This window comes from Mesoplodon bidens (genome assembly GCF_964165515.1).
Source record: "Mesoplodon bidens genome assembly, chromosome: 18".
Classification (NCBI taxonomy): domain Eukaryota; kingdom Metazoa; phylum Chordata; class Mammalia; order Artiodactyla; family Ziphiidae; genus Mesoplodon; species Mesoplodon bidens.
The window spans coordinates 48984238-49122564 of NC_138175.1; the positions used below are offsets into that span (position 1 = coordinate 48984238).

Sequence of the window (138327 nt, forward strand, 5' to 3'; positions counted from 1 at the left end):
AAACACAAAACACAGGTGCAGGCACAACAAATGCAGCACACTCACACACACACACACACACACACGAGTTGAACCCGTGCTGGAGAGACAGCAGTTGAAAATCCCCCTTGGTGCATACCCAACACAGCCGTCAGGCACCCAGCCGTGTGTTAGAGACCCCTATGCTGGACACACAAAATTCACACCACAAAGCTTGCTGGGTCACACACACACAAATTCACATTAGAAACATGAAAGACACCAACGCGCTGGATGTCCAGAGATCTAGGGGGAAGGGGGCTTTCTCTCCCTCCCCCCACCTCCCCCCTCCCTTTCTCCCCCTCACGTTGACCCCGTCCCAGGTCCCAGGCCTGTCTGGGGGAGGGGGCAGGAAGGCCTGAGCTGGCCTCCCCCGGCCCTGCTTCCTGCCCCTTGGGGGCAGGACGGGAAGCCGGGGCTCCAGCCGGAACCCAGGCTCCCCCCAACGACTTCCCTCGCCGCCCGGCCTGCCTGCAGAGGCGGGGGAGGGGAGCGGGGCGCCCCGAACCCCCGGGCCTGCCCCTGCGGCTGGCTGGGGGCCGGAGCTGCCTGGGCCGGGCCGGGCCCGGCCTTCCCGCGGGGCCAGGTGCCGGGAGGGGCGGGGCAGGAGCCGCCCCCGCGGCCGGGAAGGTGCTCAGCCCGCGGCTTTCCCTGCCCCCGGCGCCCGGGCGGGTGGGCGGGGTGTGGCCCGGGGGCGTGGCCAGGGCTCGGCGACCGCGGGAGCGCGCGGCCGGGTGTGCGGCCGGGACTTGTCCTGGGCCGAGGCGCGAGCCGGGCGTGTGAGGGCCACGGCCCCGGGGGTGTGTCTGGGTGTGCGGGACTCTCCGTCTGGGACCCGGGGTGTGACAGTGCGTCTAAGTATGACGGGTCGGCTACCGTCCGTAGGGCCGTGTGGGACTCCCCAGGCCTGAGCGTGTGGGGCCGGCAGATGTCAGGCCGACTGGGCACGACCGCCTGGCGGTCTGCGAGATCCTGACGTGTCAGATCTCCCTGTGTGGTATGTGTCTGGGTGGGACTGTGACGTGTCAGGCCCTGTGCGTGCACACGGTGCCTGTTTGTGACCGTGACCCCATGGAGGATGTTTGTATAACTGTCGGTGGGTCGGGGCCGGAGTCTCTGTTTCCTTTCCTGACGGGGCTCTGGTGCTGTGAGGAGTGTGTCTGTGCACGGCACTGCCTCTGCATCTGTGTCCGCAGTGTGGTGGTTGTGCCTGGGATCCTACAGGATGTATTTGTGTGACTGCGTCTTGCTGCGTCCCTATGGAAGTCTCTGCTTATGTTGTGTCCCAGCCAAGCTCCAAGGCTGGGCTGTGTGCATGTGATGGGGCGGCGTGTGTCACATGCCACCAGATGTCCCAGTCCATGTGTCATGGATCCTGCAGGAGTTTGTGTGTGTGTCCATTGTGGCTCTGAGAGGCGACTGTGTTTGCGTGGGACGTTGTCCAGATTTGAACCTCTGTATGAGTGTGAATGTGTGAATACATGTGCCGCAACCTCACGGGGCTACGGAGACTACACTTCATGTCACTGTGTCCTTGCAAGCATCTCCACACAAGAGGCTGGTGACAATGGCAGCACATCCTTGGATAGTGAACTCCTCCGGCCCCCACCTCACCCCCAGCCCTCTATGGCTCCCAGACCTGGGCCAGGAGGAGTGACCACATTTCTACCGCTGGGCTAGGCTGGGCAGGCCCCGGGGCTGCTAAGCCACCTACAAATGAAGCTCAGCACTCACACCATCCTCCCCCAGGGCAGTCACTGAGCAGAGCAGGTCAAGGCCCCAGACCTGAGAAGGGCAGGGGAGAGAGAGGGGGAACTGAAACCAGGGAGGAAGAGGGGAAACTGAGAAGCCAGAGAAAGAGGAAGCGGGAGAGAATTCATCAGCAAGACCCCAGCAGATGGGAAGAAACACAGCAGAGGGAAACCCAGCCCAGCTCAGGGTGTTGTCATTTCTCTCCTGGACAACTGGTCTCCCTGTGGTCACCCTCACACCCGTTCAGTCTACTCTCAGCCATCAACCAGAGGGACCCTCTGAGCACTTAAGTCAAATCACATCCCTCTTCTGTTCAAAACCCTGTCATGGTGCCTGCCTCTCTCAGAGTACACGTTCTCACAGGTCCCCACAGGCCTGATGTGGTCTGGAAGGCAGGACCAGTGCAGAAGTTGTGTGCATAAGCCCTCAACTCTAGCTGCCTGGGTTTGAATCCCAGCTCTGCCATTTGCTAACTATGTGACCATAACAAATAAGTTAACCTCTCTGTGCCTCAGTATTCCCATCTGTGGAGTGGGGAGCAAATGATCTCCAAAGCAGGAGTTGGCAGACATTTTCTGTCAAGGGTCAGATAGTAAATATTGTTGACTTTGCACAGTTTCTACTCAACTCCGCCCTAGTAGCACTAAAACAGCCACAGACAGAATAGTACCAAATGAGCATGGCTGTGCTCCAATAAAACTTTATTTACAGAAACAGGCAGTGAGTCAGAATTTGCCTGCAGGCAATCGTTTGCCAACCCCTGCTCTCTTGGGCTGTGGGGAGAATGCCGTGAGCTATAGCTCCGTACCTGGAGTGGAGAATTGTTGTTATTACTCTCTGGCCTGTGAGTGTTACTTTCTGACTCAGATCTTAACACCTTTCCCCTTGCCCCTCCCTTCCAAACGCACTGGCCTCTTTCCTGCCAGTATAGCTCACCCAAGTTCATCTTTACTTCCAGGCCTTTGCTTTTGTCTTCCTACCAAGAACACCCTCCCCCAGGCTGCCTTCTTGGCTTCCTTCAAGTCCCAAATGCCACCTCCTCCAAGAAGCCCTCCCTCCTCCCCAAAGCCATCTCTTACCCATCCTGCTTTCCTGTTTTCGCACAACTTTACTATGTCTGTCTCCTCCCCAGAAAGTAGGTTCCTGGTAGGCAGGAACTATTCCCTTAACCTCTTGGCTTCCATTTCCTTACATTTAAAGTGGGTGTTATCAGAGTCTCTTTATCTCAGACCTTTGTTATGGTGGCTAAATGAGTTAATTAACATAAGGGTCCAAGGTGCTCAATAAATAAGTCTAACCCGTGTTCACCAGGAGTAAGGAACATAACAAGCGCTAAGGAAGTGTTTGTGTGAGGAGGGGCAAATGAATGATGGGCAGAGACAGGAGGAGGCAGATGTACGTGTAAATGTAAGGGGATGGGGGGCGGGGCGGGGAACGTCGGAAGGGAAACCCTAGTTAGGCGCCCAACGACACAGAGACCCAGTCCTCTCTCCACCTTTAATGGACCCCAGGTGGGCTTGGGCGCGGTGTCCTTAAATACAACCCTGATGAGGCGGGCAGGGGCGGGGCCGGGCCTGCCGGGGTGGGCGGGACCTGTCGGGCGGGGCGGGGCCTCAGCTGCACTTGCAGGAGCGCACGATCATGTTGGACAGCTGCTCCACCTTGGGCTTGCGGCCCACGTAGTACACGATGGGCAGCGGCTCCAGCGCCTGCGGCACGCAGCACGGCGCCGCCGACGCGCCCGGGTTGTGCTGGTTGTACAGGGCCAGGACCTGCGGGGCGGGTGGGCGGGGTCAGGGTCGGGGCTCATGGGGAGGGTACCCCCACCCCGCCAGCCTCTCTCCATCTCCCTCTGACTTATCTCATTCCGTTTCTTTCTGTTTCTCTGCCTCTCCCCAGTTTCCACTCTTGGCTTGTGTCTCATCGTCTCTCTCTCCTTCCATCTTCCTAATTCTCTATCCTCCTGCCTTTTTCTCTCTCGTTGTGTCCCTCCGTTTCTCTCTTTCTCCTTCCATCTCCCCACCTCTTCCCTAGCCCAAGTTATGCGTCTCCGTGGGTCTCCCCATATCTCTGTCTCCCTCTGCCTCGTGTCTCTAACTGCTCAGACCCTGCCTCTAGCTTCTCTCCCATCCCTTTGCCACCTCCCCGCCAATCTCCCTGTCTCCTCTCTTTCTGACTACTATTTGCCAGTTCATCTGATTTTACCTCTTTCTCCCTCTCCTCCCTTGGTCCCTGCTACCCTCATCCCACCCCCAGCCAGGGCTCCAGACGCACCTTGCTGTACTGCGTGTCCAGGCTCCAGATGTAGGGGCAGGGCCCCAGGCAGAAATTGGCGTGGTAGCCCTTGGGTTCGTGAATCCACTTCCAGCCCAGGTCCTTGCGGAAGTCAATGTAGAGCTGCCGAACGCAGCAGTTCTTTTCCGTGGAGCTGCAGGCCGGAGGGAGGGAGGAACCCGAGTCAGGAGAGTGGAGGGGCTGCCCCTCCTCCCCTGGGTGTGCATGTGTTTCACCCTGGTTGCCCGCCAGCACGGTCTTCATCTTGGTCTCCCTTGCAACCCCTGTGATGATAACAGCAATGACAGTAATAGTAATGATCATCACTAACGCTGATAAAGCACTTCCTCTAGTCCAGCACTGCGCTAAGGGCATCCTCATAAACATTATCTCAGGCAATGCTCAAGCCTGTAAGAAGCCAAATGAACGTCCAGAAGGGATGGCTACACAAATCACAGCACATCCACACACTGGAACATAAAAAACACAGTGCAGCTCCATGTGTACTGATAGGTTCTACGTGTGCAACAAATGTTTACTGAACTACTACCATGTGCTGGGCTGGGGTCTACTGGGGACGCGGTACAAACAAAACAGACAGAAACCCCTGCCTTCTGGGGCCACATACTAGAGACTGTCCGTCACTCCTCTGCTCTGAGCAAGGCAAATGCCCAAGCCCTTGCCGTGGACCACAAGGAGCTACCAGATCTGGCTCATCTCAACCCCCTCCCCACTCCCACTCTCACTCTCCTTCAGCCACATTACCATCCTCGCTGTTCCTGAGTCGCAGCCCAGGACATTTGCACTTGCTCTTCCCTCTGCCCGGATTGCTATTCCCACAGATACCCACTCTGGCTCTGTTTCTTCACTCCATTTGTATGTATGCTCAAACATCCCTCACTCAGGGACCCTTAACTCCTAGAACACTGCCTGGCATGCAGTAGGTGCTCAGTAAATATCAGTCAAACAAATGAATGTCGTCTCCTCAGAGTCCTTCCTGGACCATCCTACCCAAAATACCAATCCAAATGTTTGTTAATTCCATACAGTGTAATAACAGCATTCAGTTATGTGAGAAAACATGAAAATGACTGCAGCTGAAATGGGGCAAATCTTAATACTTGTTGATACCACATGAGAGTTTATGGGGTCCTTGTACCATCTTGGTTGCTTATGAATACATTTAAAGTTTCCCCTAAGAAAAAAAATTTAAATCAGAAGAGGAAAACTAAACCATCACAGTGACTTTTCTTTCCCCTTCCTCAGATTTGTTTTCCTTCTTGCCACCTGCTCTTTTATTAGATACTGATTTATTTATCTGTTCGTTTTCTGTCTTCTTCTGAGGACAGGACTTTTTGTCTGTTTTGTCCCTAAATGTGTCCCTGCAACAGTGCCTGGCATATAGCAGGTGCTTAGCAAGTGCTGGCTGTATAAAATAATTGATCAATATGTTAGGTCTTTTTTTGTTTTTTGTTTTTTTTTTTGCAGTACGCGGGCCTCTCACCGCTGCAGCCTCTCCCGTTGCGGAGCACAGGCTCCAGACGCGCAGGCCTAGTGGCCATGGCTCACGGGCCCAGCCGCTCCGCGGCACGTGGGATCCCCCCGGACCGGGGCACGAACCCGCGCCCCCTGCATCGGCAGGCGGACTCCCAACCACCGCACCACCAGGGAAGCCCTGTTAGGTCTTTTAAAAGCACATTGGAGGGGGCTTCCCTGGTGGCGCGGTGGTTGAGAGTCCGCCTGCCGATGCAGGGGACTACGGGTTCGTGCCCGGGTCTGGGAAGATCCCACGTGCCGCGGAGCGGCTGGGCCCGTGAGCCATGCCCGCTGAGCCTGCGTGTCCGGAGCCTGCGCGTCCGGAGCCTGTGCTCAGCAACGGGAGAGGCCACAACAGGGAGAGGCCACAACAGTGGGAGGCCTGCGTACTGCAAAAAAAAAAAAAAAAAAAAAAGCACATTGGAGGGACTTCCGTGGTGGTCCAGTGGTTAAGAATCCTCCTCCCAATGCACGGGACGTGGGTCCAATCCCTGGTCAGGGAAATAAGATCCCACATCCTGCGGGGCAACTAAGCCTGCACGCCGCAACTACTGAGGCCGCACACTCTAGAACCTGTGCGCCACAACCAGAGAGAAGCCAGCCCGCGCGCCACAACGAAGAGCCCGCTCACCACAACAAAGAGCCCGTGTGCCGCAACTAAGATCCAATTCGGCCAAAAAAATAAATACTTTTTAAAAAACAAAATAAAATAAAAAATAAAAGCACATTGGAGAGTGGTGGTATGTAAGACACTACTGCCCTGGACTCATGATCTCTGTCCCAGGCTCGGATGCAAAAGTCAGTCCTCCCCAGTCTGCGGCCCTGGCTCCTGCATGTCTGGTAGGAAATGGGGCATTTTCTGTGCTGGCCCCTGGGGCCATGGTTGAGATGGGCTGGGAACTTGACTAAAAAGCTTGACTCATGGGCAGCTGAGAACACTTTAAATTCCATGTTCATAACATATGAAAGAAACACTATGCAAAGTCACAGGTACAGTGTGATCCAAATTCTGTTTTGAAGAGAAGGACTGGAAGGCAATATATTAAAATGTTGACAGTGACATTTCACATGTGGCAATGTGATGGGTGATATCGTTCTGTATTTTCCAAATTCTCGATAGTGGGTATGTGTTACTTTTAGAATCAGAAAATAAAATTTAAAGAAAGAAAATGCAGTACCCCCCCAAAAAAAAAGGCTCTACCATTTGGACAAAATAAAAAACATATACATGGCTATGTGTAAGTGTCTCATACAGAGACTCTCTGGGAGGAGACACAAATACAATAAAAGCCTCCTCATAGAGGGGCTGGAGGCCAGAGCTGGAGGGTCTCTAAGTATCCTTTCTGGGTTTGATCCATGTGCATGTATTTTCCTACTCAAAAATCAATAGAGGAGGGGCTTCCCTGATGGCGCAGTGGTTGGGAGTCTGCCTGCCGATGCAGGGGACATGGGTTCGTGCCCCGGTCCGGGAAGATCCCACATGCCACGGAGCGGCTGGGCCCGTGAGCCATGGCCGCTAAGCCTGCGCGTACGGAGCCTGTGCTCCGCAACGGGAGAGGCCACAGCAGTGGGAGGCCCACGTACCGCAAAAAAAAAAAAAAAAAAAACTCAATAGAGGAAAAAAAAAATCAATAGCGGGAATTCCCTGGCGGTCCACTGGTTAAGACTCCAAGATTCCACTGCAGGGGGCGCGGGTTCAATCCCTGGTCAGGGAACTAAGATCCTGCATGTGTGTGGTGTGGCCAAAAAAAAAAAAAATCAATAGATAATTCCCTACAAGGCAGGTCTTATTATTATTCCCATTTGAAGGATGAAGAAATTGAGCCTCAGAGAAAGGGGGATGTTGTCTGTTTACTTGTAGCCTACATGTGGTGGAGTTTGGGGCCAGGTTCACAGCTAACTCTGTGCTGCCCTGGAGTCTGTGGCCTCATCTGCCCAGTGCAACCATGTCAGCTTAAGCATAGGGGGAAGAGGCAATGTGACAGGATCTCCCAGGGCAAGACAAGGCCTCTCCAAGAGCCACAGGACGTTGAGAAGGAAGTTAGGAAACTTAGATTACTGTGAGTTCAGCCTGGCGCCTCCCCAGTCTGGCTGGGCCTCAGTTCCCTCATCTGTACGAAGATGCAAGGGATGTTGGATCAAATAAGATGTTGTTAAGGGCCCAGGAGGCATCAGGAAATCCATGGATGGGCTGAGGGAGGGGCCTGAGCCCCCCAAACCATATGCACCTACGTGTGTATGTATAGGCATATTCTGGGGAAAAAAGGTTCCTGGCTTTCGACTTCTCAAGGGGTTCCCGGACTCACAAAAGGGGAAGAACCACTGTCCAGAATAATATTTCATTTCTGGTCCAACTGTGCCAGGGTGCTGAGGTCCTAAGATTTGAAGTGTGTGATTCTATTATCCAACTCAACGGTTCTCCCTATAGGGTCCCTGGAGCAGCAGCAGCACCGTCTGGGAAATTGTGGGAAATGCAAATTCTCAGGCCCCACCCCAGACCCACTGAATCAGAAACTGGGGGTGGGGATGGGTGGGATACAGCAGGCCACATTTAACAAGCCCTCCAGGTGACCCTGAGGTGCATGCCCGGGGCTGCTGCATTCCAGCTCCTGTGATACATGCAGTCCAGGACCTTGCAGCTCTGCCCTCCAGTCTACCAGGACCCAACAGGGCCTGACGAGTAAAAGAAACCCACTTGGGGGACTTCCCTGGCAGCCCAGTGGTTAAGATTCTGCACTTCCACTGCAGGGGGCAACAGTTTGATCCCCAGTCAGGGAACAACTCAGATCCCACATGCTGCGTGGCTTGGGCCAAAAAAGAAAAAAAAAAAAAAAAAAAAAAGACCCAAATACGGTCTATACATGGCAATTATTTGATACATAATTTAATATTCTTTTTTAAAATCTACAGAACCATCTCTCTGTTTCCCCCCTTTGTATTGTATTTGTTGAAGAAACTGGGTCAGGTTTCCCACAATCTAGATGTTGCTGACTGCACGACCATGGTGTTGTTTAACATGTTTCTCTGTTCTTATATTTCTGGAAAATTGGATCTACCGTACTGATCAGCGTCAGGTTTGATTTTCTGGCAAGACTTCCTAAGTGACATTGTGTCCCTCATGTGGCTGGCACTCTCTCTCTGTAATAGTATAAGCTGTTGGCACTCAAGAGCTCAGTCGATTCATTCATTCACAGGGTTGTTGGGCAGAGGGTAGGATCTGGTGGTGAGCAGAGCTGACTTTCCAGCAGGAGAACTGCACGTAACAAAGCCCAAAGGCACCATCAAAATATTAAGCAGGGGAGGGCCAAGGTCACATTATCACCCTAAACTCGCAACATTCTAACTCTGAACTTCAACATTCTAGGACTACAACTTTTCAGTTTTCTTAGACTGCAATACACCAGCCTCTCAAGATTCTAACACACCAACAAACTTCCAGCTTTCTAGGATTCCCACATTCCAGCTCTCCAGGATCTTGGCATTCTTGAATTCCAATATTTCAGAAATGCATTCCAACATTCCACAATTCTGAGCCCATCACTCAAGAGGTCCAAGCTGCCCCTTTCTAAGATCACAGGCTTCCAAGATTCTCACAAGATTCCAGCCCTGAGTCCCAACATTCTAGGTTACCAAGACTCTGGCTTTCTCCAACTCCAACATTTGTGGATGCTAATATTTTAACACAGGATTCCACTATCCTGGGCCCAATATTCAAGGACTCCAATCTGCCGATACGGGAGACTCCCGTCTGTCAATGGTATAGGAATCCAACATGGGCAATCTTCCAGTTCTGAATTCCCAAGTTTTAGGATCCCAACATCCCCTGAGTCCAACATTCTCAGATTTCAATAATGAATACCGATTCTAACATCCTAGGATCCCCACATGCTCGAACCCCAACCTGCCAGCAGTACAGGAATCTAACGTGGCGAACTTCCAATATCGAATTCTCACATTCTCAGTGTTCAGCATTCTAATAGTCTCTGATTCCAACCCACCAGCAAGAGAGCCACCTGATCTCAGCATTCGAGGACTCCCAGTTCGCACATCCCAGCATCCTAGGCCTCGGACCTCATCCCCTGAACGCTCCAGGCTGAAGGAGATGCCAGCCCAAGCATAGCACCAGCCAGGTACCCAATCTGTGGTGCCTGCTCAGCAGATGGCAAGGAGGCCCCCAGCCCGGAAGGCGTCAGGGGAAGGCTGCAAGGTTCACCTGAAGCAGTAGTTGGTGTCCAGCGCTCGGCGGTGCCGGGGGCTGTGCAGGTGCTGGGCCCTCTCCAGCGGGGTGGCCATGAGGAGCAGGAAGGGCCGGTTCATGCCATGAATGGTGGCGAGGTCACCCCGGCGGCCGGAACTGAACCCTGCTTTGGTTTGGGAGTCAGGCGGTGGGGAGGGTCGGGGAGACATACACACACTCTCAGATGGATGAATGGGAGATGGTCAAGAGGAAGAAACACACACACACACACACACACACACACACACATCACTGGTGGGCATGGGGCCGGGCCGGGGAGGTGGGCCTCACCGTTAATGTCCACTTGGAGTGTGTTATCTTTGCTGTCACAGGAACAGTGGGCACTGAGGCGAAAGCCCTCTATTTCCTCTGTGGGAGTGGGGAGAGGGAAGCCAGTGTGAGGGGGCGGCTCACCCAGCCCCTGGGTGAGGAGAAAGGAAGTAGCAAACCCCTGGGGTGGGGGTGGGGGGACCTCCTTCCTGCCCCTTCCCCTGCCTGCCCTCTCACTGCACCCTCGTGCTCCGGTCCTTTGCCTTGCAGCTTCCTCCTCCTCCAGGTCTCAGCTCAAAGGCCACCTCCTCCGGGAAGCCCTCCAGGACACAGCCCCTCCCCCCCATGACAGCACTTAATTTTCTCCATAGCACTTACCCTGACATTTGTATCTGGCTATTTATTTCCCTCTTTGTTCTCAGTGGCAAAGCAGGATACGTGGGGGCAGGGATCCTTGTTTTCTTGTTCCCCACTGGGCCTGGCCCACAGTTGTAAAAACAAACATCTCCTGAGTTCGCACTGGGTGCCAGACCCTGTTCTAAACACTTTTTGTGTATTATTTCCTTTAATCCTCACCAAAGCTCCCCATTTTACAGATGAAGAAGCCAAGGCCCACGGAGAGGGGGTGACTTGCCCCAAGTGGGAAAAGGCAGGGCTGGGATGCAAGTGCCTGGGCTCTTGTCCCAGGGCCAGTGTGGAAGAAAGTTTTCTTGAATGAATGAGTGAATGCCTTTCTAAGCTCCCACTATGTGTTGGACCCTGTGCTGGGGACTCTGGACTCAGCAATCAGCCCAGGACACTTGTCCCAGCACTCACCTGCTCCCTAACCCCCATCTTTTCCTCTGGCCAAACCATCACTTATCTCATGAGTCTCAACACAATCATCCTCATCCAGGAAGCCCTCCTGGACCCCTCCAGATGGGTTTGGATGCCCACTCTCGGCTCCCACAGCACCTATGGCCTCCCCCATCCTGGCCCTGGTCATTGTGGCCATCACAATGGGAGTCAGGCGGGCTCCCTACTAGGGCTTTGGCAAGATTTCCTAGGTGTCTAGAAGTGACTGTGGGCCCCATGAGGGCAGGCCTAGAAGTTGTCATGGTTACCACTGTGTCCCCCACACCACCCGCACAGGGCCAGGCACATAGCAGGAACCTACTGGCATCTACTGAGTGAAGGAATGAATGAGAGGGAGACAGAGGGAGACTAGGAAGGGAGATGTGGGTACTGTGGGCTCAGATGGGACAGGACAGACAGTCCTCTTCCGGACAGATCAGGTGTGTCAGGCTCTCCCTGGACTCGAGGGCTCTGCACAGCCTATCCCTCTGCCTTGAACACTCTTGCCCCTCTGTCTTTCCCAGGCTGGCTCCACTCATCCCTCAGACAACTGCTCTAATGTCCCCTCTTCCAGGAAGCCCTCCCTGATTTCCCAGGCTGGGTCAGACACCTCCTCTGGGCTCCCCCTCCCAACCCTGCCCACTCTGGGACATTACTTCCTGGTTTTCAGGTCTTTCCCCCAAATCCCTTAACCCGAGCGACGGATGATAAGCTTCATGAGGGCAAGTATAGTGCTGTTTTGGTTACTGTTGTGTCCCCAGCATTACCCAGCACAGGGCAGATGCTCAGGAAATGGATTTACCATTAATCACTCAGGTTTGAGTGCCTGGAAGGAGGCCCAGGTCTGGGCTCTTTGGCACCAACATGGGGTGGGCAGTGCTAGGCAGGGGAGCCCCAGGACAAACAATGGGGTCAACCCCATTACAAAATAGGGGTTGGGGGGGACTTCCCTGGTGGTCCAATGGTTAACAGTCCACGCTTCCACTGCAGGTTCTATCCCTGGTCGGGGAGCTAAGATCCCACATGCCACGCAGTGCGGCCAAAAAACACACAAAAAATAGGGGTGGGGCAGACAAGCAGTCCTCACCTCCGTGGGTCAGCCACTGCCGCACAACTCCAGTGACATCAAAGGACAGCCACTCCGGTGAGTCGCTGGGGGCCAGCAGCCGGTTGCTGAGGTAGCGCCAGGAATCATTGCTATATTTCTGGGGGATAATGAATTGGGGGGAGAGACAGTGGGTAGATGCCGCCACACACCCCTCATGTACACTGCACCCCTGAGACCATCTGCTCCCCGAAAAGGGCCTCCACACAGTCCTGCAGACTGTCCCCTCCCAGACACCCAAACCGAGGGGCCCACAGGAGCCACCCACCCCACAGCAGCCCAGAGGGGAGAGAGAACCCCAGACGGGGGGGTCAAGGCACCTGGGCAGCTCAGCCTCTATGCCTGACCCCGGCGTAGCCGTGGAAAATTCCTCTCCCCTTTTGTCCTTGGTTTCCTCACTGATGAAATGCCAGGCGGCCCCTTTCAGCTTGGACAGTCCATGATGCCACGATTCTCCTACTGACATTGTAGGGGTCACTGACTATAGACAGTTCTGTAAATTTGGCCCCCCAAATTCTAAGAGCCTATCACATTCCTTCTTCTTTGAAAAAAATGTATTTATTTATTTTTTATTTATTTATTTTTGGCTGCGTTGGGTCTTCGTTGCCGTGTGCGGGCTTTCTCTAGTTGCGGCAAGTGGGGGCTACTCTTCGTTGCGGTGCGCGGGCTTCTCATCGCGGCGGCCTCTCCTGTTGCGGAGCACGGGCTCTAGGCGTGCGAGCTTCAGTAGTTGTGGCACACGGGCTCAGTAGTTGTGGCTCGTGGGCTCCAGAGCGCAGGCTCAGTAGTTGTGGCGCATAGGCTTAGTTGCTCCACGGCATGTGGGATCTTCCCGGACCAGGGCTCGAACCCGTGTCCCCCGCGTTAGCAGGCAGATTCTTAACTACTGCGCCACCAGAGAAGCCCTGAGTTATCACTTTCTAGAAGTTATGTTAGAAGTCATTCCATAACGCCAGTGCTCAGTGGCACCGCAAGAATTACACATTCAATGAGCCTGAGACATTCCAGAGGACTCACGTTCTACAAACCCACGAGTCTGACATGCCACAAACCTAGACGTTGCAGACGCCTGACATCCATGTGGAATGATCCCCTGGGAGCTGGCAGGATAAAAGCGAATTCTCTAGACTCCAAGAAGTTAACATCAGACAAAGTTCCCTCGTTGTAAGAGTCTAACATCTACTACTGAATCTAACGTTCCACATGACAGGGAATCTAGGTCACATAACCTTCAAGAGAATCCAGAACTTCTTGAGGCTCCAATCTTCCTGGAGACTCTTCTAGAAAAGAGCTAACCAAGAGAACTTTCTGTGATGATGGAAAAGTTCTTTATCTCTGGTGTCCAAAATAGCAGCTGCTAACCCCATGTGACTACAGGCCACTTGAACTATGGCCAGTGAGACTGAGGAACTGAATTTTTTCTTTTACTTCATTTTGATCAACTTAAATGGCCATATGTGGCTAGTGGCTACTGTGTGGGGACGGAACACTTTGAAAGTCTGCAGCCTTTACAGAGATTCAAACTCAAAAGTCCTGAGTCCTTAGAGTCCAACTCCTCAGATTCCGGCCTTCTAAATGTTTAACCTTCTAGAGCTCTAGGAGTCTGAAAGTTTCAGAGCCCTGTGATTCCACAGTCTGTGCCTTCAGGATCGGGCACTATGGGCCCTGCAGCCACCAGCCTTCCAGCCACCCCAGCCCAGGCCACCTCTGGGGCCCTCGCCCCCACCTGGTACAGCTCCACGTGCTGCTCCACTTTTAACTTGAGCCTCAGCAGGCGCAGCTCTGCCCGAGAGAGCAACACAGGTTCGGGCACCGCTTCCCGGAGCTCCGACGTGTTGAAGAGCATATACATGCTGTGTGGGCTACGCTTGATTTTCCCATAGATTTCTAGGCAGGAGGAGTCGAGAGGGGGGATGTCAGGGTTTGACAGGGGCAGGGGAGCTGGCGCGCCCCAAGTCAAAGAGCCCAGGGTTGGAGTCTAACCCTAACACATTTTAGCTGTGTGACCTTGGGTGACTGGCTTCTCCTCTCTGGGTTTGTTTCCACCTCTTTAAACGGGATCTTATCCACCCTTCCCTCCCATCAACTGGGAAGTGCCCCCTCAGTACAAAGCTGGCACGGGGTGGGCACTGCTCTGCTTGCTTAGGCCTCCCCGGCACTTGGAGCCTCAAATGCAAGTTATGTCGCAGCACAGGGATCAAGGGCATTTGAATCGGACTGTGCCTCTACTGCCTTCTTTCTTGGGCAAGTCACAAGCCCTCTCGGAGCCTCAGTGTCCTATTCTTTGGGAAAGATCAACCTGACATCAAGTTCTCTGCCTCCCAACCCAGGCTCTCCTAACTGAAGCGCTGGAACTTTGGGCAAGTGAATTCCTCTCTGTGTGCCAGACTCTCACCTGTAAGACAAGGACTGATTACAGGATGATAGTGTGAAATAAGTGAGATGATGCAGATAAAGTATGTCGCACAGAGTCTGCATACAATGCTTACTCTAATGTGTGTGTTCAACAACCCCATGAGGAAGATACTATTAGTATACCCATTTTATAGATGGGAAAACTGAGGCAAAGAGATGAAACAATTTGCCCCAAGATCATGCGGCCAGGAAGCTGCAGAGTGGGGATTCAAACTCAGCCAGTCTGATTCCAGAGACTGTGCTCTTAACCCCTAGGTTATGCTGCCTCCCTGCTAACGTGACATTACTCTTGTTGTTGTTGTTGTTGTTATTATTATTGTTTCCTTCCCCAGCTGGTTAGAGAAGGCAAAGTTCCTTCTAGGTAAGAATGGCTTCGGGGGCGGGGGAAGGGGAACAGAGAAAATTAGGAAGAGTTTTTTAGTCTCGGAAAAGTTTGGGGTTGGGAAAGAGGCGGGCAAGCCATGAACTCCTGGATCAACTGGGACAGCTGCTTTAGGCCTCTGCAGTGGGGGCATGGAAATGGTGGAGACATCCCATGAGAAAGGACAGAGGAAGGCCCTTCTGCGGGCCTCCTTCCCCTACTCCTCCCCCCTCTAGCCGGGCCAGCCCCTGCCCTTCCCTATCTTGGCCCAGGGGTTACTCAGCAGACCCCAAAGGAAGGGTAGAACCCAGGCCTGGGAGACAGATAGGGAAGAAGAGAGACAGAAGGGGCAGGAACGGTCAGAGGGAGAGATGGAGAGTAGGGTATGGAGGAGAAAAAGAGAGAGAGAGGGAAGAGATGGAGAGACAGAAACTGGGAGACCCAGACTGGGACAGAGAGTAACGGTGATGCGGGAGAGATGGAAAGGCAGAGATGGGAGACGGAGACACGCGGGAAGAGAGGCATAGGGTTTGGGAGCGAGATGGAGGCATTAGAGAAATGAAGAGAGATTGAAGGTATCAGTGTTGGAAAAATCTCTACAACCAAGGTGAAGCTACGACGGAAAAGGTGAGACGGAGATGTGGGAGGGTAGGTGTGTCATTCGGCTGAAGCGACCACTGGGTGCACAAATGGGCCAGAGACCCACAAGTCTAATGCCCAAGAGGGAAAGTGAAAGCAGGGGGGTCGCCCCCAAACCTCCGGGCCACGCGGGGCGCCTGGGTCTCCGCGGGCGCCGAGGGGGCGGGCCCAGCGGTAGTGCCGCCCTGAGCTGGGGGTGAAGGGGGCGGGAGGCGCCGCCGCCACCGCGAGGGCGGGGACCGGACCTGCCTCGTCTCGCCCCAGGCTCCGCGCGCGATCCCCGCCCCCCGAGGCACGGGAAGGAAAGGAAGGGAGGGAGGGCTAGGCGGCCGGACGCTGGGGTTTCCCCAGCCTCCTAGAGAGGAACTAGGAGTTTGGGGTCCAGGCTCTCAGCATTCAGCTCTGCGGGGGTTCTCCTGTCCCCTTCCGGAAGCGCAGGCTCCTCCCCCCGCGCGTGGCACACACGTGGGGCTTCCTCACCCCTACCAGCTCGGTTTTCTCACCCGGGTCTTGTAGAGTCGCACCCACCCACCTCTCCCTCTACGGCTCGACTCCTCGCTCAGCCCTCTCCCTTCCATCCCGCGGCGTGGCGGAGGCTCGCTGCTCCCAGCATGGCACCGTCCATCCCTCCTCTGCCCCCTCCCAGGTCCACCTTTCCCACGCTTGTCTCTCCGCTCTGTATACCCCTTCCCACGACCCAGTATTCTAGGTTTCCTGGGGGCTCGCTTCCTCCGCTGGGCTTCCTCCTCTCACGTCCGTCTGCGAAATAGAGCACCTCCCGGCGCATCTCCGGCATCCCCCTGGGGTCTCCGCTTCTCTCCCGCTAGCTTCCCACACCCTACGACCTCGCGCCCCCTTTTGACCTCGCATTGATCACCCCCTCCCCGCCTCTGTCTCTAAGCCCTTCCCCAATCCCGCGTGTTCTTCGCGCCGTGTGCAAATGCGTCCACTCTCCACTTTCTGGAACCTCTGGGGTTCGCTTCACCTAGTTTTTTTGTCCTTCTTGAATCTTCCTGCCTCATGACCCCTGAGCTCTGGGTCAGCTTTCCCCACTACCTCTCCTCTCCCCAATGCCGGGGTCCTCGCTTCTCCCAAAGCGAGCTCCCTCTCTGCGGGCCCCACCCACGACCCCCGCACTCTAGTGCACCCTGCAAGGGGAAGTCTTTTTCTACATCCCCCCCGTAAGTGCTTCGCTTCTCTCCCTCTAAGGGACTCCCCCCGCCCACGATCTCGCATGTTCCTGTAGCCCTCCAAAAGCGGTCCACTCCGCTCACCATCTCCTCTTCAAGACCAGATACCTGGGGGGTAGGGAGCTCAGCCCTATCCTCTTTGAGACTCCCCCTCCCAAGTTCCCGGCGCCCCCGGGGGTCCTCTTCCTCCAGCCAGTTTCCTCTACCGGTAATTTCCTCCCCGTGACCCCTGCACTCCGGCGCCCCCTGGGGGCTCCCCTCCAGGGTTCCCCTGCCCCTCCGAGCTCACCGTTGCTGTTTTCCACCATTAGCACGCGGGTGACCTCCTTGGCGTAGTAGTCCGCCTCTGGCTCAGGCTCAGGTTCGGCACTTTCCCCAGCCACCCGGTCACGGGTACTGTTGTAAAGGGCCAGTACGGCCTCGGGCAGCGGACCGGGCGGCACCTCCCCCTGGCTCGGGGGGCTGGCGAGCCGAAGCTTGGACAGAATCTGGCCGCGGATGGCCTCGATGCGCTTTCGCTTCACCAGCTCCATGTCGATGGTCTTGCAGGTGGACAGTCCGGCGGCCGGCCGGCCAGGCGGCAGCACTAGTAGCCACAGCAGCGGCAGCAGCAGCGGCAGCAGCCGCAGCCCCGAGGGCGGCATGGGGGAGGCGGCGCCCCCGGCACAGCCGAGAGCGCGAGCCGGGCTGGGGTGGGAAGAGGGAGGCCCCGCCCCTACAGGGGCTGGGGGCGGGGGTCTCCCGAGGAAAGGTAGGAGGGTCTGGGGAGGGGGGGAGTTGAGGCCCTCAGGGAGAACGGAGCGGAGCTGGAGGGGAGGCTCTGATGGGTGTGTTCTCGGTATCCCACGGCAAAAACCGAAATGAGCGAGATCTGGTACCAAAGGTGGGTGGTCTTGAATAGGAAAGCTGAGGCAGGTCTGAGATTGATCCTGTCTCCTGGATCCCGGAGGAGAAGGGTCCTTGGATGCGCGGGGGCTCAAGAGAGAGGCTAGGAGTTGGGGGCCGTGCGGGGGGGTGCGACCGATGTCTGGGGTCGAGTCCTCGCGGGAGTCGGGTTTGAGGCTCCTGAGGGCTGGTCCGGAATGGGGGCGCCCGGGGAACGCCGTGTGGGGGGAAGGAAGGGAGCAAGCGTCCGAGGCGGTGCAGGGTGGAGGTGCGGTCTGGGGTCCCCCAGTCCTGCCTCGCGGAGCAGCGCTGCGCGAAGCTCCCCGCGCCTTTGGCTCCCAGCGGCAGCGGAAAAGTCTCAAAACTTTTTTCCTCTTCTCCCAACCAGCTCGTCCCTCCTCCCGCTCCTCCTCCCCCTCCTCCCCGCAGTGGCGGCGGCGGCGGCGGCGGGGGCGGCGGCGGCTCGTCTCAGACTCTGGGGCCTCGGGCTGCTCCTCGGCGGCTCCTTCCTCCGTTCCCGGCTGAGGCCGGCCCCGCGGGCGGCTTCGAGCCGGGGGGTGCCCCGGAGGGGGCGTCCCCCCTGCCCCCGGCCGGGGGCCTCGCTGTCTGGCGGATCCGCGGCGGGAGGAAGGGAGTGGGACGGCCTGGGGCGCGAAGGGCGGCGGCAGCGGCGACCGGCTGGGGCGGCGGGGGGTTTTTGAAGCCGCCCCGGCCCCACCCAGGAAGCGCGCGGGGCGGGGGCGGCCCTCAGGGGGAGGGCATGGGGGGGCCGGTCCACAGTCCTCATCTCGCGTGGGCGGGCTCCAAGGGGGGTCCCTTAAGCCCTGGGGGGAGGGGGCGGGCACCCGGCTCCGCCCCACCAACAGGGTGCTGCCTCCTGGCGGCTGAGCGCTACCAAAGCGGGCGGTTGTGCTGCGTGTGGCTTTGAGGACTGTGCGCGGGTCACCGAGGGAATAAAGACCTGGCGGGGAGGGCTCAATCAGAGGATGGGGACGCAGGGTACAGGGAATCCGAGGACGACCACCCCGAGTGGAGAGTGGGAAGCTGGGGCAGTGAGGGAGAGGGTCAGCCAGAAGACAGGGAGCCAGTGGGGAGAGGGGCTCAGAGGAGGGGGACCCCCAAGGAGTGGGGGCCATAAGAGCATCGCCCAGAGTGGGGAGGGGGTCAGAGGTTGAGGGAGAGGACAGGGGAAGGGGGCCTGAGGAAGGAGGGTGACAGTGGGAGGATAGGGCACTGGACAGCCAACAGATGAAGGTCAGAAAAGCACTCACATCTGAAAGAACTGCTCTCCTTTACTGAGCCCTTCCATGTGCCAACAGCTTCTCTGCACCCAACCCCTGTGAGCCCACACATTTAATGCCCCCATTTTACAGATGGGGAAACTGGACCTGGGAGGGGCAGCCACTGGGCTTGAGATGCTAGTCAGGATAGAAGCCACACCAGTCTTGGCTGGGGTCAGGTCTGACAGTCTCCAGAGCCCACGCTTCTGACCCCTGTGCCATCCTGCCCCTCACCGGGTGTCCAGAGATATGGCTGGGGGCCAGCGGTCCGTACAGGGTCCTTCAGCATTCGACGCCGTAACGATCGAAGTGGCGCAGCAGCAGGCCCAGCTCAAGGTGCACGGTGCCACCGGCAGCAGTGTGCAGGCGATAGCGGTCAGCCCCACTGTAGATGGCATCTCCATGCAGCAGCTGAGGCCCGCCACCCACGAAGGCCCTTGCCAGCTGCTCCCGCCAGCTGCCTAGGGGCCGCCATGTGGGGCAGTCCAGCTGGTGGGTGCCTGGACTGCTGGGCACATGGCAAAAGCCGTAGCCTGCAAGCTGGCAGCGGCCGAAGCTGTCCTGGGACCATACCTGGAGATGGAGTCGGGGCCAACCTGCAGCATAGGAGGGAGGGAGGCAAAGTGGGATGGGTATAGCCCAGCAGGAGCTCCTGGAGATCCCAGGCCCAGTCCTTCCCCGCCAGGTTTCTGCCCCAGCCTCCTCTCTGGACTCCTACCCCCACAGAGCTGCCAAAGGGATCCTTCCGAATCCGTAGTCCTCCCCTGCTCAAAACCCTTCTATGATTCCCTAGTGTACTCAGTATAAAGTCCGACCTCAACATTCAAGGCCCTTTAGGTCTGGCCTCTGTTGACTTCCCTCTCCGTGGCCTCTTCCTCTGTGTCCCCGTCTCAGGGGAGCCCAGTCCCCAGGTGAGTATGTTGGGCCTTGTCCTCGATGCCTCCCTCCTTCCCTCCCCGTGGCCACACCCTGTCCTCTTTTCTGGCCTCAGGGCCTTCTTTCCTGCTCCCTCACCTGGCAGCTGGAAGCATCTTTCTCTCCCTTCCATAGGTTTCCCAGGGTCCTCACTCAGAATATAATCCAGCTCCTCAATCTGTAGGCAAAGCCCTTGGAGACCCAGCCCCATTTCACCCTCCTTTCTGAGTCCCTCCGTGCTAGGCCCTGTTCTAGAAGCTGGGGACACAGCAGTGAACAGAGCAGACAAAAATTCCTGCCCTTGTGCAGCTGACATCTTAAACAACGAACACTGTAAATACGCAAGTTATAGGGTACGTCAGATGGTGATAACTGCTCTGGAGAAAAACAAGCTGGGTACGGTGCGGGTAGGCATGCAGTTGTTTTTTTTTAATATTTATTTATTTGGTTGCACTGGGTCTTAGTTGCAGCAGGCAGGCTCCTTAGTTGTGGCATGCGAACTCTTAGTTGCAGCATGCATGTGGGATCTAGTTCCCTGACCAGGGATCAAACCCGGGCCCCCTGCAGTGGGAGCGTGGAGTCTTAACCACTGGGCCACCAGGGAAGTCCTGGCATGCAGTTTTAGAAAGGGGGGATTAAGCAAAACTTTCCTGAGAAGGTGACATCTGAGTGAATGCTTAAAGGAGGAGAGGGAGTGGGGGCTATGTGGATATCTAGGGAAGAGCGCTCGCAGCAGAGGGAATAGCTAGTGCAAAAGCCCTGAGGTGGGAGCTGCCTGGTGGGGCCGATGTGGCTGGAGCAGAGTGAGATGGGGGAGAGGGGGAGGAGGTGACAGAATCAGATTGAGCAGGGCCTTGTGATCCATGGAAAGGTTTTGCCTTTTACCCTGAGTGAGGTGGGGACTACAGAGGGTTCTGAGCAGAGGAGGAATGTTACCTAACTTAGGTGTTCACAGGGGGACAGACTTATGGGGCTGAGGTGGGAATACCAGTAAAGAGGCTACTGTAATAGCCCAGTGAGAGGTGAGGGTGGACAGATCAGGGTGCTGGCAAGAGGGTAGGGGGAGTGGTGGGATTTAGGATGCATTTCAAAGGTGGAGCTAATGGGATTTCCTGATGGACAAAATTGGGGGTGGGTATGAGAAAAGAGGAGGCAAGGGTGATGCCCACATTCAGAGACTCGGGGTCCTGAAGAGCTGAAAGGACTGTTGCCTGCCTCCCTTTCCAATCCATCACCCACAAGGCAGCCAGAGGGATCTCTTAAAAGTAAAACCTGACTTGTCAATCGCCTGCTCTGGCTCCCCAGTGCCTTCAGGATATGGCCTCCACTCTGCGGCCTGGCATTCAAGGCCTTGCAATGGCCTGTCCCCTGTCCCCTGCCACCTCACCCCCTGCAGTCCTCCCGCTCTCCCTCGGTCCTCCAAATGCCCCTGGCTCACTTTCCCCCTTGAGCCTTCCACACATGGCTTTCTGCCCAGAACCCTCTTTCATCTTTCTGTTTTAATAGCTCCTACTGTCCTTTCACAGCAAAGCTCAAACATCCCCTCCTCCAGGAAGCCCTCCCTGAACCCCCCAGCAGGGTCAGGCACCTCCGCTGGCCTCCCATAGCCCTTCAAGATCCCCCATCCCAGTCCTGCCCACTCTGGGTTGCCACTGTCTGAGGGCAGCTCTGTCTCTCCCAGGGGATGATGAACTGTGTGGGGACAGGGCTGGGGAGCTGTCTCAATCACTGATATCTCCCTGGCATCACCTGACACAGGGCAGGCACTCGGTAACTATTATTTATATGGTAGAAATATATGGCATATTTACCTAGGCTATTTCCTGGAATCCACACCTCTTTTTTTTTTTTTTTTTTTTTTTTTTTTTTTGCGGTACGCAGGTCTCTCACTGTTGTGGCCTCTCCCGTTGTGGAGCACAGGCTCCGGATGCGCAGGCTCAGCGGCCATGGCTCACAGGCCCAGCCGCTCCGCGGCATGTGGGATCTTCCCGGACCGGGGCCCGAACCCATGTCCCCTGAATCGGCAGGTGGACTCTCAACCACTGCGCCACCAGGGAAGCCCCACCCCTCTTTTTTTTTTTTTTTTTTTTTTTTTTTTTTTTTGTACGCGGGCCTCTCACTGTTGTGGCCTCTCCCCTTGCGGAGCACAGGCTCCGGACGCACAGGCTCAGCGGCCATGGCTCACGGGCCCAGCCGCTCCGCGGCATGTGGGATCTTCCCGGACCGGGGCACGAACTTCTGTCCCCTGCATCGGCAGGCGGACTCTCAACCACTGCGCCACCAGGGAAGCCCCCACCCCTCTTTAATGACCCAAATTTTCTGCCAGAAGAAGTTTTCTGATACCCCTCCTCCCCCACATATTCATTTCCCCCCTGAGCAGCTGAGGAGCCCTACCTGCAGAATAGCCACCAGCCCTCACCTCTCTCTCTCATAACCCAGCTTCCTGCTGATTGAAGACTCTCTTGCTTTGTCTCTGTGAAAGCCACCTCCCTCTCCCCCTGGCTCTCCCCTTGACCTTGCCCCGTCCACCCCTGGCCTCTGCCCTACTCCTAACGCACTCTAGAGCCGGCCTGGGGAGGCCTCAGCTCACCCTCTCCAGGGCCAAGCCTGGTCAGGAAAGGGACACAAAGGGCATGGGAGCAGGAACAGCACTTGATGTTTCCAGTCCCCGCAGCACTGAGTGCCGCTAACCCACCTCCCCTTAGTCTAGCCTGGGGCCCAGGCCGGGAACTCACCTTGTAGGCCTTTGGTGGCGAAGTGCAGGTCGATGGGATGGGACCAGTAGGCCATGTCCCCTATCTGGGGGGTGTCCACCTGTGTCTGGCCCTCCCGAACGCCTGACAGGAGCTTCCATGCTGCCCCTGCAGTGAGAGCCAGGACACGGATGAGGCAGGGCGGGGTGGGAGGCAGCCATCAGGAAGGGGATCCCACTGTGGCTGTAGGACCCCATTTCTCCCTGGCATTGGGGAGCGGAGGGTTGCAAAGCATGGACCCTGGAGCCAAATGTCTGGGTTCAAATCCTGGCACTATTTCTTCCTGCCCATGCAACCTTGGGCCAGTTACCTTTCTCTGCCTCCGTCTTCCCATCTGTAAGGTGGGTGTAATAATAATGCATTCCTCCCAGGCTTGTGAGAAGATTAAATGAGTTAATACACACGAGGCACTGACAACAGTGTCTGGGGCATAATGAGTGCCGGATGAGTGCTGGGGATCATTTTACTACTATTCTCACCCCACGTTTAGAGGCCTAGTCCAAGGACTAAGGTGGAACCAAGGCAGTCCTTCACAAGCAGAAGCACAGACCAAATCGTGAACGGTGCGTCGTAATAGCAATCCTACTGAGGGTGATAATAATAGCAAAAATGCACCGACTGCTTACTAAATGCCAGACGCTGCGCTAAGCGCTTTAGTAATGAATTCATTTAATCCACCCTCTGGGACTCTTAATCCCCACCCCACCCCCCAGTTTACAGACTCTCCTCCACAGGAGGAGAGTCTACAAGGCCTTACATGGCCTGACCTGTGCCCTCCCTAACCCCTTCCTGAAATCATCTCCCATCACTTTCCCCATTCCTCACCACCCTCTAGCCTCAGTGGTCCTATTTTCTTCCCCTCCTCAGGGCCTTTGCACTGGCTGTTCCCACTGCTTAGAAAACTCTGCTCCTGGATGTCCCGATGCCTGGCTTTTTTTCATCCTTCAGGGATCAGCTCCAGTGCCACTTTCACAGAGGAGTCCTCCCTCACCCTCCTATCCCAAAACTAACCAGTCCCTCTCACATCATCTCTCATCTCATTTATTCGTAGTACCTCGTACACTATCTGTAATCATTGCACTCACGTCTTTACCTGCTTATTTCTTTCCTGTCTCCCCTGCTGTGAGCCCCAAGAGAGCAGGGATGTTGTAAACTACTGGATCCCTAGAACCTCAAACCCAGATCTTGGTACACAGAAGGTGTTCAATAAATGTTTGTTTTGGACAAATAAATGATCCTAGGAAGTGGGTGCTAATACAATCCCCATTTTACAGGTAAAGAAACCTTTACCTTTCATTCCACAAACCTTTACTGAACACCTACTCTGTGCCAAGCACTGTTCTCCATGCTGGGGCTACAGCAGGACCGCAGCAGACCAAGGTCCCATGGTGGAGCTGATTCAAATGGAGGTCTGCTTTCGTTTTTACGTTTTCGTTATTATTATTTTTTTTGGCCGTGCCACGCCACACGTGGGATCTTAGTTCCCCGACCAGGGGTTGAACCCGTGTCCCCCGCAGGGGAAGCTCGGAGTCTTAACCACTGGACCGCCAGGGAAATCCCTCAAATGGAGCTCTGACCGACGGCAGAGACCAAGCCCTTTATCTGACTGCGCCTTGGCTCCCTATTGGATTAACTGCCCCCTACCCACCTTCTCCCTGACCAAGAGCCCCCTGAAATAATAAAAATCATGTTGGTTACTGCTCCCTTGCGGGCCAGGTGAGGAAAGCACCAAGCCTTGAGTCAGGATCCTCACATACAAGACTTCCTAACACCCCTATGAAGGACAAATAGTCACACTTTACAGATAAGAAAACTGAGGCTGCGTGCGAGAGGGAATAGCACTTGCCAGGGTCACAGAGCAAGTGAGTGGAAGGGTACTGGAAACCAAGTCTGATTCCAGGTCTTGCTTTTTATTTGCTCAGCTGGAGGATCCCAATTTCCCAGGGAATCTCAACCACCAACCTACCCACCAGTGAAATCGCAAAGAACCCCAGGCCTGAAAAGATGATGATGGCAATGGCCACACTCATTTCTTGGGCATTTATCTGTGCTAGGCAACATACCTAGGGCTTTACGAACAAGAGCCCATCCAATTTTTACACAAGCCAGGCAAACACTTCCTGAGGACTTACAAGCCTAGGCCCTCTTCTAAGTGCTATTGATATTCATTTAGTCCTCACAACAACACCATGAGGTAAATAGTGTTATTATTCCCATTTTATAGACAGGGAAATCGAGGCAAAGACAAGTGGCCAGGGTCACATAATTAATAAGCAAGAGCTGGTTTTGAAACCCAGGCAGCCTGTGCTCTTAACCTCAGCACGCTGCTGCCTCGGCGGCCATTAGCTTCATTTTCAGACAAGGAAACTGAGGCTCAGAGAGGTCAAGTCCAAGGGCTCCCAATCAATAGGCAAGGGAGTTCGTATCTGAGCCCAGACCTGGTGGCCTGTGGCCCTAGCCATCACACCACCCACCACACTATACTGCCTCTGATGGAGAGGCATGAAAATTGAGACCTCCAAGGTCCCTCCTGGGCCTGTGTAGATGGATTTGGACGACTGTCAGAACAGGGCTCCTACATTCTCACAGAGAAATATGAATACAGGAAGGTGGCCTCTCCTCTTCATTTCAAGATGGAAACTTCCATTTTACATTAAGAGCTCAATAAATGGAGACGGTTAAGCAAAGAGTTAAGATGGGGGAGGCACCCAGAGCACCCCTAAGACAGTGAATGAAGTCCAAGCAGTGTCGTTACCGCTGTCAAGTGTTTTGAGGACTGGGAGTGTGTGTTGGGGGTAGCTGGGTGGGCCCAGCCTATAGTCTCATATCCTTAGGGAATGTGTGTTGAGAGAGTGGGAGTCTGAGTCCCCAGAGACGGGATGGGAAGGGATAATATGAAGGAAGCCTGAGACTCATGAACAAAGCGTGGTCAGGGTTAGGAGTCCTGAGAGCCCATGGAAGCTGAGGATCAGGGACTGAGGTCAGCGGATCAAGGAAAGTAGGTGGAGGCGTCTAGGCTGCGGGGTCTTGGTGGGGAAATGAACCATGCCCGGGAATACCTGTGTGGATGCCCCACTTGCAGAAGAGGCTACTTTCCGAGAAACCGGTGGCCCCCATGATCTGCCCAATCACGTGCACTTCAGCCATGGCCCTGAGGGGGGAAAATATAATCACAGCCTTATGAGAAGAGTGTACAATTATCTCCACCTAATAGATGGGAAAACTGAGGCCCACCAAGTAAGGAACAGTACTTGGGATTCCAAGCTAGTTTCGTCAAACCACTGAGGCTGCGGTCTTAACCATGATACTAACTGCCTCTCCAGGAGAGCCGCAGAAAAATAAGGGGCGAGAAACGGACACTCCAAGGAGCTGGCATCTAACTCTGCCTGCCTCTAAAGTAACCTTTTCATCCTGCTCATTGCAGCGGAAAGTCCCGCCCCAGGGGCACATGGCTCCGCCCACAACACAAAAGCACCGCCTCCTCGGGTCAGATTTCCGCCCCCCACCGCCATGAGGCGCATGCGTTTTAAGTGCAGGGCACCTTAGCTCCACCTCTGAGCCCGCGCATGCGTTATTCCTACCTCAGAGCGTCTAACGGTTAGGAGAGGCGAAAGCGGGGATTGGAGTTCATGGACCTGACCTGTCCCTCTCTCCGCAGGCGCTGACTTCCCAGGCCTAGCTCGCGCCTCTCCCAGGACCTTCCCGGCAGCAAGATTGCTGAGACGCCGATCCCTCCGAAGCCGCGCCCGCCTCCCGGCTCCCTGGTTGTTGCTGGGGCAACGGCAGCCTCCTCCCCTGGCCTTGTCCCCGCCCTGCGGGTCGCTAATTGGCCCTAGCAACCTGTGGGGGCGGGGCTAACCTGTGATGGACACTTTCTCTCCCCCCTCTCCATTTTGGGAAAGGCGTCTCTCCAACCGCGAACCACGGTTCAGCCATTTGCGGCGTGGCCTTATGTGGCCATCTTGAGCGTGGCTGAGGAAGGTTGGGCACCAATGGTTTGTCCCAGATACTCTCATATAACAGAATAAGCAAATCCATCGATGTCCCGTGCCCCCTAAAACTCCCTCTCAACCGGGGCCACAAGTCAGAGACTTGAGCCAGAGCCAGGGGGGAAATCTCCCTCACGTCATTGTGTGCATCCCTCTGCCTCATAACTGGAAAAAAAAACCGCATTCAGAGAAGTTGGGGAGGGGGTTCCTTTTTAGAATTCCTCCAAGCTCCTCAAGAACTGATAAATTCAACTTCCTTCACTGTTAGTGCTGATTCTGAGCAAGCAGGGGGTGGGTTGCGGGAAGGGGTATGAGAAATGAGGAACTGAGGCCTCTTTATCTGCAGAAAATCCTGTTTTTGAAGCCTGGACTCTGTCAATAACTTGTGACCTTGCACAGCTCTAGGTCTCAGTTGTCGCATCCATGTAATGGACACAAGGGGAATGACTGAGTCAGAGGCACTCACACATTCTGATTTCCTGAGCGGTGCCTTCCCCACCGTAGTTCGTGCCTTATTCCTCCAGCCCAGACCCGGAGTCCAAAAGGAACTTATTCGTCTACTTTTTGCAAAATGGAGACTGCAAAAGTTAGAGTCACCAGCTGAAAGTTATAGGGAGAGGGCAACGTTTCAATAGGATAGTATTTATATAGATAAAATAATTCAATAGGTATACAATTCAATAATATTTCACTAATAGGTATATTTGAAAGCTACCATTTATCGAGTGATTTCTCCGTGCCAGCCGCTGTAAACTGATTGTTTTGCATGCATGATCTCCTTTAATCCTCACAGATATCTCACAAGGTGGGTAATTATCAGCCTTACTTAAGATGAAGAAATTAGGGCAAAATCGTTTGCCTTAAACCAAATTGATGGGCTTCCCTGGTGGCGCAGTGGTTAAGAATCCACCTGCAGGGGACACGGGTTCAAGCCCTGGTCCAGGAATATCCCACATGCCACGGAGCAACTAAGCTCCTGCACCACAACTACTGAGCCTGCGCTCTAGAGCCCACGAGCCACAACTACTGAAGCCGGCACGTGCCTAGAGCCTGAGCTCAGCAACAAGAGAAGCCACCGCAGTGAGAAGCCGGCGCGCCGCAACAAAGAGTAGCCCTCGCTCGCCACAACTAGAGAAAGCCCGCGCGCAGCAACGAAGACCCAATGCAGCCAAAAATAAAATAAATAAAAAATAAATAAATTTATTTTTAAAAAACCCAAATTGATTATAGTTTTGTCTCCCTCTGTCCCCACACCTTATGTTCTTAACTTCCTGCTGTCCTGCCTCTCTTGGATACACATCTCCCAGTATCAAAGGAATATGGAGGTTATGGGTGTCATCCTCATCTCCATCACTTACCACATCCAACCAGTCATCAAAGTCCGGTACATGGGACTTCCCTGGCGGTCTAGTGGATAAGACTCCACGCTTCCACTTCAGCGGGCATGGAGTTCGATCCCTGGTTGGGGAACTAAGATCCTGCATACCACGTGGCATGCCCAAAAAACAAACAGAAGTCTCATACAATGCTCCTTCTTAAATATTTTTTTCTTCAGTTGGTTTCTTTCCCACTGGTTGACATTAGTGATTAAGAAAATGCTTCCCAGTTCAACTACCTGGATTTAAGTGTTAGCTCTGGCTCTTCTGTGTGACCTTTAGCCTCTCTGTACCTTAGTTTTCTCATCTGTAACTTGAGAATGAGTGATGGTACCCACCTTGTTAGATTATTGTCAGGATTTAATGAATGTATGAAGCTGTTTTAAAATATGTCCACAGATTCTTTGACACTCCTTCTTTCACTAGGTGGAGCCTAATTTCCTTCCTCTTGAGTATAGGCTGCACTTTGTAACTTGCTTCTAACCAGCAGAATATGGTAGAAGTGTTGCTGTGTGACTTCTTAGACTAAGCCATAGAAGGCATTGAGGCTTCCTCATCCATCTCTCTATTGAATGGCTCACTTTGAGAGAGACCAGCCACCATTTGTGACAGCACTGAGGCAGCCAGCGGAGAGACCCAAATGGAAAATAACCGAGGCCCCGTGCCAACAAACCAGCACCATGTGAGTGACCCTTCTTGGAAGGACATCTTTCAGCCACATCAAATCTTCCAGTGACTGTTGCACCTGGCCAACGTGCTGACTGTAGCTTCACGACACCCTGAGCGAGAACCAGCCAGGTAAGCCATCAACAGATTCCTGACCAACAGAAACTGTCTGATGGTAAATGTTTGTTTATTTATTTATTTATTATTTTTGGCTGTGTCGGGTCTTTGTTGCTGCGCGCGGGCTTTCTCTAGTTGCGGCGAGGGGTGGCTTCTCCTGTTGTGGAGCACGGGCTCTAGGGCGTGCAGGCTTCAGCAGCTGTGGCTCGCGGGCTCTAGAGCGCAGGCTCAGTAGTTGTGGCATAGAGGCTTAGTCACTCCGCAGCATGTGGGATCTTCCCGGACCAGGGATCGAACCCCTGTCCCCTGCATTGGTAGGAGGATTCTTAACCACTGCGCCACCCGGGAAGTCCCTGTTTGTTGTTTTAAGCCACTAAGTTTTGGGGGATAATTTGTTATGCAGCAATAATAACGAATACAAATGCCTAATGAAATTAGGGCAGTGCCTGGCACGTAAGAAGCACGATAAATGTTTGTTACTATTGATGGTTTTTATTGTTTATGTTGTTGTTACTGAAATGTCATATTTTACATTTTTTTTACGAGAAGCACACTGAATATTTATGTACTTTTTATTCTTTTTTAAAAAATTTATTGATCTTAATTGTTTATTTTTGGCTGTGTTGGGTCTTTGTTGCTGCGCGCGGGCTTTCTCTAGTTGCAGTGAGCGGGGACTACTCTTTGTTGCGGTGCGCGGGCCTCTCATTGTGGTAGCTTCTCTTGTTGCCGAGCACGGGCTCTAGACGCGCGGGCTTCAGTAGTTGTGGCTCACAGGCTCTAGAGCACAGGCTCAGTAGTCGTGGCGCACAGGCTTAGTTGCTCCGCGGCATGTGGCATCTTCCCAGACCAGGGCTGGAACCCATGTCCCCTGCATTGGCAGGCGGATTCTTAACCACTGCGCCCCCAGGGAAGTCCCTGTACTTTTTATTCTTTTTTTAAAAAATAAATTTATTTATTTTATTTATTTATTTTTGGGTGTGTTGGGTCTTCATTGTTGTGTGTGGGCTTTCTCTAGTTCTGGCAAGCAGGGGCTACTCTTCGTTGCAGTGCGCGGGCTTTTCATTGCGGTGGCTTCTCTTGTTGTGGAGCACGGGCTCTAGGCACACGGGCTTCAGTAGTTGTGGCACGTGGGCTCAGTAGTTGTGGCTCATGGGCTCTAGAACGCAGGCTCAGTAGTTGTGGCGCATGGGCTTGGTTGCTCCGCGGCATGTGGGATCTTCCCGGACCAGGGCTTGAACCCGTGTGCCCTGCATTGGCAGGCGGATTCTTAACCACTGCGCCACCAGGGCAGCCCTACTTTTTATTCTTAAAGTTTTTAAAATTGTGATAAAATACACATAACATAAAATTTACCATTTTAACCACCTTTATGTGTACAGTTTAGTGGCATTAAGTACATTCACATAATTGTGCAACCAACCTCTAGAACTCCTTTCATCTTGCAAAACTGAAACTCTGTACCCATTAAACAAAAACTCCCCATCCCTCCCTTCCTCTAGCCCCTGGAAACCACCTATTTACTTTCTATTTCTATGAATTTGACTACTCTAGGTGCCCCATCTGAGTAGAATCATTATTTGTCCTTTTATTACTGGCTTATTTCATTTAGAATAATTTAGCATAATGTCCTCAAGAATCATCCATGCTGTAGTGCATGTCAGAATTTCCTTTTTTTTTTTTAATTACATGGCAATTATTTATTTATTTAGAAGTATAATTGACCTACAACACCATGTTAGTTCCAGGTGCACAACATAATGATTCAGTATTTCTATACATTACAAAATGGTCATCAAAGAATCTCCTTCCTTTTTAAGGCTAAATAATATCCCATTTTATATATACACCCCATTTGCTTTACCCATTCATCTGTCGATGTACAGTTGGGTTGCTTCCACCTTTTGGCTATTGTGAATAACGCTGCTATGAACATGGGTGTACACATATCTCTTTAAGACCATGCTTTCAGGACTTCCCTGGTGGCACAGTGGTTAAGAATCGCCCTGCCAATGCAGGGGACATGGGTTCGATCCCTGGTCTGGGAAAATCCCACATGCTGCAGAGTAACTAAGCCCGTGCACCACAACTACTGAGCCTGCATTCTAGAGCCCGCGTGCCACAACTACTGAACCTGCATGCCACAACTACTGAAGCCTGCATGCCTAGAGCCCATCTCCGCAACAAGAGAAGCCACCACAGTGAGAAGCACGCACACTGCAATGAAGAGTAGCCCCCCCTCACCACAACTAGAGAAAGCCCGCACACAGCAACGAAGACCCAACACAACCAAAAAAAAATAAATTAATTTATTTTTTAAATTTATTAAATTTATTTTTTTAAAAAAGACCCTGATTTCAGTTCTTTTGGGTATACACCCAGAAGTTGAATTGCTGAGTCATATGATAATTCTATTTTTAATTTTTTGAGGAAGTGCTGTACTGATTAACAGAGTGACTGTTCATATTATTCTTTTACATCTTGCTTTTTTTTTTTTTTTTTTGGCGGTGCTGCGCAGCTCCTGGGATCTTAGTTCCCTGACAGTGATTGAACCCAGGCCCTCGGCAGTGAAAGCGCTGAGTCCTAACCACTGGACCACCAGGGAATTCCCACATCTTGCATTTATCATTCAGTGATACATCTTGGAAAGTTATCCATATCTTTAGATCTAACTTGCTCTTTCTCAAAAATAAATGTTTTGAAGTGTACAGAAAAGCACACAAATCATAAGTGAACAGCTGAATTAAATTTCATAAACTGAACACACCTGGTAACCAGAACTCAGCTCATGAAAAGAACATGACCAGCCCCTCCAGCATGCCCCCAAAGGAAACCACTAACTGGACTTTTAACAATATGGATTAATTTTGCCTGTTTTCATACTTTATATAAATGAAATCTCACAATATGCATTGTTTTGTGTCTGCTGTCTTTTGCTCAGTGTTTTGTTTGTGAAATTCATCCCACGCTATTGCATGTGGCTGTAGCTCTTTCATTCTCATTGCTATATAGTTTCCTCTGTGTGAAGATGCTACACTTTATCCATCTGTTGATGGGAATTTGTTTTTCGGTGGACATATGTTCATATCTGATTGGACTGGAATTGCTGGGTCATAGGATACGTTCAGCTATAGTAGAAACTACCCAACAGTTTTCCTAGTGGTTGGACCAATTTGGATGCCCACCAGCAGTGTACGAGAGTTTCCCCACTCCATATCCTCACCAGCACTTCCTGGTGGTGTCTTCTTTCATTTAGCCATTCTGGTGGGTGTGTATTGGTATTGCACTGTGATTTTAGTTTGCATTTCCCTGATGATTAGTTGAGTAACTTTTTAAATGTTCATCTCTCCCTTGGATTTTCTCTTTCTGTGAAGTTTTGTTCAATTCTTTTGCTTGCTTTTCTGCATACACACACACACACACGCATATATACACACACATGCAAATATATTATATTCGTAAATATAATTCATAATATATTAGTAAAATTCTCCTAAGAACAAGGGGATTCTCCTATATAACCATAACACCAATTTAACATTTCCCCAAGTATCAGTTTAAGATTGATAAAAAACTATCATCTAATTTATAGTCTATGTTCAAATTTCTCCCATTGTCCCAATAACATACCTTGTCACCATCTGCTTTCCATCCGTGATCACACTTTGTTTAGTTGTCATGTTTCCTTAGTCACCTTTAATCTAGAACTGGCTGCCAGCTTTTAAATTTTTGTTATTGTTTTGGTTTTCATGACACTGACATTTTTAAAGTGTACAGACCAAGTACTTTATAGAGTGTCCCTCAGTTGGGCTTTGACCCATGTTTTCTCATGATTCAATTCGGATGATGCATTTTTGGCAGAAAAACATCACAGAAATGATGTTGTGTCCTTTTCAGTGCATATCAGGAGGCACACAATGTTCATTTGTCCCGATACTGGTGATGTTAACTTCTATCACCTGGTTTTAGGTGGTGTGGGCTGGTGTTGTCCGTTAGTACTATTTTTTTCCCTTTGTAATTAATAAGTAATCTGTGGGAGGATACTTTGAGACTAAATAAATATCCTGTTCCTCATCAAACTTTCACTCAGTGGTTTAGGCTTCTGTTGATGACCCTGGCTGGAATTTTGTGTTTAATATTCCAGGACCATCACAACCCCCAAGAGGCCTGGGCCTCTAGTGACATCCTGGAAGGGGTGGGGAGACTGTACGAGGCTGATGGTGGCCAGAGAGATCTATTGGAAGTGAATAAATCTCTACGGTGGCCTAGGGGGTTGAAGGGACCCACATTGCCCAGGGATTTGGTAAAAAACTGAGGCTGGTGAGAATTCATGCCCTTACCCCACAAATATGTATCAAAGTCCTGCTTGGGGCCAGGCACTGTTCTAGGCCCTGAGGCACAGCAGTAAACAAAAGAGATCAAATCCCAGCCAAGCTGGAGCTGGCACTGGTGGGAGGACTCAAACCAGCAGAAATATGTAATATGTTTCATAGTGATAAGAGCGAGGTTAAGGGGATACAGAGTAACAAGGGTGTCTCTCCCCATAAAACAGTTCTGCCCCCTCTCCTTCTCATCTATGCTCCTGTGGGTCTCCCTGCCTGTTGTCTGCCAGAAACTCTGGCTGAGCCAAGGTCACTTCCAGACACCGTCTGTTCTCCCCAGGAGTGGGGCCTGTACCAGCTTCAGCGTCTGGACTCTTGGCACGGAGCCCCAGAGCCCTGGAGCGAGGGAACGCTGGCCTGCCCCACATCAGGAAGGGAATCCTCCAGTTTGGCTGTCTGGGACTGGTGAGATGGAGGGCTTCCGAGAAAGAGAAGCCAGTGCAAGCTGGGTGGCCTCCCTGAAGGAGGTGGAGGACTGCTGGGCGAGAAGAGTCCCTTAATTAGACTGATGAAGACGGATGTAAACAATTATATTCCTAAACACCATCAAACACGTTCAGAGTGCCTAGTTTGGGGCAAATGTTGGACATTTGTTATGGAACCTAATCTAAGTGCTTTATATATGTTATCATATCTAAGAGGCAGGGGGTATTTTCCCTATTTCACAGATGAAGAAATTGGGGTTCAGAGAGGTGATGCCATTATCCAGAGGTCACACAGCGAGTGCTTTGAAGAGCCTGGAAAGGAACTCAGGTCTGTGTGGGTCCAAACACTAACTCATAACCACCACCTGTACCACCTGCTAAGCAGCACGCCCTCCCTGGCCCACTCCCAGCACCGCCCCTTTCCCTGGAAGCCCCCGCCGCACCTTCTGCCTCTGCTTTCTCCCCTCTACTTGGGCCGGCAAGAAATACAGCCCTGGGTTACAGTCTGTGGGTCGGTCCTAGTACCAGTTGTTTACCTTGGCCAAGTGAGCACACACCTCTGAGCCTCAGTTTCCTTAACTGCCTAATAGGGATACAAACAGAGCTACTGAGAGGAGTCCGCGCGTTGATGAACGTAGGGTATCTAACCCCCGCGCCGGGCGTAGTCTGCACTCAGTGACCCGGCGGCACGCTTTTAGGCAAGTTCTAACTCTCTGCGCCCGTTTCCTCCTGGGCACGACAGGACAATCAATGATAGTGCCTCTTAGGTGGTTCTCGGGAATAAACGTGTACGTGTATATGTAAAGCACTAAGAACCGTGCCCACAGTTAGCCGGGGTTGCTGTTTTTACTGTTGGGGAGTGGGGAGGGCAGTGGGGTGGAAGCAGGGCCAAGCCAGGAAGGCTCTGGAGAATCGGGGCGCCCCGTCCTCCGTTCTGCAGCGTTTGGGTCTGGGTTCGGGATGTCAGGGCCGGCTGACCTCGGAGACCTCCGCCTGCTCCTCCGCACCCGAGGTGGCAAGGGCCAGCGCCGGGCGCTGACGTCGGCCTTCAAGGCCCCATCATCCGCACCCCCCACCCCCGCGCGCGCGCGCGCGCGCGCGCACACACACACACACACACACACACCCGGCGGCCTCCTCTGAGGGCGGAGCCCGGGAGCCCACCGCCCCGCCCCCACCCCCGCCCCTGCGCGCCGCGGGCCCGGGGCGCTGAGAGGGGCGCGCAGCGGAGCTCTCACACCCCCGTGCCCCCCAGGCCTAGACCCCTAGGAGCGCGGGGCTCACTGAGTTCCCCCACCCTGAGCGGCAGGATCGGGGAGGGTGTCGGTGCGGAGAGCCCAGGAGGTCCCGGCCTATGTCCGTGGGCTGTGAGTGAGAGGCGCAGCTTGGGGGGCACCGCTCTTCTCCCGGGTCCTGGCGCTGGGGACAGGGAGGCAAAACCTTGGCCAGGAAATCGGCTCAAGCCAGGTTTGGACTGAGGGCGGGAGACTTGGGGACCCCCGCAGGGGGATTGTGAGGGCGAGAAGAATAGTCTCCGTGGTTGAGTTGTGTGGTGGGTTGGTGGTGTTATGGGGGAAGTGTGCAAAGGTGGATTCTGGTAAAACAAGAGGTGTCAGCGGAGCGGGTGGGTGTGGGCCATGGATGTGGGTGGAGAAAGAGAGGAGTGTGTGGCCCCGGGTGTTTGGGCAGATGTGCAAGGGAAGTGATGGGGACTGGGGAGAGTGTCCAGGCTGCATGTGTGGGAAGCCTGTGCATATATGTGCATCTGGGGAGAATCTGATCCTGGGGGGATTAGGATGAATGTGCAAGGAGTTATTTGGGGTGAGTGTGTAAGACCGTTGGGAGCTCGTGTTTGGGGCAAGTATGCAAACAGTCCCTTGGGACGTGAATGTGCACAGGTGGAGGTGGGGATTGGGCTTGCCTGGATGGGTATGTGTGGCAGGGGACTTGGGTATTGAGAGTGCAGGCTTGGGGGCACAGGCGGTTTGTGAACTAAGCATCATTGGGGATGGGTGTGGGGGAGAGGGATGAGAGTGTCAACCCAGGATGGGTGTGTAGTTCATGGGCCAAGTAAGTATGTAAGGCATGGTTTGGAATAAATGTGCAACAGGTGTGTGGTTTTTGCCTGAGGAGAGAGAAGCCTGCAACTGAATGTCCAGAGTCCTGAGTTCTCTTCACAACTTGGACCAACCTCTGTTACTCTCTAGGCCTCGGTTTTACTATCTGTAAAATGGGTCTGAGGATGGTTCAGCTACCTAGTCTCTGCCTGGAGTCTCTCCAAAGCCAGGAGTCAGGGGAAGGATAAAAGTGAGACTTTTACAACTCGTCTTTTTCTTTCCCCTACTCCCAGGAAGCCCCTCTGGGAGCCTCTCCCGAGCCATGGACAACCCCAGTCTTCCAGAGCTCCAACAGCCTCTGCTGGTGGGTGTAGGCGGTGAGCCCCCTGTCCAGAAGCCTGGCGAGCCTGAGCCAGGGCCTCCCTTTCGAGGGACAGCCTTTGCAGAATCACTGAGGGGTTGGCAGTTCCTGCCACCATCTCTTCCTTCTGTGAGTGCTGTACTGGGGGAGCCAGGGCTCCCCGACCTTGAGGTAGGAGCAGGACCACTAATGTAGGCTACTTAGTGGGAGCTGGGGGAGGGGGCTGGAGGTGAATGCAGCTGTGGCCAACATCTGGCAGGCTGCTGGCCAACTCCAGCTGCCAGCTGCTGGCCTTGAGTCTCACTTCGCAACTGCGTGTGGCCTTCCAGGTGTGGTTTTTCCTGTTCTCCATCCCCCCTGGCTTCTTTACCTTTTCCTCTCCAGATTCATCTTTGTTCCCTTTGTGTCTGTTTGTTTTCCCTCTGATTTCTGACCCCCCTGTTCTCTATCAGTCCATCTCTTTCCAAAGCCAATGCATCTCTGTGCCTCTGTTTGCCCTGGTCTCTCTCTCTCTTTTTTCCAATTAATGTCATTTTTTATAATTTCTTATTCCTTGTGCATATTGTCAAGCTTGTCTTTTATTTGCTAAACATGGTTTTCCAGTTGCTATTGCCATATAAGAAATCACCCCAAAGCTTAGTAGCTTAAAACAACAATCATTATCATGGCTCATGGTTTCCATGGGTTGGGAACTTCGGAAGGACTTGGGTGGTTCTGCCTCAGGGTCTTTCATGAGGTTGTGGTCAGCCAGTGGCTAGAGCTGGAACAGTCAGGGTGTGAAGCAGCTGGGGTCTGGTTGACTAACTCTCTCTTAATGTAGTCTCAGGGCTTCTGCAGGAGTCTCCCCATGTGGGCTGGTTTGGGCTTACAGCATGGCGCCTTCAGGGCAGCCAGACTCCTTATGTGCCTCCAGCCTCCAGCAGGAGTGTTTCAGCAAAGCAGAAGCTGCCTCACCTTTTCTGACTTAACGCTTGCAAGTCGTGTTGCATTACTTCCACCACATTCTATCAATTACAAATGAATCATAGCCTGCCCAGACTCAAGGAAAGTGGACATAGACCTCACCCCTGATGAGAAGATTATCAGTCACACAGTAAGAAGAGCATGTGGGAGGGAAGAGATGGGTGTGGCCATTTTTGGAAACACAGTCTGCCACACTGTGGCAGTAAGCTTCGCCTTGACATGGTTTGTGTCAAAGAATCCCATTATTTGAAGACTTTGAGGGCCTTATTATTTCTGCTAGTTCTCCTCCACGGTTCCTGTCTGCCTGGTTATCTTTGACTGCATGCTGGTCACTGTATTTGGAAAATTGTTTTGAGGCCTAGAATGAAAGTACCTTCCTCAGGAGAGGATCTGGTTTGCTTTTGTCAGCTGTCTGGGGGTACTACCAGTTAAAGATCATTTTTAATCTAGTTCAAGGTCTGAATGAAAGCTTAATTTCTCATTCAGGGATTGATAAATGCCTGCAGGGCAGAAGGGGCCTTCTCTGTTCCTTTGACCTCTCTGTTAAATTAACCTTGATTTTCACTTCAGTTTTGGCTTTACAGTAACTCCTTAAAGTCTTGTGAGCTATTTGATGCAAGATTTAAAAAAATATATTTTTAACTTAGAACCTGTAGTTTCAGCAGGCAGGTTTGTCCTAGTAATTTAGGCCACCAGAGCTGGCTCCCCTAATCGCCATCTTTTTGCAGGTTCCAGTCCCCATTGGTTTCTGTCGTCACTTCAGCGGTTTTTAACTCAAGAGCTTATAAGCAGCTGTAGTATCCATGCGTGGACCTGTGAACTTGAAATTGAACTCAAAGCTTTTGAGTGTGGGTGAGGCTTTTCCCTGGAGACAGGGTCCAGAGCTTCCCGTCAGAGGGATCCAGGATGTGGGCAAGCCAAGAGCCTACCTCTTGGAACATTTTTCTCTCTTGGTGTCTTTGGGGGCATGGGGAGTGGAGCAGTGGGGCAAGGAAGATGGGTGGAGATGACCACTTAGGCTGTCTCCTGCCCATAGGATGTGTCATCCAGTGACAGTGACTCGGACTGGGATGGGGGCGGCCTTCTCTCCCCACTCCTACCCCACGACCACCTTGGCTTGGCTGTCTTCTCCATGCTGTGCTGTTTCTGGCCTGTGGGCATTGCCACCTTCTGCCTGGCCCAGAAGGTCAGTCTGTGGGTGGAGCTGGGAGGGGGTTGGATATAGAAGAGAAAAATGCACTCGAAAGAAAAGAAAAAAAAGAGGAGGCATGCTTGGGGGAAAAAAAGTGATGGAGAAAAGGATTTACATAGAAACATTCAGGGGCAAAATGAGGCATTTTTCACAGAGGGCAGCCCAGAGTGGTGGTGAAGAACCTGAGCTCCAATCCTAGGCCTGCCACCCTCTGGTAAGGTTGTGGGCAAGCCACTTAAACTCCCGGTGCCTCATTTTCCTCATCTGTAAAATGGGAATGAATAATTCCTGCCTCAGGGTCATTGTGAGGCTCAGCGAGTTAGAACTGTGGCATATAGTAATATATGCATATTTTTATTAATCACCCAGTATCCCCAGTGCCCAACTGTGCCTGACCCACAGTAGCTGCTCCCTGTTTTTGGAACATATGAATGAATACATGGGTGTATTGGGTGGGGGAGGGGGAGGGCTGCGGGAAGCAGGGTGGGATGAGGGGATACCTGAGTCACCGCTGCCCAACGCCTCCACAGACCAACAAGGCTTGGGCCGAGGGGGACGTCCAGGGGGCAAGGGCCGCCTCCCGCCGCGCCTTCCTGCTGGGGGTCCTGGCCGTCGGGCTGGGCGTGTGCACGTACGCGGCCGCCCTGGTGACCCTGGCCGCCTACCTCGCCTCCCGGGACCCGCCCTAGTTGCCCCTGCGGTCCCCACTGTGAACCCAGGGGCCGCCCGCCCAGCGCGTCCGCGGTCAGAGTGGGGAATCCAGGTGGATGAGGCGGCGGCGGCGGCAGCGCCCAGAAACGGGGAGGGAGTCGGTTCTCCCCCTCCCCCCCACCCCCCTTCCTGGAGGCCGCAAACAGCGATTAAACACCAGACACTCCTGCCGCCAAACCTGTGTCTGTGTGGGAAGGCGGAAGGGACGGGCCGGAGTGACAGGCTGCCCCCCGGGGTGCTTCCGGACACCTCAGAGCCAGCGAAGAGGGAATCCGAGGAAGCTCGGAGGGCTTCCAAATTGCAGAATATTCTCTTCACAACGTGGGTGATGATAGGTGGAGAATTAAGAGAAAGCCAGGTTCCAAGGCCTTCCTCCTCCAAGTTCACTGTGTAACCTCTGCCCACGTACCTTCTGAGCCTCACTTTTCCTCATCTGCAAAACGGGACTAATTTCTCCCACACCTGGAGCAGCTCTGAAGACTAAACGAGTCATACAGTGTAAACAGCAACCTCCCCCAGAGCCCCCTCGCCAGCAAGTGGCAGAAATCCAACTTAGACTGCCTTATACAACAAACGGGAAGCTGAGGGAGAACTGGATTGAGGGCCTCAGATAAAAGAGTCTGGTCTCCCCATCTCTTGGCTTCACTGCACAGGCTCCACCTCGTGGGGGAGGAGAATGGAGCAGGCAGCTCTGGTACCCCAAAGATCCTCTTCCCCAGGCACCCTCTCATTGGCCCACCCGGGCTAGGAGGCAGCCCCATCACATAGTCAGAGACTGGGAGGGATGGGGCCTTCAGGCCTCAAAGTGCTGACACTCTGGCAGGCAAAATAGCCGTTCTGAGCTTGTCAGAGGTACATTAAATGGAGCCTGATATTACCAAGTAATAAAGTGAGAGTGGTTTAGTTTTTTCATTCCACTTAATGCCATTTAATCTTGCTTCTTAGAAGAAAACACTATTCCTTGTTTGTGCTCTCCTGCGCGTCTTCACGGAGTGTAATTTCAAGCTAAAGATATTTATGCATTTCCTTCTTGTTTACTGGGGATGAAAATGACACCTGCTCAAAGGGGCAATTGTGGGCACCGTGTGGGCCAGTTTAAGCATGTGAAGTGTGCAGCAGTGGGCCCCCAGATGTGTCATAAAACCCTAAACGTCAGTGGCAGACAGGATCTGGCAGCCATGTGGCCCACCTGTGGGAACGTTATTCCTTGCTGGATGCATCATCTTGGCTCCTGCCCCCTGCATGTGAGGGTGGGGATTAGTCAAATCAGAACTGAAAATACATCCATTTCCAAAAGCCCCTTAGGGGGTGCTATCATGAGAACCAACAGGCCTTGGCCACTTCCTTTCACAGACAGGGACCCGAGGTGCGCCGGCACCTCCAGTGTTTGTCTGCATAGTGAGGGCTCTGGGTCTGGACATTTTTTTTGGCCGCACCACGTGGCACGTGGGATCCCCAACTAGGGATTGAAGCCGTGCCCCCTGCAGGGAACACGTGGAGTCTTAACTGCTGGATGGCCAGGGAAGTCCCTGGGTCTGGACTCTTGAGTGGGGCCCATGCTCCACCACTTAACTAGCTGGTGACCTCTGGCGGTTAACTGGCTTCTGAGCTTGTTCCCTTACCTTATTCTTTTTTTTTTTTTTTTTTTTTGCGGTACACGGGCCTCTCACTGCCGTGGCCTCCCCAGCCGCGGAGCCGGACACACAGGCCCAGCGGTCATGGCTCACGGACCCAGCCGCTCCGCGGCATGTGGGATCTTCCCAGACCGGGGCACAAACCCGTGTCCCCTGCATCGGCAGGTGGACTCTCAACCACTGTGCCACCAGGGAAGCCCTCTTCCTTGAATTTTATTTATTTTTTTGGCCGCGTTGGGTCTTTGTTACTGCACGCAGGCTCTCTCTAGTTGCAGCGAGTGGGGGCTGCTCTTGTTGTGGAGCACGGGTTCTAGGCACATGGGCTCAGCAGCTGTGGCACGTGGGCTCTAGAGCACAGGTTCAGTAGTTGTGGTGCACGGGCTTAAGTGTTCCTTGGCATGTGGGAGCTTCCCGGACCAGGGCTCGAACCCGTGTCCCCTGCACTGGCAGGCGGATCCGTAACCACTGCACCACCAGGGAAGCCCCTTGTTTCCTTGCCTTAAAACAGAGACTGTAACAACAGCCACACCTCACAGGGTTGTCGGGTGGGTAAAAGCAGCATTCAGAGCCAGATTCCCCTCCGAGGCCCACGAGGCCCACAAAGCCCACGAAGCCCACGAGGCCCACGAAGCCCACTGCCTCCCCGACCATCTCCTTACTCTCCTTAGCCCTCTGTTCCAGCCACACTGGCCACCTTGCTGGTCCTTGAACCTCTGCCCGTCTCTGCCAGGGGGTCCTCCCCCTACATGTCCATGAGTCCCTGAGTTTGTCCCTGGCCTCCTCCTGGGCTTCCCTCAGATGTTCCCCTCTCCACGGAGGTGTCCCCGACTGATGTATTAAATCTGCCCTCCCCCCGACTCACCTAAACCCGTCTTCCGTTTGTTTTTAAATAGCACCCACCATCCAAAAAACACCAATTTTATTTGTCCATCACGTCACTGCTCCTCGAACCTGGGATGTGGGCCTCCTTCACTGCTGAGGCCTCAGCACCCAGCAGGGCCTGCACACTCTAACAGCAGTCCCACTTCACTGGGCTGTCAGAATGAGTAGATTCAGTCAATAAATGAACCATCCTACTAGCGTTTTCCTGGGGTGGGGTGGGGTCTGTGACCCCCGGGCCCAGGGGCTGGCTATAGCCACTTTCTCAGCAGGGCTGGGCTACCAGTTTATTTGACGCTGGAGGTGGTGGGAGGGGCACCTTGCCCCAGCGTGCCTCAGCTCTTCGAGTAACGCCTCTGCAGAGATTCCCGGTAGAAGCGGAAGACGTGCTGGGAGGCAGCCTGGGCTGCAGCCAGGCACTGCTGGAGCTGGGAAGGGAGAGGGGCTCAGTGCTGCGGGCCCAGGCCTGCACCCACACGGCCTGACGGGCCCCACCTCCCTGTTCACCGGGAGCCCCGCCCCCCAAGGGGAGGCAGGCGGAGCAGGGATTACTCCCTGTGCATTTCCTTCTTCCCCACTTCATGGGCTCCTTCAAGGGGAAGGCCTCAGGGGTCAGGTTCCAGCAGCTCCAGGCCCTCAGACCAAAGGCATCAGGCATCCTGACCCCTGGACGTGACCCCAACCTTGTTGAGCTCCGGGGCCAGATTGGAACTTTAGAGCCACAGGCCCTGTGACTCCAAATAGTCTTAAAAGCCATGGAACCTGAGACCCCAGATCTTTACTGCCTTGTATACCTGGAATCACAGGAGGGCCAGGTGGGAAATATTCTTGGAGACCATTTGGCCCAACAGGTGCCAAACTCTGTTTTTCAGACACCCCGAGTTCCGGGGTGCACAGCTCTGAGCTGGAAGCTGGGAGGCCTCCCGGTGCCCCCATCTCTTGATTTCAACCTGTGCCCCTCTTCTCATAAATTGGTCTTCCCTTTAAAATTCCCACAAAGGTTTCTATGGCTACAAAGTTTGAGAACTCCTATTTACAGAAGGGATGCAAGGACGGGGCCCTCCTTAAGCTTCCTAGGATTGGGACAGGACCTCATGTCAGGTGGGTGGGAAGGATCTGGCATTCACCCCCAATTGCACAGTGGTACCTCAGCATCAGAGTAGAGCCCCTTGGTGGTGGACATCAGCAGCTTCTGTTCCACGCTGTCAAGCGCAAAGGTCAGGACTGCCCGGGCCTCCTAGGGATGAGGGGTACGAGGTGGGGGACCTGGGACTCTCTCTTCAGACACATTCTTAGCTGGTCCCCCAAAAAGTGTATTTTTTAAATTTTTGGTCTACATACCACCCCTTCCCTGCTTCCTTGAGTAATCACTACCCATGCCAAATTCCACCACATGGTTCTGACAGGGGCTTCCGAGCACAGTATCCTGAGCCACAGGGGCAGCAGCCACAGTGCTGGTCGTTCCCCGGTGCCTCCCATCTCCCTGCAGCGCTCTGTACCCCTGGGGCTGGAAGCCAGCAAACTGTATTTCCCAGATTCCCCTGCCAGTTAGGTTCTACCAGGAATCAGGTGGGAGACTGGGAGGGAGGATTGCAGCAGGAGTTTGGGGTGTATCACCTGCCACAGGAGGCACGGAGATGGGGTGGGTTCTGGACTTCAGCAGCCAAGGCAAAGCCAGACCATCTCTGTGCATCTAGATCTGACTGCACCAGTGTCTCCACCAGGTCAGAGCAGGAGCTGGCTTCCGGCTTCTAATCTCTGGGTGTCCTCTCTTCTTCCCTTTTGCTCCTTCAGCTCTTCCAACATGGTTATAGCTAGTTCCCTGCATTAAATTCTGTCTGAAGCCCCCCAAGGGGTTTCTGCTTTCCCGACTGGATGTGACTGTTACAGTCCTGAGCAGATAACTGGGAATAACCAGAACCCTAGCACACTGTGACCTTGAGCCAATGAAGAAAAAACTCTTTCCTCCTTTGCTTATTTTTTTTTTTTTTTTTTTGCGCGGTACGCGGGCCTCTCACTGTTGTGGCCTCTCCCGTTGCGGAGCACAGGCCCCGGACGCAGAGGCTCAGCGGCCATGGCTCACGGGCCCAGCCTCTCTGCGGCACGTGGGATCCTCCCAGACCGGGGCACGAACCCGCGTCCCCTGCATCGGCAGGCGGACTCTCGACCACTGTGCCACCAGGGAAGCCCTGCTTTTGTCTTTGAACCTCTTAAAATCAGTTCCCTTTTTGCTTCAGCAGGTTAGAGCTGGGTTTCCAGCACTTGCCCAGATGAACAGGGCAGAGCTTGCCAGCTGAGACTGAGGTGGTACAAGCCAACTGTTTTGGAGAAGTGAGGCCTAGAGGAGGAGAGGAGGAGTGTCTACCCAAGGCCTTTGACCACCCCGCCCTTCATACCTACCTTTTCTTGCTTGGCTGTGGGGTCCAGCAGGAGGGTCCCATCAGAGTCCAGAGCACAGGTGACCCCACAGAAGAGGGCCCGCATGGGCACACCTGCGTCCACCAGTGCCATGCAGGCGGCATTCAGGCAACAGGCCAGGAGCTGAGTGCCACAGGCAGTGGTTAAGAGTTTCTTTTTTTTCTTCCTTTTTTTTGGCCGCACTGTGAAGCTTGTGGGATCTTAGTTCCCCAACCGGGGATTGAACCCAGGCCCTCAGTAGTGAGAGAGCAGAGTCCTAACCACTGGACCACTGGGGAATTCCCAGGTTAAGAGTTTCTACTGGAGGGCTGGTCAGCAGAACATATCCATGCCTCCATTCACCCTGCCAGTGCCTGGAGCAGACATCACTAATTGATCACAGAAAGGCAGAGTAGTTCTGGGATCAAGTATCCTTGGGTTCCAGACCTGAATTTGCCACCTCTAAGCTGTGTGACCTTGAGCAAGTTATGTATTCCCTCTGAGCCTCAACAGGGATCATAATGATATTCGACAGATATGCACCTTCAGGGAAACGGAGGGCAGAAGCCTTCCAAGATCGCACAAGGAGGCAGTGGCAGAGCCAGGCCTGGAGCTGGGGTATCTAGAGCATGCGGTGCTACCAGGCGATAGACGGGCAGGGTGACAGAGGGAGGGGTCGGTGTCCTCAGGGAGCCCACAGCACAGGGGAGAGGTGTGGCCCTGGCATAGTGCAAGGTGAGCACAGGCCTGAGTCAGACAGGTGGCGCCACCTCAGTTTGCTCAAGTCTTTCCTCCCCAGGGCCCAGCTTCACTATCAGTCAGTCCCACCTCTGCCACTGACCCTCCACTGCCTCCCCTCTGTGAAATGGGTTCGCAACAGTCCTCCTCTTCCCTCATCTGTGAACTGTCTGCCCAACGCAGGGCCATGCCTGCAAAGCCGTCTAGTAATGCCCATTTCTGGTCCTTGGCCTCTACCTTTCTCTACCTCTACCCAAACCACAGCGATCTTTCAAGGCTGAGCTGCTGAACCTAAGGTTCTACCTGCTCAGGGCTCCCCTGGTGCTGAGCCTCAAATCCAAGCTCAGGGTCAGAGTTGAGGTCACTGGCACAGGCTTTGGATTCTGGAGGACTTCCTGGAGGAGGTGGCCTGGGGGAAAGGATACAGAGCCAGCATCGCTGACGACCTGCAGCACCACGGTTATGGAGGTGCGGGGGTGCAGAGCTCCCAGTACCACCGCTTCACAAGTGTTTCTGATCAGCCGCTCCCGGCTCTTCTCCGCTACGCCTGGGGAAATCAGGGGTGGGGTGGGGTTGTCAGACTCTTCCCTTCCATCTGGCTCACCTTCCTCCATATGCCCCACCCAAGCCCTCTGGAAAAGGGCCTGCAGTCCCAGTCCGGGTTGCTGGAAGACCCTGAATGGATGACAGAGGAGTCCCAGTGGGAAGGAGGCAGGGCCTGACTGCCACCCACCCGACCCCTGCCACTTCCAGCGCCCACCAAGGGAGCCTCCCGGGGAGGAGAACCTCTGAGCTCCCACGTCCAGTGCTGCTGCCCACTCCCATCCCAGTGGGCCCCGCCCTGGGGAGTGAGGGGGACGGAGTAAAAGAGTGGAAAAACAGGTTAATGGAAAGGCGGAGAGATGGAGCCAGGAAAGAGGAGGGGAAAGTGAAGATGGAGAGAGACAGGGAGAAAGAGAGAAAAGTGACAGAAACAGGGACTCAGAAGCAGAGAGTTGGAGAAAGAGACAGAAATAGCTGAGGGCAGGGGACTTCCCTGGTGGTCCAGTGGGTAAGATTCCACGCACCCAAAGCAGGGGGCCCAGGTTCGATCCCTGGTCGGGGAACTAGATCCCGCATGCATGCCGCAACTAAGACCCGGCACAGCCAAAATAAATAAATATTAAAAAAAAAAAAAAAAAAAAAAAAGGGAAGAAATAGCCGAGGGGTGATGAGAGGGAGGGGTAAGGGAGACACCGGGTGAAAGGCCCAATTACCAGGCAGACCGATCTTCGGCCTCAGGGTCACCTCCAGTGTGGCCTTGTTGAAGATCTCTTTGCTGACTTTCACCTCTGCTGGCCCGTACACGCCTGCCAGGACGGAGGTATCCCCTGGGGAGACAGCATGGGAGGTCTCACCCAAATCTTCCCTGCCTCTGGGGCCCAACGCCTGGCACTTAACATTGTGGGCCCTGAGCCAGGTGGCCAGGGTTGCCCACATCACCCTCACTGTGGCCCACCATTTGTTGGTAGTGATTCTTTGAGCACTTGCTTCATTTCTCTGCCTCCACTTCCTCATCTGTAAAATGGGGATAACTACAGTACCTCCCTCACAGCTGTGAGGATTACATGAGATAAAAAGAAAACCACTTGCGACTGTGCCTGTAAGTGTTGAGTGCCCAAAAGACTTTAGCTATTATTATAAATTTTAATGGGAAGTTCTTCCTGAGAGCTAAACTTTCTCCCTCTTACCGCTGCTGGTCCCAACTTCTCCATCCAAAGCTTCCCTTAGCCCAGCTCTCTTCCCTCAGGCTCACATCCCGAAACTGTGCAGCAGTCAGGACACCTGAGAAAGAGATAAATATCTGGGGGTGGGTCCTGACACCTGCTTATTTCCTCCTGGCTCTGTAACCTCAGCTGATTTTGCTCACTTCTCTGGGCCTTAGTTTCACCATCTGCAGAATGAGGAGACTGGACCTCAGCAGCAGCTTGCAAACTTTTCTGACCCTAACTCCCAGTAAGAAATACATTTTAGAGCAGGACCTAAAACTCACCCAAAATGGAACAAAAGCCTCACAAAACAACTCTTACCGTTATTGCTTTGATATACTCTGATATCTTCTACTCTATTCCAGTTAAAAATAACCACTAATGACACAGTGGTTCTCAACCCTGGCTGCACAATGGACTCACTGCGTAGCTTTAAAAGATACTGATGCCCAGGTCCCTCCCCGAGAGAGCCCAATTCCATTGCTGGGGGCTGGGGCTCAGGCACCAGCAGCCTCAGAGCTCCACAGGCCATTCTACTGTGTAGCTGGGCCTGCAACCTGCAGTGGGAAGAAACGGAGCTCCAGCAAAGCTTCAAAACACTGGCCTGCAATCAGAATCACCACGGCAATTAATTCAAAACTGTAGAAGGCCAGCCTTAGTCGGAGTGGGTAGGTTCTGAGGCTTTGCTTTTTTTTTTTTTTGCCGTACGCTGGCCTCTCACCGTTGTGGCCTCTCTCGTTGCGGAGCACAGGCTCTGGATGCGCAGGCTCAGCAGCCATGGCTCACGGGCCCAGCCGCTCCGCGGCATGTGGGATCTTCCTGGACCGGGGCACGAACCTGTGTCCCCTGCATCGGCAGGCGGACTCTCAACCACTGCGCCACCAGGGAAGCCCGAGGCTTTGCATTTTAACCTCATCAGAGATTCTGAGGCCAGAAGCATGTGGGACACACTTTTGAAGGTCTGCAAAGGACCCTGCTCCAGGGTCCTGGGCTTTGGGGTTTTAGAGCACAAAAGGGGCTCAGTATTTCTTAAGCTCTAAGAAACTCCAGGCATCTGCATTTAGCAAGAGAGCTAAGCCTTGGGGAGGTCCCGGGTAGAGGCCTTTTTTTCCCTGGGGTTGGTGGGGAGGAGCTGCCACGCAATGGAGGGGATTCTCTTGGCTCCAGGAGAATGCACCCGAAGGGGGAAATTATCCAAGCAGAACTAGAGCCACACTGGGGCCTTCCTTCCTGTTACTACAGATGAGCTGTCTGTGGTTCACGTGAGCACAAGAGTTCCTCCCCTCTGGACCCCACATCCATCTAACTCCTGCCCCATTTATCTGATCCCCTTACAGCAAAGCTCCTGAAAAGCTGTCTCCACTCGCTGACTCTTTCCCTCCTTGACCCCATCCCTCCACCAGAACAGCTCTTGACTGCGCTGCCACCAATGACATACGTCCAAGTTGTCAACCCACAGGTCTAGCCCATCCTCACGTGATACAGCCTCTCAGTAGGACTAATGCAGTTGGTTGGCCCTTACAGCTCAAACACGTTCTTCTCTGGGCCCCAGGTCACCGCCCTCTCTTGGTTTTCCTCCGACCTTACTAGCTGCTCCTTCTCAGTGTCTTTTACTAGCTCTGCACAAGCTAGAAGACCCAGCCAGGGCTTAGTCCTGGGACCGCTTCTCTTCTCCATCTATACTGATTTTCTCGGTGATCCCATCCAATCGGTAGCTTGAAATACCATTTATAGCCGAAGGATTCCAAATTCCAGACTTGTACGTCCGACTGCCCAGTCCACACTGCCACGGGGATGTCTACTATGCACTGTAAATTTAATGTTCCAAACTGATCTCATCTTCTCCCAGCACAGCTGATCTGGGAAAAAAACTTTCGCGTTATTCCTGACTCTTTTTTTCATATCCCCAAACCCAACCATCTGCAAAATCTGTCCGTTTTACCTTCAGAATCTCACCACCTGCACCGCTCCCACTCTGGTCTGAGCCACCCTTACCTCCCCCTTTCCCCCTCTAACCTCAACAGTGCAGCCAGAGAGATTCTGTTAATATATATTCAGATCATGTCACATGGCTCCATTCTCAATCACTAGGCCTTATAGGACGGGCAGGCCTCCTTACCTCCCTCCCGCCTCCTGTCTCTGCTGCAGCCATACTTGTCCCCTGACTATTCCTCACCAGGCAAGTTTTGGCCTCAGGGCCTTTACCCCTGTGGTTCCCAATGCTTGGTAAGCTTTCCTCTTGATCTCTTTAGGGTTTGCTTCCTTACCTTTAGGTTTTTATTCAGAAGGTACCATCTCAGTGAGGCCTTTCCTTACCACCCTAATTAAGACTGCAACCCTCTCTGGCACACCCTAATCCTCTTCCCTACTATATTTTTCTCCACAGCATTTTACTATATATTTTACGTAGTTATCTTTTGTCTGTCTCTTTGACTAGGATGTAAACTCCATTAGGGCAGGAATTAAAAAATTTTTTTTATCCATGTATTCTCAGTGCTAGCAAAAATACATGTGTTCAATGAAGGAATGAGTGAAAACAGGTTCTGTACCTGGGTCTGAGGTAACGCCCTAAGGCAGGCCCTGAAGCATTTATGGGGGTGATCCTTAGGCCTGGCTCCAGAGGAATATTTCCCGGGGTCAGGGAGGTGAGTCTAGTCTGAGAATTATTTAGCTAGGGGAAGGGGATATTTACCTAATAGGTAAGACCTGCCCCAATCTTAGGGATCTAGGAAGAATTGTGTATCCCAGTCAAAGGGATATTTACCCAATGGGTGGGGTGGGGCTGGGGACATCACCCTCAATCTGATAAGTATCCACTTCGGTAGAAGATCTGCCATGGGTCCAGGGAGTAATTAAACCGCTAGTGGTGATTTGCCAGTCTACCGGGTATTTATGCGAACCAAGGGGTTTGCCTCACCCTGGGATGTATGGACGCAGGGTGCGTGTGTGGGAGGCGGGGGAGGAACCTAGTCAAGGGAGACACCCGGGTAAGGAGATTTCCCCCATTCTGGAGTATTCGTTCTTAAGAGGAGGTCTGCCCCTCTCTCATTCTGAGTACTTACCAAAGTGGAAATACCTTCTCCCGGCTAGTATGGAGAGAGAGGTATATGTCTACTGACGTATGCAGTAGTATCCACCTCGGCAAGAAATGCACCAGTCCAGGAGGAATATTTACCAGCTAGCACAGTACACTGTAACCGCGCCCTAAAACGAATACGACTTGGGTGAGTTCCTACCTTGCAGGAAAGAGGCCGAGCCATCGGGCCGGGACAACAAATTCTGTTCGCAGGCAAAGTTCCGGAGGCTACAACCGGGACCCCGAGGGCCGGACTCTATTCCAGACTCAGCGCGGATCTTAGTCTCAGTCTGCATCGCGCCCTCCACCGCCCCGGAGCCCACGTGCAGCCGGGATTGTCGCTTCCGTCCAGAAGCGCGCGCTTGCGTACAGACTGCGTACCTAGTGCGCACGCGCCGACCCGGGGTCGGGGGTGTTTCCAGGATCGGCTCCCGCACGTGGCTCCGCGTTTACTAACAATTTGGTCCCTCCTACTCCCCCCTCGAAAGTCCAGGAAAGCCATTGGACAGAAGAGAAGAGAGGGAAGGCCTTGACATGTCCTACCCGAGGTCCCCGGGTCCTGAAACCCTGAGGCTCTGGTAAGGTTGCCCTCTTCTTTGCCTGTTACAGGAACAACTGCGATGAGGCGGTCAGAGTAATTTTGGGGAAGCTAGATTGTTTTATCCATCTACATATGTGTACTAGAGACCGCAGGACTAGTAGCAAGTGGTTTCTTGACAGGGTGATGCTGGCATTTGCGTCAGGCTTTTGAAGTGGCAGCCCCAAGCTCGGCGAGGAGGGGCGGATTGGCGAGGGATTGTTAGCCAAGATGGCGGTGGCGGCTGCCGCGGCGAGGGTCTGGGGGTCAAGTCGAGGCTTGGGCCGGGTTGGCCTACTGCTCCTGCGGCGGCCAGGGGCTCGTGGGCTGGCTAGATCAGTGAGTACCTGGGACACCGGGGAGTTTTCTCCAAGGAGGTATAGGGATGTTTACGCTGTCTTCAGAGTGTGTGGGTCCCTGTAGGGAGTGGAAGAAGGGCTGTTAAAGGAGGGACAAGGGCTGGGAGAACCACTTGGAGAGGACACCCAAGGGAAGAACTTCCAGTTCCTTAGGAGGAGAAAAGCCAGGCAGCTCCTTTGTAACCCTGAGGGAGAGAGACAACTTGGAGAGAGCGAGGGAGTTACTTATTAGTTGCTGCCGTTCCCCAGTGGAGGCCGCTTGGAGGACACGGGGGGGTGGGGGGAACGTGTGACCTTTCCTCTCAGGGGTTGGAGAAAACTGCCTTTGTAAGGGACAGACTTTCTTCTTGGTAAAGACTCCCCCCCCCCCTTCAAGGAGGAGAAAAGAGAGATCAGGTTTCCCACCAGGGGCTTTTATGGTGCCCTTTGCTCTAACTCTGATTTTTAAATGAATTGCGTAAAAAAGTCGCTTGATCCTGTGCCCCCTGATAGAATGCCTTGTCGGTTTTGGTGACTCTGCAGAGAAGGTGATCAATAAATATTTGTTGAATTAATGAGGGAGTGGGAGCGGGGGCGGGGGGAGAGAGGTCCAGACAGAGCACTTAGCCCACATTTCTTAGAAACACTTGAGAAATGCTTTGTTTCTTGTCAAAAGTGTTAGGTTGGGCTTCCCTGGTGGCGCGGTGGTTGGGAGTCCGCCTACCGATGCAGGGGACACGGGTTCGTGCCCCGGTCCGGGAGGATCCCACATGCCGCGGAGCGGCTGGGCCTGTGAGCCATGGTCGCTGAGCCTGCGTGTCCGGAGCCTGTGCTCCGCAACGGGAGAGGCCACAACAGTGAGAGGCCCGCGTACCAAAAAAAAAAAAAAAAAGTGTTAGGTTGATGCTGCTAATTGCTAGCTCACACAGCACAAATCTAGTTAGGAGCCGCTATTTAGGAGAGAGGCCGGGGGCTGAGAAAAGCTGTGAACTAAGATTTCGCATATAAGAGAGTCGTGGTTAAGAAGATGGGCTCAGGAGCTAGACCATGTGGCGCCATGTCCCTAATCTGCCACTTTCCAGCTCTGTAGCTTTGGGCAAGGGACTGCTGCTCTCTGGACCTAATTTCCCCCTCTGTAACATGCTAACAATGGCCACGTCTTAGGGTTGTGTAAATTAAATGTGTAAAGTGCTAAGAACAGGACCTGGTATATGACGAGTGCAATTGGAATGTTGGCCGCTGTTGAACGTGAGGGTGGACGGAAGGGACAGAAACTGTCCTCGGAGATGGGGAAGAAGAAAGGAGGTGACCTTGGGAGGGCCTGGATTGGTGAGGGCCTTGGCGGGAAATCTATCAAGATCTTGTGGGGTTGGGCCTGACCATCTGATGCCCAAACCATTGGGAAGGGAAGATGGAATCTGTGGGAAGAAGCTCTAGCTAAGGAGAAACAGGGGCAAGAAGATGGGCTGGGAGTGAGGTGTGGGGGCACCTGGGAAGGGAGTTGACGCAGGTAATTTCCGAAGGGCTGCTGGAGCAAGATGGAGGTGGGAGAGTCCTTGCCTTTGGGCTGTTCTCGGTCAGTTTTGTTTTTTTGTTTTTTTGAGCAGTCACATTTCCCCATAGCTGAGCTCCCTAGAGCCCATTGGTTGGGCCTGCGCGGTGGGGGTGGGCTGGACTGGGGCAGGAGTAGGAAAGGGTCATTCATGACTGATTAAATCCGCTTCCTTCCTGGCTCAGTCTCCTCGCTGCCCTTCTCACTTACTTCCCCTCCTTTTTTTTTTTTTTTTTGGTGGGTTGGGTTGGGGGCAGGAGGTCTTTCAGAGTCCCTACGTTTTGCATATATATTTTTAGAGTCCCTGTTTTTTCTTCTCCACTTTGAAATATTTCACTTGTTTTTTTTCTTAAAATTTAAAAAGGAAATTTTTTTTTTTTTGAGGGGAGGGAAGGAGTAGTAGCATTTAGTCAAAGATTTTGAGCCTGATCTGGTCAACAGGACTTTTTGTAATGATAGGAGTGTTCTATATCTATGTTGTCAAGTACAGTAGCCACTAGCCACACGTGGCTACTGAGCACCTGAAATGTAGCTTAGCATGACAGAGGAATTGAAGTTTTCATTTAATTTTTTTTTTTTTTTTTTTTTTTTTGCGGTACGCGGGCCTCTCACTGTTGTGGCCTCTCCCGTTGCAGAGCACAGGCTCCGGACGCGCAGGCTCAGCGGCCATGGCTCTCGGGCCCAGCCGCTCCGCGGCATGTGGGATCTTCCCGGACCGGGGCACGAACCCGTGTCCCCTGCATCGGCAGACAGACTCTCAACCACTGTGCCACCAGGGAAGCCCTCATTTAAGTTTTTTTAAATCTATTTATTTATTTATTTATGGCTGCGTTGGGCTTTTTCTAATTGCGGAGAGCAGGGGCTACTCTTTATTGTGGTGCGTGGGCTTCTCATTGCGGTGGCTTCTCGTTGCGGAGCAGGGCTCTAGGCTCACAGACTTCAGTAGTTGTGGCTCGTGGGCTCAGTAGTTGTGGCATGCAGGCTTTAGAGCACAGGCTCAGTAGTTGTGGTACACGGGCTTAGTTGCTGCTTGGCATGTGGGATCTTCCCAGACCAGGGCTCGAACCCGTGTCCCCTGCATTGGCAGGCGGATTCTTAACTACTGCTCCACCAGTCAAGTCCTTGGCTAGTGTCTTAATGAAGCACTTTATCATTTATAGTGCCAACTGACACCATTATTGTATTTAATACTGCCATACTGCAAGGTATGTACTGGTAGTGTTCTTCTCTTACAGGGGAGGAGATTGAAGCTCAGAGAGGTGAGGTCTGAACTTGGAGCTCCGGACTCCAAAGCCTAGTCTCTTTCCACAGTACCAGGCTGCCAGGAGGAGAGGGGGTAGGGCTTCGGTTCAGGTCTTGCAACATCCTGCTTAGTCCAGACATGGTGTGTATCATCAGCCTCTGCCTGGGGCTGGTGGGAAGAGGGGGTGGGAAGAGCCAGCCTCAGCCCCCATCATGCCCTCCCTTCACTGCCCTTCAGCCCCCACTGGCCATTTTCCCCTTTCCTTGGATGAGCTCCTCCCACCCGGAGGCCTTTGTAGGGATATGGTCCTTCAGGTGTCAGGCTGAGAGTTCACTTCCTCAGAGAAGCTTTCCTGACCCCATGACTGGTCTCAATGTGTAAAACAGGGACAATAGCAGTACCTCCCTCAGAGAGATACGCTGAGGGTTAAAGGAAACAGTTCTTAGGAAGCACTTACACATATATCCATGTGCTCGGTAAGGGCTCAAGAAATGGGGGCTGCTGTTTTCCCCCAGGAGCAGTGAATCAGTGGTGGCCTTGACTGATGCAGGGAAAGGATGCTTCCCATTTTCAGTGGCTGGGGGAGCTTAGTGCTGCTAAAGCCCCCGGGTCCCTGAGGCCAGAGAAAGCCTGATCCATCTCCGCACTTCCCTGGCCTCCCCAACCGGATCCCCCTGGAAGGGGAGGCCGCTGATGAGGTCAGTGGCATTCCTGAGCTGGAAGTAAAGCCAAGGTCAGCTTTGCACTCTTTGAGGCAGAACGCCTCAGACTCCAGGGAGAGAGCAGGCTTGGCCGGCCTCAGCTGTCCTAGCTTCGGAGGACTCGGTTAACTGGCACCATCCACACAGCCTTCCCTGGCTGGACCCCGCTCTTCTCTCCAGCTTCCCTGTAGTGGGCAGGCTGCCTGGCTTCATATGCTGACATCACTGCTCATGATCTCCCTGGGTCATGGCCAAGTCACCTAATCCCTCTGAGCCTCGGGGCCACCTGTGTGGTACGGAGGTGTGGTCATGGCGCCTGCTTCACCTGGGTGCTGTGCAGGTTCAGTGAGACACAGGCACCATACAGCAGGTGCCTGGTGTGGCGCCGAGGCACGTAGTTAACTGCTGTGGTTAACGTGCTACAGCCAGGTGGTCTCCAGGGTGCCAGGATCTCTCCTCTTGCCTCAGAGCCTTTGTCCTTCCCAAGGACTGACGTGTTCTTCCCCCAGCCTTTGCTTGGCTCACCCCGGCTCGTCCCTCAGGCCTCAGCTTCGCTCCCCCTTCTCCAGGAAGCTTTTCCTCCTGCTGCCTGTGATGCAGCTAGTGAAAGCCTTCCTCCTCGAGCTACGGCAGGTGCTTTACACCCGCCTCACCACCAGCCAGTGAAATGGAAACTCTTATTTCCACGAGGGGACGCGGGTTCAGGGAGACAGTCTCCTACCCAAGGTGACGTGGCCGGAAAGGGACAGAGCCAGGATTCAAACACGGGCCGCTTGGCTCTCCAGCCCTCATCCTGCCCTGCCTATGTGTTAACTAACTTCTCTGCGATCCTGCCTCCTCTGACGTTGCCCCTCCTGACTATAGCTTGTGTGTTCAGTGTCTGTCATCCATCTCTCCCCGTTGTCCCCAGCCCTCAGTTCAGGGCCTGACTTGGAGCAAATATTCAGTGATTACTTGTTTGACCGCTACGGTCATCAAGTCCACTTGTTAGCTACTCATATTTATCGAGTGTTTGTTATGTGTCAGGCACTGGGCTGAGCACTGTACACACAGGAGCTCTTTAAATCCTCAGGACCAGGCTTCCCTGCCAGCGCAGTGGTTGAGAATCCACCTGCCAATGCAGGGGACATGGGTTCGAGCCCTGGTCCGGGAAGATCCCACTTGCTGCAGAGCAACTAAGCCAGTGCGCCACAACTACCGAGCCTGCACTCTAGAGCCCGCGAGCCACAACTACTGAGCCCTCATGCCACAACTGCTGAAGCCTGCACGCCTAGAGCCCGTGCTCCACAGCAAGAGAAGCCACCGCAATGAGAAGCCTGCACACCGCAACGAGTGGCCCCCGTTGGCCGCAACTAGAGAAAGCCCACGCACAGCAATGAAATAAATAAATAAATGCAGCCCAAAATAAATAAATTAAAAGAAAAAAAACACTGTCAAAAAAAAACAATCAGGACCATCTGTGAGATAGATGTTCACACCGCCCTTGGTTTACACATGAGGAAACTGATGCTCCGGGAGCTGTAGTTACACTCCCGAAGGTAGTAGTCAGCTCAGAGTCCCTGCCCTTAACTGTGGACCCGTAGGGAGTGGCTCGAGGAGGGGCCACCACAGTACCTGTTGGGGCAGACCTTGGCCTTCCAGAGCAGGCGTCTGTGTCCTGTGTGGTAGGAGAGAGCGCGGCTTCAAGGCTTTGTGTAAATCTGTGCAGCTTCTGCCATTGTAGATCACTGCCGCCAGGACAAACCCACTCCCCCACCAAAAAGAAGGAAAAATGGGTGGAGACGCATATATCCTCTGCAGGCATTTTACCACCCACTTCCATTATGGAGCATTTCCTCAGGGCCAGGCACTGTGCCGATCCCTTTAGTAGCTCAAGGAATCAACACGGGTAACCGTGGGGTAGGTACCACCTTCATCTCTACAGGCCCAGGAAGAGGGGGCATGGTCAAAGCCCAACTCCAGGGTACAGGGGGCATCAAGGTACCCTGATTGTAGCTCTCCAGCCTCTGGAGGCAGACAGTCCTGCCCTGACACCAGGGTTTGTTCGGAGCCCCATGACCCTGTCCTCCTGGCCCCTGGCCTCCCATCCTAGAGCCCCGCCCCAGATGGCGTCTCCCCTGTGTCTCAGCCTCTCTCTGGAGTGTCTTCTGGGGCCTCGGTCTGGAATTACAATACAGTCTTGAGATGCAGTCAGCCCTTCTCCCCAACTCCTCTTTTCCCCATCTTCCCAGGGTGCCAGTCAGTTTCCTTTTTCCCATTTCCTGACCCTAGATTTTGGGGTTTTAACTCTTTTACCAATTTTTGAGCATGTAACGTGTCCCATGCCTTTGCTGAACCCTTTGTGTGCCTTAGGAACTTTTTGCAGCAGCTCTCTGCAGCCTTTTTGCAGATAAGGAAATTTAGAGACACGGTGTTTTGCAGAGGGCTGTGCAGTGAGCTGAGAAATTGGAACCCAGGTCAGTCTGATTCTAAGCCAGTGAACTTAGCCGCTCATTCATCCGTTCGGTCAGTAATTGCCTGTTGAAGTGTGTGCTCTGTAAACCAATGTGGACATGCTTCTTGCCTCCCTGGAGCTTGTGATGTGTGTGGGAGGTACACATGAGAGGAATGGATCCTCTAGGTGAATGGAAGGGTCCGGCCGCCTGAGCGCTCAGAAGGCAGAAGCACGGTCTGCAAGAGTTGGGCCGCTGCCGTGCTGTTGTCAGGCCTGGACCCGCCTTGCCGTTGGGAGTATAATTTCCTTTATATCCTCACAATCACAAATGCAGATAAACGCACACATGTTCACATTCCCCTGCTGGAACCTGGGACGACCTCTTTGCCACAATTAAAGGAGGGAGGGTGGGGAACACATTTGAGCACCCATGTGTGAGATCCAGCTCATGACAAGCCCAGACATTCTTCTTTAGCGCCTATTGGAAGTAAAGCCACAGTTACTGAGCTGAGAGGAACCTGGCGACCGGTGGTGGAAAGTAAAGATGCAGATGTGTGCAAAGTGGGCCAGCAGTGGCAGCTGGGGTTCGGGGCCTGGGTTTAGGGGTCTGGATGTCAGCCCTGCCCAGGTTTGAAGCCCAGTCCTGACTTATTTGTTTTAGCCCCGGGGCCTGGTGCAGGGAGGTTATATTACCTCCCTGAGCCTGGGTTTCCTCGTCTGAAGGGCAACAGTACATACTCTCTGCCTCACGGATGTGCTCTGAGGACTCAGTGAGGGTTCTGCATGCGGACCTCAGCCTGGTGCCCGGCAAAGGCTTAATATAGGGGCGCTGTTGCAATGCTGAGACTAGTTCAAGGCATTCTAGCTCAAGTGCTGAGAAATGGAATTGGTTCCCCTCCTGGTGCACATGTAGGCATCTTCCGGGCTTTCCCCAACAGGCCTCCTCTCAGCCGGCGGGGTGGGGTGTGATGCTTCCCACGGGACTCCTTCCCAGTTCCAGAAGGGAAGTGAGCAATGTGGAAGCTCACTTTTTGCCTTTTGCGTGTCCTGTTACCCCAGCTTCAAATGCCCTTTCCCTGACTCCTAGATATCCTTCAGGTCCCAGCTCTCATACCACTTCCTCAGGGGGACCTTACCCTCTTTCCACTCTGCTCTCACCCCATGGCTTCTCCTGGGAGAATACGCATCACCCTCATCCGCTCGGCATTACTTGTTGAGGCTCTGTCTTCCTTGCTGGGCGGCAGGGACAGGTGTCTTGCCTCTCTTAGGTCCCCAGAACCCAGCACAGCCCGTGGAACGAAGCAGGTGCTCAAATATTTGTTGAATGAGTCAGTCTGGGCTCCTGAACTGGAGTGGAGAGGGTGGTAAAGTGTGTGGAGCAGTTTGCCAGGTGATGGGGAAAGAGGCCTTCTGGTACAGAGAAGAGAGCAAGAGATGTGGTGGTAGAAACGACAATCAGCATCTTTTTGAGCCTTTACTATACGTACAAGTACTCTGCTCGGCGTTTTATACACGTGATTTTGTTTGAGCCGCGCAATGTTCCCATGAGGTGTTCTCCATTTTACAGGTTGAGAAAGGGGAGACTTGAAGAGGGGAAGTCCCGTTCCCATGGTCACTCAGCAAGGGATTTGAACTTGGCAGGCTGACTCTTAAGGGCTCACAGACATAAGCTCTAAGCTGGGTGGCCTCCTTGTGGGTAGAGGGGTCAGTAAGGAGCCCTTCTGGCTGATTGGAGGTCACTGTGCAGGGGGGGGTGTGTGTCTGTGGTAGCCGTGGGAGATGGAGAGGACGGGGTAGCGGCAGTCAGCCCTGGGGAGGCCTTGAATGCCAGGGTGAGGAGCTTGGGCCTCTGATAATAATAGCTACTGGTTCTTGAGCTGCCTGCCACTTTATTAGATTATTTAACCTTTACAGCAACCCTGTGTGGTAGACATTATGATTTTTCACCCCAATTTTACAGCTGAGGAGCTGAGACACAAAGCAGTTGTAGGAACTTGCCCAGTGCGTGACCCATTGGGAAGGTGGCGGAGCCGGGATTCAGACCCTGTGCATCAGGCCCCAGAGTCCCCCGCGGCTGTGGTGGCTTAATCACCAGGCCACGCTGCCTGCGGCTGCGGGGTTGAGCCTGCAGAACCTCTGCTGCTCCTGACGAGGGCGTCTCCTCCCCCCTCCCCCGCCTTCTCTCCCCAGCATCCCCAGAGGCAGCAGCAGCACTTCTCGTCCCTGGATGACAAGCCCCAGTTCCCAGGGGCCTCAGCGGAGTTTATAGACAGGCTAGAGTTCATCCAGCCCAATGTCATCTCTGGGATCCCCATCTACCGCGTCATGGACCGGCAGGGCCAGATCATCAACCCCAGCGAGGATCCCCAGGTGAGAGGCCGCTTCCCCCCGACCCCGTGCCCAGGCCCCTTGCCCGTCTCCTCCCCTGTGGTCCCAGCTGGCCCACATGTGTCTGTGCCTCCACCTGCAGCTGCCCCAGGAGAAGGTGCTCAAGTTCTACGAGACCATGACGCTGCTCAATACCATGGACCGCGTCCTCTACGAGTCCCAGAGACAGGTGCGTGGGGGCGGGCTGGGGAGAGGGGCGGGGGATTGCCTGAGGTCCCCCTACCTGTGTTTGGGCCAAAAGACAGCTCCCAAGGAGGAGGGAGTGCAATGGAGACCCTTGTCTTGAGGTCCTTAGAGTTCTTGGGGTTCTGCTGGGGCTCTGGAGGAAGAGGGTGGGAGGGTCCTGCCCAAGGGCAGAAGGGTGGACCGGACCATGGAAAGCCTACTGTACGCCAGGCTGGGGGCTTAGCTGTGCTGGGAGAGGGCAGGCAGGCAGAAGACTGGACGCCTCTTCCTCTCGGGTGCTCACAGTTCTGAGAAGCAGGGTGGCTCTCGGTGCTTCCGGGGTGCCCGTGTCCAGGGTGCCGCGGTGGGACACTCAGCAGTGTTAGCATCAGCCGACAGAGACGCAGTCAAAGCAGTGTCAGCAAAGAGGGAATTGGTTGACTCGACTAACTGCAAGTCCGTAAGGCCCTGTTTCAGGCACAGCTGGACCCAGGGTCTCAAAACATGTTTTCTGACCTGTTTCTCTCTCTGAGTGTCTCTTCTACTCTCCTTTGCCTTGGCTTCCTTCATTCTCAAGCTGCCGTGGTCTCTGGACGCTCCACATTCACGGAGAGGTGGCAGAGAAAGGGTTCGGGGTACGGGCTCTGGAGCTAGACTACAGTTCGAGTCCACATTCTGTCACTCTCTAGCTTTGTGGCCCTGGGAAAGTTGCTTAGCTTTTCAGTGCTTCAGTTTTCTCGTCTCTAGCTACTTCATGGGGTTGCTGTGAGGATTGATGGTGGCCTACTTAATGGCCTTAGGAACAGTGAAACTGGCATTTGTCACGGATACCAGTCTTGCAATTATTATCCTTTCTGTTTAACAGTGGAAAGAGCATGTCTGGTCCCTAATGTTCCAGCAAAAGGCCCAGAGCTGACGCTTATTGGCCAGGCTTTGGTCACAGACCCCCGCTTGAGCCAGCCCATGTGATTGACCGGCCAAGCCGGGGCCATGTGCCCACCCCCAGGAACCAAGGGAGCAGAGGCCTGGAGTCCGTCCCTCCCGGGCTGCGGAGACGGAGAGCAGGAGCGTGGGGTCCCTGTTAGGAAAGTGGGAAGAATGCTGGGCAGGCTCGTCCTCAGGAGTGGGGATGGGCTTGGCGATCTGCACTTGGATCAGGCCCCCAGGTGACCCCACTGTGACCCCACTGTGCACTGAAAGCACGAGGCCCATGAGGATAGTTCCGAGCAGATGAGGCGGGCAGCCAGCTCCCTGGTTCTCTTGCTCACAGGAGCACTACGTGTGTGTTTTCCACCCTGCCCAGAAACTTCCCTTGGCTCCTACCGTCCACAGGATCAAGACCTGTCCCTCCTGTCCACCCTGTCTCCCATTCACTGTGGCCTCGGCCATCTGCTCCCCTCTGCATGGCCTCAGTGACAGGCCACCCCTCCTACCCTCTCTCACATGCCTGGGCTCCTTCCTGACCCCTGGGTTGGCTGCGCAGACGGGGGCTTTGGAACCTGACGGATGTGGGTCCAGTCACAGATGTAACTTTAGGCAGGTGATTTTTCTTGTCTTTGCCTCAGTTTCTTTAGTGTATTAAAACATAGAAATAACAAGAGAACCCACCCAACCCCACCCGACCAGGTGGGGGTGGGAATTCTGTGAGACCCGGCATGTAAAGCCCCTCACCCGTTGGCTGACACAGGGAGCCCTCGGTAAGATCAGCTCAGCCATCAGGCTTCAGCCTTTCTTAGCTAGGGTTATTCCAGCAGCCCCCCATCCCAACAGAAATAAAAGCAGTAGTTTAAACAGATTAATAGGTTTTTTCTCTTGCATAACAGAAATGTGAAAATAGGTGGTCGGGACTGGTATGGTGGCACCACAATGTCATTGGATACCCAGCACTGGCTTCTAGCCTCCAGGGCCCCTCATAAACCAAATGGCTGCTGGAGCCCCGTCCATGATGTCTCATTCCAGGCAGGAGGTAGAAGGAAGGTGGAAGGTCAAACATGGCACTGCCCAGCTATCTCCCCACACCCACATTTATAGAACTTGCCAGGCAGTCCCACCAGAAAACATGACACGTTTCATCGGTCACTCCCAGCTGCAAGGGAGACTGAGAAAGTAGTCTTTTAGTCCGGGCAGGTGCTGTCTGTGGTGGCATGAGATCTGTTAGCAAAGAGGAAGAGGGATCTGATACCGTGTAGGCAATCAGGGACCTCTGCCACTAGCCCAGGTCCTGTTTCCTCAGGGGGCCCCCCTCTCAGGCTCCTCCCCACACCAGCCTCGCAGCCCCGCCAGGCCCTCAGCACCCAGCATCCGCCCCGCTCATTGCTTTCAGTTGGCCCCCAACTTGGAAGAAAGTGTTGTTCATCTGTGGTTCCCCCACTAAGACAGGAGGCCCCTGCGGAACACGTGAGGCCTGGGCACAGGGCGTCCTGCAGCTGCTGACCCGGCTGGCTCCGTTTTTACCTTACACACAGTCCTGCTTACCTCCATCTCTGTGCCAGGGCTCCCAGATCTCCAGCCAGACTTCACCCCTTAGCCCCCGATCTGCTTGGCTTCTCACCCCGGGTGTCCCTCACCGGATTCAGCCAGTCCAGACTTGACCTCAGCACCTTCCTCCCAGACCTGCTCCTCTTCTGCCCTTAGGCCATTTCTCAGAGACAGTACCGCCATCCACCCATTTGCCCAAACTGGAGACCTACTGGTACTCCCTGTCCCCTCCCACCCCCTCACTGTCACTTTCCCCTTTCATTCACTCTGCCCTTAGGTATTTCGTTAGAAATCCATTCTGCTCAGCACCCCCATCAGGAACCCAGACTTCCTCCCTTTCTGCTTCACCATCGTGGGCGACTTGGCTTTCGCCCTGTGCTTCTTGCCTCATGTTCACAAGATGGCTGCCACAGGTCCAGGCTTCACGGCTGTGTGCAAACCTGGAGGGAAGGGGTGGCAGCAGCTGCAGTGACCTCTTTTATCGAGAAGGCAACAGCAGGCTTCCGCTGAATTCTCCGGCTAGAACTTGTGTCCTGTGGCCACTTCTGACTGTAAGGGAGGCTGGGAACATATTTTTCCAGGCTCTGGGATTAGGGGGCTCAGGAGAAGGGAGTTGCCCCGGGCACCGGTGTAGGGAACCAACACAGGCCGCCGCTCCCTGCACCGCTCACTCTGCTTCTCAAGACTCTCAGCCGTCCTCTCCCTGCCGCCTGCCACCACCGGGCCAGGCCGCGCCCCCTCCCACCTGGCGCTTGGCACTCGTTCCTGTCTCCTCCATCCGTTCCCACGTGGTAGCCTGAGAGACATTTTTAAAACATCTCTCCCCTGAGAACTGTTGGCGGGTTACCGTCGTCCTCAGGGTAAAGTCCGATACACGGCGTTCCCTGCGCTACCTGGGCCCTGCCTCTCTCTCTCCCTCCTCGTCGTCGTCCTCCACCCCTCCCACGTTGTGTCCCAGCCCTTCTGACCTCATGGCCTTTCTTGTTCTCTCTGCCTGGAAACCTCCACCCTCCCTACCTTTGCTCGGCATAGGCATTGCTCCTCGATGCCCCTCCACAGTGGGGCGGGTACCCCTTCAGCCCCCATCAGGCAGCCCCATCACCCTGGCTCTAACCAACCTGGCGGTTCCTCTGTGAAGGCAGGAGCGCCAGTGTGGCCTGGCCCAGAGCCGGCCTTCAGGAAGCATCTGTTGAATCACAGAGTAATCAGAAGTAGGTCAGCGTTTGGATGTTTCTCTGTCATTGCCCGGTCTAACTGGACCCGGCCCTCTGGGCCCTCCTCCACCCCCAGGGCCGGATATCCTTCTACATGACCAACTATGGTGAGGAGGGGACGCACGTGGGGAGCGCAGCAGCCCTGGACAGCACGGACCTGGTGTTTGGCCAGTACCGGGAGGCAGGTACGTCTGCCCATGGCAGCAGGTGCCAGGGACCTGGGTCTGTGGTCCCCATTGAGACAGGTCAGGCCCAGTCCCTCCTGCTAGGAAGGCGAGGCCCACATTAGTTACCAGTGGGCTCTTCTGGGAGTGGCACCTTGCCAGGGAGGCCTAAGGGTGCTTCCCCTCTGCGGAGGCCTGGCAGTATCGTAGTTAAGAGCCTGTGCTCCTGACCATTCCATGCCCTGCTGGTGACCAGTTGTTCGATTTTGGGCAAGTCACTTCCGTTCTCTGAGCCTCAGTTTTCTCATCTTTGAAATAGAGATTATGATGGGATGGCAACCCCCTGTGCTGTGGGACTGCCACGAGCCTGCAGTGAGGCCAGGCCGAGCTGGCCTCTTCCCAGGTTCTGTATCCTGCACGCAGCTGCAGCCGAAGCAGATGCGCGGGCGTGTTCCAGCCTGGGAGCGGCTAACTTCTGAGTGAATGAGGGAGAGGATGGAAGGAGCAACGACTAGGAATGAAGAAAACGGATGAGTGTTCAGGAGAGACCGGGGGTGCAGGAGTGAGCCCGGGGAGCTGAGGCTGGGCTTCCAGAGCAGTTGTTGGTATGGGGCCCGGCAGGGGAGCCAGATCTGACCCTTCCTCTCAGGTGCTGCACGGTCTTGGGCAGGTTGCTTAACTGCTCCTTGCCTCAGTTTCCTCATCTACAGTGGGAGATGGTGAACCCTCCCAAGGCGGTTGTTGAGGGGTTTCACAGGGCAGATGACGCAAAGCCCTCAGCACAGGGCCTGGCGTGGGGTAAGCACTCGGAGTCAGAGGAGGTGTCGTGACCAAGGCCTCTCACCCGGGGACAGCTCTTCAGTGGGGAGGTGTGGCCTGGGCAGGCAGGGCCTGCCCAGAGCGCTCCCGGGACCAGCACAGCCTTCCAGTCTGCTCTCAGACTATCTACTGTCTCAGCTGCGCCAGACCCCCCACCCCACATGCTCCAGGGGAGCAGATGCCCTGTGACACTGTCCGTGGTTCCGCATCATTAGGTTTGCCTGGGCATTGGGCCGCAAGCCAGGCCCCTGCCACGTCTGCTAAGCACTTCCCACTGTCTCTGCTGAGGGGATCTGTCTGGGGAGGGCTCCAAGCAGGGCCTGGAGGGAGGGTCCTGGAGTTATGGGCGGCCACTGGGCTCTGCACACGGGGGCTGTTTGGGCCCCGGCCACCTCTGCAGGAGTGAGCCGTCCTGCACCAAGGGTCATGGAAGGCCCTGCATCCAGGCAGCTGCCGAGGGCGCCTTTGCGGGGCGAGGAGGAAAGGCAGGCCCCGCTTGTCCCAGTCCTGACGGGGCAGCTGCTCCCCGTGTGACTCTGTGTCTCCCGTGAAGTGGGGAGAACAAGGGCACTGAGAACGGTAGCGCGCACTGAGCTGTCGTCAGTGCTGGAAACCCTGGAGCCTGTGTCGGTTCCCCTCGCAGCAGAGTGGAGGCCCCTGCCCACCTCCCACTGGAGCGGCCGCAAGGAACCCCCGCCAGCCCCACCAGCTGTGCGGGCCAGCTGGTGCGAAGCTTGGGTCAGAGAGGTGCGGCCTTGTGGCGCCTTTGATGACGAGGTGGGCGTCCACCGGGGTTTTGTTTGAAGAAAGGATTTTACTGCCATGAGCAGGTTTGAATATTTCCTCTCTAGTCCACAGGTCGTGAGCATGGCCCATACGGTTATTTGGTTCATATGATGATTTTTTTTTTTAAGTAGATGAATTAGTGGAAACGCTTAAAAATCAGGTAGCTTCCCCTCCTCTCCCCTAGCACCCACCCTCTCCCCAAAAGAAAGCAAGCTGGATTGCTCCTTTTGAAAAACTGGACCATCTGGCCTCCCTGGGCAGAGGTTAGTTGGTTTGAATGGCAGCCTCCGTCTTGAGGCAGGCCTGTGCCTTCTGCTCTGCCCGCCTGCCTCCTGCACCCGCCTGGTCCCTATAAGCATCCGAACGCGCCTTCCCTGCTGTAGTACAGTCAGTGGAACAGGTCCCGGGCAGGAAGGGCCTGGCCCAGGGGCCCTCACAGGGTTGGCCTGTCCCGCACACCGCCCGCCATGGTAACCCTGCCTTCTCCTGCACCAGGTGTGCTCATGTACCGGAACTACCCCCTGGAACTGTTCATGGCCCAGTGCTACGGCAACGTGAACGACCAGGGCAAGGGGCGCCAGATGCCCGTCCACTATGGCTGCAGGGAGCGCCATTTCGTCACCATCTCCTCTCCACTGGCCACGCAGATCCCTCAGGGTGAGGATGCACGTCCCGGGCCCCGGCCCCACAGTCTGACGTCGTTACCCTGCTCAGGCCCTAGCCTCCTCCATCCCTTCCGGGGGCTTCCTGGTGGCGCCACGGTCCTAGCGCTGGTCTGGGCTCTAGACTTACAAGACCCCTCTTGTCTGGGACCCTCGTAGGAGGGCTCTAGTGGTGTCTTTGCCCCATCCGGCAGGTTTGAGCAGACACAGTCACGGTCTCAGTTTCCCACGCTTGTGCCCAGCCTGTGTCCATTCACCGGCACAGCCAACTGCATGGGACTGAGCATGTGCCAGCTTCCTTACTGAAGGTCACCCGGCAGGTAGCAAGAAGAGTAGGCACTCAAATCGTGGACCATGTGGCTCCAGAGCCTGGGTTCTCCACCCCGGCCCTGCCCTGCCCCTGTCCTGAGTGACTCCCCTAAAGCTTACTCCGCAAGCCCACGTTGCTTAGCGCAGTTGGTGTGGCTTCTGTTAAAGGTGACTGCTTGTGAAGCAGACCCGCCGGGGGAGGGCTGCGGCCACACAGTGCAAAAACAGGGATGTGGACAGCCCCCGCCCCCCGTCCTGTGGAGCCTGCACTCGGTTGAGGGTCAGTCTGCTCCAGGGCAGACACATGAACTGATGTGTACAGGGCTTAGAGTGCCTGGCATGTCAGAGGGCCCTGGGCACGTTTGCCCGGTGTGTTCTATTTGGGAACAGGAGCGGTTTGTGTCTGAGGTGGGAGGCGGACAGGGCAGCTTTCTGGGAGGAGGTAGCATTTTCACTGATTTCCATTTTGTAGGCTTTCCATAAGGTGGGGCCTGGCCCTCATCTTCCATTTGGGTGACCAGTTAAGTCACTCAGTTGGCCAGTGTATGGAGTCCATGCTGTGTGCTGGGTGCCATTCTAGGTGCATTGAACAGAGGCAGCAAAAACCTCAGCCTTCCTGGTGCTGACACTGGTGGGAGAGACGGACAATAAACAGGATGAAGTAACACATGGAGTATGTCAGGGGTGATAAGGCCCACAGGGAAAAATAAAGCTGAGAGGGAGCGGTTCTTGATGGGGGAAGGTGGGGACACGTGTCACCAGGTGAAAGTACAGACCAGAAGGTGAGAGAGGGAGCCACCCGGGATCTGGAGGCGGGTGCCTGCTCGGTGACGTGTCTGAGGTGCCAGGAGGAGCCAGTGGGGCAGGTGTGGAGGGAGGGGTGCACGCAGGTGGGGTCTCAGGCTGTGGACTTTCGAAGACACTTTGACCCAGAGTGGACCCGAGCTGGGGGAGGGGGAGGAGTCCTCTGCAGAACCACCTGCCAGCTCGGCTGCTGCCCTGAGGGTAACAGCTTGGGTGGGAGGAGCAGGGGGCTGGGGAGGAGGCTGCTTGGGCCAGAGGTGGGGCTGGGACTACCAGGGAGAGGTTAAGGAGTGGGGAGAAGGGCTCAGATTCTGGCTCCATTTTGAAGGTCGAGCGGGCATATGGGGGCGTGACAGAAAGTCAGGAGTCAAAGATGCTTTAGTTTGTGGCCTGAGCAGTTCGAAGGATGGAGCTGCCGTCAGCCAAGGGGAGGAGACTGTGGGCGGGGCAGCTTCTGGGGGAGGGGAGGGGCGGCTCAGGTGTTTTCTTTGCCCCCAGACCTTGGCAACCGCTAGCCTGAGGGCCGGAGCCCCGGGTTGGGGTGCGAGGGTGTGGACGCTGGGAGGGTATGAGTGCAGGGAGACACGTGTCTCTGCTCCTGCAGCGGTGGGGGCAGCCTACGCGGCCAAGCGGGCCAACGCCAACAGGGTCATCATCTGTTACTTCGGAGAGGGCGCGGCCAGTGAGGGGGACGCCCACGCCGGCTTCAACTTCGCCGCCACCCTCGAGTGCCCCATCATCTTCTTCTGCCGGAACAACGGCTATGCCATCTCCACGCCCACCTCCGAGCAGTACCGCGGGGATGGCATCGGTATGGGCCCTGGTGGCTGCTCCCCGCCCTGCCTGCGCCCTCTCCTTCCTCCCCTCTCTCCCCACTCCCTGCTCCTGTCTCACCTGAGCCCTGGGGCCTGACCTGCCTCCCTGTCCCTACAGCGGCTCGAGGCCCTGGATACGGCATCCTGTCCATCCGCGTGGACGGCAATGATGTGTTTGCTGTGTACAACGCCACCAAGGAGGCCCGGCGGCGGGCCGTGGCGGAAAACCAGCCCTTCCTCATTGAGGCCATGACCTACAGGTGCCTGCTGCCCCCCATCGGTCCCCAGCCTCGACTGCTGCAGTCCTCAGCACCTCCCCTACATTGATCACCGTCCCCGCGGTACAACCCCACTGCCCTGCCCCGTGTAGCCCTTTCCGGCCTTTATTCCATTCCCCCCTTCTCCCCTAGTCCACCCCTTTCTTCCTGACCTTCACCTGAGGGGCGCCGGCCTGACCCTGGGTCCCCCTCCCGCTGGTAGGATCGGGCACCACAGCACCAGTGACGACAGCTCGGCGTACCGCTCAGTGGATGAGGTCAATTACTGGGACAAGCAGGACCACCCCATCTCCCGGCTGAGGCACTACCTGCAGAGCTGTGGCTGGTGGGACGACGAGCAGGAGAAGGCCTGGAGGAAGCAGTCCCGCAAGAAGGTGAGGAAGGGCCACCCTCTGTTGGAAACCACCCCAGGGGTCGTGTTCCGGGATGGTGTGTCACAGAGAACCCTGGAAGGGTGGGGAGGCTGGGGGTTGGGGGCCATTGAATTGGCAGTCTCGGGGATAACCCTGGTGACGTCTCTAATGTCATGATGCCAGGACACGTGCACCTCAGCCGTGTTCTGCCCTCAGCTCCTTCGCCTCTGAAGAGGGATACTGGGGTACCCACCTCAGAAGCTTGTCTGAGGGTTTGCATCTGATCCAGATGGGGTGTAAGTGTCCGCCAGAGTCTGTGCACTGCCCTCCTTGGCCCTGGTCATCAGACACCAGAAGCACTGCGGCCCAGTGGGCAGGGCAGACCCTGGTGTCGGGCAGCATGTGCTTCCTGGCTCTGCCCCTGACCACGGCATCGTGGGCACGTCCCTTCTCTTTTCTGTGCCTCGGTTTCCTCACCTCTGAGCTGCCTGCTTCTTAGGGCTGCTGAGAGGCTGAATCGATTCCATACTCTTAGTATAGTGCCTGGTTCTGCTAAGGGTGGAGATGCTGGGATTTGGGACATCAGTTGTCACCACTGTTTTTTTTTCTTTTTAATTTATTAATTTACTTATTTTTGGCTGCGCTGGGTCTTCGTTGCTGCGTGCGGTCTTTCTCTAGTTGCAGCGAGCAGGGGCTACTCTTCGTCGCGGTGCGCGGGCTTCTCATTGCGGTGGCTTCTCTTTGTTGCGGAGCACGGGCTCTAGGCGCGCGGGCGTCAGTAGTTGTGGCGTGGGCTTGAGAGCGCAGGCTCGGTAGTTGTGGCACACGGGCTTTGTTGCTCCGCGGCATGTGGGATCTTCCTGGACAAGGCCTCGAACCCCTGTCCCCTGCATTGGCAGGCGGATTCTTAACCACTGTGCCACCAGGGAAGCCCGTCACCACTATTTCCATTGTCCACGTGGGAACTTGAGGCTCAGGGGGCTTAACCCCTCGCCAAGATCCCACAGGTAGGAAGCAGGTTCCTGGGTGAGAGGTCGGCTGCCTGCCCACTGCCGCTTGTCCCCCAGGTGATGGAGGCCTTTGAGCAGGCCGAGAGGAAGCTGAAGCCCAGCCCCAGCCTGCTCTTCTCAGATGTGTATCAGGAGATGCCTACCCAGCTCCGCAAGCAGCAGGAGTCTTTGGCCCGTCACCTCCAGACCTATGGGGAACACTACCCCCTGGATCACTTCGAGAAGTGAGGCTACTTGCCCCATCCCCACCTACCTCAACTCTGCCTGAGGGGCAGAGGTGACGGGCAGGATGCTACCCGCTTCCCCTGACAGCTCCCTGCAGCACACTCGGGCCAGGGCAGCCCTTGGGGCGGCTCCTGCCTCTCCAGGCTGTTACATTGGTGGGGCCTTGGTCAGCCCCTTCTTTGCCTTTAGTTACAGGGTCTTCTCCCAGGGGCTGGGCAAGGGCACCTCCAGGACTGGAAGCCCCTCAGGGCTGGGGGTGGACGTGGCAGGTCAGCCTGTGGAACTTAGAGTGAGAGGTGGTCAGCAGGTAGTGAATAAACTGTGTCTCTGCATTTGGCTCCATGCTACCTCTGGTTTCTGTTTCCTGGAGTTTGGGATGTGGGAGCATGACTGGTTTGGGACCACCCCTGCTTCTCCAGTTGAGATAAATAAGGCCAAGTCTGTTGCGCTATCTTCTTACTCCAGAAACGTTTGCAAGCTGGAAGGTCAGCGTCAGCAAACAGGATGGGGGTGGGGTCCTCCGGAGACAGCCTCTTGTCTCCCATAGAACGGGTCAAAGCTGGTGTCCAGCAAGGTGACCAGGAGGCCATTGGAGCCGGCCTTGCCCAGTAAGTGTGGGGAGAGTGTCTGGTGTGAGGGTCAGGTGCAGCTGAGCTTTGCTCTGTAAACTACCTCAAGGCCCCGTAGACAGAGACGACGACTCCAGGCCTCAGGGTGGGGAGTGCATATTTTTCAAAAACTGAAAGACGGAAACAGTCTGTCGCCTCCTGGGGAGGCCCAGGGAGGGCTCAGGCAGCCTCTATTCCAGGACCTCCTTCCTCGCACTGAGGCCTAGAAAGAGAGGCTGAGCAAGGGGCTGGCGCCAAGGCCCAGGCCAGGTCTGCCCTCCCTGCCCCTCCCCACCTCTGAGTCTCAGCACTGGAACTGAGGGTCCCGCAGCTGTTTCCAGAGCTGGATGCTGTCCTGGGGGCTGAGGGGCCGCACCAGCAGCAGGTCACGGAAAGCACAGGGGTCAGCAGTGCGGTCTGCCGGCCAGGCCGTGAGGAAGCCTTTGTGGGTCCGGGGGGCCAGGCCCAGGGCTTGGAAGCACAGGCCGGTATAGACATCGTCGAAGGGGAAGGGGGCCACGCGGGCCGCTGCCCGCAGCAGCCAGGGTGCCAAGCGGCCCGCAATGATGTAGCCACCCCCACTTGCGTAGGCTGGGTAGCCGCCTTCAAAGAAGGACCTAGGCACGTAGAAGGGTCCTCCAGGATTCCGGAGGGGCTTGGCCTGGGTGAAGACCTCACCCAGGTAGAGGCCACGGGCCGTGCTGGGCGGCAGGGCCCGCAGGTGGTCCAGAAGGGCGGGGATGTGCACAAAGGCGTCATCCTGGGCTTGCAGGATGAAGCTCACGCTGGGGCAGTGGCGGCCCAGCCAGGCTAGCAGCAGCAGGTCCTTGAGCGTCTGGTTGAAGGGGACGTCAAGGAAGTCCCAGAGCAGCAGGTCGCTGTAGCGGCGGCTCTCCCAGGCCACCAGGGAGCCTAGGTCAGGCCTCCCCTCGCCCGCTGGGGACCCCAGCAGGAAGAGCAGCCGGACCCCGGGAGCCGGCCTGCCCCACGTCTCCCTCACGGCCTGTCGTTCCGCAAAGCGCCCTGGTTCCGACTTGACGGCCAACAGCAGGTAGGGGATGTCAGGATCCTCGCAGCTGGCTACCTGGCCACTGCCACCCCTGGGCAGCCACCGTGGGAAGCTCCGGCAGGCTGCCGACAGCAGGAAGTGGCGGAGGTCCTCGGGGTAGGAGGCGAAGTCGGGGATCTCAGCCGCAGCGGCAGCTCCCCAAGCGCGGCAGCCCCCCACCTCAGTGCTGTCCCCACTGGGCAGGGTCCCCAGCCGCCACTGCTGCTGGTTCCAGTAAGCCGAGGGCAGCGGGTCAGTCTGGCCCAGACGGGCCGAGAGGTTAGCCGGCAGGGTGGGCTCGGGGCTGGCTGGCGTGGGGCCTGGTGGGGTGCTGCGGGGTCCCGGGTAGGCCTTACCCAGCTGGGGCTCGGACGTCCACTCGATGTACACTTTGAGGCCCAAGAGCGTGAGCAGTGCTGACAGGCAGAGAAGGCACTTGGGGCAGCGCATGACCCGGCCCAGGAAAGGGCAGCTGTGGGAGCTGCAAAAGAGCCACAGAGGCCTTTTGGGGTGCAGGGACGGGCCCCCGGTCCCTGCCGAGCCCTCTAAGGCTTCTCGTAGTCTCAGACCCTAAACCAGCCCTCCACCAGCGACCCTGACTTTCCTGTCTTCCGGGACCTACGAATCCCTGTTCCACTCGCATTCCAGCACCCTGTTCTTGCCACTCAGCCCAGCTCCTTCTACTTTCATAGAAACCCGGGAGGCTACCTATTCCCCATCCGCACCCCAGAGACCAGGGACTCCGCCTTTCCGACCTCCCTCTGCCCCCAGTTCATCCCCCTCACCAGGAGTCAGGATCACTGGGGTCACCTCCTCGCCCGACAGTCCCCACCCCAGGCACGGCTCCCTCCCCTTTACCTCTGGGTCCGGCTCTGGCCAGCTCCAGCGCCCGGGGCCTAGGGCCGGCCCTCTGCCCTCTTCCGGCAGCGCTGGTGTCTCCAGCACTGTTGTTCTCCAGCCCAGCCCAGCCCAGCCCAGCCCAGCCGGTCTGCGGGAGGCTGGGAGGGCCCCAGGGGCCGGGAGGGACCGGGGCGGGGCTGAGGGAGGGGGTGGGGGAGGAGGACAGGAGGCCGACCTGAGGGATGGGGCTCTGGCGTGTTGGGGCTGGTTTTCTGGTGAGACAGCGGGAAAGGTGCAGGGGTGCCTGCTGAGACCGGGAGCCGACAGGCCGGGGAGGGGAGAACCAGGGGGCCTGGGAGAGAGTCCGAGGGAGGGTGCGGCCGAGGGGCTGGGAAGTGTCAGAATGGCCCAAGGGCAAGCCGAGTTCTAAAGTGGCCGGGCCGGAGGCCAGGGGCAGGGCCTGGCCTGGGGAGGAGGCGGGGGTGACTGTGCTGAGAGGGCATGGGTGACCTTGCCAGAGGTGGGGGTGTGTGGCCCGGAGTCAGGGTGGGGATGGGGAAGGGGGCTGGTGGGGAGGAGGGGATACAGGCAGAGACCAACATTGCAGAGAAAGAAGAGACAGCCAGGGAGACCCCAGGGGCAGGCAGGGAGGACAGACAGGCGGCAGAGATTCAGGAAGGCCAAGAGGAGAGAGCTGCGAGAAGAGAGAGAGAGGAAGGGAAGGTGGAGACAGCTGGCGAGAGATAAGGGAAGCCCTTGTCGGGGAGGGTGGAGAGATGTGCAGGGGCAGGTGGAGGGACGACGGGGTGGGAGCAGAGAGCAGGGAGTCTGCCAACCGAACCAGAGCCAGGCAGAGGCAGCCAGACCCAGAGAGGAGCCGGGGAGGAGCGGATGGAAGGGGTGGGGGGAGGGGGAGCCAAGCCAGAGGGCAGTGAAGGGGGGGCACCAGGAGCCCTGGAGCCGAGCTGACCCCCGTGCCTCCTCCGTCCGTCCCTGGTCCCACACTCTGGCCCTGGGCCTGCCACGCCCTGAGGCCCTGGCTCTGCCCACAGGGGCATGGTGATTCCAGGGACACTCCCATCCATCCGGCCCCCCGGGACCAGAGAGGGTGTCGGCCAGTGTTTCCGTCACAGCCCTCCGGAGGCGTCTGCTGTTTGGGCTGCATCGGCTGTCTGGGGTGGCAGGCAGGTGGGGCCGCCTCATCCCAGACCTCCTGGAGCCTGGGCTGGGACGCAGGGCCCCCCAGTGAGCCTGGCCTGACCCCCTTCACCCCCACCCGGGTTGGGAACTGTCCAGATCACCTCAGGAACCCTGTCTTTTGGACAGGGCAGCAGCAGTTGATTATCTGTCCAGCTGATTCCCTCTCCTCAGGATTGAATGATGGAGCCCATGGGACCAGATGGAGGAAGAGGGTATGGAGAAGGTGGGGAATACTGATGGAATAAAAGCCAGAGTGGGCTGGGGCAGGGCCCTGAGCAACCTTGGAAGGGGTCTCCAGCCCTCTTCCCCCCAGGCCGGGGTGGGGCGGTCCAGGCCCCCCGACTCTTGGCTCATCTAGCTTCTCCCAGGGCGCGGAGGTTTCTCCACCGGGGGCCGAGCTGCTGTGTGCATCAGTCTGCAAATGCTCCAGTCAGGAGAGAGAAACCGCTCAGCAGCCGGAACAGGTAAAGTCAAATGTTGAGAATGACTGAAGACGTGCCCTCTTGTGGAACGTGGTTGGGTGGGTGTGGGGGTTGAAAGCGGTGGACCCCATCTTCCTGTCTCCCCCAGCCTTTGAATCTCCCTCTCCAGATTATGCCAGGGCAGTTCTGGCTTCTCGCCTTAGTAATCGTAGGTCACTGTTGAGTCCAAGTGCCAGTCAGCCAACTAAGAAAGCTGTCAGGAGCACCCCAGCTGCACTAGCTAACTTGTTATACCCAGCATCTCTAGTAAGTGCCCTCCTAGCGGTGAACTTGGCCCCATGCAGTGTAAGATCCACTCTCACTGGCCTAACACCCTGAGAACCCACTCCTGTGCAGGTTCCCCAGGGTTGACTCTACATCTGTTTGCAAGTCTTGCCCTTCAGTGTAAGAGCTGTTCCCTTCTGGGTCATAGTGAGCACCCGTCCTCTGGAGCGTGCTGAGACTTGACCCTTGGCATTTGTGGGTCTCGTGGCAGCAGGGAATGCTTGTGGTAAGTCTTGAGAAAAGCAGGTCCCCCTTTCAAGGCATCTGCCCCAGGGGAGGTCCTCACAGGGTTTTCAAGAGCAGGATCGCTGGTGGTCTCCTCACACTGGTCAGGGAGGCTCCCAGTGACTTGGGAGTTCGAGATCATCTGTTTCCTTTGGGTCCAACCAGATGACCCGATTCCAGATTTCTGGATCCTACTGTTGACCAGTCAGTGCCCTCACTTTCGTATGAGAAACTTGTTAAGACTGGGAATTCAACTGTCATAACTCAGCAACTCGAAAACCCAAATGTGGTGTTGTATTTTCAGCAGTATCTACAAGTAAGAACTTTGGGGGGCGGTGGGGGACTGTCATGGGAGATTCCCAGTTCTGAAGGGGTGACTTGAGCTGGGCACTCCAGGCAGTCTACCTATAGCCCTGTCGTTAGAACTTTCATTACTGCTGCAGCATCAAGTGCAGCAGCCATAGGGCCTCCCAGGGCACAAGGCTTCAGTTGGCACCTCATCACGACCCCAGGCAACAGCGTTTTCGTGATGCGGTTGCATGCTTTGGATTTTTGTTTAATTTTTATTTTATGTTGGAGTATAGTTAATTAACAATGTTGTGTTCGTTTCAGGTGTACAGCAAAGTGATTCATATACATGTATCCTTTTTCAAATTCTTTTCCCATTTAGGTTATTACAGAATATGGGGCAGAGTTCCCCGTGTTATTTATACACTAGGTCCTTGTTGGTTATCTATTTTTTATTTTTTAAATGTTTTTGGCCGCACTACGCGGCTTGTGGGGTCTTAGTTCCCCAACCAGGGATTGAACCTGCACCCTCAGCAGTGGAAGCACAGGAGTCCTAACCACTGCACCACCAGGGAATTCCCTATCTATTGATATTTTTTTTTTTTTTTTTTTTTTTTTTGTGGTAGGCGGGCCTCTCACTGTTGTGGCCTCTCCCCTTGCAGAGCACAGGCTCCGGACGCGCAGGCTCAGCAGCCATGGCTCACGGGCCTAGCCACTCTGCGGCATGTGGGATCTTCCCAGACCGGGGCACGAACCCGTGTCCCCTGCATCGGCAGGCGGACTCTCAACCACTGCGCCACCAGGGAAGCCCCACCTATTGATATTTTAAATATAGCAGTGTGTACATGTCAATCCCAAACTCCCAATCCATCCCTCCCCTCCACCCTTCCCCCCTGGTAACCTTAAGTTTGGTTCTCTAAGTCTGTGAGTCTGTTTCTGTTTTGTAAGTTCATTTGTATCATTTTTTTTTTTTTAGATTCTGTATATAAGTGATATCATATGATGTTTTTCTCTGACTTAATTCACTTAATATGATAATCTCCAGGTCCATCCATGTTGCTGCAAATGGCTTATTTCATTCTTTTTAATGGCTAATATTCCATTGTATATATGTACATCTTCTTTACCCATTCATCTGTCGATGGATGTTTAGCCCATGGATTTCTAATGTCTCCTTTCCCACTGCCGAGGAGCTTAGCAATGCACTCAAGCCAAAGGCAGGATCAAACCAACCCCCAAATCCCATCTTTGTGGGAACACTCCAGATGCCAGTGCTCTATCAGTTTGGATCCAGTCTGGAGAGAAGAAAAGCCATACGGTAATTTGAACAGGGAAAGTTTAATATAGAGAATTAATAACTTTAACAGCAAAGTGAAATAAGGAGGGAGATTCATTGGTAAGGTGCCTTGGAATTGACTGGAAATCCACCTTCAGGGGTGTGGTGGAGAGGCATTCACAGGGAGGCGCGTCCCTGGAGGCCCTCTATAGAACTGCCAGGTCAGGGGTGGGGGGGTGCTGGGGAAGCTGCTGACTACCTGACGCTTCAGGAAGCAGGTGCGCGGGGCAGCCATGCGCTGCAGAGCTGCTGAGCTGGCACTCCTGAGCGCCGCCAGGAAGCAAAAAGCCTTGCCTCTCTCAAGGAACGTCTCTCGAGCGCCCTCTACTAGCAAACCTTATCAGGCCACTTAGCAAAGGAAAAATATTTCAAAGGCCCAGATCAATTTTCACAGAGCAAACAAGAAAGCTGAATTTGGAGCTGAGTCAGTAACTCAATAAGCAGGAACACTGTGGGATTTGGGGTGCTCCCAGCATTTAGTGGGTGTGGCCCAGGGATGCTGCAGCCTGCAGTGAGCTTGAGTCGTCCCACACAGGGAAGAACCATCCCTACAAAATGCCCATAGCACCTCCTGTATCAGTCAGGTCCTGGCAGGAAACAGTAGCACACTCGAGGTAATCCGACAAGAGTCTTCTGACAAAAGTCAAGAAGTTTCTTGACGTAGAGATGGGCATGCTGTGGGAGCACCGCAAGGGAGAGTGCAGCTCCCTGAGGCTACCTGCAGCCAGAAGCCCTTACCTCCCCCAGGCCTGAAGAGGCAGAAGGGGGTTCCTGGAACTGGGAAGGAGAGAAGTGTGTGGAAAGGGCTGCCTGACAGCCTGACAGGAGCTGCGAGCTTCACCCCAGGGTGCAGCCAGCCAGAGCACCCCCGCGGTAGGGGACAAGCCACCTCACTCCCCTTGCCTCTGACCTGCCAGTGCCTCTGATCCTAGCCCGACCCCCTGAGTGAACCCAACTGGAAGCTAGAAGAAGGGTGAGCTGTTAACCTCTCAGCACAGCCCGGCTGAGACCCAGCTCCACACGGACAGGGCCAAAGGCTAGGCAGGGATGGGGCTGCTGGCTGTGTCCCGGGACTGCTCCTCTGGCCCCAACTTGAGGCCCTGGGCCCAGTCAGCTCCCAGGACCTCACAGTTGGGCAGCATCTCCTCCACCAAGATCTGAGTGAGGCCTGGGTTGGACACGGCAGGAAGGTCAGAGATGTCCAGTCTGCGGAGGTTTCTGAGGAGGCAAGGTTGGGGCAGGGGTATGAGGACACGCGTGAGGATGGCGTCTGTGGCAGGGGGTGTGTGGGGGCGCACCCACCCCCACCTTAACCCCTAGCTTTCTAATAAAAATCTCTGTTCAACTACGTGAGACCCACTGTGTTCATTACAAACGGACACCTCTGGCTCCTACTGTTCTGCAACACTGTGAATTTCTTGGGGTCTCATTAAAACAAAAAGGCAGGCAGGCTAGGAGTCCTCCCATCCTCCTAGAGGCTCCCCGCGCCACTCATCTGTGCTGACCCACCGCAAACGCCCTAGGTCCACCGTGGAGGCAGGGATGTGGGAAGTGCCCAAGAGCGCCCCTCCCTGGCTGGGGGCCCAGCCTGAGCTGAGGTCTCACTGGAGGTGGTGGAGGCAGGCGAGGCCCCGTTCAGAGATGCGGGGGCAGCCGGCCAGCGAGAGCTCTCGTAGCGAGTTGGCTAGCTGGTGGAGGCGGCTGAGACACCAGTCATCCACGTGGGGACAGCGCTGCAGCGACAGGGACTGGAGCTCCTTCAGGGCCACTGCAGGGGGAGAGGGCAGATGGCACTGAGGGCCCTTCTGGAGCCCACCACGAAAGGGAAAGCGCAGAGCCTTGCCCATCTCCCCACTCCCCGCCACACCCTACTCACAGAGGTTGTCCAGGCCTTGGTAGTTGATGGCACAGCCGCTGGCGTCAACAGCCTCTATAGGCACCTCCCGGAGCTTCCAGAGCTCACCAGAGAGGCCACGCCCATTTGGCTGCATCCACTCCTTGTCCCGAAACCTGGAAGGGGAGAGAGGGAGTGTCAGCAGGGTCCCCCAGGCCACCAACCTCTTGAGAACACTCCCAGCCCCGTAATAAGAGAACATGGCACACTCACTACACACCAGGCCCTGCACTAAGGGCTTTATGTGTCTGGTCTCACTGGATCCCCTGACAACCCCATCAAAGATGGAATGTCTGCTGGAAGTTGAGGGTCGAAGAGATTACTGATAACAGAGAAAAGAGCTATAAGACAAGAATCCTTGTAGATGGGCAAAAGTTGAGGTGTTTTCAGACAGGTACATCATTTCTTAGGAAGGTGCTGGAGGAAGTGCTCAAACCAAGTGAAAATTTTACTTGGAACCAAGATGAGGGACAGATGAAGCCTACATGAATTGTTTTCAAAAAGAAAGTAAAGGGGAAAAACAAAGGGAGGAGGAGGAAGGCAAGAAAAAGGAGGAAGGAAAAGATGCACTAACGCCGACTGAGCACACGTGCTAAGCCAGCCTGTGACCTGTGACAAGTGTCCAGATTGCAAAATATCTTTGAACCTTTACAGCGCACCTTGTAAGTTAGACACAACTACCATCCCATTTTACAGATGACAAAACTGAAGCTCAGGAACAAGTCCCCAGCCACACAGCCAGGAGGGGGCCGAGACCAGGGCACACACGAAGACTGTCAGACTGACTGAAGAGCCCGAGGCTTAGACAGCCGCTCTCCCGCCTCCCCCAACCCCATTCTGACACCTTTGCCATCATACTTGACTGCGCCTCCCTGCTTCAGGATGAAATAGGCACCTGCGACGTAGGGGCCATATCGCTCCTTGATGTAGGTGAAGGACCTGCCGGGAGAACAGTAGCCGAGGGTGAGCCTTGGGAACACCACACCCCTCGCCAGACCCCAGTGCTGCTGAGAGGGTCAGAGTCCACAGCACAGGACTGAGACTGGCAGGCAGGCAGGCAGACAAAGACTGCAAATATTTACTGAGGGTCTATGAAGTGCTGGGCACCGGGGGACAGTGGTAATCAAAAGGCAGATAATTGTCCCTGCCCTTGTGAAGTTATTTCACTGGGGAAACAGGTAACCGGGAAGTAAAAACAAATTGCAGAGTATCAATTCCGTGATGCACCAAGGGACAGACCAGGAGTGGCTTGGGTCAGGGGTAGGGATAGAGGAGGCTAATTTAATTTGGGTGTTAAGAAATGCTTCTCGGAAGAGGTGACACTTGAGCAGAGATTTGAGTGTGGGAAGGAATGTAGAGGTCAAGGTAAGAATCTGCCAGGCTAAGGGAACAGCTAGTGCAAAGGCTCAGGGGCTTGAATTACGATGGTTGAACAAATAGCAATAAGGACACCATGCTGGCGGGGGTGAGCGGTATCCCTGGTAGGGGTCTCAGAGCTCAGGAGGGGCCAGGTTTTCGGCCTTAGAGTTTGGCTTTTATTCTAGTTGTGGTTGGAAACCATTTGAGGTTTTTTTTTTTTAAGATTTTTTTTTTTGATGTGGACCATTTTTAAAGTCTTTATTGTATGTGTTATAATAATGCTTCTGTTTTATGTTTTGGTCTTTTGGCCACGAGGCATGAGGGATCTTAGCTCCACGACCAGGGATTGAACCTGCACCCCCTGTATTGGAAGGCAAAGTCTTAACCACTGGACTGCCAGGGAAGGCTCCATTTGAGGGTTTTGAACAAAGTAGTAGTGTTATCTGTTTCCCTTTCTTAGGAGTCCTCTGGCTGCTGTGTAGACTATAATAGGGGGCAAAAGGTGACCAGTTAGGAGATGACTGCGGTAATCCAACCATAAAATGAAAGGGCTCAGACCAGGCTATAAACAGCAAGGAGGTGACCGACCACCGGTCAAATTTGGGATATTCTGGTATTTTATTGATGGACTGGATGTGGAGGGAAGGGATGCAAAGAGAGGAATTCCTTAGAATGTGGTCTGAACAACCAGGTAAGCAATGGTGCCGTTGACTGGGATGGAGAAGGCTTGGGGGTGAGAAGACTTTTTAAGGGGGAAACCAAGGGTTAGTCATGTTAGGTCTGAAGTGCCAGCTAGACCTCCAAGAAGAGATGGGCATTGGGTTGCGTCTGTGAGCCGGAGAGCTTGGGAAGTGTGTGGGCTGGAGATGAAGATGCAAGTGGGCAAGGCTGGCACTGGAAGCCCCAGGGCTGCCTGGAGTGGCAAGGGCAGGGTGGGCACTGACTGGAGAAGCCTGAGCAGCAGGGTCGTGCAGGCCAGGGGTTCTCACCGATTTTTCTGGAGCACCTTCAACATCTGCTTCTGGAGCAGGTACTCCCTCATAGCCTCCACATCATAGAAGCGGTCAGCCAGGAACTGGAGCAGCGTCCTCCCCTTCCTCTGACTTCCCTCCGGGTCCATTGACCTGCTCAGGCCACGGATGCCGCTGGTACCCCCGTTCCATACTGGAGCCACCAGGCGAAGGGACTGGGGAGGAGGAGAGGGGAGGAGAGGCTGAGCCTGGAGCCTCCTGTGAGACACACAGCCAGATCCCCCTGCTTTTGCTCCCAAGTCTCCCCTCCTCAGTGCTTCCCTGCTCACTTAATTCTCCTCTAAGAACTTACAATTCTTTCGGATCCATAAAATTTCCCCATGTTTCCCCTAAGTTCTTCCCCTTAATCAACCTTAAATTCTCTTTGATTTGGCCAAACGGTCTTGGTTTTCCTAAATTCTCCCCCTAATTTCCCCCTAAGCCCTCACTTTCTCTCAAAACCTCTGTTATCTGAACTCTTAATGTCCCACAAATCCTCCCCTTAATTTTATCCAAATCCCACCAGACTTCCTGAATAACGCATTCCTTTCCCCCAAATATAATCTTAATTTCTCTCCAAACCACCCTTAGCTTATCTCTTAAAGCTCCCAAACTCTTCCTTCAATTTCCCCTCCAAAGTTTTCTCTTAGTCTGCCTCAATTTCTTTTTGCTTTAACCAAATTCTCCCGATAATTTTGCCCAAATCCTTATTTTCCCTTAAAATTCCTCTTAAGTTCCCAACCTCTTACTTTAAGTTTTCCTAGGTCCATTCCTTGATTTTGCCCAATTCCTTCTAAATTCTCTCCACAATATGGGAAATCCTCCCCTTAATTTCCCCTAGGTCCTTCCCTTAGAATTCCCAAATTCACCTCTTGGATCCTGCCCCCACCCCCCATCATCCCTTTGATTTTCCATCAAAATTTCTAACTCTCCCATGAGTTTCTCTCACCTTTGGTTCCTTACCCTTGCACCTCAAATCCCAGTTTCTCTGCCAATCCCTCCCAAACCCTCATCCCTTGCAGGTCCCACTCTGGCCAGCCCCTCGGCTCCAGGAGCTCGCAGTCGGATCCCTCCCTCTGATTGGCTGGGCGCGCTTTCTCGGACCGCACGCGCTGCTTCCCCATTGGTTACCACTGGTTTCTCTCCTCCACGGCCTGTGAGCCTCACCGATCCTTCTCGGCCCCCGACGGCCACACGTCTCCGCGCCCAGCTCAAGGCCTAGCGGGAGAGGCCCCCTGCTTCCCCTCGCTACTTGGTCCCTGGGCGCCGGCAGAGGCCCTGAAAGCAGAGCGGACACTAATTAGGGGTGGGCTCCAGAAGCTTCGTTCACTTACCGCCCTGGGGGCCGCCATCTCGCTAGGATTATGTAACCGGAAGGGGCTGGTCTTTTCTTATCTAACCCACCCGGTTCAGGGTTGGGCGTCTTTTCTTTTGGCCACGCCCCCTCCGTTTTCCAGCCCGCCTCTTAAAGGAGCACACACTTATAACTCTTCTCGGGTTTAGGGATCGCTTGGAGCTCCCTCTGCCATGGGCCTTAAAATGGGACTCGGCAGCCTTTTCCTAGGAGAGCGTGGGCAGTTCTTCCTGTTGAAATACCATCTTTCCCTCCGACTGCACTCATAGTCCACCTGAGGTTCCCTGTTCTTCTACCTCTAACTTGCTACCTCCTTAGAACAGGGAATGATGCGTTGAGAAACTGTCCGCCTCTTCTTTAAAGCAGGGTCAGGGAAGGGAAGCGTCCAGTAGATGGTGAGGTTAGACCTCAGGGTAAAGGACCGAGGTGAGATCTCAAGACTAGTATTGTGATGTGTTGGCAATTTCAGTTTGGAGTTCCAGGCTACATCTTAGTGTGAAAATTCAATATGAAGTCTTGTGGATAGAATTACTCATTCATTCCTTCTACAAATATTATACTGAGTCCCTACCACGTGGCAGGCACTGTTCCGGGTAGTGAGGTTGCCATGGGACCAAGACTCTTTCTCAGGGAGACGACATTCCAGGCAGGGAGAGGATGGATAAGAAACACATGAATAAGCAAGATAATTTCAGACAGTGTTCGATAAGAGGCAAATAAAAACAGGCAATATGGGCTTCCCTGGTGGCTCCGTGGTTGAGAGTCTGCCTGCCAATGCAGGGGTCACAGGTTCGTGCCCCGGTCCGGGAAGATCCCACATGCCGCGGAGCGGCTTGGCCCGTGAGCCATGGCCGCTGAGCCTGCGCGTCCGGAGCCTGTGCTCCGCAACGGGAGAGGCCCCAACAGTGAGAGGCCCGCATACTGCAAAAACAACCCCCCAAAACAGGCAATATAATAGGAGTGACTGGGGCACAAGGCCATCAGCAAAGACCTCTGTGAAGTGGTGACATTTAAGTGGAGGTGAAGGATAACAAGGAAACAGCCATTCAAAGATCTGGGGGGAAAGTGTCTCAGGCAGAGAGGTACAGCCAGTGCAAAGGCCCAGAGGTGGGACCAGCTTGCAGAGAGAGAGGTGGGAAACTGGGTCAGAGAGGTGGGACAGAAACCGTGCTTTATTCCATTTGCCGGGGATGCCACGATCTGATTTACATTTTCTAAAGATCATTTCTGCCAGGTGGAGAACAGACCTTAGAGAGCAAGGCGGGAAGCACGGAGCCAGCAAAGAGGCTACTGCAGTCGTCCAGAGAAGAGATGAATGGGGGCAGCAGCAGGGACCGGGCAATGGAAGTGCTAAGTGCTCAGATTATGAGTCTATTTTGAAGACAGAGCCAATAGCTCGAGAAACTAAAAGGAACGCGATGCCATTTTTGGAGAGGGGGAAACTGGTAAAGTAGCAGGTATGGACGGGTAGGTGTGGTAGGCTGAATAGTTCCCCCCAAATGTCCACATCCTGATCCCTAGAACCCGTGAATATGTTACGTTGTATGGTAAAGGGAAGATGTGATTAAGAATCTTGAGATGGGGAGATTATCCTGGATAATCCCGACGGGCCCAATGTAATCACAAGAGTTCTATTTTTTTCTTTATAAATGTATTTTTATTTATTTATTTATTTTTGGCTGTGTTGGGTCTTCGTTGCTGCACGCGGGCTTTCTCTAGTTGCAGCGAGCAGGGGCTACTCTGTTGCGGTGCACAAGCTTCTCATTGCGGTGGTTTCTCTTTGTTGAGAAGCACGGGCTCTAGGCGCGCGGGCTTCAGTAGTTGTGGCTCGCGGGCTTAGTTGCTTCGCGGCATGTAGGATCTTCCCAGACCAAGGCTTGAACCAATGTCCCCTGCATTGGCAGGCGGATTCTTAACCACTGCGCCACCAGGGAAGTCCCAAGAGTTCTATTTTACTTTTTATTTTTTATTTTTATTTTTTGGCCATGCTGCACAGCATGTAGGAATCTTAGTTCCCTGACCAGGGATCGAATCTGTGCCCCCTGAAGTGGAAGTGCGGAGCCTTAACCAGTGGACTGCCAGGGAAGTCCCACAAGAGTCCTATTTATTTATATATTTATTTTAAAATATTTATTTATTTATTTGTCTGCGCCAGGTCTTAGTTGCAGCATTCAGGATCTTTAGTTGTGGCATGCAAACTCTTAGTTGCCTCATGTGGGATTTTAGTTCCCCGACCTGGGATTGAACCCCGGGCCCCCTGCACTGGGAGTGCAGGGTCTTAGCTACTGAACCTCCAGGGAAGTCCCAGAGCCCTATTTAGATGGAGGCGGGAAAGTCAGTAAGTAGAGGACGTGATGACAGGTGCAAGAGGTTGGAATGATGCAGGGAAGGGCGTATGAGCCAATGAATGCAGGTGGCTTCTGGAAACTGGGAAAGGCTAGGAAATGGATTCTCCCCTACAGCCTCCAGAAAGAACCCAGACCTGTGGACACACTTTAGACTTCTGACCTCTAGAACTGTAAGATAATAAGTCTGTGTTGTTTTAAGCCACTAAGTTTGTGGTCACTTGTTACAACAGCAATAGGAAACTAATACAGTGGGGTAGATCCCAGCTGAGAGTTCTGTTTTGACCACATTCACCTTGAGATGTCCGAGACATCCAGCTGGAGATGCTAAGTAGTGGTCCGGAGGTCAGGACTGGAGTCAGAGACTTGGGAGCCATTGGCGTATAGGTGGAATTTTAACACCCCTGCAAGAGGGGTTCTAGCGGAGGGAGGCCCGCAGTGCCTCCCCACCTTCTCCATGATGGGGCCCAAGCTGCTAGTGATAATTCTCTGGGCAAGTCTAGGGTCGGCAGAACTGGCTGCTCAGCTGTGGGCCAACAGCCTGGACACCGAGGCACCCTGGCCAAGGGATCGTTTTCTTGGAAGCCACTCCTGGCTCCTCAGGCACATTGTCTGGGAAGCCCTGGGAGGTCCCGAGTGGAGAAGACTGGCAAGGACCAGGGGAGGGGAGCCAGGGGAAGCCAGAGATCAAGAGGGCTGCAGGGGAGGCTGGGGAGGAGGAGTGGGTGGAACCCAGGAGGGGGCGGGATGAGGTGAGGCCGGGCATCCACACACTGGTGAGGGGTCAGGCCTGAGAAGAGGCAGCGAGAGGTGGAGTTTGACCTCCGCCAGAGGGGCTGAGGTTGGATCCTTGTGAGCAGAGTTGAGGTTAGACTTTGATTAAAACAAAACAAAAACACACGAAGCTGCTGATTCTCAGTGGAGAATGGACTTTGGGTGGCCTGAGGGGGTGGGGCTGGCCCTCTCCTACCCCCCACTGCCCTTTACTCCCCCCCGCCCAGCCCCCCGCTCCCCAGGGGACTGGGTCACTCTGGACCTTGCTACTTCCTGCTCCTGGCTGCCACTGCTCAGAGACTATGGAGCTGTGGGAGCAGCTGAGGCAGGCTGGACTGGTGCCCCCAGGGCTGGGCCCACCCCCGCAGGCCCTGAGGGTGGTGCCCCCAGTGAAGAGGGTGGGTCAGACCCTCATGTTCCCAGGGGCTGACACTGGAGGTGCCGGGGAGAGTCTGCTGTGGCTCTGGAAGGAGCTGGTGAGTGGGGGGTTTGGAGGGGTAAGAGATGGGGTTGGGGGAGTGGATAAATGAATAGGAATGAGTGTAAATAAAAAGGCCCAGAGATTGAAAGACAGAAAGTCAGAGACAGGAATAGAGAAATAGAGGCAGAGGCAGACACACCCAGAGAACGATGGACACAGACAGAGACACAGAAAGACGCAAAGAGTGAGAGACAGGACTAGAGAGAGGCAGAGACAGAGAGACCCAGAAAGAGACGAGAGATGGAAAGCAGAGGTTGAGAGCCGCAACAAGGACAGACTCATTAAATCTGAAAGACAGAGAGGTGGAGACAGTCCAAGGCAAGGGCAGAGAAATAGAGACAGACAGAAAGACAGGGATATGGAAGGACAGAGACAGACAGAGACAGCCAAGTAGAGACAGAAAGATGGAGACAGATCACAAGAGAGGGAGACCTAAAAAGAGAGACAAAGAGACTAAGGCTCAAGACACAGAGAAAGAATGAGAGAGATGGAGACAGCGAGGGACAATGAAATGGAGAGACCAAGACAAAGGGAGACAGGGCAGAGATCAGAGACAGAAGCAGCATGGCAGTTAGAGTCCAGGGACACAGTGAGGATCCCACCTGCGGTGCTGTGGGCCAGGACTGTTAAAGAGAAAGTAACTTATGACACCTGTTAAAGATGCCAAGGCTTGGGGCTTCCCTGGTGGCACAGTGGTTGAGAGTCCGCCTGCCGATGCAGGGGACATGGGTTTGTGCCCCGGTCCGGGAGGATCCCGCATGCCGCAGAGCGGCTGGGCCCGTGAGCTGTGGCCGCTGAGCCTGCGCATCCGGAGCCTGTGCTCCGCAACAGAAGAGGCCACAACAGTGAGAGGCCCGTGTACTGCAAAAAAAAAAAAAAAAAGATGGCAAGGCTCTAGGTATGAAGACTGCTGTGATGGGGATTTTGCAGTAGAGGAGAGAGATTGGGCTCAGCTCTGAATACAGCGTGGGCAAGGGGGAATTTACAGCCAAGGAGCAGGAGAGGGGTCAGGGGGTAGAAAATTCCTAAGAGAAACATCAGGGGTATAGGGGGGATTCTGGCTCAACCAATCTAGCAGCATTCTTGCTGAAGGCAGGTCAGAGTGAGCCACCATCACCTGGGGGAGGGTGGAGGGCGAGGAACCCGGTCAAATAAGGAGGAGGGGGGATTCTTGTTAAAACTGGATTTTACAAAGAAGTGCTGATGGGCCTAGGAAAAGGTTCAGGATCCTGAGTAAAGTTTGGTCAGGAAAAGAATCTTTTCTGGGACTTGAGCTGAGACCTGCTCCCACCCAGGTTTCATGGCAGAGGCACACTAACCCCTTGCCCTCTGGGGTGGGGTGCCCATGACTCCCCCTTCCCACCCGCAGGTGAACCTCCGCCTAGTGGATGTCCAGCTGCTGGGCCAGCTATGCAGCCTGGGGTTGGAGATGGGGGCACTTCAGGAGGAACTGATCACCTTCCTGGAAGAGGAGGAGGACATAGAGCTGGAAGGGAAGCAGGAGGGGGCCTGCAGTCCAGCCCCAGATCACCGCCTCCCTGACTTTGAAATGACTATCTGAGGCCCTGCTGCTGTGCTTTCGGACCCATGAATGGTATGCAAATTTATGCCAAGAAGATGGGGAAATTCGCAGGTCAAATCAACCTGCAAACGTTGATTTGGCATTGGCACGCGCTCCTTGAGCAAGTGCTTTCTCTGAAAATGTCGGAGATTAGATTGAGGGGTGGGCCCCTGAGCTGCGGGCGTGTTTGCAGGTGATGTGGGAGGTTTGCAGAGAAACTCTAGGTGTATTTGCAGATGCGCTGCAGTTGTGTTGCAGGGGAGGCGTGGGTCTTTGCAAATATGATGGAGATGCGTGCAGATGGCTATTGAGTGCTTGAAAAGTGGCTAGGTCTGACTGAGGTGTGCTGTACATGTAAAACACACGCTGAATTTCCAAGCTGGGTGTGATAAGAAGGACAGACAACATTTCAATAATCGTAAAAATTAATTACATTTTGAAATGATAATATTCTGGGTATGTTGGGATAAATAAAAATATGACTAAAGCTAATTTCACCTGTTTATTTGTAAACTCTTTTACTGTGGTAAAATACATATAACATAAAAGTTACCATTTTAACCTTTTTTTTTTTTTTTTTTTTTTTGCTGTACACGGGCCTCTCACTGTTGTGGCCTCTCCCATTGCAACGCGCAGGCTCCGCGGCCATGGCTCACAGGCCCAGCCGCTCCGCGGCATGTGGGATCTTCCCGGACCGGGGCACGAACCCATGTCCCCTGCATCGGCAGGCGGACTCTCAACCACTGCGCCACCAGGGAAGCCCCCCTAACCATTTTTAAGTGTACAATTCAGTAGTGTGAAATATATTCACGTTGTTGTGTGAATGTGTTTCATCTTGCAAAACGGAAACTGTACCCCTTAAACAACAAGTCCCCATTCCTCCTCCCCCAGCCCCTGGCAACCACCCTTCTACTTTGGTTCTCTAAGAATTTGCCTACTCTAGGGACCTCATGTAAGTGGGATCACACAGTATTTGTCTTTCCATGACTGGCTTATGTCACTTAGCATAATGTCCTCAGGGTTCATCCACGTTGCGGTGTGTATCAGAATTTCCTTCCTTTTTAAGCCTGAATAATACTCCATGCATGTGGTATGTACAACCACATTTTATTTGTCGGTGGGCACTTGGGTTGTTTCTACCTTTTTTGGCTGTGGTGAAATACATCGCGCTGAACGAGGGTGTACAAATATCTGTCCAAGTCTCTGCTTTCAGTTCTTTTGGGTATGTACCCAGAAGTGGAATTCCTGGATTGTATGCTAAGTCTCTGTGTAATTATTGGAGGAAGTGCCATACTGTTGGCTGTACCATTTGTCATTCCCAGCAACAGTGCACAAGAGTTCCAACTTTCCACCTCCTTGCCAACACGTTATTTTCTTTTTCCTTTTTCCTTTTTTCATGATAGCCATCCTAATGTCTATGAGGTGATACCTCATTGTGGTTTTGATTCGCATTTCCCTAATGACTAATGATGTTGGGCATCTTTTCCTGTGCTTATTCATCTATTTCTTTTTACATCTTAAAATATGACTGCTAGAAAGCTTAAAATTACATAAGTAGCTCCCACTGTATCTCTCTTGCACTGCACTATTTCAGACGTCTGAAAAAGGAATGTGGGTGTGAGCAGACGAGCGGCGAGGTTTCCTCGATATTCCCAGACGCGTTGCAATTGTGTTACAGCGCCACCTGCAGGAGACAGGCAGATATCTGCAGATGGCAGCCGACGAGAAGCAGGGCTGCAAATATAACTCCTGCCTAGGTCCACATTTGTAGAAAAGATGCCCAAGACAGCAGGTGGAGGGCTCCAGCCTGAGGAGAGACAGCTCTTCTGGGAAGACAGTTGGACATTCTTCATAAAACCATTACTCCCAGTGAGGAAAAATACACACTTGCATTTCTGCAATTCTTCAAAACAGTTTTCTGGTTGGGAGTGAGGATATTCCCAGAGAAGTGAGATGCTGGCAGGTGCTGAATTCCTGTCTATGGGGATTTCCGTCTTCAGAAAAACATGCTTCTACTCTACAGCCCGCGAGCCACAACTACTGAAGCCCGCACACCTAGAACAAGAGAAGCCACTTCAGTGAGAAGCCTGCGCACTGCAACGAAGGCCCAACGCAGGCAAAAATTAGTAAATAAAATAAAATTTAAAAATACCCTGTTTTTTTTGTGCACTGGAGTCACCCAAGACTCGAGGGGTTTGGGGGTTTGGGCTCCATCCTCAAACTGGTCCTCCTTTGCCTACCTTAGCCAGGTCTGCAGCTGCTGGGAGTTCTCCTGTAGGGGGTGGTGCTGGGTAGAATGCTGGAAGTCAGACCCCAGTACCCGGGGAAGGGGAAAGATACCCCAAGAGCATTCAAATAAGCAGAGCCCCCCTCTCCGACACTGGGCACTCTAGAAAGAGGCTGGGGGCAGTCCAGGTCTCTTGGCAGCTACATCGAGTCCGTGGGGGTCACCAGGGCTGGGGAGATGGGGCTCCATGGCCACAGGGTCTGGGTCATGCTTCACAAATGCCAAGGTACTCTGCCTCTTGCGGGGAAAGAGACTGGGAGGGAGGGAGGCACAGATGGGAGACTGGAGGGGGCGACTTGGGAGGGAATGCTTACTATTCAAGAACAGCATGGTGGGTGGCCCCTGATGTCTGGGTGGGAGTTGCTCTGGGCCATGTTCTGGGCCATAGAGGTGACATCTATGGGGGAATCACCTCAGTCAAACACTCAGGGAAGTTTGGGTGAATGTGGTCAGCTCCCCCTCCCCAGTACTGTCCTTCAATGCCAACTTACTGAGCTACATCCAGCAATGATCAAGTCAGCACCAAGTTTGCCCTCTGGAGCTCCCAGCCCAGCAAGGTGGGGGGACCCCTTAACACACAGAGATAGCTAAGATGATCAGGGCCGGGATGGGGGAGCACGGACTCCCCCATCTGCTAACATCTCACTTCTCTGGGAATATCCTCACTCCCAAATAGAAAGTGTTTTGAAGAAGAATTGCAAAAATGTAAGTGTGCATTTTTCCTCACCAGGGAGCATGGAGCAGGATGGGAGAGGACTCAGATAAGGCAAGAGGCCCAGCCTGAAACATCAGGAAAGTGTTCTTAGAAAAGAACCTAAGGAATAAGTAAATATGAGCCAAGCAAAGAGAATGGGAAAAGAGCAACAAGTAGGAAAACTACACATGCAAAAGTCCTAGAAGATCTAGTGATCTAGAGTCTTGCTACTCAAAGTGCGGTCCATGGGCCAGCAGGATGAGCATTGCTGCAGCTATCTACTGCTGCACAACAAACAACCCCAAAACTCAGTTATTTTAAGGAATGACAGCACGTATTTTGCATAGAATCTGCAGTCTGTGGGGATAACTCATCTCTGCTCCAAGGTGAGCCACTGTGCTTCAGGTGGAATCATCTGGAGGCACATCCATTCACACGTCTGGTAGTTGATGCTGGCTGTTAGCTGGGGCCTCTGTTCCTCTGCAGGCCATCTCTCCATATGGGTGAGACTGGCTTTCACACAGCATGGTGGGTGGGTTCCAAAGGCAAATGTCATGAAGAGAGAGCCAGGCAGAAGCCATATTGCCTTGTAAAACTTAGCTTCGGATGCCAGGCAGTCACCCTCGCCATATTCCTCCTGTTAGGGCAGTCGCAAAGGTTCAGGGGAAGGGGAAATGGTTCCCACCTCTTTATGGCGAGTGCAAGGTTCTGGAAGCATGTGGACCAGGGAAACCAAGCAGGACCCTGTGGGGCCCTCCCAGGTACAAAAGCCCCTCTGTGTCCCCTGTTTCTTGTTTGCAGACAGAGGCTTTAGTCTCCTAGACCTTCCCTGAGTTCCAAAGAGCAGATTCAAACAGTTACTAGGAATTAGGGAAGTGAGATAATGCAGAAACAAAGGAAAAACAGTCAATCAAGAAAAGTAATGATGGCTTAAACAATGGTTCAGCAATAAAGCAGAGTGCTAGTTCCTTCTCAGGCGATATATACAGCGGTCTGATGCATACCTTTGAGTTGTTCTGCAGAAATTAAGACCCCGACTCAGGTGGAGGATGGTGACTAAATGCTGACCACAAGCATGTAGACCCCAGACTGGTTGGAACCAGAAGGTTGATGATTAAGATTCCTGAAACATCACCCTGTTACTTCACCACCAACCAATCAGAAGAAAGTCATATACTCTGAAGCCCTAACCTCAAAAGATGCCTTTAAAAACCCTTCCTAATACTTACCTGGCAGGGGAGATACCATGATCACGAAGGTGGTTTTCCCAGGGTGAGGCTTATCCATTGCACTCCGGATGTGCTGACCCCTGTGGTTTCCCCAAATGTGGGAAATTGACTGCATAATCTGTGGTAGTGGAGGACTGTGTTTCTGCTTTTCCCCAACAAACCTGGTTTAAGAGTAGCATTTGAGGGAATTCCCTAGCAGTCCACTGGTTGGAACTCCACACTTTCACTGCTGAGGGCTCGGGTTTGATCCCTGGTCAGGGAAATAAGATCCCACAGGCCATGCAGCATGGCCAAAAAACAAAACCAAAAACACTCTTCCTGAAAACCATCAGGGAGTTTGGGTCTTTTGAGCACAAGCTGCCCATCATCCTTGCTTGGTGCTTGCAAATAAATGCTATACTTTCCTTTACCACAACTTGGTGCCAGAAGACTGACTTTGCTGCACAATAGGCAAGCAAAATCAAGCTCAGTTTAGTAACAACAGGAAATATTGCTGTGGTCATTTTCAGAAAACACAAACTGCCACAGAATCACTGGGAAGCTTGGTAGATGTGTTGATTGTCAAGCTCCACACTAGACCTACTGAATCAGAATCTACATTTTGTAAGATTCTCAGGTGCTTCCTTTGCATATTTGATGCAAGAAGCACTGTTCTACCTCACAAATATGGCACTGTTTTGAGCAGGAGGGGACATAAGTTTTGAAAGCTCCCTCTAGCTGCTGTGTGGAGGGTGGGTTAGAGGAGTTTCAAGTGGTGGTTAGATACAAGTAACCAAAGAAAAAAATAGATAAATTGGAATTCATCAAAACTGAATACTTTTGTGCATCAAAATATACGATCAAAAGTGAAAAGACTGGGCTTCCCTGGTGGCGCAGTGGTTGAGAGTCCACCTGCCGATGCAGGGGACACGGGTTCGTGCCCCAGTCCGGGAAGATCCCACATGCCACGGAGCGGCTGGGCCCATGAGCCATGGCCACTGAGCCTACGCGTCCAGAGCCTGTGCTCCGCAACGGGAGAGGCCACAACAGTGAGAGGCCCATGTACCGCAAAAAAAAAAAAAAAAAAAAGTGAAAAAACCAATTACCAGTACAGTAAGTCCCCTCCATACGAACTTTCAAGTTGTGAACTTTCAAAGATCTGAACGTCTGTTTGCATGTCCAGTCACGTAAGTTAGTCCATGTGTCTGGTGTACATTGTCACGTGCATGCATCCTCTACAAGTGGTTGTGCTTTTGTGTACTTTACTGTACAGTACCGTATAGAGTACAGTAGCACAGTATCTTTATTTCAAGCCCAGGATGTCCGGAAGTAAGCATAAAAGCAGCGGTGATGTAGCTGGTACAGTACTACCCAGACATCACTGGATCGTTTTTTTCAAGAGGGTAGATAGAACTGAATCCAGCAAGAAACCAGAACCTGTGCCATCAACGCCAGGTGTGAGTGAAACTGCAGCTTACCCTTCGTCTCCTATTGCAGATGATCCTTCAGTTCTACCATCTCTCACCTCCTCTCCCTCCTCCAGTCAGTAACTCTTCTTGCCTGTTCACTCCATGCCAGCCCCTGTATGCCAGCTGTTGTACTGTACTACTGTACTTTTCAAGGTACTGTACTGTAAGATTAAATGTTTTCTTTATTTTTTGTGCTTGTTTTTTAAGTATTATTTGTGTGAAAAGTATTATAAACCTATCACTGCACAGTACTATATAGCCGATTGTGTTAGTTGGGTACGTGGGCTAACTTTGCTGGACTTACGAACAAATTGGACCCACGAATGCACTCTTGGAATGGAACTCGTTCATATGTAGGGGACTTGCTGTACTGAAATGAAATCAGTTATTTATTTATTTATTATTATTTTTGGCCATGCCATGCAGCTAGCAGGATCTTAGTTCCCTGATCAGGGATTGAACCTGGACCCTCAGCCGTGAAGCGTGGAGTCCTAACCACTGGACTGCCAGGAATTCCCTGAATCAGTAATTTAAAAACTCCCAAAAAACAAAAGTCTAGGACCAGATGGCTTCACAGGTGATTTCTACCAAACATTTAGAGAAGAATTAATGCCTATCCTTCTGAAACTATTCCAAAAAATTGCAGAGGAAGGAATGCTTCTGAACTCATTCCATGAGGCCAGCATCACACTGATACCAAAACCAGAAAGAGACATCACAAAAACAGAAAATTACAGGCCAATATCACTGATGAACACAGATGCAAAAATCCTCAAAAAAATAGTAGCAAACAGAATCCAACAATACACTAAAAGGATCATACACCATGATCAAGTGGGATTTATCCCAGGGATTCAAGGATTTTTCAATATCTGCAAATCAATCAATAAGAATAAAAACCATATGATCATCTCAATAGGTGCAGAAAAAGCTTTTGATAAAATTCCTCAACATAATAAAGGCTGTAGATGACAACACCCATAGCTAACATCATACTCAATGGTGAAAAGCTGAAAGCATTTCCTCTAAGATCAGAAACAAGACAAGGATGCCCACTCTCGCCAGCTTTATTCAATATAGTTTTGGAAGTCCTAGCCCCAGCAATCAAAGAAAAAGAAATAAAAGGAATCCAAATTGGAAAGGAAGAAGTAAAACTGTCACTGTTTGCTGATGACATGATATTATACATAGAAAGATGTATGCCACCAAAAAACTGCTAGAGCTCATCAATGAATTCGGTAAAGCTGCAGGATACAAAATTAATATACAGAAATGTGTTGCACTTCTATACACTAACAATGAATTATCAGAAAGAGAAATTAAGGAAACAATTTCAGTTACCACTGCATCAAAAGGAATAAAATACTTAGGAATAAATCTAACTAAAGGTAAAATACTTATACTCTGAAAACTATAAGATATTGATGAAAGAAACTGAAGATGACACAAACAGATGGAAAGATACACTGTGTTCATGGATTGGCAGAATTAATATTGTTAAAATGGCCTTACTACCCAAGGCAATCTACAGATTCAGTGCAATCCCTATCAAAACACCAACGGCATTTTTCACAGAACTAGAACAAATAATTTTAAAATTTGTATGGAGGCACAAAAATCCCCATATAGCCAAAACTGTCCTGAGAATGAAAAATGGAGCTGGAGGTATCATGCTTCCTGACTTCAGACTATACTACAAAGCTTCAGTAATTAAAACAGCATGTTAGGGCTTCCCTGGTGGCACAGCGGTTGAGAGTCCACCTGCCAATGCAGGGGACATGGGTTCGTGCCCCGGTCCGGGAAGATCCCACATGCCGTGGAGCGGCTAGGCCCGTGAGCCATGGCCACTGAGCCGGTGCATCCGGAGCCTGTGCTCTGCAATGGGAGAGGCCACAACAGTGAGAGGCCCGCGTACCACCAAAAAAAAAAAAAAAAACACAGCATGGTAGGGACTTCCCAGGTGGCACAGTGGTTAAGAATCCGCCTGCCAATGCAGGGGACATGGTTTCGAGCCCTGGTCCAGGAAGATCCCACATGCCTCAGAGCAACTAAGCCTGTGCGCCACAACTACTGAGGCTGCGCTCTAGAGCCCACAACCCACAACTACTGAGTTTGCGAGCTGCAACTACTGAAGCCCGTAAGCCTAGAGTCTGTGCTCCGCAACAAGAGAAGCCACCGCAGTGAGAAGCCCATGCACCGCAACGAAGAGTAGCCCCCGCTCACCACAACTAGAGAAAGCCTGTGCGCAGCAACAAAGACCAAACACAGCCAAAAATAAATAAATAAATTAAACCCCCCCACCAAAAAACAAAAAAACAGCATGGTATGGTTCTCTCTTTCCAGACCTGGCTAAGGAGGAGGCTCCATTATGGGAGCTGACATCCGCCGTGACAAGGACTGAAAGTTTTGGCCCAAGGAGCCCAAGAGCCAGGACATCCACCTAAGACTGTTGGTCAAGCTGTACACGTTTCTGGCCAGACGAACCCACTCCACTTTCAATCAACTTGTGCTGAAGAGGTTGTTCATGAGTCGCACCAATCAGCCACCTCCATCTATTTCCCAGGTGATCTGGAAGATGAAGCTTCCTGGCCAAGAAGGCAAAACAGCTGTGGTAGTAGGGTCTATAACCAATGATGTGCCCGAACTGAAGGTGTGTGCTCTGCAAGTGAGTAGCATCCTCAAGGCTGGGGGCAAGATCCTCACCTTCGACCAGCTTGCCCTGGACTCTCACAAGGGTTGTGACACTGTTCTCCTCCCTGGTCCTCAAAAGGGCTGAGAGGTGTACAGGCAATTCTGCAAGGCCCCAGGAACCCCACATAGCCACACCAAACACTATGTATGCTCCAAGGGCCAGAAGTTTGAGCGGGTTAGAGTCGATGGGTCAGCCGTGGCTACAAAAACTAATCCCAGATCCTGCCTTGTTATTAAAAAGATTTTGGATGCTGAAGAAAAAAACACAGTATGGTACTGGCACAAAAACAGACACATAGATCAATATGACAGAATTGAGAGCCCAGAAATAAACCCACACATATATAGTTAATTAATGTATGACGGGGACTTCCCTGGTGGTCCAGTGGGTAAGACTCTGTGCTCCCAATGCAAGCGGCCCTGGTTCGATCCCTGGTCGGCGAACTAGATCTCGCATGCATGCCACAACTAAGAAGTCTGCGTGCTGCAACTAAAAAAAAAAAAGATCCCACATGCCTCGAGGAAGATCCCATGTGCTGCAACTAAGACCTGGTGCAGCCAAAATAAATAAATAAATAATTTAAAAAATTAATATACAAAGGGGAAAAGACAGTCTCTTCAGTAAATGGGAAAACTGGACAACTCATGTAAAAGAATAAAATTAGGACATTTTCTAACATTATACACAAAAGTAAACTCAAAATGGATTAAAGACCTAAGTGTAAGATCTGAAGTCAAAACACCTAGAAGAAAACACAAGCAGAACAGTTTTTGATATAAATCACAGCAATAATTTTTTTTGGATTTGTCTTCTAAGGCAAAGGCAAGGATGAATGGATAAGCAACATGTCATGTATCCATACAATTGTACATTATTCAGCCATAAAAAGGAATGAAGCGGGGCTTTCCCTGGTGGCGCAGTGGTTGAGAGTCCGCCTGCCGATGCAGGGGACATGGGTTCGCACCCCGGTCTGGGAAGATCCCACATGCCGCGGAGCGGCCGGGCCCGTGAGCCATGGCCGCTGAGCCTGTGCGTCTGGAGCCTGTGCTCCACAACGGGAGAGGCCACGACAGTGAGAGGCCCGCGTACCGCAAAAAGAAAAAAAAAGAAAAAAAAAGAAATATTACTCTAGTTTCAAGTCTGTGTTTTTGTCAGGAGGCAGTGTCAGTACAAGTACTTCAAAGGCAAACGTTCAGAATCAAAATACCTGTCCAGTGGTTGATGATCCCACAGTGTGGGAACCAGTTCAAGAATCCCATACAGTTATCTGTGTCTTCTGAACGTGCTTATCATAATATTTGAAATATTTTTCCAGTTTCAAATCCTCTTTTTGTCAGGGAAGCAGAGTTGGGATTTATAATTAGCACCAAAACTTACATTTCTGCTGTTATGATGGGTTATCTTATACAATAATATGTGATGTTGTCTTTTAAGATTTCACAAAGATATTTTAGATACAGAACAGATATATTAGGAGAAATTAAAGCACCATCACTTCTGCTGGTTGGCGACCAAACATCTTTTTAAAGATATATGTGATCTTAGTTTTTTAAACAATTCATGTCCAACTGGTTGTATGCCACTGAAGCTATCTTGTCTAGCAGAAATATCAGTATCCTTTTGGTTTGGTATGTAACCAACCAGTTTAAGGGTGTCAGGGCCTGCTCCGTTCCATGTATCATTAGTTTATCTTTTACGATATTCCTTACTTTCTCTGTGAGAGATTCAGCCACCATACCTCCTAGAATTTCCATGGCCTTGTCCTTGATAAGCGAACTAAACAAATCCATGGGGGAGAACGTGAGGTGTGTCTGCTCATTTCAGTCCCTGTCCTGAATTTATCTCCTCTTAGAGAAGTCATGGGACATGCATATTTCACAAAGAAAGTGGTCCTGGACAATGAGCCTGTGACACGGTACATGGCATCACTTGATGTACCAGGTTACTTCCCTCCCACTTGTTTGACTGCCATGATGTCTAATCATAAAAATGCCAGAAGTCGTGAGATGCAATGAGTCCTTCCTCCTGCAGTATTGTGGGAGCACCGCCGAGTGGTTCAACCACTGGGGCCACATCTCACCACCAGCCAGTACTCAGAAGGGGAAGTGGGCAGTCTTTAAAAGCTTTTATATAAGAAATGAAACATTTTGAAGTTGTTTTCATGCTGTGGTAGGCTGAATAAGGGTCCCAACGATATCCACAATCTGATCTCTGTGAGCTGTGAAAGTTACATTACGTGATCAAGGGGCCTTTGCTCATGGGATAAAGTTAAGGATCTTAACTTGGGGAGATGATCCTGGATTATCCAGGTAGGATCTAAATGGGATCACAAGGGTCCCTATACTGGGAGTAGACAGAGAGAGATTTGAGTACAAGAAGGAAGAAGGTGATGTGAGGATGGACCAGAGGGAGAAAAGGTGATGGATGTAGTGAGGGGCCATGAGCCAAGGGATGAGGAGAGCCTCCAGCAGCTGGAAAGGCAAGGAATCCAATTGTCTCCAAGAGCAGCAGAAAGGAATGTGATCCTGCAGACGCTGATTTCAGCCCAGAGAAACCTACTGGAGATGTCAAGACCGCTGACTGTTAAGAGGATGAATCTGTGCTGTGAATCTGCTAAATTTGTGGTAATTTGTCGCAGCAGCCATACATGCTATTGCCAATAGTATGCATGTCAGCCAAACGTAAATTTCTAAAGACTTCAGCATTAAGACCTAAATTGTTTATTTTTTTTAAAAAAGCTTCTTTTTCAACCAGGTAAACACTAAGTATGTATTTTTATTATTTTTTTTATGTTTTATTTTTTTTTGCGGTACGCGGGCCTCTCACTGCGGTGGCCTCTCCCGCTGCGGAGCACAGGCTCCAGACGCGCAGGTTCAGCGGCCATGGCTCATGGGCCCAGCCGCTCTGCGGCATGTGGGATCTTCCCACACCGGGGCACGAACCCGTGTTCCCTGCATCGGCAGGCAGACTCCCAACCACTGCTCCACCAGGGAAGCCCTGAAGTTTTTTTTTTTTTTTTTTTTAAGATGTTGGGGGTAGGAGTTTATTAATTAATTAATTAATTTTTGCTGTGTTGGGTCTTCGTTTCTGTGTGAGGGCTTTCTCTAGTTGTGGCAAGCGGGGGCCACTCTTCATCGCGGTGCGCGGGCCTCTCTTGTTGCGGAGCACAGGCTCCAGACGCGCAGGTGTGGCTCACGGGCCCAACTGCTCCGTGGCATGTGGGATCCTCCCAGACCAGGGCTCGAACCCGTGTCCCCTGAATTAGCAGGCAGATTCTCAACCACTGTGCCACCAGGGAAGCCCCCTGAAGTTTTTTTTAATGAAGGTGATAAGTCATGAAAATCATCTTACATACTAAAGTATTTCTGGCTTTTTGTACAAGCTTTTTGGAGAATAACAAAAGAGAAAATGCACTGATGTTATTTGGAGTGAGGTGAAGAACATGTGGCCTGTGTTTCCTAAAGGAACATTCTCTCCTTTGAAATGAACCGAACAAGCAAACAAAATCCTTTTTCATGAGATTACTTCCTTAAGCCTAGAGAGTAAAAATGTATATGATGGAAGCTTAAAAGCAGTTTAGTTAGTAAAAGCATGTGACAAAATGAGACTTTTCTCCATTTGACAAGGAGCCTCCATACTCAGAGAAGGGACTCTGTCTTGACACAGTAAGTGTGTGGTTAAATTTCATCTTAATTGAACCTAGCTTTGGCCAACTAATCTGCTCCTTAGAGCTCTTTTACTCTAATCAAATTTATTTTAAAGAGTGGGAAAAGAATCTAAAAATAAAAGAGTGGATATATGTATATGTATAACTGATTCACTTTGCTGTACACCTGAAACTAACACAACATTGTAAATCAACTATACGCCAATAAAAATGAAAAAAAAATCTTTCAGTTTTGAAAGAGCCCTTTCAAAAGAAAGGCTCTTTACAGGCAAGTCACTTCCAGTGTTAACTATTAAAATCTTTTACTGTTTGGCGTAGGTAGGCAAGCAGCAGTGCGTGTTTACATGGAGGCACAACGGCATTGCGTCCACGGTCTCAGGCTCCCTCCCAGTGTAGTCCCAAGAGATCTGGACAACCGGCAGAACAGCCCATCAGTCCTGGCCCACTATACTGATAACCACAAGGTAATCAGACCTGATGAACAAGAAGTGGCAAGTATTCTGAGTGCCTAGTATGACACATACATTCCAAAGGGCAGTAGAGGAATACTACTAATATTGATCAGTGACAATGACATCAAAGATGACTGTGACATCCATTGGTGAGAATGATGCCAGTGGCAAGGTTCAGCTCTAGTTATCAGCAACTTAAACAGTGTGTGAGGGTTCCATGGTCTGTGGGGCATCCTCGTCTGTGACCATTCAGGGACCTGCCACATCTATGGAGCTCTTAGGGCTCCAACAGTCTGAGGGCTGCTGGACCACCCTCCAGAGTAAAGGACAAGTTACTGCACATAAATCTCCATAAACTCCATGTAAGAGGATGAATGGTACTTTGTGGGGCTTCTGGCAGAACCTAAGGAGAGAATTCCATGCAGCAAGGCCATGGCTCTACAGCAGTAGCAAAACAGCTCCTAATCTGCTCCTAAGCCTCAGGAGACAGACGTGGGATGTAATGTGACCAGTTAGCCAGAACTTGTCATCATGTCCTTTGTTCTATCACATCCTGCAAATTAAGGTAAGGTGGGGAGGGCAGCATTCATGACGAATGGAAGTGGTACGTCCAGGATTAGACAAGGGCAGGTGGCCCAGACCATTGGCACCTACTACTCCTGCACTGACACCTGTACACAGCTCTCTCCTGTGGGCTCCTGGGATGTTCACTCCGACTGGTCAACAAAGGAGAAGGTGGGCTTCCCTGGTGGCGCAGTGGTTGAGAGTCCGCCTGCCGATGCAGGGGACACAGGTTCGTGCCCCGGTCCGGGAAGATCCCACATGCTGCAGAGCGGCTATGCCCGTGAGCCATGGCCGCTGAGCCTGCGCGTCCGGAGCCTGTGCTCCACAACGGGAGAGGCCACAACAGTGAGAGGCCCGCGTACCGCAAAAAAAAAAAAAAAAAATCTCTAGGAGGAAAAATCAACACCACTGAGAACCACTGAACTAGACAAATATTTTTTAAAGGCTAAATCTAAACGATGAAGATAATAATGAATGAAAAAAATAGAGATAGATAAACCTTATATGTAGCAAAGTGCCATTTCAATAAATACAAAATAATATTTCAGGCATAATACAGCAGACCAGAAACCAGGTAAGAGGTCCTTTGGGCACTTTTCATGTTCTGTTCTTTTCGTTCAAAGCATCTTTGAACACTGTTTAAACATGAATCTCATGGTTTTCCCTAATTATAGAGTCAGAAAATACAGCTGCAAATAAAGCAAAGTCACTTCTCTCATGGAGTTGTGGAGACAGAAGATAAACAAGTAAATAAATGTATACTGTGTCAGTTGAAGATATGGACTATAAAGAAAATTAACGGATTCATTTCCTTTGAAGAGCTGACATACTAGCATGTTGGGTGGGAAATTCCTTGTTTTGTGGGACAGTCCTGAGCCTTTTACCGCATTTTAAAATCTTGTCCCCACGTTCTAAGCTCTGGAAGGCCTGTCAAGTCACAGATAGAGCCAAAATATGGCCCGCCCCTACATTTTCTAATGCTCTCTGAGTGGTGGTCAGTGCCATCGCCAGTTGAGGAAAAATTCTAAATCTTTAACATTTATCTCCAGGGGTTTTTTTTGCCTTCTCTTTGGGGAGTAAGGGACTTCATGGGAAAGTAGACAGGTCTGTGACCTCCCCAGGATCACCTGGAAGTGATCTGAATAAAGAGGACCCTTGCCCTCCTTTTTTTTTTTTTTTTTTTTTTTTTTTTTTTTTGCTCAGGGCCATTTTCTCTTAGAAGAAATTCACCTGTAACTCTGAGTCCATTCTTTCCTGGGGCACACAGGAAAATATTATGTCTAAATTATCCCAACTCCCGTCCCTATTTCCTGAGAAAGAGACGTTTTGGTGGCAGAATGTGGTGGGGAGAATATTAACAGGAAAGGATAACATTCCCAAGCGCTCTTGCCCAGGGAGGGCAGCTCTGGGCTGTCCTCACCGCGCTGAGGACCAAGAGACCATGGACAGCTCCCAGCCTTTTTTCCTTTGCAAATGCAGGAAGGGACACAGGAAAACAGGGCCAGGCAGGAGATATGGGGATATATGGGTACATAGAGCTGATTCATTTTGTTGTACAGCAGGAACTAACACAACACTGTAAAGCAACTATACTCCAATAAAGATGAAAAAAAAAAAAAGAAAGAAAACGGGGCCAGCTGATGCCCACACAAAGATGAGCAGGAGGAAGCAACCAGAGGTGGTAGACACATCATGAACATAACTTCTTCTTAGCCCCTTCCAGTGTCCTGAGCCCTCCTGGCCTCTTCAGCCCAGGCTCTGGGGGAAAAGATACCTATAAAACACACCAACACTTCATGTTTCATCTCACCTTTCCCCAAGAACTCCCTCTCACCTGCTCCTCATCACCTCCTTTCCACATGCACTGCCCCCTCATAACTCTTGGTCCATCAAGACTTGCTCCTGTCTCCCCGTATCTGCTTACACAGTCCCCACCTGGGGTGCCCTCTTCCCCTTTCTCCATCAACCTGCTCCTTCCCCTTTTACAGCCAGGCTCACTGGCCATCTGCCACAGTTCATCCCAGCCTCCAAAGGTGGACAGTAGGGACCCCCTCTGAACTCCCACCTCCAACTCTCTTCTCCTTTGTGCTGTAACAACGTGTTCAGGAGCAGTTCCTCTACTCACGTCATGTGTCCTGTGGATCCCCGAGCACCCGAGAGACAGGCAGGCTGAGCCTAGATGTGCTTCTCAATGGGGCCATCACTCCTACTCAAGGGTCTGGCACAGAAAAATGGCTATAAAGTGCTCAGAGCATGAGGAAAGGAAGGAAAGATGGATGAATGGGTGGACACCTGCTTCAGCTCCCACATAATTACTATGGGAGTGCTTAGGGTGTGAAGAAACGGACATCCACATACACCCACAGCAGTGTATTGGTGCCAGTTTTATACAAGGTAAGGTGTAGGATTCTCTCCTAAATGTTTTTTGGGTTTTTTTTTTTGTTTATTTTTTGCGGTACGCGGACCTCTCACTGTCGTGGCCTCTCCCGTTGCGGAGCACAGGCTCCGGACGCGCAGGCTCAGCGGCCATGGCTCACGGGACCAGCCGCTCTGCAGTATGTGGGATCTTCCCGGACTGGGGCACGAGCCCATGTCCCCTGCATCGGCAGGGAAGCCCAATGTTTTGTTTTTGAGGTAAAATTCACATAACCTAATATTCACCACTTTAACCATTTTGAAGTGTGAGACCAAGGGAATGTGGCCCATCCGGTCCTACCAGAGTTCTACTGTGCTGCAGGATATGCCCAGGGTGGCCACAGTCCTGCACTGCCTGCCTTGCAGGCAAGAGTCAGCCCATCTCTGCCCGGCAGTTGATGTCCAGAGCACTAATCTGAACCAGAGGGTGACATCAGGACACATAAAGGTATCTCTCACACACCCACACACCACACACCCACACACCCACACACACCCACCGTGGGAACTGCTAGACTCACTCGACCCAAAAATGTCCTCAAGTAGCCTGAGCATGGAGACAGGATGATTTGGGGAGGAGAGTAACTAACCACCATCCTTAGACAAAATGATAGACGTGCCTTTGTTTAAAAACGATCCTGCTCTCATGAGAAGTGATGTCCCAGCGCACACCTCCTAGGGAGGGTGGTGCTGAGACATGCATCCCATCTGAATGGGGTAGGGGTGAGTCTCCTGTAAGTGCAAACACTGCAGATTTCCTTCTCCCTGCTCTTTCCCCATTAATGGACCTGCCGAGGAGCCTCAGCACCTTTCTCCCTGCAGACGCTATTTTGGGCATCATGACTGGGGTCCAAGCTGGGCTGACTCTGACACAAAACCCCTGACTGTCTTCTGTTCCCAGAAACCTGTGGGGTAGTGGCGCCCTTCTTCAGACTAGGCTCTCCTCTGCCAGACTTCCTCCTCTGCTTGGGGGGAGACAGAGGGCCCTCTCTCATCTGCAAATGGGTCTCCCTTTTTGTCCGCATCCCTCATTCTCAACTGCATGACGTTCTCATGCACTCATCTAAACAGGATGACTTTTCAATAGGCACTTCCCCCAACTCCATCCTGTGAGCCCAGGTCATCCACATCCTCCACCTCCTACCTCCTTGCACTGGGATCTTGTCACCATGGCCCAAGTTCCCTTCAAGTCAAAAGCACAAAAGATCTCATGGCATAGGACATTTTCAAGGAAAACAGAAACCCCCAACGGGGGACCCTCCAGACTGACTGTGTCAGGCCTGACCAGAGGGCCCACATCCGTGAGCATCTCCTCATCTGGCTAACTCCCCTCAGGCACTCCAGGAGCACCTGGGACTCTGTGTGAGGTATTCTCTCTCTCCCTCCTGTGGGGCTCCATGGTCTGGGACACGTGAAGGTCTTCTCAGAGAAAAATACCTCCAAGTTTTTCCCACTCAGCTCACCAGGTCACTGCTAAGTTTTCCATCTATATGTGTTTATCTTGACAGAAACACGAGGTATCTGTATCAGAGAAGAGACCATTTACTCAGAGAGAGAGAAAGGGATCCAAAGACTTGGAGAGATTGGAATGTGGTATGGATTTATCATTTCAGACCTGCTCACCCACCCTGAGAGTGTTCAGAGGACACACCTTTCGCCATGACTGTGAGATATGAGTTTGTAAGGGAGCCCCAGCAGCCTTGAAGAGCTCTGTGATGGCTCTTCTCTGGAGGTCAGAAATTACAGGGGGAACTGCTGCTACAGAAGTGGGAAGTCTCAATGCAATGGGGGTAAACTGGATCAAGAGGTAGCAGAGCTAAGAGGCAGTACTTAATCACCAAAGGCAAGGTGGGCCGTGCTCAGCATAATGGACAGCAGAGTCAAAGCCGCAATCAGAAGAGTCTGCCACAGAGAACAGTGGCACTGGTTAATTGATCATGGTTCCTAGAAATGAAAGAAATAGGAAGTCTACCAAATTCTTACTTGATCCATATAAGTGAAAGAGTTCTAAATCAAGTGAACAAAAGTTTAATTGAATCAAGAAAAAAAGAGTCAATGTCCTTCGATCAATTCCCAGACTGGGCCAGTTTAAAGACCCAGAATCCTTGGGGTACATGTATCTTTTTCAGCACTATTTACAATAGCCAGGACATGGAAGCGACCTAAATGTCCATCAAGAGGACTGGATAAAGAAGATGTGGTACATATATACAATGGAATATTACTCAGCCATAAAAAAGAACAAAATAATGCCATTTGCAACAACATGGATGGACCCAGAAATTGTCATACTGAGCGAAGTCAGACGCAGAAAGACAAATATCATATGATATCGCTTATATGTGGAATCTAAAAAAAAGGGTATAAATGAATTTATTTACAAAATAGAAGTAGAGTCACGGATGTAGAAAACAAACTTATGGTTACCAGGGGATAGGCAGGGGAGGGATAAATTGAGATATTGGGACTGACGTATACACACTACTGTACATAAAATAGATAACAAATAAGAACCTCCTGTATAACACAGGGAACTCTACTCAATACTCTGTAATGGCTTATATGGGAAAAGAATCTTAAAAAAAAAGAGTGGAGGTTCCGGGTAAGATGGCGGAAGAGTAAGACGTGGAGATCACCTTCCTCCCCACGGATACACCAGAAATACAGCTACACGTGGAACAACTCCTACAGAACACCTACTGAACGCTGGCAGAAGACCCCAGACCTCCCAAAAGGCAAGAAACTCCCCACATACCTGGTTAGGGCAAAGCGGAGAGATCCCCGCACAGAGGATCGGTGCCGAGCGGCACTCACCAGCCCGAGAGGCTTGTCTGCTCGCCCGCCGGGGCGGGCGGCGCTGGAAGCTGAGGCTCGGGCTTCGGTCAGAGCGCAGGGAGAGGACTGGGGCTGGTGTCGAGAACTCAGCCTGAAGGGGGCTAATGTGCCACAGCTAGCCGGGAGGGAGTCCGGGAAAACTCTGGAGCTGCCGAAGAGGCAAGAGACTTTTTCTTCCCTGTTGGTTTCCTGGTGTGCGAGGAGAGGGGATTAAGAGCGCTGCTTAAAGGGGCTCCACAGACGGACGCGAGTCGCGGCTGAAAGCGCGGAGCCCAGTGACGGGCGTGGGACGCTGGGGCTGCTGCTGCCGCCGCCAAGAAGCCTGTGTGCGAGCGCAGGTCACTGTCCACACCGCCCTTCCGGGAGCCCGTGCAGCCCGCCACTGCCGGGGTCCCGGGATCCAGGGGCGGCTTCCCTGGGAGAACGCACAGCGCGCCTCGGGCTGGTGCAGCGTCACGCCGACCTCTGCCACTGCAGGCTCGCCCCGCACTCCGTGCCCCTCCCTCCCGCCCGGCCTGAGTGAGCCAGAGTCCCCGAAGAGGCTGCTCCTTTAACCCTGTCCTGTCTGAGCGAAGAACAGACGCCCTCCGGCGACCTACACGCAGAGGCGGGGCCAAATCCAAAGCTGAGACCCAGGAGCTGTGAGAACAAAGAAGAGAAAGGGAAACCTCTCCCAGCAGCCTCAGAAGCAGCGGATTAAAGCTCCACAATCAACTTGATGTACCCTGCATCTGTGGACTACATGAATAGACAACAAATCATCCCAAATTGAGGAGCCAGGAGTCAGTGCTGTGCCTCTGAGGTGGGAGAGCCAACTTCAGGACACTGGTCCACAAGAGACCTCCCAGCTCCACATAATATCAAACGGCGAAAATCTTCCAGAGATCTCCATCTCAACACCAGCACCCAGCTTCACTCAACGACCAGCAAGCTACAGTGCTGGACACCCTATGCCAAACAACTAGCAAGACAGGAACACAACGCCACCCATTAGCAGAGAGGTGGCCTAAAATCATAAAAAGTCCGCAGACACCCCAAAACACACCACCAGACGTGGACCTGCCCACGAGAAAGACAAGATCCAGCCTCATCCACCAGAACACAGGCACTAGTCCCCTCCACCAGGAAGCCTACACAACCCACTAACCCAACCTTAGCCACTGGGGACAGACACCCAAAACAACGGGCACTACGAACCTGCAGCCTGCAAAAAGGAGACCCCAAACACAGTAACATAAGCAAAATGAGAAGACAGAAAAACACACAGCAGGAGAAGGAGCAAGATAAAAACCCACCAGACCTAACAAATGAAGAGGTAATAGGCAGTCTACCTGAAAAAGAATTCAGAATAATGATGGTAAAGATGATCCAAGATTCTATTTCCCAGATCCAAAATCTTGGAAATAGAATAGACAAAATGCAAGAAACAGTTAACAAGGACCTAGAAGAACTAAAGATGAATCAAGCATCGATTAAAAACACAATAAATGAAATAAAAAATACTCTAGATGGGATCAATAGCAGAATAACTGAGGCAGAAGAACGGATAAGTGAGGTGGAAGATAAAATAGTGGAAATAACTGCTGCAGAGCAAAATAAAGAAAAAAGAATGAAAAGAACAGAGGACAGTCTCAGAGACCTCTGGGACAACATTAAACGCACCAACATTCAAATTATAGGGGTTCCAGAAGAAGAAGAGAAAAAGAAAGGGACTGAGAAAATATTTGAAGAGATTATAGTTGAAAACTTCCCTAATATGGGAAAGGAATTAGTTAATCAAGTCCAGGAGGCACAGAGAGTCCCATACAGAATAAATCCAAGGAGAAATACACCAAGACACATATTAATCAAACTGTCAAAAAGTAAACACAAAGAAATCATATTAAAAGCAGCAAGGCAAAAACAACAAATAACACACAAGGGAATCCCCATCAGGATAACAGCCGATCTCTCAGCAGAAACTCTACAAGCCAGAAGGGAGTGGCAGGACATAATTAAAGTGATGAAGGAGAAAAACCTGCAACCAAGATTACTCTACCCAGCAAGGATCTCATTCGGATTTGATGGAGAAATTAAAACGTTTACAGACAAGCAAAAGCTGAGAGAGTTCAGCACCACCAAACCAGCTTTACAACAAATGCTAAAGGAACTTCTCTAGGCAAGAAACACAACAGAAGGAAAAGACCTACAATAACGAACCCAAAACAATTAAGAAAATGGGAATAGGAACATACATATCGATAATTACCTTAAATGTAAATGGAATAAATGCTCCCACCAAAAGACACAGATTGGCTGAATGGATACAAAAACAAGACCCATATATATGCTGTCTACAAGAGACCCACTTCAGACCTAGAGACACATACAGACTGAAAGTAAGGGGATGGAAAAAGATATTCCATGCAAATGGAAACCAAAAGAAAGCTGGAGTAGCAATTCTCATATCAGACAAAATAGACTTTACAATAAAGACTACTAGAAGAGACAAAGAAGGACACTACATAATGATCAAGGGATCAATCCAAGAAGAAGATATAACAATTGTAAATATTTATGCACCCAACATAGGAGCACCTCAATACATAAGGCAAATACTAACAGCCATAAAAGGAGAAATCGACAGTAACACAATCATAGTAGGGGACTTTAACACCCCACTTTCACCAATGGACAGATCATCCAAAATGAAAATCAATAAGGAAACACAAGCTTTAAATGATACATTAAACAAGATGGACTTAATTGATATTTATAGGACATTCCATCCAAAAACAACAGAATACACATTTTTCTCAAGTGCTCTTGGAACATTCTCCAGGATAGATCATATCTTGGGTCACAAATCAAGCCTTGGTAAATTTAAGAAAATTGAAACTGTATCAAGTATCTTTTCCGACCACAATGCTATGAGACTAGATATCAATTACAGGAAAAGAGCTGTAAAAAATACAAACACATGGAGGCTAAACAATACACTACTTAATAACGAAGTGATCACTGAAGAAATCAAAGAGGAAATTAAAAAATACCTAGAAACAAATGACAATGGAGACACGACGACCCAAAACCTATGGGATGCAGCAAAAGCAGTTCTAAGAGGGAAGTTTATAGCAATACAATCCCACCTTAAGAAACAGGAAACATCTCGAATAAACAACCTAACCTTGCACCTAAAGCAATTAGAGAAAGAAGAACAAAAACATCCCAAAGTTAGCAGAAGGAAAGAAATCATAAAAATCAGATCAGAAATAAATGAAAAAGAAATGAAGGAAACGATAGCAAAGATCAATAAAACTAAAAGCTGGTTCTTTGAGAAGATAAACAAAATTGATAAACCATTAGCCAGACTCATCAAGAAAAAAAGGGAGAAGACTCAAATCAATAGAATTAGAAATGAAAAAGGAGAAGTAACAACGGACACTGCAGAAATACAAAAGATCATGAGAGATTACTATAAGCAACTCTATGCCAATAAAATGGACAACCTGGAAGAAATGGACAAATTCTTAGAAATGCACAACCTGCCAAGACTGAATCAGGAAGAAATAGAAAATATGAACAGACCAATCACAAGCACTGAAATTGAAACTGTGATAAAAAATCTTCCAACAAACAAAAGCCCAGGACCAGATGGCTTCACAGGCGAATTCTATCAAGCATTTAGAGAAGAGCTAACACCTATCCTTCTCAAACTCTTCCAAAATATAGCAGAGGGAGGAACACTCCCAAACTCATTCTACGAGGCCACCATCACCTTGATACCAAAACCAGACAAGGATGTCACAAAGAAAGAAAACTACAGGCCAATATCACTGATGAACATAGATGCAAAAATCCTCAACAAAATACTAGCAAACAGAATCCAACAGCACATTAAAAGGATCATACACCATGATCAAGTGGGGTTTATTCCAGGAATGCAAGGATTCTTCAATATACGCAAATCAATCAACGTGATACACCATATTAACAAATTGAAGGAGAAAAACCGTATGATCATCTCAATAGATGCAGAGAAAGCTTTCGACAAAATTCAACACCGATTTATGATAAAAACCCTGCAGAAAGTAGGCATAGAGGGAACTTTCCTCAACATAATAAAGGCCATATATGACAAACCCACAGCCAGCATCGTCCTCAATGGTGAAAAACTGAAACCATTTCCACTAAGATCAGGAACAAGACAAGGTTGCCCACTCTCACCACTCTTATTCAACATAGTTTTGGAAGTTTTAGCCACAGCAATCAGAGAAGAAAAGGAAATAAAAGGAATCCAAATCGGAAAAGAAGAACTAAAGCTGTCACTGTTTGCAGATGACATGATACTATACATAGAGAATCCTAAAGATGCTACCAGAAAACTACTAGAGCTAATCAATGAATTTGGTAAAGTAGCAGGATACAAAATTAATGCACAGAAATCTCTGGCATTCCTATATACTAATGATGAAAAATCTGAAAGTGAAATCAAGGAAACACTCCCATTTACCATTGCAACAAAAAGAATAAAATATCTAGGAATAAACCTACCTAAGGAGACAAAAGACCTGTATGCAGAAAATTATAAGACACTGATGAAAGAAATTAAAGATGATACAAATAGATGGAGAGATGTACCATGTTCTTGGATTGGAAGAATCAACATTGTGAAAATGACTCTACTAGCCAAAGCAATCTACAGATTCAATGCAATCCCTATCAAACTACCACTGGCATTTTTCACAGAACTAGAACAAAAAATTTCACAATTTGTATGGAAACACAAAAGACCCCGAATAGCCAAAGCAATCTTGAGAACGAAAAATGGAGCTGGAGGAATCAGGCTCCCTGACTTCAGACTATACTACAAAGCTACAGTAATCAAGACAGTATGGTACTGGCACAAAAACAGAAAGATAGATCAATGGAACAGGATAGAAAGCCCAGAGATAAACCCACGGACATATGGTCACCTTATCTTTGATAAAGGAGGCAGGAATGTACAGTGGAGAAAGGACAGTCTCTTCAATAAGTGGTGCTGGGAAAACTGGATAGGGACATGTAAAAGTATGAGATTAGATCACTCCCTAACACCATACACAAAAATAAGCTCAAAATGGATTAAAGACCTAAATGTAAGGCCAGATACTATCAAACTCTTAGAGGAAAACACAGGCAGAACACTCTATGACATAAATCACAGCAAGATCCTTTTTGACCCACCTCCTAGAGAAATGGAAATAAAGACAAAAATAAACACATGGGACCTAATGAAACTTAAAAGCTTTTGCACAGCAAAGGAAACCATAAACAAGACCAAAAGACAACCCTCAGAATGGGAGAAAATATTTGCAAATGAAGCAACTGACAAAGGATTAATCTCCAAAATTTATAAGCAGCTCATGCAGCTCAATAACAAAAAAACAAACAACCCAATCCAAAAATGGGCAGAAGACCTAAATAGACATTTCTCCACAGAAGATATACAGACTGCCAACAAACACATGAAAGGATGCTCAACATCTTTACTCATTAGAGAAATGCAAATCAAAACTACAATGAGATATCATCTCACGCCAGTCAGAATGGCCATCATCAAAAAATCTACAAACAATAAATGCTGGAGAGGGTGTGGAAAAAAGGGAACCCTCTTGCACTGCTGGTGGGAATGTGAATTGGTACAGCCACTATGGAGAACGGTATGGAGGTTCCTTAAAAAACTACAAATAGAACTACCATATGACCCAGCAATCCCACTACTGGGCATACACCCTGAGAAAACCATAATTCAAAAAGAGACATGTACCAAAATGTTCATGGCAGCCCTTTTTACAATAGCCCGGAGATGGAAACAACCTAAGTGTCCATCATCGGATGAATGGGTAAAGAAGATGTGGCACATATATACAATGGAATATTACTCAGCCATATAAAGAAATGAAATTGAGCTATTTGTAATGAGGTGGATGGACCTAGAGTCTGTCATACAGAGTGAAGTAAGTCAGAAAGAGAAAGACAAATACTGTATGCTGACACATATATATGGAATTTAAGAAAAAAATTGTCATGAAGAACATAGGGGTAAGACAGGAATAAACACACAGACCTACTAGAGAATGGACTTGAGGATATGGGGAGGGGGAAGGGTAAGCTGTGACAAAGTGAAAGAGCAGCATGGACATATATACACTACCAAACGTAAAGTAGATAGCTAGTGGGAAGCAGCCGCATAGCACAGGGAGATCAGCTCGGTGCTTTGTGACCGCCTGGAGGGGTGGGATAGGGAGGGTGGGAGGGAGATGCAAAAGGGAGGGGATATGGGAACATATGTATATGTATAACTGATTAAATTTGTTATAAAGCAAAATAAAAAAAAAAAGAGTGGATATATGTATATGTATAACTGATTCACTTTGCTGTACATCTGAAACTAACACAACATTGTAAATCAACTATACTCCAATAAAAATTTAAAAAATTAAAAATAAAGACCCAGAGTCCTGAATAAAGGGGAGGCCAGGTCTCCTTGAGGAAGGACTGCACTATACTACCCAAATTTTTACTGTTAATATTCCTTTTGTTTTGTTGTGTTTTTTTTTTTTTTTTTTTTTTTTTTTTTTTGCGGTACACGGGCGTCTCACTGTTGTGGCCTCTCCCGTTGCGGAGCACAGGCTCTGGACACGCAGGCTCAGCGGCCATGGCTCACGGGACCAGCCGCTCCACAGCATGTGGGATCTTCCCGGACCGGGGCACGAACCCGTGTCCCCTGCATCGGCAGGCGGACTCTCAACCACTGCGCCACCAGGGAAGCCCTGTTTTTTTTTTGTTTTGTTTTGTTTTACTGTTAATATTTCTCCAAGACTTCCTCCCCAAAGTGACCTTTGACCTTTTACCAGAGTGACTATACATCAGGGAAAAAGACATAATCAGACTTTTGGGGGGATTGATGGACACAGGCTGTGAACTGACGCTAATTGCAGGTGACCCAAAATATCACGGTAGCCCACCAGTCAGAGTAGGACCGTATGGAAATCAGACAAGCAATGGAGTTTTGGCTCCAGTCCATCTCACAAGGGCCCACTGGGTCCCTGAACTCATCCTGTGGTTATCTCCCCAGTTTTGAAATGCATACTTGGAGTAGATATATTCAGCAACTGGCAGAATCCCCACACTGGTTCCCTGAGCTGTGGAGTGAGGGCTATTTTGGGCGGATAGGCCAAATGGAAGCCACTAGAACTGCCTCGACCTAGGAAAATAAATCAAAAGCAATGCCACAGTCCTGGAGGGACTGCAGAGATTAATGCCATCAAGGAATTGAAGAATGCAGGGGAGGTGTGATATTGTGGTTTATAATAAGAAGCATACCTTTGGTCTTCATCCCCATTTCTGACACAGAGCTCCTTAAAACCTTTGGAATTTCCTAAGTGCTTAGAGCTACGAAGGTGTCTTTTGTTATGTTAATGAGGTGTCTACTGGACTGCATCTAAAGATGAGGGCTGGTGCCTAGTGGACCCAAAGGAGTGATTAGAGGGTTGGAACTTTCAGTCCCATCCTGCTGCTGGACAGCCACATGCAAAAGAGTAAAATTGGATGACTATCTTACACCATAAAGAAAAATTAACTCAGAATGGATTAAAGACTTGAATGTAAGACCTGAAACCATAAAAATCCTAGAAGATAAACATAGGCAGTAAGTTCCTTGACATTGCTCTTGGTGATGATTTTTTGGATTTGACACCACAAGCAGAGGCAACAAAAGCAAAAATCAGCAAGTAGGACTACATCAAACTAAAAGGCTTCTGCGCAGTATAGGAAACAAACCATCAACAGAATGAAAAGGCAACCTACTGAATGGGAGATAATATTTGCAGATCATATATCTGATAAGGGGTAAATACCCCCAATGTATAAAGAACTGATACAACTCAATAGCACAAAAGCAAACGATTGATTAAAAAATGGGCAGAGGATCTGAGTAAGCATTTTTCCAAAGAAGACATACAGATGGCCAACAAACAGGCACAGGAAACGGTGCTCAGCACCACTAATCATCAGGGAAATGCAGATCAAAACCACATGAGATATTACCTCACACCTGTTAGAATGGCTATTATCCAAAAGACAAGAAATAACAAGTGTTGGTGAGGGTGTGGAGAAAAGGAAACCCTTGTGCACTGTTGGCGGGAACGTAAATTGGTGCAGCCACTAGGGAAGACAGTATGGAGGTTGCTCAAAAAGTTAAAAATAGAACTACCATATGACTTAGCAATTCCACTTCTGGGAATTTATCTGAAGAAAATGAAAACACTAAGTTGAAAAGATGTATGAACCCTCATGTTCACTGCATCATTATTTACATTAGTCAAGATATGAAACGAACCTAAGTGTCCATCGATGGGTGAATGGATGAAGATAATGTAGTGTACATATATATAATGGAATATTATTCAGCCATTAAAAACATGAAATCTTGTCATTTTCTACAAACATGTATGGACCTTGAGGAGGTTCACTTAACATAATGTTAAGTGAAATGTCAGAGAAAGACGAATACTGTATAATCTCACTTATCTGTGGAATTTAAAACAAATCAAAAAACCTCAAGCTCAAAAACAGAGAACAGATTGGTGGTTGCCAGAGATGAGGAGTGGGGTGTGTGTGAAATGGGTGAATGGAGTCAAAAAGTATATATTCTGGTTTAAAATAAATAAACCATGGGGATGTAATGGACAGCATGGTGACTATAGTTAGTAATACTGTATTGCATATTTGAAAGTTGCTAAGAGAGTAGATCTTAAAAGTTCTCATCACAGGAATAAGATTCTATAACTAAGCATGGTGACAGATGTTAACTAGACCTCTTATGGTGATCATTTTACAGTATATACAAATATTGAATCATTACGTTGTACACTTGAAAGTCATATATGTCAAATTATACCTCAATTTAAAATAATTTAAATTTTTTAAAAATAAAGCACTCACTAAAAAAAGGACAGGGTTCAGAGAGCTTCCAGACTGGTGAACACATGGAGATTTGGGGAGAGTGGAACACTCAGAGAGCATGGAAGCTCTGTGCCTTTCCCCCCATACTTTGTCCTATGCATCTCTTCCATCTGGCTGTTCCTGAATTACATCTTTTAATAATAATCCCATAATCTGGTAAGTAGAATGTTTTTCTGAGTTCTGTGAGCCGCTCTAGCAAATTAATCAAACCCAAGGAGAGGGCTGTTGGACACTCCCATCTGTAGCCTCTCTGTCAGAAGCGCAGGTGACAACCTGGACTTGTGATTGGTATCTGAAGGGGGAGGGGAACGGTTGGCAATCTTGTGAGGAAAAAGCCCACACAGTGGAACTGGTGACCAGAATCATGAGGAGGTGATTTCCACCATATCCTCTTTCAACTCCATTTGGCCTGTACAGAAGACAGATGGGTCAAGGGGAAGGCACAGTGGATTATTATACACTTGTCCTATCTCAGGGGTTTATCACCTCTCCAGCCCTGAGTCATAATTTAGTCCACGGGGATCATGATAGCCTTCTCCTCTCACAAGACATCACTCTGGTCCTTGATGACTTTATGCTGATTGGACTAAGAGAGCAAGAAGTAGCAACTACTCTAGGCCTAGTTTACAGATAGTTCTGCTTGATATGCAGGCACCACGTGAAAGGGGACAACTGCAGCACTGTAGCCCCTTTCTGAAACTTCCCTAAAGGTCAGAGTGAAGGGAAATTGTCTCGGTGGGCAGAACTTCAGGCAGTGCACCTGATTGTTCATTTTGCTCGGAAGGAGAAATGGCCAGACGTGTGATTATATACTGATTCATGGGCTATGGCCAATGGTTTGGCTGGATGGTCAGGGATTTGGTAAGAACATGATTGGAAAATTGGTGACAAGGAGGTCTGGGGAAGAAATATGTGGATAAACCTCTCTGAATGCTCACCATTCACTTCGGCAGAAGAAGATTTAAATAATCAAGTGGATAGAATGACCCATTCTGTGGACACCAGTCAGCCTCTTTCCCCAGCCACCCCTGCCTTCACCTGGTGGGCTTACGAACAAAGTGGCCATGGCGGCAGGGATGGAGGTTATACATGGGCTCAGCAACACAGACTTCCAGTCACCAAGGCCAACCTGGCTACAAGACACCGCTGAGGGCCCAATCCGTCAGCTCAGAGACCAGCTGGGCCTCTGATAGGGCACCATTCCCCAGGGTGATCAGCCAGCTACCTGGTGGCAGGTTGATCCCAGTGAAGCACCTCTGTTATGAAAGGACGGCATTTTGTTCTTACTGGAATAGGCAGTTACTCTGGATACAGATTTGCCTTCCCTGCAAGCAAAAGCTTCTGCCAAAACTACCATTCATGGGCTCACAGAATGCCTTATCCTCCAGCATGGTTCTCCACACAGCATTGCTTCTGATTATAGCAAATGAAAGGCAGCAGTGGGCCCACGCTCATGCAATTCACTAGTCTTACCATCCTGAAACAACTGGCTTCACAGAAGAGTAGGGTGGTCTTTCGGAAACTCAATTTCAGCACCAGCTAGGTGGCAAGACCTTGCAGGGCCAGGGGAAGGTATTCCAGGAGGATGGATATGCTCAGAATCAGAGTCCACTAGGTGGTGCTCTTTCTCCCATAGCCGGGATTCTCAGGTCCGGGAATCAAGAGGTGGAAAATGGAAGCGATACCACTCACTTACCTCTAATGATCCACTAGCAAAATGTACACTTCCTGTTCCCGTGACTTTATGCTCTGCTGGCCTAGAGGTCTTAGTTCCAAAGGGAGGAATGCTTCCACCGGGAGACACAAAAATGATTCCACTGACACATCAGGGTTCCTAGCTTTCAAGCTGCCCCAAAAGTGTAGAACCTGGAGAGTATAGCAATCTCAGCTTCAACCCCCTTTCCTCACAGGGATCAGGGGTCAGAAAAAATGAGAGAGACTAGTGAGGCCCAGAGATTGTGAGGGGGCAGAGATCACAAGGGTAGCTGCCTAGAACGGAAGCAGGTGAGGTCACTGGCTGAGGCTGTCCACAGAGGCCCCGGGAGAAGGTGGTAGAGGAAAGAAACCCCAGGAATGGGGGGAGGGAGAAGCAGAGGACCGCAGGTGCTGCAGGAGCTGCCCCGAGGCCCTGGGCGGGACTGGGTGTGTGAAGCCACCTCAAGACCAGGGGCCTCTCCATTCACAGCCTATGTGTACAGAGAGCGCCAACGACAACCCTGGAGAAAAGTGGACTTAACACTTGAGAGTTCAGCCATGGGCACAGGGCACACGTGAGGCTCAGCTCTTGACGAACAAGAGGGAACCAGCTCCCTTCTCACCCGACCCAGGCCCCCGGAGTGAGAGGGGAAGTTGACTGTCCATCCTTTCCCCTTCTGCTCCCCTGACACAGACCTTCCCCTCCTGACGTGCCTGGTTCCCTGCTCCTGCCTCTTCTTCCCACAGACCCATCTCCTAGTGCTCCAGCCACATTCACTACTGTCTCCCAGGGATGCACACAGTATAACTTACTGGAGACAGACACAAACTCATATACATTCCTGGAAATCTGAGCTTGGTGACATCTCATTCCTTAATGAGATGTCACCAAGCTCAGATTTCCAGGAATGTATAGGCTGGAGTTCTTGGAGCAACAGAGACTGTGACTCACAGAGCTGGAACATGATGCAGCATTAACATGATATGTAACCCATGTAAAAAGTTCATGGTGTTGAATAAACATGCAGAGCAGCATGGCATGGTAACTGCTGCACTTCCCTCCTTGTCCACCAGAGGGCGGCAGAGTTACTCCACAGGCTAGAGCCTCCCCAAGGGCTACAGACCTCCCTCAGCCCAGCAGAATCGGACCCTCACCAGTGTCACCTTAGTCCATAGCTCTCCTCGCGCTCTCCAAGCTCCCCACAATGGACAGCTCCTCCATCCAGCCAGGAGTTAGCCCACTTCACACCTCCCAGGAGGCTGTGGCCCAGCTAGACCCCCATGGAGAGAGAAGGAGCATCCCTCTCACCAGGCATCACTCACTTTACACCCTTTCCAGCCCCTCAGTCCTTTCCTGGAGCCTTCTGGCAGGAACAGAATGAAACCTTCTCAGAGCATTTGAGAACATTGGAAAGACCCTCCGTGTCACAGAGGGAAATACTATCCTGGTTTGGGGACCTCTAGGTGTCTGTGTGGTGCTGACAGACCTTGCTACTGAAACTGTGCTCCACAGCCCAGTATGATCAGTATCACCTGACAGCTAGTTAGATGCAGACTCTCGGGTCCACCCCACACCTGCGAGGCAGACCCTGCGCTTTAACAGGATCTGCAGACCCTCTGTGTGCACACGAGAGGGGAAGAGTCTACCTCAGCCCACATTATGGGGTCTCAGCCTGGCTGGGCATACATGTGACCTGGGCAGCTGCCGAAACAGCATTTCTAAGGTGTCATCTGTGCATTCAGTCTTTATAAAGTTCCACAGTGATTCCAATGCACAGCGTGGGTGACATTCCTGTGACGAGGGTTCGTGATGTAGCCGCAGGGCTCCTGCTCTAAAGGGAAAACCCGGAAGGGGAAGGGGAGGCTGTGGGGGAGAGGCTGACTGTGCACCCCAACTGCGAACTGTGGGGAATGCCCAGGACACTGAGCCCCAGGGTTGTGCTCCCCCCAACCAATGGCAAATTGTGTGTGTGTGTGTGTGTGTGTGTTTCTAGACTGAGAAGTCAAGCTGAAAAAGGCAGAAAGAGCAGCGGTTCGCAGGGAAATGAATTGTAAACAGAAAGGGAAGAGGGAAGAAGAGAGAAGGCAGGCAGGAAAGAGAGGGGAGGGAGAGGGAGGGTCCTGGGCAGAGACCCCGCCCCTGGCCCATGTGACCCAGCGAAGTGCTCCTGCCCGGGGAAGAGGCCCAGCACAGAGGGAGGAAGGACAGCGGAGCTCACACATCAGACAGCAGTGCTTGTAGTGTTTCAGGAGCTGAAGCTCTTCTCACAGAGCGAGGGACACAGCAGACAGCAGACACCATGGAGCCCCCCATAGCCCATGCCCGCAGAGGGTGCATCCCCTGGAATGGACTCCTGCTGGCAGGTGAGAGGGGACAATTTTCAGGGTGCGGGCAGAGGTGGGAGAACAGAGACTGGCTGAGGTCTCTGGGGGAGACAGGGCTCTGAGAGGGGACAGAGGGCTTCTGCTTGGACCTGAGGGGCGAGGACATGGGAGCAGGGGAGGGTGGGGGGAGGGACTGCGCAACAGGAAACCTCAATGAACTGGAATTGGTGAGGGGCAGGGAATCCTCAATTACTGTACCTTTTCCAAATTATTCATCACTGAGCAGTAATTTTTCAAAACTGGTGACAATAACAATTTATGTCAGGGTGTCAATCCAGAAAAAAATGCAGCCAGGAAGCTAAACACTGTCCTTACCCACCACCCTTAGAAACTGACAAATAAACACCAGGCGGTGGAGGCCCTGGGAACACTCATTCCTTCCTCACCTGGTATTTGGAGCCTGGTCCAGGCCCTGGGTTACAACCAGGATCAGACAAGTCCCTGCCATCCCAGAGCTCACACTCTATGGGGAGGAAGACAGACAAGCAAGGGGATCTAGAACGTGCTGTCAGGTGCTGCTAAGTGTCATGAAGGAAACGGAGCAGGGAAAGGTCAGAAAGTGAAGACGGAGGGTCTCTGGAGCAGGTGTCAGGGAGGGCAGCTCCCAACAGGCCCCTGAGTGTGAGCAAGCGTGTGAGGGCAGCAAGAGAGTGAGCCAGGCAGACACCTGGGGAAACAGAGGAAATAACAAGCTCAGAGGGGCTGAAGTAATGGGGGTCATGCTGCTGACCCTGAGCCAGTAGCAAACACACATGCACACACAGACACAGACACACACACACACACACACATGCACTACAAAAACACACACCAAGGCTGAGGGATGAAGAGACCTGCTCAGGACCCAGGGCCCCATTTTTCCATCCCAACACATAGGTCAGAATATTAATCTCTCTCTCTTCCCTCCTAGTCTCACTCGTAACCTTCTGGAACCTTCCCACCACTGTGCAACTCACTATTGAATCGGTGCCCTTCAATGCTGCAGAAGGCACAGATGTTCTTCTACTTGTCCACAATGTGACAGGGGACCTTCTAGGCTATGGCTGGTACAGAGGAGAAAGGGTAGAGAACAACCAACTAATTGCATCACGTAGAATAGACAGTAGTGCAAGTGCCACTGGGCCTGCACACAGCGGTCGAGAGACAATATACCCCAATGGATCCCTGCTGTTCCAGAACGTCACCCAGAACGACACAGGATACTACACCCTGCTCATTACAAAGAATGATTTACAGACTGAAAGACTAGCTGGACAACTCCGCGTATATCGTGAGTGATTCCTCTCTGACCTCTGGGTGTTGGGTGGGGTGAATTCTATTCACACGCAGAGGACTGACAGGCCTGGGCTGTGTCTCCATCCCTCTCTGTATGACATCCCAGGTTGGGGTTTGAACATTTAGTGCAGGACACACACACGGTGGAGATAAATTTTAAAGGATCAGAATTCTTTCGCAGAATCCGGACCCTGAAGACATTCTGTGCAGAAAGAAGGACCAGGCTGATGGGAGTAACACAGCAGAGGAAGATCAGCCTCAGTTCAACCCCCTGGGCCCCTCCCTGGGCCCAGGATGCTGAGGAAGACCCTGCAGGACTCAGTATGGGCCTGGCCTGAGGGCCCCCTGGGACCCCCACAGAGAAGCTCAGCCCCAGGAAGCCCCTGCCCAGCCCCTCAGCTCCCGCCTCCAGCGACCCCGGAGAACATTTGCCACTGTTGGGTTTTAGCCTCCTGGACGGGGTTGACTGGGAGCAATGACTTCCCAGCTGCCTGAGTCGCAAGGCTTCAGAGCTGGTCACCAGCCAGGTCTCAGCCCCAAGAGACCTTTGAGCAGGGGTGGAGTCTGGGCCTTCACCTGAGACTCAGCATGGAGAGCAAGACAGGCTAGATCCCCAGGTTATCAGCCAACCACCTGGGGACTAAGGAGACTCCAGAGGAAGGTCAGCATCCTTAGGGAGGAACAGAGGAGAGAAGATGCTCCTGGCAGCTCCTTGGCCACCGGGGCACAGCCCAGGGAGCCCTCTCCTGTGGATGCAACTAATAATAGATGCAGTTTTTATGGTCAGCTCCTCTATGCTCAGCTTTAGGGCAGTTAATTATTAATGATTTAAGGTTAATACATAGGCAACATGGCAATCCTGAGACAATTTACCATTTTTTCTTTTTTTCTTTCTTTTTTTTTTTTTGCGGTATGCGGGCCTCTCATTGCTGTAGCCTCTCCCGTTGTGGAGCACAGGCTCCACATGCACAGGCTCAGCGGCCATGGCTTACAGGCCCAGCCGCTCCGCGGCATGTGGGATCTTCCCGGACTGGGGCACGAACCCGTGTCCCCCGCATCGGCAGGCGGACTCTCAACCACTGCACAACCAGGGAAGCCCCATTTTTTCTATTTTAATGAGAAGAAACTGAGTTAAAGGGGATTACACTCACTGAATCAGAGTCACACAGACCATGACTGGCCAGAGTCATGCCAAGATAACAGCCCCATCCTCTCCCCCATCCCGGGGGCCTTGTTGTGCATCTTTGGACCCAGAAACCAGCTGTTGGTTCAGATCCTTTCTGCTTGGGCATACCCAGCTCAGAGGGAGACTCTGGCATGGAAAGTAAAAGGAAATTGAAAATTAATCCTGTTTACTCTAGAACTAAATTACCTGCATCAATGATCATAGTCAGTGACAGGAATGTCCAGGCCTTCCCTCTTCAGGTAGCCAATGCATAAGCTCCTTGCACTGGATGAGAAATCATTTATTTGTTTGTTTCCTAATGTGCTGGGTGTTACTCCCGCTGGAATAACATAGAAAGGACTCGGTTTCCTCACTCTCCAACCTACACCTGCAACCAGCATAGGGCCCAACAGGTAAACTCTCAATCTTTCTTTGATGAAGAAAGGATGGAAGGTAAAAGAACGAATGAATGACCTATAATCTCTTCAGGCACTGGAATCTGGATGCAGAATCCTAGGAGGTACTGGCCACACCTATTGCCTGTCTCTCCAGCGATGGGACCCATGTTCCATCCTCTGACCACCCGCCCCTAAAGCACGTTGGGAGCCAGGTCTCACGGTGACTGTGGGGCTGCTCGGCCATGGGAGGGTTTTCCAGGGATGCAGGGGTCCTGCCTCTGGGCAGCAGTGGGGCTCTTGGATCTTTGATCTTTGAAGGCACTTGTAACCCCCACTTTGAAGTCACTTGTAAATGGACATTTTTTGCTCTCTCTGCTGCTTCCATGTCTCTCATTTGCCTCCTCCTTCTTTCCAGCCGGGACTGGCCCTGCTCTGCACAGCTCCCCTACCCTTAAGCCTTCCACAAGTACTCCCGCAAATGGCTGACTGCCCTGTTCCCGTCCTGCTAACACCTGTGGCCAGGCCCACACTCCCGGGCAATAGTAAAGGACACACAAATCAGTGGGAGCAGCAGCCTCTGCGAGGCTCCAACATGAGCCAGTTTCCCCAGGTCACCAGGAGAATGAGCCCCCACTTTGCCCTGGTCCAGGGCTCCTTCCCTCCATGATGCCAACAAGTGGAACGTACCACGTAACAGGGCTATGCAACCCCTGAATCTAAGCCCTACATGACTCGACCAGGGAGTCAAAGGCAGAAGGACAGGTCTGCAGTCCCCAGTGGCTCACTTCACCTCTTTGATTTGTAACTCACATTCTCGTCCTTCTGTGAGCCTCCCGTTCCTCTCAGTGGTTCCCGAGACCTTCCCAGGGTGGGGCTGACAGACCCTGTGCCATCTGACTGCTTTACTGCCTATTTCATTGCCCGTGTGTCCTCATGATGGCACCTGTATCATAGGGCTCCCCAACAATGAGGTGCCCAAGCCACTGTCCTTTCACTTAGACTTGGCCCAACTCAGACAAATTTGATCCAGCTCTAGCTGTGTTTGCTGAGGTAGAAAGAAAAGAAAAGAAAACATGCCACATGCCACATGCCACATGCCAGTGGTGGGCCTCCTCCCCATTTGCCTGACTGTCCACAGAAATTGGTGACAGGGACCTCTTCTCCTAAAGTTATTAACATAACACAGAATGTTTCTACTAATTTAAATCATTCCTCTCTTTATAAAACAGAGACTCAGGGCTTCCCTGGTGGTGCAGTGGTTGAGAGTCCGCCTGCCGATGCAGGGGGCACGGGTTCGTGTCCCGGTCAGGGAGGATCCCACATGCCGCAGAGCGGCTAGGCCCATGAGCCATGGCCGTTGAGCCTGCGCATCTGGAGCCTGTGCTCCGCAGCCGGAGAGGCCACAACAGTGAGAGGCCCGCATAGCACACACACACACACACACACAAAAACAGAGACTCAGACCTCTCCCTGATCAATTCTGTCCAAGACTAAGGGCAGAGACGTTGGTTCTGCTGCCAAAGCCAGCCAGCATGTCCCCCTCACTTTTTTTTTTTTAGTATTTATTTATTTTGGCTGGGTCTTAGTTGCGGCATGCAGGATCTTTTAGTTGTGGCAGGCGGGCTTCTTAGTTATGGCATGCGAACTCTTAGTTGGGGCATACATGCAGGATCTAGTTCCCCGACCAGGGATCGACGCCGGGCCCCCTACATTGGGAGCGCAGAGCCTTACCCACTGGACCAGCAGGCAAGTCCCTCCCCCTCACTCTTTTCTAATCATTCCTTGGACTCACCTAGACTTTATGGGGTCGCTTTCTTGTCAATCACCTTTAGCACCTGGGCAGAACTGCCCCACCTCATGGCCCCGCAGCCTGAATACTGGACTGACCACCAGGCTTGCTCTGGATCATCCCGTGTGTTATTTCTGCTCAAACACCCAGTTCCAGGCCATGCTGCCCAGTCTTCTTGGGGTTTAAGGACTATGGGATGGCCCATCATTACCTATCTCTAGGGAACCTTGGAAATCGAGGACTCAGTGAAAACACATCTCCACCAGGCAACGTAGGTCTGTGCAGCTTGAAGGGTCTCAGGACCTGCATGTTCCAGGTGAACACCCCAAGGTCAGTCAGGTACTCACCTGGTCAGTAAAAAACTAAATGAGGGGGCTTCCCTGGTGGCGCAGTGGTTGAGAGTCTGCCTGCCAATGCAGGGGACGCGGGTCCATGCTCCGGTCCGGGAAGATCCCACGTGACGCGGAGCGGCTGGGCCCGTGAGCCATGGCCGCTGAGCCTGCGCGTCTGGAGCCTGTGCTCCACAACGGGAGAGGCCACAACAGTGAGAGGCCTGCGTATCGCAAAAATAAATAAATGAATGAATGAATGAATGAATGAATGAATGAGGAAGCAAGGGGTCTCTGATTTCCAGGCCTATGTTACTGCTCTCAAACCTTGATACATGACAGACACTTGAGGAAGTCTGTGCTTTCTCTCAGACATAGAGCAGGTGGCGTTATATTCTCTGAGTTCAGATGTTCATGCATTTGTCTTGTGATACAAAGACCTGCCTTATTCTTTAAGGACTCAGTTTGGCTCAAAGGTGAGAAATGCCAACTCTGATTGAAGTTGCTATTGGAGGAATCAAGGTATAAAAGGGGCAATGTTCTCTCTGTTGTCTTCACAGCGGTGGTGCCCACCCCCGTTATCACCAGCAACAACTCCAACCCTGTGGAGCAGGACACTGTAGTGTTAACATGTGGGCCTGAGACTCAGGACACCTCCCACACATGGTGGGTCAACAATCAGAGCCTCCCCAACAGCACCAGGCTGGAACTGTCTGAGGACAACAGGACGCTCACTTTATTCCATGTCACGAGGAATGACACAGGACCCTATATGTGTGAAACTCGGAACCCAGTGAGTGTCAGCTGCAGTGACCCATTCACCCTGAATGTCATCTGTGAGTAGCCTCTGTTCCTATGTGCCCCAGGCAGCCCGACTGAATCTCCACTGCCGGAGGCCAGACCACACCCATCCCTCTCAGGTCCAGGTACATGGACCCTCACCCCTGGATATCAGGCTGGCCATGACTTCCTGTCCCAGGCAAATCTGGGCAGGCCCAGCCTTGAGCCAAGACTGGGAGGCAACAGCTGCTCCTGTCTTGAGAGGCTCAGGGTCACCATCCTCTGATGGGAGAAAAGGTTAATGTCTCAGACTCAGGATGAGTGAAAATGAGGGGTAGTTATTGTTGGGGAATTTAAAAACAAGACTGTCCTTGGCTCAGAGGGATACTTAACCCTTCTACAGTCCAGGAGGCTGTGTTGGGCCAGTCTAAGAAATTATTTAACAGGAAGCAGATGCCTCCCCTACTTTATGGAAAGTTCCCTTGGCCCCAGAGATGCACAGAGTTGGCAAGCCTGCCTTCCCCAGTGCACTCGGAAGTGTATATAAGGAATGGGACCTGAATTAGTTTAAAGTCAAAGAAAATTGTGGAAAAAGGTCAATGAAAGTTAATGAAAAATCCCACTTGATGTTGAAGATGCTAGACATATGGGCTGAGAAGACGTTCCTGGTGCCGATACTACAGAGCTGTCCAGGGAGACTGGTCAGGGGTCATCCTGGGGTATCTGGGTTTCAGAGAGGAGTTGCAGCCCTCTCCTTATGGATCGTCACCCAAAGAGAGACCCACGACCTTGTTCACAGGGTCAGGGCCAATCTCTGCATCACCTTTACAGAGCTCATGGGCCCCGGGGGTGGCTGAGACCTCTGAGGAAAGAGCATGGCCCCAGACCCCTGACCTATTCTCAGTCAGTCACCCCCTGTCTCTCCACAGACCCAGTGGCACAGCCCTCCATCGAAGCCAGCAACACCACAGTCACAGAACATGAGAATACCGTGGTCCTGACCTGCCGCACAAATGACACTGGGATCTCCATATGCTGGTTTTTCAATGGCCAGAGTCTACTGCTCACGGACAGGATGAAGCTGTCCCCAGACAACAACACCCTCACCATCAACCCCGTCAGGAGGGAGGATGCCGGGGATTATCAGTGTGAGGTCTCCAACCTGGGCAATTCCAGCAAAAGTGACCCCCTCAGGCTGGATGTGAAATGTAAGTGACCACTCGCCTGGAGGATTACTCTACAAACGGTGTGCAAAATGGATAGAGGTCACAGGGGGCAGAATATCAAATAAGAGACCGTTACAGTAAACAGCAAAATAGATAAGAGCTTAATCTCTAAATCAAATATACTTAAGTTTCTTATCCTGGCTTTGGGATTTTAGTGTGACTTTCACAAGATTCTTCTTGTTTTTTTTTTTTTTTCTGTTACCATTTTTAATGTGGTAAAATATACATAAGATATATGATTTTAGCCATTTTTAAGACTGCAGCTCAGTAGCAATAAGCATATTCATATTCTCCTGCAATCATTACCACTATCCATCTAGAACTTTTCCACCTTACCATACTAAAACTCTGTACCCATTAAACAATAACTCCCCAGTCCCCCAACCCAAACCCTGGCAACCACCATTCTACTTTCTTTGTCTCTATGAATTTGACTATTCTAGTTATTTTGTATAAGTGGAATCATATAATAATTATCCTTTTGGGTCTGATTTATTTCACTTAGCATTATGTCTTCAAGGTTCCATCCATGTTATAGCATATATCTGAATTTCATTCCTTTTAAAGACTGAATTATATTCCCTTGTATGTATATACCACATTTTGTTTATCATTCATAAGTTGATTGTCTTTTAAATTGTTTCCACCTTTTGGCTGTTGTGAATACGCCACTGTGAACATGGGTGTACAAATATCTGTTCAATCCCTGCTTTCAGTCTTTTGAGCACACACCCAGAGGTGGATTTGCTGGGTCAAATGGCAGTTCTTTGTTCAACTGTTTGATGAACTGACATACCATTTTCCACAGTGGTTGCACCATTTACGTTCCCACCAGCAATGCACAAAAGTTCCAATTTTTCCACATCCTTGCAAACACTTGTTGTTTTCTGTTGTTGTTTTTTTTTAACAGCCATTCTAAAGGGTGTGAAGTGATATCTCACTGTGGTTTTGATTTACATTCCCCTAATTATTGGTGATGTTGAGCATCTTTTCATGTGCTTATTGGCCATTTGTATATCTTTAAAAAAATTTTTATTGGAGTATAGTTGATTTACAATGTTGTGTCAGTTTCAGGTGTACAGCAAAGCGATTCAGTTATACATATTCATATATTCATTCTTTTTCAGATTCTTTACCCATATAGGTTATTACAGAATATTGAGTAGAGTTCCCTGTGCTATACAGTAGGTCCTTGTTGGTTATCTATTTTATATATAGTAGTGGGTATATGTTAATCCCATGCTCCTAATTTTTCCCTCCCCTCCGGACGTTTCCCTTTTGGTAACCATAAGTTTATTTTTGAAATCTGTGAGTCTGTTCCGGTTTTGTAAATAAGTTCACTTGTATCATTTTTTTAAAATTACATTCCACTTACGAGTGATATCATATCTTATTTGTCCTTCTCTGTCTGACTTACTTCACTTAGAATGAGAATCTTGAGGTCCATCCATGTTTGTGAAAATGGCATTATTTCATTCCTTGTTTTACAGCTGAGTAATATTCCATTGTGTATATATGTACAACATCTTCTTTATCCATTCCTCTGTCAATGGACATTTAGGTTGCTTTCATATCTTGGCTATTGTAAATAGTGCTGCAGTGAACATTGGGGTGCATGTATCTTTTCAAATTATGGTTTTCTCCAAATATATGTCCAGGAGTGGTATTGCTGGATCATATGGTAGTTCTATTTTTGTTTTTTAAGGAACCTCCATACTCTTCTCCATAGTGGTTGTACCAATTTACATTCCCACCAACAGTGTAGGAGGGTTCCCTTTCTCCACACTCAATTCAGCATTTATTGTTTGTAGACTTTTTAATTATTATTTTATTTATTTATTTTATTTTTGGTTGAGTTGGGTCTTTGTTGCTGCACACGGGCTTTCTCTAGTTGCGGTGAGGGGGGGCTACTCTTCATTGCAGTGCGCGGGCTTCTCATTGTGGTGGCTTCTTTTGTTGCGGAGCACAGGCTCTAGGCATGCGGGCTTCAGTAGTTGTGGCTCATGGGCTCGAGAGCGCAGCTCAGTAGCCGTGGCACACACGGCCTTAGTTGCTCCATGGCATGTGGGATCTTCCCGGACCAGGGCTCAAACCCATGTCCCCTGCATTGGCAGGAGGATTCGTAACCACTGCACCACCAGGGAAGCCCCTGTTTGTAGACTTTTTGATGATGGATGGCCATTCTGATCAGTGTAAGGTGATACCTCATTGTGGTTTTGATTTGCATTCCTCTGATAATTAGTGATGTTGAGCATCTTTTCATGTGCTTTTTGCCCATCTGTATGTCTTCTTTGGAGAAATGTCTATTTCGATCTTCTGCCCATTTTTTGAGTGGGTTGTTTGTTTTTTTGACATAGAGCTGCATGAGCTGTTTGTATATTTTGGAGATTAATCCCTTGTCGGTCACTTTTATTGTGAATATTTTCTCCCACTCTGTGGGTTGTCTTTTCATTTTGTTATGTTTCCTTTGCTGTGCAAAAGTTTTTACGTTTAATTAGGTCCCATTTGTCAATTTTTGTTTTTATTTTCATTACTCTAGGAGCTGGATCAAAAGAAATATTGCTACGATTTATGTCAAAGAGTGTTCAGCCTATGTTCTCCTCTAAGAGTTTTATAATGCCCGGCCTTACATTTAAGTCTTTGATCAATTTTGAGTTTATTTTTGTGGATGGTGTTAGGGAGTGTTCTAATTTCATTCTTTTACATGTAGCTGTCCAGTTTTCCCAGCACCACTTATTGCAGAGACTGTTTCTTTGGAGAAATGTCTCTTCAGTTCCTCTTCCCATTTAAAAAAAAATTTATTTATTTAATTTATTTATTTTTGGCCGTCTTGGGTCTTCATTGCTGCATGCGGGCTTTCTCTAGTTGCGGCGAGCGGGGGCTACTCTTTGTTGCGGCGTGTGGGCTTCTCATTGCGGTGGCTTCTCTTGTTGCGGAGCATGGGCTCTAGCTCTAGGCTTGTGGGCTCAGTAGTTGTGGTGCATGGGCTTAGTTGCTCCATGGCATGTGGGATCTTCCTGGACCAGGGCTCGAACCCGTGTCCCCTGCATTGGCAGGCGTATTCTTAACCACTGTGCTGCCAGGGAAGCCCTCCTCTGCCCATTTTTATATTGGGTTGTGGTTGTTGAGTTGTAATAATTCTTTGCATATTCTGGATGTTAATCCATTAACAGATATATATGTTTTGCAAATATGTTCTCCCATTCTGTGGGTTGTCTTTTCACTTTGATGCATAAAAGTTTTTAAATTTGATGAAGTCCAATTTACTGATTTTTTTTTTATTCCTTGCCTGTGCTTTTGGTTTCCTATCCAATAAATCATTGCCAAATCCAGTGTCATGAAGCTTTCAGCCTATGTTTTTCTTCTAGTTTTAGCACTCATTGAGATTTTTTTATGCATTGTGAGTTAATTTTTTTGTATATGGTGTTAGGTAAGGGTTCAACTTCACTCTGTTGTATAAATATCTGGTTTTCCCAGTTCCATATGTTGAAAAGACTCTCCCATATAATCATCTTGACACCCTTGTCAATGTCATCTGACCATATATACGAAAGTTTATTTCTGGGCTTACTATTCCATTGTTGTGCATGTCTGTCTTTATTCTAATACCACACTTTTTTTTTTTTTTTTTTTTTTTGTGGTACGCGGGCCTCTCACTGTTGTGGCCTCTCCCGCTGCAAAGCACAGGCTCTGGACGCGCAGGCTCAGCGGCCATGGCTCACGGGCCCAGCTGCTCCGCGGCATGTGGAATCTTCCCGGACTGGGGCACGAACCCGCATCCCCTGCATCGGCAGGCGGACTCTCAACCACTGCACCACCAGGGAAGCCCCATAATACCACACTTTTGATTACTGTAGCTTTGTAACAAATTTTGAAATCAGGAAATGCGAGTCCTCCAACTCTGTTCTTCTTTTTCCAGATTTTTTTGGCTTTTAGGGGTCTCCTGAAATGCTATATGAATTTTAGGGCTGATTTTCTATTTCAGCAAAAAAAAAAAAAAAAAGTCATTGGGGAATTTTGATAGGATTGCGATGAATCTTAGATCACTTTGGGTAGTACTGTCATCTTAACCATGTTAAGTCTTCCAATCCATGGACATGGGATGTCTTTCCATTCATTTATGTCTTTAATTTCTTTCAGCAGTGTTTATTTATAGTTTCTCAGTGTATAAATCTTTCACCTCCCTGGTTAATTCCTGAATATTTCATTATTTTTGATAGTATTGTAAATAAAATTTTCTTAATTTCCTTTTTGAATGTTTCATTGTTTGTGTATAGAAACAACTGATTTTTTTAATAGTATTTATTTATTTATTTTTGTTTTTGGCTGCATTGGGTCTTTGTTGCTGCGCGTGGGCTTTCTCTAGTTGCGGTGAGCAGGGGCTACTCTTCATTGTGGTGCACGGGCTTCTTATTGCGGTGGCTTCTCTTGTTGCGGAGCACGGGCTCTATGTGCGTGGGCTTCAGTAGTTGTGGCACGCAGGCACAGTAGTTGTGGCTTGCGGGCTCTAAAGCACAGGATGAGTAGTTGTGGTGCATGGGCTTAGATGCTCTGCGGCATGTGGGATCTTCCCAGACAGGGATCGAACCCATGTCCCCTGCATTGGCAGAAGGATTCTTAACCACTGTGCCACAAGGGAAGTCCCGAAACAACTGATTTTTACATGTTGATTTAGTATTCTCCAGCTTTGATGAATTTGTTTATTAGTTGTAACAGTTTTCTGGGGGATCTTTATGGTTTTCTACATATAAGGCCATGTTATCTGCAAACAGAGATAATTTTACTCTTCTTTTCCAATTTGGATGTCCTTTGTTTCTTTTTCTTGCCTAATTGCTCTGGCTAATACATCCAATACTATTTTGAATAGAAGTGGAAAAACAGGCATTGTTGTCTTGTTCCTGACCTTAGAGGAAGAACTTTCAGTCTTTCACCATTCAGGATGATGTTAGCTGTGGGTTTTTTATATATGTCCTTTATTATGTTGAGGTGGTTTCCTTCTTTTCCTAGTTTGAGTGTTTTCATCATGAAAGGTTAGTGGATTTTTATCAAGTGTTTTTTATTGATTTAACCTCCTTACTTCATATGTCTATTCATAGTCTTTATTTCTTTGTGATTTCATCTTGGTAGCTTTCATGTTTCTAGGAATTTGTCCATTTTGTAGAAGTTATCCAATTTGTTGCCAAATGATTATTCATAGTACTCATATTTTGTAGAATTGGTAGCAATGTTCCCACATTCATTTCTGATTTTAGTAATTTGAATCTTCTTAGTCAATCTAGTTAAAGATTTGTCAATTTTGTTAAAATTTCTGAAGAACCAAATATTGGTTTTATTGATTCTCTCTACTGTTTTTCCATTCTCTAATTTATTTATCTCCATTCTAATTGTTATTGTTTCCTTCATTCTGCTAGCTTTGGTTCATTTGTTTTTTTTTCATTGTTTCGTTTTTCATGTCCCTTAAGTTGTAAATTTAGGTTGCTGATTTGAGATCTACTTTTTTAATGTAAGCATTTACAATTATAAATTCTTGCACAGGATTCTTTTTTTTTCCCTTTTTTTTTTTTTTTTTTTTTTTTTTTGCGGTACACGGGCGTCCCACTGTTGTGGCCTCTCCCGTTGTGGAGCACAGGCTCCGGACGCGCAGGCTCAGCGGCCATGGCTCACGGGCCCAGCCGCTCCGCGGCATGTGGGACCCTCCCGGACCAGGGCACGAACCCGTGTCCCCTGCATCGGCAGGCGGACTCTCAACCACTGCGCCACCAGGGAAGCCCTTGCACAGGATTCTTGACTTCTCTGAGCCTCAGATTCCTCAACTGAAAATTGCAATAAAAGTACCTGCTTCATGGTTTTGTTTCAGATTTAATGTAATATTCAATTAAACCCACAGCAAAATACACACAAAGGAAAATTTTTCCAAAAATGTTAGCTGCTATAATTACTATTATTATCATTAGGCTATGTGAAATCGGGAACTCCAATTCAAGGACTACCTAACTCTAGATCCACCTCTTATTAGCCATATGACTTTGGGTTTTTCACTACTGGAAGCCTCAGATTTTCCATCTGTAAAATGGAAATAATGTCTATCTGACAGGGTTATTATATGAATTAAATGAGAGTCCGCCTGCCGATGCAGGGGACACGGGTTCATGCCCCGGTCCAGGAGGATCCCACATGCCGTGGAGCGGCTAGGCCTGTGAGCCATGGCCGCTGAGCCTGCGCGTCTGGAGCCTGTGCTCCGCAGCGGGAGAGGCCACAACAGTGAGAGGCCCGCGTACCGCAAAAAAAAAAAAGAACAAAGGGCAAAAGGTATTATATATTTGGGGAAGGAAGGCATAACATAAAAGACCCATAGGAACATGTTACTGAGTAAATATGGAAGAGAGAAAAAAAGGAGTTGAGTGCAAAGTTTCACGTCTAGTATGTTAGTTTTCACCCCGTGAGATGTAGCCCAGATGGGATTAGACATACAAGACATTCATTGGGAAAAATGCCTGTGAAGGAAAGCGGGGCAGGAGTGGGAGGAGCCTGGGAGGGTCCTCAGACCATGATGCATATTGTATCCCTGGGAAGGAGAAAGGAAAGGAGGAAGTTTTAGGCTGCAGTGCAGTTCTAAGAGAGTGTCTGCAAATCTGATGAGGAATCCTTGAACTAAAGTCACCCATCACAAAAAAATCATTTCTCGCAGAACTGGGATTGATTTCATATTCCTGCTGGGAACCTGTGTGAAGGGTGGTCTCTGTGCAGAGGGGCAGTGAATTCAGAGGGCCTTCCATCAATAAATCCCCACCAAGACACCTAACAGGCACATATTCATGGCGGCCACACCTGGGCCACACCCAGAGAAAGATGTAATCATGAAAAGATGGGAAGCTATAACATAGAAAAATAACCATTAGCGCTTCTTCCATGTCCAAAGCCTTCAAAAATACCTGAGTGCAGAAGGGCCACACTGGAATTGAGGCATGTCTGACCACCAACCTAGAAATACAGTCAGAGAGAAAAAAATTACAAAAATATAGTCGGCTAGTCACCTCACAGCAACCTTCCACAGAAATTTTATTCCTTGAAGGAACAAGTCGAGACTATTTCATATTGAGAGTTATTTCCCAGAGCAGCCCCCACTGTAAAATAATGTCACCTACATTGACTCTTCATTTTTCTTTCCGTGACAGATGATTCAACACAAGGAAGTTCTTCTGGCCTCTCAGGTGGTGCTATTGCCGGCATCGTGATTGGAGTCCTGGCTGGGGTAGCTCTGATAGCAGCCTTGGTGTATTTTCTGTACATCAGAAAAACTGGAGAGTATGGTGCCTTTCCTCTTGTTTTGCTTTCTCTGAGGCTAACTGCCATGCTCGGGAGAGGGAAGGAGACTTCATCTCTGTCTCTGGACCTGGATCTGCTCCTCATTCTTCTTAAAGCCCTGCTTCTTGGCATTAATTCCTGTGGGTCTCTTCTTCCCTGGTCTTCATGCTTCCTGTGCCTTCCTCTCTCTTGGACATAGTTATTCCCAACCCCATCTGGTTTAGAGGGGGCAGAACCAATTATGTTCCTTGGTCCCCAGTCAGGGAAGCCAAGGTCCAAGAAGGAAAACTAATGAGGAAATGAAAGAAGCAGGAGGAAGGGAGTCCTGTGCTCTGTCGACAAGAGTAGCAGGAGGAGGGAGGGACAGGACAGGAAGAGAACCTAAGAAAAGCAGAAACAACCAAAGGCCTCCTGGGCAATAAATAAAGTGACAAAAAAACAGCATCGACCTACAAAAGGGGAAAGGTGTCAGGGTAGAAATAAGCTCAGAAGCAGTTGGCATGAATGGCCCTAAATGTGAACAGCCAGTAAGCAGGAGAGGAGTAAACACTAGAAGGGATGATAGGTAGATTGAAGAAGGAGGTCCTCAGAGGAAAGAGGACCAACCAAGGTATAAATGAACATTGAGGAGCCCCAAGGAATCATGCTGACAGTGTCCTTCCTAATTCAAGGAGCAAAGATCCTGTGCCTGGGAATAGTAGTCACAGTGTCTGATATTTATTTAGGGCAAGTGACCAGCGCGATCTCACAGAGCACAAATCCTCAGACCACAACCAGAGTAAGTAAACCTGCTCCCCTAGTGAGAGCTTGTATGTTCTACTATATACCCTGCCCTACCAGGGAATCCCGGATTTCCAAGTGAATCCCTACCTTCTGAATTATTAGAGGGGATCTCAGTTTCCCATTCTTAAACTGGCATAGGTCCTCACACCCTTCCTGCTGCAAAAGATTCCCCTGAGACACAGCTGGGGGAGAGACACTCGCCCCTCCTAGGCCAGGCAAGCCAAGCAGGCCATGAGATGGACATGTTTCCAGGAGCCTTTTCCTCATCCTACCTCCTTCCCCCTCCTGCCTCTATTACGGATGCGGACATCTCCTTTGGTGAGACTTTCCCTGCCTTTGGTGCTCTGGGTACTGTGGGCCTCAATGCCCCTCCTTGCCGCTGGAGCCTGCTGCTGAGACACACACCTGGGCAAAACTCATGCCTTGTGAACTAGAAGAATTCTTCAGAAGTGCACTGAGGCCTCTCCCCACCCCTCCTTGGTCTAATGCCCTGGGGTCTGGACTGCAGACTGAGGGAAGTGAATTCCTTAAGTCTTAATCATGGGCCACCTCCCCACTCCACCCTCTCACCACCTGCCACCTCCTTCAGCTAGAAGCACAACAGCTTAGGAACACCACATTCTGAGGCAATAAGTCAGCTCTGCATTTTCATGGGTTGATAACTCTCCTTTGTTTCCCTAGGTCAGGGCCACTCTGACAATTCACCTAACAAGGTAAGCACAGCCAGTTTCACTGGCTCCTTTTCTCATGGAAATACCTCTGTGTAGAATGGGTTATTCTTGAAGATACAAAAGTGAGATCAAGTTTGGGTCAAAGTTCCTCACTTCAGCAACAGACAAAGAAGTATTACCCCCACCAGTCTACCTCATTGCAAGATGTGAACTTGAATCCTGGCTGGGACCTTGGGCTGGTAACTTAACCTCTTTGATCCCTGGCTTTTTCATGTGTAAAATGGACATGCTGCCTCCTTCAAAGAGAAGTTCAAGGAATTAAATGACCTAACAAAGGTAAAGCACCTGACACAATGCCCAGCTCAAGGAAGGCACTAGATCATTCTCCCTCTTCTGCCTCCAACCTGACCCTGCTCTTCCTATCAAATGATAATTTCCAATCTAATAGATCTGAGGTCTTAGTTCCTTTACTTTCTGATAATTGTACTGAATTGTTCTCATCTTAACCTTCAATAGAATATACATATATATTGAAAAATGCTTCAATCATAAGTATATTTTAACAATGTTTAAGTTTCTACGAGTTGTACGTACCTATGTAAACAGCACCCAAATCATTAAAAAAAAAACCAACCCCCGCAACAAACACACACACAAAACGCTCCAGTTACTTCCCTCCAAAGAGTAATGACTGTCCTTATTTCCAGTGCATTAGGTTCGTTTTACCTGATTATGCACTTATATAAATGAAAAATACAGTGTATACATGTGTCTGGCTTCTTTTTTTTTTTTTTTTGCGGTACGCGGGCCTCTCACTGTTGTGGCCTCTCCCATTGCGAGGCACAGGCTCCGGATGCGCAGGCTCAGCGGCCATGGCTCACGGGCCCAGCCGCTCCGCGGCATGTGGGATCCTCCTGGACCGGGGCACGAACCCGTGTCCCCTGCATCGGCAGGTGGACTCTCAACCACTGCGCCACCAGGGAAGCCCCCATGTCTGGCTTCTTTGATTCAAAATTGTTTTATGAGATTCATTCATATTGTTGTGTGCCTTTGTCGTTTATTTATTCTCATTGTTGTATCATCATATTCCATTGTAGCATTCCATAATCTATCTCTTCTAATGAACATTCAACAGGATGTTAGTAGGCAGAGAAAATGGGTAATAAAAGTACTTCTCTGAACTAAAAGTTTCAAAGTGAAACAAAGTGAAAGCGTGTGGTGCTGAATCACACCGGACAAGGTGAGGGCCTGGCCCATGACACTGATTTAATTGACTGCTCTTCATTCCTTTCAGACTGACGAAGTTGCATATTCTGCCCTGAACTTCAATGCCTGGGAATCAAAGAAACCAACTTCAGCCTCCCCATCAGCCACAGAAACAGTTTATTCAGAAGTGAAAAATAAGTAATGCGACCAGTCCTGCTCACTGCACTTATTCCAAGCTTCTCATCCCCATCCCTAGGAGATCCCTTTGCCCTCTGGGGAAAATGGGAATAGTGTCTTTCCCCGCCTTTCATCCCTAATGAGGCTCCTCCAGGCTGCCTGGTCACAGTCCCTTCCTTCAGTGTCAGTAGATGAAAAGGTACATCCAGGAGGAGGTCTGTAGGAAACCCAACCTTCCTTGTCATTGAACTTTGGCAAAGCAGACTTTGGGAGAGAGTTGCCAGAACCTCCACGCCTCCCCATTTCCTGACCTAAACTGGTTTTAAACTTGCCTATTCAGAACACTCATTCCTTCCCACCCCAGCCCTTTCATATTGGAGTTTAACTTGAATTTGCCATAACCTGGAAAATTATGTCCTTGATCCACTGAAATGCATGTGCCAGAAAAGGAGAGGAAAAGGAAAAACTTCTCTTGCTCTCTGAAGCCCGGTGTGAACCCACCATTCACAGGAAAACACATACATAACCAATTCTGAACTGGGAAATTCTATACCTTTGTCCACTTTCAGGGTCGTCTACCTGCAGGACCAGGGCTAAACAACTTACTACTTAGCTAGAATACCACCTAAACCTTTGAAAGCCTGTGTTCAGAGAACCTACTAGAAGCAACTAGAAAACAACTTCTCAAAGTCCATAAGTGAATCCTAATGGAAGTTGCAAAAAAATGCACATACTGTTTTAATAACTTTATGGGCTTCATTAAAGGAAATGCCCAGAGATGGAGGGATTATCGCTTTAGAGGACAATCAGCTCTTAACAGAGACAATCTTCTGGGATTTGGGAAAGGAATCAGAAAGTTACCCTGCAGAGATTATTTAAATAATGGTTAAAGAATGTACAATTTGGGGTATTGGGTTTTTTCCTTCCTTCTGAGACATTCACCATTTAAATTTTTGTAATTGTTTGTTTATGTGAAAGGGGTTATGTTTACTTAATTTGCTGTGTAAGCCAATCTGACCGCCTTAGGTGAAAGAAGCCACCAAAACCCCTCAAGTCCCTCTGGCCAGAAGCTCCTCAAGCCTTTTATGTCAGGGGCTCCAAAAAGAAGATAAGAAGAAGCAGTTTTCTACATTCATGGCCAGAAATGGATCTCGCTCAGTTTCTAGGCATCTCAGACCAACCATCAGCACCATTCTATTCCGCGTTGCTGCCTGTGCACGTTCCATCTGCCTCACTCACCTTCTCAGGAAACCTTGGCCTCTGCTAAGGTGCGTTTGGTTCTTGAAAAGCAGGAGCACCTGAAGGGGACACGACCACCCACGCAGTCGGCATCGTTTACAACCTAGAAAGCTGCACTGGTGCTGATGCTCCTTAGGACACAAGGGGAGGAGTATAACTCAGCGCTTGGCTTCGTGAAAGCCTCTGAAATTTGTTTTCTCCCATGGGGTCTATGAGACCGAATGTGTCAGCATAAAAAGGAGGGGCAGGAGAAGGAGAGGCACGTCTACTTCCCACCCAGCCTCCTTCTGCATGGATGGAACCTCCTTGAGGCTGTTGAGAGAAAGGTTTTATTCCATATTCATTATTTGATCTAATGCTGTGTGGAACTGGGCCCCTCAAAGAGGGTTGGTTGGGAGTTCTCTGTACTCAGGTACCTCTTTCAGGGTTTTTTAACCCTGACACAGACTGTATATACCTCCCCTCATCCACGCTATTCTGTGTAATTGAATTTTGCCTGGCTAAGGCCGCTTCTGAATTATTTGTAAAATTTGTTCTATATTTATAGTAAAAATTATATATCAGGCATCAACATGCTGCCTCACAGTTGGTACTATTTTCTACAATGTTTTCTTTACAGGCAGAAGAAACAGAAATTGCTTAATAGGGAGTCAGCGTGAGCCTATTTCTAAGTCCACATGGTATCTGATCTAGTGATCAGAGAATTCGCTAAATTCATTTGCACACCTGCTAACAAAGTGAGTCTATCTAGAGCAACAAGCCACAGCTCCAACCTGCCTGGAAGAAACTGCCTGTCTTCCTCTGGGACAGAAGATGATTTCATGAGTAGAAGCTCCCCTGGCCTCTTTACTAGGGACAAATCACACTTCCCACGCAGATGGCTCCAGTGAATCAGATGCAGCGATACAGCTTTCACTCCAACAGTCTCCACGGCTTCAGGGGTATAGAAATCTCTCTAGCACCCTCCCTCTTCCTTGTACCCTGTTCCTTTCTTTCGGCCCCTCAGAGGGTCAGAGCTCTTCTAACCTGGATAACCTTCATTCCTTAATTAGCCTGTTATCTCATTTCCTTCACTTCCAAGCAATTGAAACGTGTGCTGTCTTTCTCCTTCCTCGTGCCCTGGTTTCTCCTGGCCCTCTGCAGTGCTGGCTCCCTTCCCAAGACCACTGGAAGCAGCAGAAAATCAGCACCCATCTCTTGGCCAATTCAAAGGTACTTTCACTGTCCTCACATTGTTCACTTTTACAACATCTGAGACCACACACAACCTTTTCCTTCTGGACACTCTCCTCCTACCAGCCCCACCTGTGCATTGCACCCCGACGTCAGATTTCCTACTCAGACCTGCTTGTCTCGCTCCACACCACCCTCTTTCCACAGCTTCCATGACCTCTCTGCAGGTGACTCCTTCATCTATATCTCTAGCCCGTTCTACTTCCCAGAACTCGTGACACTCACATCCAAATACCTTCTGAAATTGCTCCCCATCTGAACTGGCTTTCCCCCACAGGTCACTCATTCCTCTCAGTGACGCCACTGCTTCCTCAGCCCTTGCTCTTCCGTTTTCTAGATTCAATACATCGTCGAAGCCTGTTGAGTCCTTGTTTAACATCTCTCAGTTATGTCATTCTCTCCATTCCCATACACCTAAATAACCCAGGCCCTCAACACCTCTGCTGGAAGTACTGCTTCCAGTACTGAAGTTAGCAGAGTTAGCATCTCCCCATAACTAGGGCGCCTGCCGGCCACTGGTGGGGAACTCTGACCCCCAAGGAGACGGGAGGAACCCCAGAGTGAACCGGTAGGATGTAGGGGGACCGAGGGGGGAGGAGAAGTGAAGGCCAGACAAGATCGGCTCCCCTGCGGCCGGGGAGATCAGGAGAGGCAGGTGGGAGGGACTCTCCAGGAAGAGCGGGAGAGGAGCCGGGGGTGATTGCCCTGCCCACTCAAGCCCAGGAAGCCTGCTGGGCTCCCAGGTGAAGTCCCCCACCCTCTGATACCAGGGGTGGGGGGCACGCCTGGGCCCCTTCTGTTCTGCTGAGACTAAGCCCTACCCCTCACAGCCCCCAGGGCCTTTTCCAGCCCTATGGGTCCTAAGCATAGGCCCCTCCCACTGCCCAAACCTCACCCTTGCTTAGGTCCCACCCTCCACAGCCAAGGCCTTTTCCCCCTTTGTTTTTTCTTTTTTTCTTTTCTCTCCTCCTCTTTTTTACTACTGTGGTACTGTTGCACCTTCTGGTTGTTGATTCATCTATATTTCTATATTCTTTCTAACATATCTGTTATTTTCCTAGTCTAATTTTATTTTGTACTTTGCTATTGTTCTCTCTCTCTCTCTCTTATTATTTTTTTTTTTTTGCCAACCCCCCACCCCCACCCCGTGGCTTGCAGGATCTTGGTTCACAAGCTGGGGGTCGGGCTGAAGCTCCTGTGGTGGGAGCTCCCTGTTGGAAGCCCTGGACTAACAGAGAACCTCAGAGCCCAGGGAATGTTCATCAGAGTGAGGTTTCACAGAGGTCCTCATCTCAGCACCAAGACCCAGCTCTCCCCAACAGCCTACAAACTCCAGTGTTGGAAGCCTCAGGCCCAGCAACCAGTAAGACAAGAACACAATCCCACTCATTAAAAAAAAAAAAAAAAGAGAGAGAGAGAGACGGCAAAAAAGTACATCACAGATGAAGGAGCAAGGTAAAAACCTACAAGACCAAATAAATGAAGAGGAAATAGGCAATCTACCTGAAAAAGAATTCAGAGTAATGATAATAAAGATGATCCAGAATCTCGGAAATAGAATGGAAGCATGGATTGAGAAAATACAAGAAATGTTTAACAAAGATCTAGAAGAACTAAAGAACAAACAGAGATGAACAACACAATAACTGAAATGAAAAATACACTAGAAGGAATAAATAACAGAATAACGGAGGCAGAAGAACGAATAAGTGAGCTGGAAGACAAAATGGTGGAAATAACTGCCAAGGAGCAGAATAAAGAAAAAAGAATGAAAAAAATTGAAGACAATCTCAGAGACCTCTGGGACAACACTAAACGCACCAACATTCAAATTATAGGGGTCC

At 51.2% G+C, this 138327-nt stretch overlaps 9 protein-coding genes and 1 pseudogene across 16 annotated transcripts; 5 read left to right on the plus strand and 5 right to left on the minus strand.

Annotated features, from left to right (window-relative positions):
• Positions 1-3253: 3253 nt before the first annotated feature.
• TGFB1 (transforming growth factor beta 1) lies at positions 3254-18222 on the minus strand. Of its 2 annotated transcripts, none has more exons than XM_081215927.1 (7): positions 16921-18222; positions 13753-13913; positions 12009-12126; positions 10109-10186; positions 9794-9944; positions 4045-4198; positions 3254-3542 (listed from the first exon to the last, which is right to left on the minus strand). In XM_081215927.1, exons 1-7 carry the CDS (start codon positions 17273-17275, stop codon positions 3384-3386), a joined length of 1176 nt encoding a protein of 391 aa, XP_081072053.1. In that variant the 5' UTR covers positions 17276-18222; the 3' UTR covers positions 3254-3383. The 2 variants fall into 2 exon arrangements, with proteins under 2 accessions (XP_081072053.1, XP_081072054.1); XM_081215928.1 differs by having other exon boundaries at positions 9794-9941; positions 16921-18218.
• A 566-nt stretch (positions 18223-18788) lies between these two features.
• Positions 18789-26371, minus strand: B9D2 (B9 domain containing 2). 2 transcript variants are annotated; one of them, XM_081216349.1, is made up of 4 exons: positions 26105-26371; positions 25524-25615; positions 22447-22572; positions 18789-19392 (listed from the first exon to the last, which is right to left on the minus strand). In XM_081216349.1, exons 2-4 carry the CDS (start codon positions 25609-25611, stop codon positions 19079-19081), a joined length of 528 nt encoding a protein of 175 aa, XP_081072475.1. In that variant the 5' UTR covers positions 25612-25615; positions 26105-26371; the 3' UTR covers positions 18789-19078. The 2 variants fall into 2 exon arrangements, with proteins under 2 accessions (XP_081072475.1, XP_081072474.1); XM_081216348.1 differs by having other exon boundaries at positions 26046-26371.
• Positions 26372-35786: 9415 nt separating this feature from the next.
• Positions 35787-38803, plus strand: TMEM91 (transmembrane protein 91). The gene is made up of 3 exons (XM_081216847.1): positions 35787-36005; positions 37834-37983; positions 38520-38803. The coding sequence occupies exons 1-3, from the start codon at positions 35796-35798 to the stop codon at positions 38676-38678; spliced, it is 519 nt and encodes a 172-aa protein (XP_081072973.1). The 5' UTR covers positions 35787-35795; the 3' UTR covers positions 38679-38803.
• Positions 38804-39599: 796 nt separating this feature from the next.
• On the minus strand, positions 39600-49526 carry EXOSC5 (exosome component 5). 3 transcript variants are annotated; one of them, XM_081215931.1, is made up of 6 exons: positions 49333-49513; positions 45605-45718; positions 44774-44895; positions 43614-43754; positions 42361-42450; positions 39600-39938 (listed from the first exon to the last, which is right to left on the minus strand). In XM_081215931.1, exons 1-6 carry the CDS (start codon positions 49466-49468, stop codon positions 39846-39848), a joined length of 696 nt encoding a protein of 231 aa, XP_081072057.1. In that variant the 5' UTR covers positions 49469-49513; the 3' UTR covers positions 39600-39845. The 3 variants fall into 3 exon arrangements, with proteins under 3 accessions (XP_081072057.1, XP_081072058.1, XP_081072059.1); XM_081215933.1 differs by lacking the exon at positions 39600-39938 and adding an exon at positions 41239-41641 and having other exon boundaries at positions 49333-49526; XM_081215932.1 differs by lacking the exon at positions 42361-42450.
• Positions 49527-49965: 439 nt separating this feature from the next.
• On the plus strand, positions 49966-68829 carry BCKDHA (branched chain keto acid dehydrogenase E1 subunit alpha). Its single transcript, XM_081217291.1, has 9 exons — positions 49966-50088; positions 58208-58387; positions 58488-58574; positions 62339-62447; positions 64527-64688; positions 66411-66617; positions 66740-66881; positions 67102-67273; positions 68320-68829. Exons 1-9 carry the CDS (start codon positions 49981-49983, stop codon positions 68488-68490), a joined length of 1338 nt encoding a protein of 445 aa, XP_081073417.1. The 5' UTR covers positions 49966-49980; the 3' UTR covers positions 68491-68829.
• A 135-nt stretch (positions 68830-68964) lies between these two features.
• Positions 68965-71841, minus strand: B3GNT8 (UDP-GlcNAc:betaGal beta-1,3-N-acetylglucosaminyltransferase 8). Its single transcript, XM_081217292.1, has 2 exons — positions 71002-71841; positions 68965-70624 (listed from the first exon to the last, which is right to left on the minus strand). The coding sequence occupies exon 2, from the start codon at positions 70591-70593 to the stop codon at positions 69400-69402; it is 1194 nt and encodes a 397-aa protein (XP_081073418.1). The 5' UTR covers positions 70594-70624; positions 71002-71841; the 3' UTR covers positions 68965-69399.
• A 2920-nt stretch (positions 71842-74761) lies between these two features.
• DMAC2 (distal membrane arm assembly component 2) lies at positions 74762-80456 on the minus strand. Its single transcript, XM_081216203.1, has 6 exons — positions 80376-80456; positions 79021-79217; positions 77531-77611; positions 76655-76788; positions 76384-76546; positions 74762-75996 (listed from the first exon to the last, which is right to left on the minus strand). The coding sequence occupies exons 1-6, from the start codon at positions 80391-80393 to the stop codon at positions 75816-75818; spliced, it is 774 nt and encodes a 257-aa protein (XP_081072329.1). The 5' UTR covers positions 80394-80456; the 3' UTR covers positions 74762-75815.
• Positions 80457-83816: 3360 nt separating this feature from the next.
• ERICH4 (glutamate rich 4) lies at positions 83817-87880 on the plus strand (the record flags this gene model as incomplete). 2 transcript variants are annotated; one of them, XM_081216115.1, is made up of 3 exons in its annotated part: positions 83817-83990; positions 85365-85589; positions 87580-87880. In XM_081216115.1, 2 exons carry the CDS (start codon positions 83817-83819, stop codon positions 85554-85556), a joined length of 366 nt encoding a protein of 121 aa, XP_081072241.1. In that variant the 3' UTR covers positions 85557-85589; positions 87580-87880. The 2 variants fall into 2 exon arrangements, with proteins under 2 accessions (XP_081072241.1, XP_081072240.1); XM_081216114.1 differs by lacking the exon at positions 87580-87880 and having other exon boundaries at positions 85365-85865.
• Positions 87881-93582: 5702 nt separating this feature from the next.
• LOC308606191 (large ribosomal subunit protein eL18-like) lies at positions 93583-94118 on the plus strand (annotated as a pseudogene). The gene has a single exon. The product of its transcript is annotated as a large ribosomal subunit protein eL18-like (transcript).
• Positions 94119-116739: 22621 nt separating this feature from the next.
• LOC308605396 (cell adhesion molecule CEACAM1-like) lies at positions 116740-135994 on the plus strand. 2 transcript variants are annotated; one of them, XM_081215350.1, is made up of 8 exons: positions 116740-116886; positions 117818-118177; positions 122424-122699; positions 123573-123851; positions 131045-131174; positions 131900-131952; positions 132639-132670; positions 133923-135994. In XM_081215350.1, the coding sequence occupies exons 1-8, from the start codon at positions 116823-116825 to the stop codon at positions 134034-134036; spliced, it is 1308 nt and encodes a 435-aa protein (XP_081071476.1). In that variant the 5' UTR covers positions 116740-116822; the 3' UTR covers positions 134037-135994. The 2 variants fall into 2 exon arrangements, with proteins under 2 accessions (XP_081071476.1, XP_081071475.1); XM_081215349.1 differs by lacking the exon at positions 131900-131952 and having other exon boundaries at positions 116747-116886; positions 133923-134028.
• Positions 135995-138327: the final 2333 nt, after the last annotated feature.

Coding starts and splice junctions, on each gene's coding strand:
- TGFB1 (XM_081215927.1), bottom strand. CDS start 17,275: ATGCCGCCCTCGGGGCTGCGGCTGCTGCCGCTGCTGCTGCCGCTGCTG. Junction 10,187..12,008: donor GCAGTGGCTGACCCACGGAG/GTGAGGACTGCT, acceptor CCACTCCCACAG/AGGAAATAGAGGGCTTTCGC. Junction 9,945..10,108: donor ACTCCAAGTGGACATTAACG/GTGAGGCCCACC, acceptor CCCAAACCAAAG/CAGGGTTCAGTTCCGGCCGC.
- B9D2 (XM_081216349.1), bottom strand. CDS start 25,611: ATGGCTGAAGTGCACGTGATTGGGCAGATCATGGGGGCCACCGGTTTC. Junction 22,573..25,523: donor CAAGTGGGGCATCCACACAG/GTATTCCCGGGC, acceptor CTCTCACTGCAG/GGGCAGCATGGAAGCTCCTG. Junction 19,393..22,446: donor CGCCACCAAAGGCCTACAAG/GTGAGTTCCCGG, acceptor CCTATGCTGCAG/GTTGGCCCCGACTCCATCTC.
- TMEM91 (XM_081216847.1), top strand. CDS start 35,796: ATGGACAACCCCAGTCTTCCAGAGCTCCAACAGCCTCTGCTGGTGGGT. Junction 36,006..37,833: donor CAGGGCTCCCCGACCTTGAG/GTAGGAGCAGGA, acceptor TCCTGCCCATAG/GATGTGTCATCCAGTGACAG. Junction 37,984..38,519: donor CCTTCTGCCTGGCCCAGAAG/GTCAGTCTGTGG, acceptor ACGCCTCCACAG/ACCAACAAGGCTTGGGCCGA.
- EXOSC5 (XM_081215931.1), bottom strand. CDS start 49,468: ATGCAGACTGAGACTAAGATCCGCGCTGAGTCTGGAATAGAGTCCGGC. Junction 44,896..45,604: donor GCCGAAGATCGGTCTGCCTG/GTAATTGGGCCT, acceptor TGATTTCCCCAG/GCGTAGCGGAGAAGAGCCGG. Junction 43,755..44,773: donor TCGTCAGCGATGCTGGCTCT/GTATCCTTTCCC, acceptor TGTGGCACTCAG/CTCCTGGCCTGTTGCCTGAA.
- BCKDHA (XM_081217291.1), top strand. CDS start 49,981: ATGGCGGTGGCGGCTGCCGCGGCGAGGGTCTGGGGGTCAAGTCGAGGC. Junction 58,575..62,338: donor TCTACGAGTCCCAGAGACAG/GTGCGTGGGGGC, acceptor CTCCACCCCCAG/GGCCGGATATCCTTCTACAT. Junction 64,689..66,410: donor GGCCACGCAGATCCCTCAGG/GTGAGGATGCAC, acceptor CTGCTCCTGCAG/CGGTGGGGGCAGCCTACGCG.
- B3GNT8 (XM_081217292.1), bottom strand. CDS start 70,593: ATGCGCTGCCCCAAGTGCCTTCTCTGCCTGTCAGCACTGCTCACGCTC.
- DMAC2 (XM_081216203.1), bottom strand. Junction 77,612..79,020: donor AAGGTGCTCCAGAAAAATCG/GTGAGAACCCCT, acceptor TTCTCCCGGCAG/GTCCTTCACCTACATCAAGG. Junction 76,547..76,654: donor CCAAGGCCTGGACAACCTCT/GTGAGTAGGGTG, acceptor CTCCCCCTGCAG/TGGCCCTGAAGGAGCTCCAG.
- LOC308605396 (XM_081215350.1), top strand. CDS start 116,823: ATGGAGCCCCCCATAGCCCATGCCCGCAGAGGGTGCATCCCCTGGAAT. Junction 123,852..131,044: donor CCTCAGGCTGGATGTGAAAT/GTAAGTGACCAC, acceptor TTTCCGTGACAG/ATGATTCAACACAAGGAAGT. Junction 131,175..131,899: donor TACATCAGAAAAACTGGAGA/GTATGGTGCCTT, acceptor ATATTTATTTAG/GGCAAGTGACCAGCGCGATC.